The sequence below is a fragment of the Lepidochelys kempii genome, chromosome 15 (genome assembly GCF_965140265.1).
Source record: "Lepidochelys kempii isolate rLepKem1 chromosome 15, rLepKem1.hap2, whole genome shotgun sequence".
In the NCBI taxonomy this organism is placed as follows: Eukaryota; Metazoa; Chordata; order Testudines; family Cheloniidae; genus Lepidochelys; species Lepidochelys kempii.
In genome coordinates, this window is record NC_133270.1 from 1,477,355 (window position 1) to 1,621,051 (window position 143,697).

At 50.3% G+C, this 143,697-nt stretch overlaps 1 protein-coding gene across 1 annotated transcript; it reads right to left on the bottom strand.

Annotated features, from left to right (window-relative positions):
• Window positions 1-22,488: 22,488 nt before the first annotated feature.
• Window positions 22,489-103,354, bottom strand: CABP7 (calcium binding protein 7). Its single transcript, XM_073312516.1, has 5 exons — window positions 102,681-103,354; window positions 37,434-37,577; window positions 29,135-29,247; window positions 26,801-26,954; window positions 22,489-24,009 (listed from the first exon to the last, which is right to left on the bottom strand). Exons 1-5 carry the CDS (start codon window positions 102,784-102,786, stop codon window positions 23,882-23,884), a joined length of 645 nt encoding a protein of 214 aa, XP_073168617.1. The 5' UTR covers window positions 102,787-103,354; the 3' UTR covers window positions 22,489-23,881.
• Between the last annotated feature and the right edge of the window lie 40,343 nt (window positions 103,355-143,697).

Here is a 143,697-nt window from a genome sequence, read left to right on the forward strand (position 1 = left end):
TCTGAAGACATCCAAGCTATTGATATGTGCATATAACCTTATAGCTCTGAGTTACCTATAGCATCCTATAAATTACAGGCTTTTATAGCCTTATATTTTACTGTGTGGTGTCTGGAGACATAATGACACAAGGTATCATCGCCTGAGATGATGCGCAAACAGTTATGGGCTAACTTGTAAAAAGGGTATTGAAAGAACTTGCCTGATTGGCTGGGAAAGTTCTGAATGTGCGAGTCAAGAGCAGGCCGTTGTCATGCTTGAGTGAGAGGTGCCTGACCTGGGGAGCACTGGTGGGTGAAGCAGCAAGCGCTGAGGCCTGCAGGCAGCTGGATGTGCACATCGGGCGGGCTCTTCCCCTCATCTCCAGCTGCCAGACTGGATCAGAAAGCAGTTACAAATACACCAGGCCCTTTCCTAAGGTTACTTTCCCATGGAAGCGATTGCTATGGTTGCCATGGCAGTACAGGGAGGGGGTTGTGTTATCATAGAATCATAGAATATCAGGGTTGGAAGGGACCCGTGAAGGTCATCTAGTCCAACCCCCTGCTCGAAGCAGGACCAATTCCCAGTTAAATCATCCCAGCCAGGGCTTTGTCAAGCCTGACCTTAAAAACCTCTAAGGAAGGAGATTCTACCACCTCCCTAGGTAACGCATTCCAGTGTTTCACCACCCTCTTAGTGAAAAAGTTTTTCCTAATATCCAATCTAAACCTCCCCCACTGCAACTTGAGACCATTACTCCTCGTTCTGTCATCTGCTACCATTGAGAACAGTCTAGAGCCATCCTCTTTGGAACCCCCTTTCAGGTAGTTGAAAGCAGCTATCAAATCCCCCCTCATTCTTGATTTTTGAACAAGCCCTTTCACTGGCCAGAGGATGGCCAAGGTGATAAGCAAAGTTCTTATGTTTCCAGGGCTGGACTGAGCTGGTACCTGGTGAGATGTGTCACACCCGCACTTCTCTGTGGTATCATCGCTGTATGGAGACTATCAGTGTGACCCTAAGAACTCCTCAGTGCTCACTGGCAAAGGGCCGCTGTTCTGTATGAGTAACTCCAGAGAGGCCTGACGAACTCACTACACATGGCACACCACTTTCAGAGCATTTAGCGATCAAGAATATCATGTAAGATCTTAACTGAAGGCCAAGATCACACTGGTCATTAATTTCATTGTGAAATGCATGTATGTGATGGGGTGTACAAACCCCACACTGGACAACAAGGGGTTAAGGAACTACGCTGGGCCCAGCTAGCCCCGCCCTGCCCCGCCCCGCCACACCTGTAGGAAATGCTCCAGCTGGAGGAGGAGTTAAAAGGAAGGGGAGCAGCTCATTTCGGGGCTGCCCAGGGAGAGAGCAAACCCGCACCCTGAAGCTCCAGCAGAGGAGAGCAGAGGGAAGGCAGAAATCTCTCCCTCCGAAGGGAAGGGAGGACCTACCATGGAGACAGCCGGAGAGGGAAGCATTCCCCTCTCCTCCTCCTCTGGACTTTGGCAATCCCCTTTATTTTCTTGGGTTGGACTCCCCCAGCCAGGGAAAGCCCTTGGACTGAACAGGCCCAGGAGGGTGGGCAATTATCACCACATGCCACCCCCAGAGGGTGTCTTGTGGTGGGCAGACACCATTCACGCTGCCTTAACACGGCTGGCGAATTTGGGACAATCGCAGGGGGAGATAGGAAGTGGCCCAGGGAGGGCAGCCTTAAGCAGCCTGGGATGTCAGATAGTGAGGGCCCTGGGTTAGAGACTGGGCCTAGGCTCCCCTACCAACAGCAACCCTGCAGGTCATGGGCCTTAGCCGTGACCACTAGACAGCACTGCCCCACAAACCAACTCCCAACTGAGGACCATCACAATGTATAAACGCCATGTAAGAGGGGTGTGTGTGCGTACTGAAAATATGTTCCTAAGAAAGCCCAAATCAAGGCAGTGTTGACAAACAGGTGTCTGCCAGACAGTGGATGTATATTCACCTGTCTGCCTCAGCTCATGTGCAAATTAAGCATCATAAACTAGCATAATGGACCTACATTAGCATACAAAGCTAAGGATGTGGAAGCCAGCACACCAGGGATTAAAAACAGAGGGGTATCATAGAATCATAGAATATCAGGGTTGGAAGGGACCTCAGGAGGTCATCTAGTCCAACCCCCTGCTCAAAGCAGGACCAATCCCCAACTGAATCATCCCAGCCAGGGCTTTGTCAAGCCTGACCTTAAAAACTTCTAGGGAAGGAGATTCCACCACATCCCTAGGTAACACATTCCAGTGTTTCACAACCCTCATTGTGAAAAAGTTTTTCCTAATATCCAACCTAAATCTCACCCACTGCAACTTGAGATCATTACTCCTTGTTCTGTCATCTGCTACCACTGAGAACAGTCTAGAGACATCCTCTTTGGAACCCCCTTTTCAGATAGTTGAAAGCAGCTATCAAATCCCCCCTCATTCTTCTCTTCTGAAGACTAAACATCCCCAGTTCCCTCAGCCTCTCCTCATAAGTCATATGTTCCAGTTCCCTAATCATTTTTGTTGCTCTCCGCTGGACTCTTTCCAATTTTTTCACATCCTTCTTGTAGTGTGGGGCCCAAAACTGGACACAGTACTCCAGATGAGGCCTCACCAGTGTCGAATAGAGGGGGACGATCACGTCCCTCGATCTGCTCTCTATGCCCCTATTATACATCCCAAAATGCCATTGGCCTTCTTGGCAACAAGGGCACACTGCTGACTCATATCCAGCTTCTCGTCCACTGTCACCCCTAGGTCCTTTTCTGCAGAACTGCTGCTGAGCCATTCGGTCCCTAGTCTGTAGCGGTGCATTGGATTCTTCTGTCCTAAGTGCAGGACTCTGCACTTGTCCTTGTTTAACCTCATCAGATTTCTTTTGGCCCAATCCTCCAATTTGTCTAGGTCCCTCTGTATCCTATCCCTACCCTCCAGCGTATCTACCACTCCTCCCAGTGTAGTGTCATCTGCAAACTTGCTGAGGGTGCAATCCACACCATCGTCCAGATCATTAATGAAGATATTGAACAAAACTGGCCCGAGGACTGACCCCTGGGGCACTCCACTTGATACCGGCTGCTAACTAGACATGGAGCCATTGATCACTACCCGTTGAGCCCGACAATCTAGCCAACTTTCTATCCACCTTATAGTCCATTCATCCAGCCCATACTTCTTTAACTTTCTGGCAAGAATACTGTGGGAGACCATGTCAAAAGCTTTGCTAAAGTCAAGGAACAGCACGTCCACTGCTTTCCCTTCATCCTGAGTCTGGGGTCAAAACAACGATTTTGAGGGGCTCTTAGGAGAAAGCTAAAGGACACCCTCTTATCTTTCACTGAGGAAGCAAAAGGACAGCATCTTTGCATTAATGAAAGAGGGATCGCAGCCAAGTTGCTGGACACATTGGAGGATTGCTTTAGGTGAGCTAAAGTATTTGTAGACAAGGGTTTTAGAGTGTTCAGTTTAGACCCTGGGAAGCATGTTTTAGTTTTATCTGTAACCTCTCTGTTTCCATGATCCTTACTCATTATTTCTTAAATCTTAGCTTTTGATAATAAATTTATGATTGTTTTCACTATAAGAACAGCCATACTGGGTCAGATCAATGGTCCATGTGGCCCAATATCCTGTCTTCCGACAGTGGCCAATGCCAGGTGCTTCAGAGGGAGTGAACAGAATAGGGCAATCATTGAGTGATCCATCCCCTGTCATCCAGTCCCAGCTTCTGACAGTCACAGTCTAGGCCAGGGACACCTAGAGCATGGGGTTGTCTCCCTGACCATTTTAGCTAATAGCTATGATGGACCTGTCCTCCATGAACTTGTGTAATTATTTTTTGAACCCAGTTATCGTTTTGGCCTTCACAACATCCCCTGGCAACGAGTTCCACAGGTTGACTGTGTGTTGTGTGAAGAAGTGCTTCCTTTTGTATATTTTAAACCTGCTGCCTATTCATTTCATTGAATGACCCCTGGTTCTTGTGTTCTGTGAAGGAGTAAATAACACGTCCTGATTATGGCTCCACACCAGCCATGATTTTATAGACCTCGATCAGATCCCCCCTTCGTTGTCTATTTTCCAAGCGGAACGGTCCCAGTCTTTTAAATCTCTCCTCATACAGAAGCTGTTCCAGACCCGTAATCATTTTTGTTGCCCTTCTCTGTACTTTTTCCAATGCTAATATATCTTTTTTGAGATGGACAACCAGGACTGCCTGTAGTACCAAGGGATGGGCGTACCATGAATTTATATAGAGGCGTTATGATAGTGTCTGTCTCAGTATCTATCCCTTTCCTAATGGCTCCAAACATTCTGTTAGCTTTTTCAACTGCCACTTCACATTGTGGATAGTTCTTTGAAAACATCCGCTCAGTGACTCCAAGATCTCTTTCTTGAGTGGTAACAGCTAACTTAGATCCCATCATTGTATATGTGTAGCTGGGATTGTGTTTTCCAATGTGTATTACTTTGCATTTATCAACGTTGAATTTCATTTCCCATTTTGTTGCCCAGTCACCCAGTTTTGTGAGATCCCTTAGTAACTCTGCGCAGTCAGCTTTGGACTTAACTATCTTGAGTAGTTTTGTATCATCTGCAAATTTTGCCACCTTGCTGTTCACTCCCATCCCAGATGATTTATGACAACATCTCAGTGCTGTGATGTTATGCAGGAGCTGATCCCCAGTTGAATCCAACAAACTAGTGTGTACACTGTGGACAGCAAACCTGGTAGCCAGCATATCACAGGGGAATGCTTCAAAAGGAATCTGGGACTGGGGTGCACCTATTGTTAACCTGCAGGGCAAAGTAAGGGCTGGCATAGCCCTGGGGAGATTGTTTGGGTGACTGACAGGCTGGGGTTGTCTGGGAGCTGACATCCAGTTACGCACCAGCAAGTCTCTCTCTCACTGGAGGCAGGGGGGTAACAAGGCGACTTACATTTCTATCCCTTCCAGTTGGGTGTTAAGAGCCTCCAGAATGTGACTTGATGCAGGGCTGTGTCCCTGAGTCTGCCCACAGACAGCCTGTAAGCGCCTCAGGGCTGAGACTTTCTCACTGTATGTCTGTACAGCACCTAGACAATGGGCACCCCAACTGACACTACAGTATCACAAGAGTAATACTAGTCTGAGAGAGGTGTGGGCTTTCTCCATTCATCCCATGGGAAGTTAACTCTGAAGCCTAATGAAGGTATTTAAGTGTTAATATTGTTAACTGTTTCTCTGCTGATCATTTAAGCAGGAACATTCAAATACTCTTTGGGTGTGGGTGGAGTCTGATATTGAGGGTAGAGCCTGAGTGTAAGTACTGCCCCTTTTTAGTCACCACTCTCTCCCTGGCTGTTTCTGTGGAAACTTGGGCTCCTTCCCTTATTTTTTATCAATCCTTGGAAACCAGCGGAGGCCCGTTAGTGTCAGCTCCAGGGGCGTGGTATTCCAGTGGTCTAGCCTGGTGGTGAGATGACCTTGGATCACTATGGAGAGGTGTCTCTATTCAACAGGAGAGAATCTAGTCTGGGCAACTCTGCTCTCTGTGACCTCAGGGACAGATGAGTCCTGCAGCACCTTGAACTGAACAATCCATGCCTTCCACTGAGGGTGAGACCAGCTTGGCCATCAGCTCTTCACTGCTACTTCTGCCAACCAACATTGGCTCTGTCTTGCCTGGCATAATCCAGAGCCAGCTGCTTTTCATCTCGGTCCCAATTTCTCTCAGGCTCATCTATGCATGGAAGTTGCACCGCTTTAATGGAAAGCATGATGCTGCTCCAAGTCAGTGACACTGGTACAACTGTGTGCGTAGGGAGGGGTGCCAGGCAGGGCTGACAGTTTGCACTGGATGATGAAACGTAGCACTGGTGTCATCAGCCTGTCAATGACATGGAGCCTGCTTTGTGTCTTGTGGCCTCGTATAGTTACTGAACTAAGCTCTGCTGGGAGATTTGATGGAAGCTCACAAGTCCCCTTTCAGCAGGAATCTGAGTGGATAAAAAGCTAGTGGACATTCTACCCTTTGCAAAGCCTGCTTGGCTTGGGTTAATTTTAGGCAGTAAGATTTCTAATCTAATAAGGTTTGATTGTGGTTTGCACTACACCTCCCATGCAGGACAGTGAGAGCCCCTCTGAGCTCCAGTGTGGGCTACCTGAACCTTGAGTCCAGACACAGCTGTCCCTCAAGAGCAGGTGGGTGGGGAAAGGGCGGAGAGGAGCAGAGCCTGCATGGATATTTGTGTGTGTCAAAATTCAGTGTTGTTGGAGGCCGGCAGCAAATGACTGTGCCCTCTAAAGTTAGGCAAGAACAGGGATGGACTTATGCCTCAAAGGTGCCCCCTCCTGGAGGCAATTCCTGTGGTGGTGCAATTTACACATCGCCCCTTGTGTGGGGTGCTACCTAAAGACACAGTCTAGCCCTTAGCAGATGCTCCAGCTAGAATGTTCACACCTGGATTGATTAATGAAACCAGGTGACAAAAAATGCAGACCTAGGGGTTCCCCTGGTTTGGGGATGACTGTGAATCTGGGCATATGACGTTTTAGGGAGTAATTTTTTTTATCATATGAGTCTAAGTGCATTTTATATCTATAGGGAAGAGAGAGTAATTGATCAGGAAACTCTTATTGAAATCAGTACTGTAGCCAGCTAGACCCTGAAGCCCTGCCATACTATTGTGTTATGGCCTCTTTCATTTCTCTTTCACTTAGAAACTCTTGTTAGAAGAAAGAAAAGGAGGACTTGTGGCACCTTAGAGACTAACAAATTTATCTGAGCATAAGCTTTCGTGAGCTACAGCTCACTTCATCGGATGCATGCAGTGGAAAATACAGTGGGGAGATTTTATATACACAGAGAACATGAAACAATGGGTGTGGCCATACCAACTGTAACGAGACTAATCAATTAAGGTGGGCTATTATCAGCAGAAGAAAAAAAATTTTGTAGTCATTATCAGGATGGCCCATTTCAAACAGTAGACAAGAAGGTGTGAGTAACAGTAGGGAAAAATAGCATGGGGAAATAGTTTTTACTTTGTGTAATGACCCATCCACTCCCAGTCTTTATTCAAGCCTAATTTAACCTTGTCCAGTTTGCAAATTAATTCCAATTCTGCAGTTTCTCGTTGGAGTCTGGTTTTTGAAGGTTTTTTGTTGGAGAATTGCAACTTTCAGGTCTGAAATTGAGTGACCAGGGAGGTTGAAGTGTTCTCTGACTAATTTTTGAATGTTATAATTCTTAACATCTGATTTGTGTCCATTTATTCTTTTGCATAGAGATTGTCTGGTTTGGCCAATGTACATGGCAGAGGGGCATTGCTGCCCCTCTCCTGCTGGTAATAGCTCACCTTACCTGATCGCTCTTGTTACAGTGTGTATGGTAACATCCATTGTTTCGTGTTCTCTGTGTATATAAATCTCCCCACTGTATTTTCCACTGAATGCATCCGATGAAGCATCCGATGAAGTGAGCTGTAGCTCACGAAAGCTTATGCTGAAATAAATTTGTTAGTCTCTAAGGTGCCACAAGTCCTCCTTTTCTTTTTGTGGATACAGACTGACACGGCTGCTACTCTGAAACTTGTCGTCTTGTTAGGTTATCTGGGGAAGCTGGATTTTTCCAGATATTTTGCTAGGAATGGTTTCAGGTTTTGAGTTTTTCAGAGTAGAAGGAAGAGCCTATTGGTTTTGATTTTTCATTTCAAAATGACTGTGTTAAAATTTGATTCTTTATTATGCTGTTCTAAGCTGAGTTCAGCCTTGTTCTGGGTTGAGTTAAAACCTCGCTGAACTGATGAATGAACGCATCCTTCACTTAAGATAGCTGGAAGAGATGGTTAACAGGCTACACCTAAAACAAGGCCTAACAGAGTCTGTCCAGAAAGTGGTACAATGTTAGCGGTGTGTTCCATGGAATATTGGTGAGCGGAAATTCAATAATGGACCCGCTCCAGTCTGTAACAATTTGCCCTCTGTTACGGAGTTCCTATTGTAACACAGATTTGGAAATTTCCTTCGGGTTGTTAGTTAAATAATAGCCCATTATGGAGTTTCCTATTTTGTGCATAAACTGAGTATCCTGTAAGGAGAATGATATTAAACTTCGAAATCTTTAGATAATGCCTTAATTGTCAAACCCAGGAAACCTGGGGCCCAGTCTGATGTGGCGATAACACCAATTTCTGTAAATTCCACATGGTCAAGAAGTCCTTGGAATGGCCAAGGGAGATCAATTCTTGTATTTGGTTGAGTGGAATTAGAGTTAAAGACAAAGCTCATTCCTGTTGGGTGTATATACCTGCAGCAATCTTCTATGGTTGCTTGTAGCTCCTGTGATTTAGGTAGGTGCCATTTGCAGAGAAGGTAGCTGACTCCTTCTTGCCATCTCTGTATAGCATTTATGGTCCCCAGAACAAATTACACCTGAAGGGGAGAATCTTCCTATATGGTGCAGGGTATCCCTGCTAAATGGATATTCATTGAGGGTGAAATTCACCCCTTTGCAAAGCCCCATGTACTACTCATGCCCTATTATAGTGGGGTGGAAGCACTGCTACAGTTAGGGTTGAGACGTCTTTGCTATTTAACAGCCAGTTTTATTAACTGCCCTAAAACCCACATGCTCATTTGGATGTGCAATACAGCGGGGCACAGACAATCCAGGAAGTTTTTGGAAAGCGTAGGGGACAATTTCCTGGTGCAAGTGCTGGAGGAACCAACTAAGGGCGGAGCTCTTCTTGACCTGCTGCTCACAAACCGGGAAGAATTAGTAGGGGAAGCTAAAGTGGATGGGAACCAGGGTGGCAGTGACCATGAGATGGTCGAGTTCAGGATCCTGACACAGGGGAGAAAGGAAAGCAGAATACGGACCCTTGTCTTCAGAAAAGCAGACTTGGACTCCCTCGGGGAACTGATGGGCAGGATCCCCTCGGAGGCTAATATGAGGGGGAAAGGAGTCCAGGAGAGCTGGCTGTATTTTAAAGAATCTTTATTGAGGTTACAGGGACAAACCATCCCGATGTGTAGAAAGAACAGTAAATATGGCAGGCGACCGGCTTGGCTTAACAGTGAAATTCTTGCTGATCTTGAACACAAAAAAGAAGCTTACAAGAAGTGGAAGATTGGACAAATGACCAGGGAGGAGTATAAAAATATCACTCAGGCATGCAGGAGTGAAATCAGGAAGGCCAAATCACACCTGGAGTTGCAGCTAGCAAGAGACGTTAAGAGTAACAAGAAGGGTTTCTTCAGGTATGTTAGCAACAAGAAGAAAGTCAAGGAAAGTGTGGGCCCCTAACTGAATGATGGAGGCAACCTAGTGACAGAGGATGTGGAAAAAGCTAATGTACTCAATGCTTTTTTTGCCTCTGTCTTCACGAACAAGGTCAGCTCCCAGACTACTGCCCTGGGCAGCACAGCATGGGGAGGAGGTGACCAGCCCTCTGTGGATAAAGAAGAAACTAAGGGACTATTTAGAAAAGCTGGATGAGCACAAGTCCATGGGGCCGGATGCGCTGCATCCGAGAGTGCTAAAGGAGTTGGCGGCTGTGATTGCAGAGCCATTGGCTATTATCTTTGAAAACTCATGGGAATCCAGGAAAGTCCTGGACGACTGGAAAAAGGCTAATGTAGTGCCCATCTTTAAAAAAGGGAAGAAGGAGGATCCTGGGAACTACAGGCCAGTCAGCCTCACCTCAGTCCCTGGAAAAATCATGGAGCAGGTCCTCAAGGAATCAATTCTGAAGCACTTAGAGGAGAGGAAAGTGATCAGGAACAGTCAGCATGGATTCACCAAGGGCAAGTCATGCCTGACTAATCTAATTGCCTTTTATGATGAGATAACTGGCTCTGTGGATGAGGGGAAAGCAGTGGACGTGTTGTTCCTTGACTTTAGCAAAGCTTTTGACACGGTCTCCCACAGTATTCTTGCCAGAAAGTTAAAGAAGTATGGGCTGGATGAATGGACTATAACGTGGATAGAAAGCTGGCTAGATTGTCGGGCTCAACAGGTAGTGATCAATGGCTCTGTGTCTAGTTGGCAGCCGGTATCAAGTGGAGTGCCCCAAGGGTCAGTCCTCGGGCCGGTTTTGTTCAATATCTTCATTAATGATCTGGAGGATGGTGTGGATTGCACCCTCAGCAAGTTTGCAGATGACACTAAACTGGGAGGAGAGGTAGATACGCTGGAGGGTAGGGATAGGATACAGAGGGCCCTAGACAAATTAGAGGATTGGGCCAAAAGAAATCTGATAAGGTTCAACAAGGACAAGTGCAGAGTCCTGCACTTAGGACGGAAGAATCCCATGCACCGCTACAGACTAGGGACCGAATGGCTCAGCAGCAGTTCTGCAGAAAAGGACCTAGGGGTTACAGTGAACGAGAAGCTGGATATGAGTCAACAGTGTGCCCTTGCTGCCAAGAAGGCCAATGGCATTTTGGGATGTATACGTAGGGGCATTGCCAGCAGATCGAGGGACGTGATCGTTCCCCTCTATTCGACACTGGTGAGGCCTCATCTGGAATACTGTGTCCAGTTTTGGGCCCCACACTACAAGAAGGATGTGGAAAAATTGGAAAACGTCCAGCGGAGGGAACAAAAATGATTAGGGGACTGGAACACATGACTTATGAGGAGAGGCTGAGGGAACTGGGATTGTTGAGTCTGCGGAAGAGAAGAATGAGGGGGGATTTGATAGCTGCTTTCAACTACCTGAAAGGGGGTTTCTAAGAGGATGGATCTGGACTGTTCTCAGTGGTAGCTGATGACAGAACAAGGAGTAATGGTCTCAAGTTGCAGTGGGGGAGGTTTAGGTTGGATGTTAGGAAAAACTTTTTCACTAGGAGAGTGGTGAAACACTGAAATGCATTACCTAGGGAGGTGGTGGAATCTCCTTCCTTAGAAGTTTTTAAGGTCAGGCTTGAGAAAGCCCTGGCTGGGATGATTTAATTGGGGATTGGTCCTACTTTGAGCAAGGGGTTGGACTAGATGGCCTCCTGAGGTCCCTTCCAACCCTGATATTCTATGATTCTATGATCTCCTGGTCAACCTCCTCTTGGCCCTATCTAAAATGGCCATCTATAAAAGCAGGGTGAGGACGTTGGCCGATGGAGTCTCCTGTGACTGTGAGGCCTATTTCCAATCCTCGGTCCGTTCACGCCTCTGGGCAGAGTTCCTCTGGGCAGCATCCACTGACTCCCTTGACGCCTTTGAGGAGCAGTGGGTGCTGTCCGGGGTTCTCTGCTCGGTGTCCCTGTCCGGTTCCCTTCATTTGACCCTTTGACCACACTCCCATCCCTGTTATTTCATTAGTTGTCCCTGGATTTATTTGGTGGATCCCCCTCTTAGGCTGGGTGGGGGGATGCTTTAGCAGTGGACAGGCTTCGCCCGCCCACTTCCTGGATCCCAGTAGGGCTACAGCTGCTCCCCTGGCGAGGCCAGACACCCTCCCCCCCCTTCTCTGCTACCAGGTTGCTGGCTGGCTGGCTGCTGGACCCCCCCACCCTTGGGTGCTGCTACTGATCCAACTACAGCCCCTTGTGGGGGGGCCTGCTGGCCTGCTCCCCAGAGGAGGGGAGTGAGGGACCCCAGCCTCAGCCATTGCTGCTGTGGACACCATCACCACCACCACCACCTGTGAGGGGCCCTTCCTGCCTGGCCACCAGACTGCTGCCAAGAGCTGCTGCTGTGTTTGCTGCTGAGGCACGGCTGGAGCCCCAAGGAGGAGAAGACGAGGACCATCTACCATTGGGGGAGCACCTAGAGACTCTGCAGACCGCCGTGGAGGGGGCCATCACCGACTGAGTAACTTTCAAACTGTGATCACAGTGATCACTTTATCATACACATTGTAAGGAGAGTGATCACTTTAGATAAGCTATTACCAGCAGGAGAGTGGGGTGTGGGGGGAAAGAAAACCTTTTGTAGGGATAAACACCCATTTTTTCATGGTCTGTGTGTATAAAAAGATCTTCTACACTTTCCACAGTATGCATCCGATGAAGTGAGCTGTAGCTCACGAAAGCTTATGCTCAGTCACTCTGAGATATTCACTTCCTCTTCAGTTCTCAAACTGATCATCCAGGTGGCTGCCAGCTCTGCTTCCTCTGCCATTTCTATCTGTTGATTATCTCTCTGTGTTGATTCAGCTCACACGGTAGCAATCTGTTCTTCCATTTTCTAGTACTTCTACTGTCACAGAGCTCATCTTTTCTAATTTCTTGTCTGCTTGAGCTTCCAATTTGGCAAATGGAGAGTCCAAAGTAGTTGAAAGGCTGATAATTTCCACTACGGTTTTCATGGCTGGCTGAGATGTAGATGGTTCATTATTAGTATTTAGTTTTGTTGAGACAGCCCCTCAGAGCCCTAGTCCTGGACCAGGGCCCCATTGTGCGAGGTGCTGTACAAACACAGGGCATAAAGTTTCTGACTCAAGTAGCTCACTATCTAAGTTCATCCTAAATGGCCCCATTATTTTAATGTGCTTTGTTTTTCCTTGTTTTGGAAGTTTCTGCCTGATGTTGCTTGTGTTTGTGTGGAATGCTGACAATAACAAAGCCCTATCCAGCCAAAGGGCAAATGGGACACTGCCATGCCTAGAAAAGGGGGGTGGGAGAAGAGAAAATGCCACCTTAGAAACCTCGGGACCCCAGAAAACTATCTGAATAGTCACCGATTACTGTAGATCAGTATCAGATATCACTTGACATCATCTTCAGTATCCCTGAATGATTTGTGCGTCATTGACGTAAGAACATAAGAACGGCCAGACTGGGTTAGACCAAAGGTCCATCTAGCCCAGTATCCTGTCTTCCGACAGTGGCCCCCTCCCCACAGGGGCCGCAGAGACGTGCCAACAGCCAGCCACTTCCAGGAGCAGCATGGGACTATGGCAGGCAGGAAGCCTGCCTGAGCCCTGCTGCACAACCAGCTGGGAGCCGCCTGTGGTAAGCACCTCCCAGCCAGAGCCTGCACCTCACACCCCCTCCTTCACCCCAAACCCGTGCCCCAAATCAGAATCTCCCTCCTGCACCCAAACTCCCTCCCAGACTCTGCACCCCATCCTACATCCCAATCCCCTGCTCCAGCCCCCTCCCGCACCAAACTCCCTCCCAGGAAAAAGACTTGCATACAGGAACCCCTCAAAATCTAATAGCCTCGGGCCCACAGGAGAGTTAATTTGGTCCTGCCTGTCACCCATTCCCAGCTTCTGGCAAACAGAGGCTAGGGACACCATTCCTGCCCATCCTGGCTAATAGCCATTGATGGACCGATCCTCCATGAATTTATCTAGTTCTTTTTTGAACCCTGTTTTAGTCTTGGCCTTCACAACATCCTCTGGTAAGGAGTTCCACAGGTTGACAATGCATTGTATGAAAAAATACTTCCTTTTGTTTGTTTTAAACCTGATACCTATTAATTGTGATATACACTTAGGTATCCCTGTACCATGATGTGCTGAGAGACGGATCCAGAGTGGGCACAGGAAAAGGAACTCAGTAACTGAGTAACCTAGGGAGGTGGTAGAATCTCCTTCCTTAGAGGTTTTTAAGGTCAGGCTTGACAAAGCCCTGGCTGGGATGATTTAACTGGGAATTGGTCCTGCTTCGAGCAGGGGGTTGGACTAGATGACCTTCTGGGGTCCCTTCCAACCCTGATATTCTATGATCTGTGATTCTATGAACTGGTAAAGTGAATTAAATAGTATAGGAATACAAATGCCCAGCCAGAGCGTTTATCCGTCATACCCAGGGTGTTGAAACTTGGAGAATATTGGGTTAAGAATACTATTAAAATACTGTGAAAGCCGAATATTGTTCAAAAACTAAGATCTGCTGAGAGGCGAGGACAAAAATCTCCTCAGGCTCCACACTCCACAAGGTATGTTCCCGTGTCCTCTCTGCCCAGGCTTCTCTGAGAGCAAGACACTGTAGGGAGGGTGTATCCCTCATTCCTGTGTCCCATTGCTCTTGTCTCTATCTTGGAGGAAGGGGTGGGGAACTATGATATGAACAATATCACATCTTCTTAAACAGGAGGCAATAATTAAACAAAAGAACTGCAGATGCAAACAGGCTTCAGTTCAGCTTGAGTTCAAGCCTTGTCTCCTTCGTTTACCAGGGGTCACAGCCTGTCTGGAACTCTGTACAACATGTGCAGACATCTAGTGGCTGAGTGATATACTGTGAGTCGACATATCATTACAGATGGGAGCGGAAGGAGCAAGACGCCAGGGCCCTGTCTTGAGTTCAGCCAGTGGGTGATTCTCTGGTTCTCCTCTCTGTTGCCTTTTGAAAGGCAGATAGTGCTAGACAGAGCCAGGCATCTGTAGGTGGGAGGGCTGAGCCTCCTGCTGATTATGCAGCTCAGCAGTGAGGAAGTGCGGAAACACTGAACCCCATTCCAAGGGTAGAAGAGTGGGACTAAGGCCGGCAAGCTGATGTCGGCGCCAGCTGCAGGCAGCCCCGACACACAGCAGCTGTTGGATCTATACTGCAGCTTGTGGAGAGCTGTTCAGGCTGGCATCTGTGGCCCAGGAGGAACCAGTCCAGATGTCAATAGGAAACGGCACCCACATAATCTGAAGCAGGGAGTGCCCTATGGGAGATCATGTAAGCTAATGCCTGGCATGCAGAATCCTGTTCCCTGCTGGTCACCTGTGGGTCACCCAGGGGCAACGATCTCCTCCCCTTTCCTTACTCAGTTTTCCCACCCCCTTAACCGCTGTTCTCCCCTCCGCCCTCTCCCACTGCTACACCTCATGCTGGTTCTAGTGAAGCCTTGGATGGTCCGGGGGGGTGCCCCGTTCAGCTGATCCCTGGGGGCGGTTTTGGAGCACGGAGTCATTCCTCCCCAGACCAGGGGGCCATCAGCACTCCCCTGGGCCTGGCCTTTAGCTGGCTGCTCACCCATCTGGCCTCCACCACTTAGGCAGATGATGGCGTGTTAGCTGCGGTCTAGTTCGCTCTTTTATTTAGTTCTTGTTTGGGGCGTGCCCACTTTCCAGCCACCGTTGGGAAGACAGCTCTGCAGATGCCCCTGAATCCTGACCTGCAGTAGCACCTCATGCTCTTCCAGTCCTGAGCCTCCTATAGCTCTGCCAGCATGCCTCAACCCTAGCCTGCCCCCACTCCTGCTGGGACACTCCAGGGCTCCCTGCATGGCACTACTAATGCCCCCCAGTGCAGAGCTGAGCCCTGCCCCTGTCCCCGAGTCCCTCTGTGTCTGTCAGCGCATCCCAATCCTCCCTCTGTTCCAGTCTGGAGCCCCAAAATCTCTGCCAATGTACCTCAGTCCTGGTCTGTAGCACCATGGCCGCTCAGGCCCATCCCCATGGCTCTGCTAACGCCCCTCTGTGCTGCCTGGTACCATCCCCTGCTATTCCAACGAGTTCACTGCCTCAGCTGAGACCTGAGACACCAACTCCCAAAGGCCCTGTTTCCTCTGCATTGGACTGATGCCTAGATCCAGACCCTTCACTTGATCCGCTGGCAGTTGATTTTTGCACTGTGTATTTCCAGTGTGTTGTGCTTCCCTTTTCTTTCTTCTTTGATATTTTAATGGTGATCTCAGGCATAAAATATACATGGAGAACAGTGTAGACACAAGGGAGGTGGAATTAACACTAAAAATTATGTTCACTGCTTGTAGAGTTTGCCATGGTTTTATTTATTATTTTAATCTATTTTCCATGAAAATGCATTTGGGGTGGAGGGAGGGAGGTTTAGGGGAAATTTATCCATTAGGCTGGAATTGGAGGCGCCCCTGGATGTATGTAGAAATGCCATTTTCAGGTATTTTACATAAATGAGACATTATTTTAATTTGTGAAACACTCTAGCTCTGTTTCAATACACATTTGCTGGGGGACTATCTGCCAAAGCAGTTCTATACAAAAGACACTGGGACAGATTCTGATTAGACTGGTGTCAATCTGGAGGGGCTCAGTGGGACAGCTACAAAGGACCTGATTCAGCAAAGCACCTAAGCAGGTACTTATCTTTAATCACATGCTTCAGTTCCAGGGAATTAAGCATGTGCTTGAGTGTTTTTCCAAATAGAGATGAGTATGCTTCTGTGCGTAAAATTAAGCACAGGCTTAGGTGCTTTGCTGGCTTGGGGCCTAGTTCTGGGGTAACTTAATTGGGCTTGATCCTCAGCTGCAAACAAAGGTGAGCTTGGCACAGCTATGCGAGATGCTGTACTGGTCCCTGGTGTAACTTAGAGCAGCGTCAGGACTGCTCTAAGTTATGACCAGCTGACCCAAGGGGCCATTTCAGCAGGAAATGGCTGGAATACAGAGGCAATACAGTGTTGCCTGCCTTTTGCCCCTGGTGGCTGGGACAAGGCTGGCACAGAATGGGTTATCTCGATGTTAAGACAACTGGGGGTTCGAGTGATCCTTCACAATATCCAGTAGGTTTGTATTTTCCATTTATTTAACCTTGCTTTCCCTCCCTCCTTCCCTTTCTCGCTTTTAAAAAATCAATATGTTTATTTCTTTATTTCCCAGTTAACAGCCCCGACAGGCAGCCGAGTCTCCTTAGTACCTTATTCCTGCTCCACTCACAGAGCCAGGCCTCAGTGATTTCTCTGGCTAGAACATTTCCATTTGTCTTTTTTAAAGATATTATTATTTTCCAGAAGCTGATAAGAGGCCTGTGAAGGGAATTATCTGTTCCACTGTGACAGGTTCTTTTGACTTTATTAGTGTCATTCAGAGCTGCCTTCTTAAGCTGCAGAGCCAACCAGTGGCTCTCACAGAAGCAGTTTGGGGCAGATGGGTCTGTCTCAGAGCAACTCCATTACTTCACTAGTGTGATGAATTTCCAGATCCTAGCTGCAGTTGTGCTGGAATATTATGCTTAGGATATTATAGCCTGATATCAAGGCCTTGCAGGTCAGATTACCTACAGAGGAACAATCAGTGTTGTGGAGTCTGGTTCTATTCTTAGAGCAATTTGTGTATTTACAGGAAACACACCAGTCCTTGAACAGCGGTGGGCAAACAGCATGCAGGTGATCACTTGGTTCTGTAATCTCAGCCCAGATTTGAGTGGTATTGTGACCCTGTGCACCAGTCAGAATGGCATTCACTGTGTCACGATGGAGGGCAGTCAGGCCAAATTTGACCTGGCGCACAGTGTCAGGGTGCCACTCAAATTGCGGTAACTATAAAAGTTATGGTGTCTGTTAAAATTTTCAGCTTCTGCAACAAAATTTTGTCCCACAATTTTCTTACAGCCTCAATGATCAGATGATAATCCTTCCCTTCATCTAGCTCCATCTGTCTGAGGATCTCAAAGTCATGCAGGGATACAGCATCCTAAGCCTCTGTAGAAAAGTGCTTCAGAAGAAGGTGCAAACTCCCTGCAAGCGCAGCAGATGTTGGACAATCTGCCCCCACGTTAGGTGTCACCCTGGTCCCTGTTAATTAGGGATTGATCCTGAAGCACCAGCTTTAATATCCCTGCCAGCATTTGTTGTCATCAATGCAGGATTCTTACACACCATCCCCCACAAACACACCTCATCCCTGAGCTGGAGCGGTACAACAGGAGGAGTGAGAGGGGAGTTCAGCCTCTGTGACCCTTGGGCTTTCTGCTGCCTGTTGTGATGGAGTGAGCTAGTCTGAGACCGACAAGCTCGTCTCACCTAGTTGCTCGGATAGTGGATAGCTCAGTTTTTGCTCACTGATCATCTGCTTGGAATCAGACAGTGTAAAACATCCTGTCGCCAAGACCTGGCCCACTGAGCTACCCATCTCCGCCTTACACCACTGAAAAAAGGAGAATTTCCATGATGCCTTCAGCTAGTTCCTAAACAACCCAAAGTGCCCTTGATGGGCTGAATCAAGGAATTTTGCAGCTACAGCCAAACTCTGACCCTTGGAATCATCTGGTGCTTTTTATAATTCAGGCTCTTCTGCTTTTGGAAACCATTTCTTGCTTCCTCTTTCTTATGGTGAAGCTGAGCCAATTTTCTATGTAAGGGTAAAATTGGTAGTTGGAGGGAAAATTAGCAAGGCCTGATGAACCACATGGCTGGGATGCTGCACATCAAGAGAATAGCTAACTAGAGGACTACAGACTGCTGTCTTCCCTAGGGAAGATCAAGGGGGAATAGCACCCCGAAAGCTTGTTGCAAGAATGGTCCTGAATCCAACTATGGTATTTATACAGCCTCTACTCCCTGTGATGGGTTTGACTCACCACTGCAGTGCCTCCTGCTGGTTGTCCTGGGGATTAGCTCTGCATGCTAGTGCACCCTCCTCTGGTGGCATCTAGCCACCAGCACGTCTGCTCCAGGGACCCATGTCACTCCCAGAACAGCCTTCCAGCTGTGCCACACTCCATGTTCCCCCCTTCCAGGGCACGGTATCACAGTCCCTCAGTTCAGCCACTTCCTTAGTGGCAAGTGGGGGTGATCTGGGCCCACCCACTAATCCCACTTGCTGTGTCTCCTCCAACTCCTCTGTAGATCTCCCTGGCCACTTCCCCAGCACCTTCTTTGCCCTTGCCTCAGGGCCTCAGCTTGCAGATCCCTACAGGGGGCAGGAGCTGCCTTTAGCTCCCTGAGTCTCAGCCTGCAGCACTGGTCTGTCCAGGGGGCTTGCCGCCGCCGCCGCCGCCGCCCTCCTCCTCCTCCTCCTCCTCCTCCTCCTCCTCCTCCTCCTCCAAGGCAGCCAGTCCTCCCCCCCTCAAGCTCCAGGGAGTGACTGACACTGCTCTATGCTGGAGGTCTTCTTATACGGGCCAGCCCAGCCCTGATAGGCAGCTCCTTTTAGTCCTTCTGTGATTGGCTGCCTCTTATGCAGCCTCCCTAGGGCTCTATTAACCCTTGAGATGCCAGTGTGAGACAGGCACCCCATCACACTCCCATAATACCTGAGTGTCTCAGACTCTTTGCTGTGCTGACCCTTGCAACATCATGTGAGGGAGGGAAGTCTCCCCAGTCTATTCCTGGGCAACAGAGGCCAGAGCGATTAAGTGACTTGTCCCAGGGCACACAGGGAATCTGGGTGGGGGCATGGATCAGTGTTCACATCACGCTCCCTGTCAGGACCCAGCCCCGACCGGGGAAGCTAAAGACCCAACCAACCACAATAGTGCATGTAAAACATAGTAAGAGAAGCAAAAAAGTGCCACCATGGCTAAACAACAAAGTAAAAGAAACAGTGAGAGAAAAAGGCATAATTTAAAAAGGCATCATGTAAAAAGTGGAAGTTAAATACTATTGAGGAAAACAGAAAGGAGCATAAACTCTGGCAAATAAAGTGTAAAAATATAATTAGGAGGGCCAAAAAAGAATTTGAAGAACAGCTAGCCAAAGACTCAAAAAATAACATCAGAAGCAGAAAGCCTGCTAAACAACCAACGGGGCCACTGGACAATCAAGATGCTACTCAAGGAAGATAAGACAATTGCGGAGAAACTGAATGAATTCTTTGCATCGGTCTTCATGGCTGAGGATGTGAGGGAGATTCCCAAACCATTCTTTTTTGGTGACAATCTGAGGAACTGTCCCAGTTTGAGGTGTCATTAGAGGAGGTTTTGGAACAAACTGATCAATTAAACAGTAATAAGTCACCAGGACCAGAAGGTATCACCCAAGAGTTCTGAAGGAACTCAAATGTGAAACTGCAGAACTACTAACTGTGATATGTAACCTATCATTTAAATTATCCTCTGTACCAAATGACTGGTGGATAGCTAATGTGACACCAATTTTTAAAAAGGGCTCCAGAGGTGATCCTAGCAAATACAGGCCAATAAGCCAAACTTCAGTACTGAGCAAACTGGTTGAAACTATAGTAAAGAAAAGAATTATCAGACACATAGATGAACATAATTTGTTGGGGAAGAGTCAACACGGTTTTTGTAAAGGGAAATCATGTCTCACCAATGTACTAGAATTCTTTGAGGGGCTCAACAAGCATGTGGACAAGGGGGATCCAGCAGATATAGCGTACTTAGATTTTCAGAAAGCCTTTGACAAGGTCCTTCACCAAAGGCTCTTAAGCAAAGTTAGCTGTCATGGGATAAGAGGGAAGGTCCTCTCATGGATCAGTAACTGGTTAAAAGATAGGGGAAAAAAAGGGTAGGAATAAATGGTCAGTTTTCAGAATGGAGAGAGGTAAATAGTGGTGTCCCCCAGGGGTCTGTACTGGGACCAGTCCTATTCAACATATTCGTAAACGATCTGGAAAAAGGGGTAAACAGTGAGATGGCAACATTTGCAGATGATACAAAATTTCTCAAGATAGTTAAGTCCAAAGCAGACTGTAAAGAGTTACAAAGGGATCTCACAAAACTGGGTGACTGGGCAAAACATTGGCAAATGAAATTCAGTGTTGATATATGCAAAGTAATGCACATTGGAAAACATAAATCACAACTATACATATAAAATGATGGGGTCTAAATTAGCTGTTACCAAGATCTTGGAGTCATTGTGGGTAGTTCTCTGAAATCATTCACTCAATGTGCAGCGGCAATCAAAAAAGTCAACAGAATGTTGAGAATCATTAAGAAAGGGATAGATAATAAGACAGAAAATATCATATTGCCCCTATGTAAATCCATGGTACGGTCACATCTTGAATACTGCATGCAGGTCTGGTCACCCCAACTCAAAAATGATATATTGGAATTGGAAAGGGTACAGAAAAGGGCAACAAAAATGATTGGGAGTATGGAACAGCTTCCATATGAGGAGAGATTAATAAGGCTGGGACTTTTCAGCTTGGAAAAGAGATGACTAAGGAGGGGATATGATAGAGGTCTATAAAATCATGACTGGTGTGGAGAAATTAAATGAGGAAGTGTTATTTACTCCTTTTCCTAACACAAGAACTAGGGGTCACTAAATGAAATTAAAACAAACAAAAGGAAGTATTTCTTCACACAACGCACAGTCAGTCTGTGGAACTCTTTGCCGGAGGATATTGTGAAGGCCAAGATAATAACAGGGTTCAAAAAAGAACTAGATAAGTTCATGGAGCATAGGTCCATCAATGGCTATTAGCCAGGATGGGCAGGGATGGTGTCCCTAGCCTGTTTGCCAGAAGCGGGGAATGGGTGACAGGGGATGGATCATTGGATGATTACCTGCTCTGTTCATTCCCTCTGAAGCACCTGGCATTGGCCACTGTCAGAGGATGGGATGCTGGTCTGGATGGACCTTTGCTCTGACCCAGTATGGCCATTCCTATGTGTATGGGCCAGCGGCAGTCTGTGGGGCTTGTTCTGTGGTTCTGGACAAGGAGACCATGTGTGGGGGGAAGGTTGTGTACCCCAGAGGGTGTCTTTCTCTCTTTTGCGCCTCAGAAGGAAAACATTGCAGCACCTCTAGGAAGATCCCTGCTGTTCCAATCACAATGGCCCAAAGTTGAAGCTAGGCAAATTCAGACTGGAAATAAAGCTAGGATTGTTAACAGCGAGGGTAATTAATTACCGGACTAATTCCCTGAGGGTCAGGTCCAGCGCTGGCAATTCTAAAATCAGGATGCTGTTCTAAAGGCTCCGTTCTGGGAATTAGGGTGGGGCAGGTCTCTGGCTGGTGCTACACAGGTCAGACTAGATGATCACAATGGGCCCTTCTGGCCTTGGAATCTCTGAATCTAAGTTACTTGGCTGGTGCCACCATTAGCCATAACTTGCCTGGGCAGAATGGAAGCTGCTCCCAGTTTCCAGCTGATGCTGTGGTCTGGGTTATATTTTGCTGCCAGCCCCCAGATCTGCACACACCAAGCCCATGTGGGTCAGGAACCTGGGTCCATGGGCCTGTTGGGAGTGGTAATGAGAAGAGCAGTGTGGCCAGGGCAGCTTTGAAGGTTGTCTGTGAAACAACAGCCATATATGCCATGGCATGGCACTGGGTGCCACTGGGCTGGGCATGAGTGGACACCAGGCTCTCTGGTGCTGCCTGAAGAGTTTGTCTTAAGGGAACATTGTTTTCAAAGGTGGTGTCTCTAAAGACACCTGCCAGTTACATAGAGCCACAGCTAACTCCAGCTTACCCACCCGGGGTACACCCACCTCCTGGCACACCCATGCCCCTACCTTCCTCTGAACCCAGCCATGCCCTTACCCATTCACCCCATGCCCCACCTGCCTCCCTCTGAACCCAACCTTGCCCCTTACCCCATTCACCCCATGCCCCACCCACCTCCCTTTGCAGTCACCTCCAACACACCCCTCAGCTCCACCAACTTCAGCTCCACCAGACTTGACCTACTCCTCAGCCCCCCACCCAACACACCCTTGTACCCCCGATGCACTCACGACTCCCACCTAAAGCTCCAGGACCAGCTGTCCTCATTTCCCAGCCCCTCTGTCCTTCTCTCACCTGGAGCTGTGCATGCCCCGCTTGTGTCCCATGGAAAGGCTGCCGGGGTGCTCTGGGTCCATTCCCCTCTCAGCACCCTGCAGGATTTTCCCCAGGCCAGGATTGCTCCCAATCACAGTTGGACTCGGTCATGCCCAGATCAGTTCATAAATTCCATTTTTATTTGGATTGAAAATAAAATTAAAAAAAAGAAACCCAAACCCACACTGGTCTGATGCTACATCCAGGCTGTAGGGGCATGAGTGTGTCTGGTGGTCAGGAACAGACACAGGGAGGGCGCACATGGAGGTGACATGGATGAGAGGGCTGTGTCAGGAAGGCAGTTCAGAAGTGGCTCTCCAGGCAGGACACTCACTTACCAAGCCAGAGGGGCTGAGAGCTGAGGCAGCCCCCTCTCAAAGTGGGGTGGTGATGTGATCAAGGACAGACTATGGCCAGCTACATTCCACAATGGATGACTATCTGTGGGGCCCAGAGGGTTACTGGGCTAATAACCCAGCTGTTATACAGCACTTTTAATCAGGGTAAGTATCATTATCTCCATTTTACAGCTGGGGAAACTGAGGCACAGAGACTTACCTAAGGTCATCCAGTAGGCCCGTGGTATAGCTGGGACTAGAACCCAAGTCCCAGCCCACTGGTCTGTCCACTAGGCCAAACTGGAACATGGGGGCCATTGGGCGCAGTCTGTAGGACAGTCCCAGAGGGGGCCGAACAGGCCAAAAGCAGATGAGTCATGCACAGTGTGAGCTCCCTCAACGAGCCTGGATGCCCCTTACCGACAGGAAGCAGCTAGGGAATGTCTCACATGTGGATTTTCCGATGGTAACAGGGCCTGAGCTGCAGTACAGACTGAGTGTAAAACCTGACGATTCCTGCAGCCTGTCTTTGCCCATGCCCTCACACCCAGGGCCATAGACAACAGGCTTCCTGATGACAAGAGCAGCACAGCTGGGGTGAAAAGTGTGTGGTTTCTGGGACCTGTGGAGGTGGTTATGGGGAGATGGTGGAATCCAGCCCTTGTTACTGAGGTCCATGCAATGCCCGAATCTCAAATAGAAAATTTCGGTGAGTGTGTATTGCTTATGGGATGTTTTGGTTTATCATAAATATAGAGATTTAGAATATATTATATATCTGATAGGACTCTAATCTCCGGTTATAAAAGCACACGCTATTGCATCACTCAGATGGGGGGGGACTCCATGCACGGTACATGCACTTTGTTTTAGTCTAAACGTTCCGCAAACAGCCATGCGCGTCCAAGCGACCTCTCTTGCCCCGAGGCAAGTGGGAGCCGCCCCAGGGGAACCCATGTGCTCAGCAGACACGATGGCCCCATTTCGGGGAAGGGCGGATGTGGGTGAGGAGTTGGTGGGTGTGCACAGGACACGTTCCATGGAGGAATAGTTTGGTTTTTTCCTCCCCCCTTTGTGTATATATTCTATAATATATATATATATATACATATTTATTTATATATGTCTGTCTGTCTTTGTTCTTCTGCTAAGCAGTCTGTCTGTCTGTCTGGGCTACTTCATCCCGCTCCTCAGCACCTGATTGGCGGCGATCAGCATGACGCTGATGATGAAAGCGATGGCGAAGGCGCAGATGAGGCTCTTCCGGACGCACGTCTGTCGGATTTGCTGGTTTGAGCAGGCTACAGGTGGAAAGGAGAGGAGAGAGGGAGAGGGAGGAAGGGGAGATGCAGGTTAGTTTGGTGTCCTCTGTCACCCCCCAGTCCCAGGTTCATCTCAAAGATTCATCCGCATCCTTCACACACACTGACTTCAGGCAGCCTTCTGCTTCCTTCCATTTGCTCTCCCTGCTTGCAGTCCTGCCTGCTAGGAAGTCCCTGGCATCCCCTACCTGGGATGCTGCAGGTGCGGGAGTCCCAGTGAAGGTTCCCTCCTTGATGCCAGGTGGCTTTGCTGTGAAGCCCTGGCATGGTGCTCTGCCACTTGGCATGCAGAGCGGCAGCTGGCCTGCGAAGCACCCAAGTGGCCTCCTGCTGCATTAACATTCTGAGCAGCCCAGAGCCAGAGTAGAACAGTCACTTTCTTAATTAACATTTTTTAAAAAGGGAGTAATAGGGTTCAGTCCCTCTGGCTGGTGCAGTTGCTGGCTCCTCAGGGAGAGGCATCGGGCAGCATGTAGGTGACTTTCCTCACCCAGAAGGCCTGTGATGTTGGGTACTAGAAAAAGTCACCATGTTCTAGATGCAAAAGATCCCAATGGTCTCTGTAGTGGATGACCTAGAGACTGTGCTGCTTTCACTAAATCAGCCTTAGTGGGGCAGCAACATCCACAGTTCATGTGGGTGTGAAACACAGTGACATGGAACATGGTGATCTCCACCAGCCACATTTGCACAGAACACAATGATCTCTACCAGCCACATGTGCATAGAATGCAGTGATGTCCACCGTGTGTGGATTCTGTATGGAATTGTGACCTCGGTGGTGTACATGTGACTAGCCAGGGTGACATGTCTGTAACATGAAGTATATATGGGCAGAAGGTGGTGACCTCCATGAGATGTGTTTCAAATACGGGGAGCTCAGAAGCTTCCATGTGTACATGTCCAGAATGTGAGGACTTGACATTCTCTTGGGTGTGCTGGTGAATAGGGTGCGGAGGGGTGAGCCACATATTAATCAGCCGTATTTGAGGGCCTCACATTGAGAGCAGTAGCCAGGCAATGCAGAGGGATTTACTGCAGCCAATCAGAGCAGATATATTTGCATAATTGTAATATATGTACTCACGATAGTACAAAGCCCTATGTGGTTATTGGCTGACAGTCACGGCATTGTTAGGCAATCAGAACACTGGGATTTGCATACTGTACTGTGACTGATAAATAACTCTACACTCATACAACTCAGAACTCCTCAGCCAGTCAGAGTGCAGGGAATCCCCTAATGAGAGAGGAGTGTATAGTTAGAAATCAGTAAGTGCACTTTGATTCCCTTAGGCAATTACATTGCTGCATGATAAGACCTTACCCTACCATTATCAAAATGCAGCCATCTCTGGGGTGGAACAGGTCAGCTGTCCTTCTAGACATTAGCTTCTGCCATGGCCCCTCTTATTTGTCTCCTCTCTAAACTAAACAGCCCAAGATCCTTTCAATCGCTCCTTGTATGGGATTTTCTCCAGGGCTGCAATCATTTTTGTTATTCCCTGGGCTGACAGGTTGTATACCTCGTCCTGGTTCTAAAAGGGGGAATGTGGGCCTAGGAGACCAATTAATTAACCTGGCTACACCTGGAGGGTGGGCCAGGCCTTATTAAGGGTGAAACCCAGCTGGGGAAGGAACTGGGTGATGATTATAAAGACAGGAAGCCTGCAGCCATGGGGAAGGGCTGTAGGGAAAGAGGGAAAGGAACTCAGCAGTCTGGGACCAGAGAGTGGTGAGACCTGTGGGGAATAGGATAGCTCCTGCAGGCTGATGGGGAAGCCTGGGGAGGGGAACCTGGAAGACATAGGTCTGAAGCAAGCCCTTGTGGCCAGCCCTGACCCAAAGACAGGCACTGGACCTCTGGGAAGAAGCACTGGGTGGTGCTCAGTATTACAAAGATCCCAGAGAGGTGCTGGGAGAGAGGGTTATGGCAGCAAGGAGACCAGGGAGGCAGTGGAAGGTGTTTGAAGGGGGTATTGTGGGGCCCCTTGATGGTGCTATTTAAAAGCCAAACAGACTTGCAGGAATTGGGGGCTAGACAGGCCCCTGGAAAATCTTGGATTTTAAGAGTTTTAAAGAAATAAAATTTGGGTTCTGTCAGTATTTTGCTGTGATTTCTATAAAGGATGTTGCTTTGCTCTGCTTAGTATGGGTTAACCTAGGATCTATCTCTGCCTTCCTAGCAACAATCTGGGGTCCCTTGAAGAGTGTTTGGGGAGGTAAACATACCCTCTGCCCTGGTGGTGCTGGTCCTGGTCCTGAGGGCGGATGTGAAAAGGCCACTGCACAAAACCTGCCCGTAGCTCAGAGCGCTGGGCAAAACCAAAGTCTCCAAGGAGCCTCACCCAAGCAGGGCCTGATCGTCTCATGCTCCTGGGTCGCCCCCTGACCTGAGGGGCAGAGCCAGGCAGCGGGGAGAGGAACAGCCCAGTGTCCTGTATTCGCACGTGATGCATCACAACAAGCCCACCCGCCTGCTCCCCGCTTCCTCAGACAACTCTGTAGGGGCAAGGTGGCTGATGAGGGCAGATGACAGGGAATCAGGGACTGAAGTATGGTTCACTCCTTACCATGGTCTGGCTGCTCCAGGCAGCACCAGAGATGGACAGCAAGCTCCTGGATGCTGATTGTAAGCTCCTTGGGGCATGTCGAGTTCTGTGTCTGTTTGGAGTCTAGCACCATGGGGCTTGGGCCATGCTCCTAGGCACTATGGGACCAATAGTGAGCGGCAGCCTGGAGCTGCCAGGGCTGGGGGAGAGTCACTTACGCTCCACGTCGACAGCGCACTCCTCTGCATTGCCCATGTGGCTTTCCTCCTCCGTCATGATGATGTTCTCAATGTCCCTCATGGACAGGTGTTCGCAGAAGGTGTCATAGAGCAACCGCTTCAGCTCATCCACGGTCAGCTTCTGCATGTCGCACTGTGGCGAGGGGAAACAGCACATGGACCCCTCAGGGGGGGATTGCAGGAACCGCGCCATGTCCCGTGATCTCCCCTGGGCATCATGTGATTTCTGGCTGTGTGCCATGGGGAGCAGCGCACGGCACGGCTGTCACTGCTCAGTCACCATCACAGGCCTCTGGTCATGCAGGGAGCATGGCCTCAGCGCAGCAGCCGCTGATCTCACACAGGGCACGGGACTGGCATGTTGCCAGTCGCACCCGGAGAGCACAGGCCTGGCGCCATGGTCCCCAAAACCTGGCCGCCATGCAGCATGTGTGGTGTCATGGCTGTCATGTGACCTCACCATTGAGGGCAGGGACACATTGAGTCCCATGCGGGCAGTGGGGTGGAAGGGGAGCCAGGGGAGGCCCACAGTGTGGTTGACAAGCATGATGGCAATGTCACAGATAGGCAGCTGCCCTGCCAGAGTGGAGGATGGAGCAAAGACTGGACTGTTGTGCGGTAGAGCGCATCCCACCTGCCCCTAGTCACACTGACACTAGGAGCTCTTTGCTCCTATAGGGCTGGAGTCAGGGGCCCTGAGTCCAGTTTTCCCATCTGGGCCCTGACTCTCCCCTTTTTAGGAGTTAAAGCAGCACAAAGAGGAAACCCCCCAACCAGGAAAATGCAAACTAACCCTTGCCCTGGGTTCTGCAGTGTGAGCGTGCACCAGGTGTGATGTGTCCAAGGAGAGCTGATGAGCCACCCCGAGGAGAGGCTCCTGGAGATGCTAAAGATGGGCAAATTGGGCTCCTGGGGAACAGTGCAAATCAGAAAGAGGCCAGGATGTACCCTTCCATAACCCCCCTGAGACCAACGGGGCTGGGCCAAAGGTGGAGTTGATCCAGAGGCAGCAAGTGACAGCTGCTCATGTCAAAACAAAGCTAAGCCACATTAAAGAAGAGGCTCCCCTAAGCAGGGCCGGCTCTACCGTTTTTGCCGCCCCAAGCAGTGAAAAAGCCTGTTGCCGCCACGGCCGGCAGGAGAGAGAGAAGCTGCATCCGAATTGCCTCGGCCGCGGAAACTCTGCCGCCCCTTCCTGACTGCTGCCCCATGCACCTGCTTGGAACCCCGGTGCCTGGAGCCGGCCCTGCCCCTAAGATGCTTCTCTCCTGAGCAAGGGAGGTGTGGGCGTGAGGCGGTCCCAGGGCTTGCTCCTTCACTTCTCTGGTTACAGAAAGGAGGTGTGGCTTTCCAGAAAGGAGGCGTGGTCAAGGCCAACTCCCTCCCACTCCCAGGATCCCTTCCAAGAACAGCAAGTGGGGTTTGCAGCAGACACAGGTGCTGGGGTGGGAGGGGGTGGGCTTGTTGGTGGGGGGCGTGGGGTGGGGGTCAGTGCTCTTTGTGGGGGCTCTCTGGCTGGGTTTATGGCAGTTGTCAGTGCAGCGTCTGTGAAACACAACCCGTGCTGCCCCGTGTCACCACTAGGGGCTCCCTCCGACCAGGCGTGGACGGGGCAGTCACGGCAGAGTCTGCGGCGCGCGCTGCCGTAACAGGGCGCATCCGGGGTGTGGACGATGCGCTGACGCTGGCCGCCAGCGGCTGGTGTATGCAGGGGGGAGCTGGCTGTTGAGGGTCCAGGTGTGTGGAGCTGAGGGGCCAGGGCAGTCACACACCTTGTGGGGCACAAGGCTGCGGCGTGTCCGTGCTGCCGGCACCACGGGCAGGGTGGGAGCAGCGGGGTCAGCGTCGGTTCCCCAGGGAGGCACATGAGCATTCCTTGGGCACGTCCTGCCTCCGGCCGCGTTCCCTTTATCCCTCCTCGCCCCCTCGGGCTGTCGGCCTCCCTGATCGCACGGACCCCCTCAGCTGCCCCTCGGTGCTCTTTGGAATAGAGAGGGTCCACATCGGAGCCTGCTGTGGTTGGTATAGGCAGTGGCTGTTTGCTGGGGCCCCCATAAATGAGGAACTTCCATGGGTGCTGTCCTACCAGGTTCTCTCCTCTGTATGGTACATCTGCCCCCCCCCCCCCCCAGCACTGGCTGCTCCTTCCATGGCAGATCCCCAGGGACCTGGGGGGAGAACAGGCCTGGAGTAACTTTGGGATCTGCTCTCCCTCTGTGTCCATGATTCTCCCACCCCAGGTTTGGGGATCTAAGTGGAGGCGTCAGGGCGAAGGCAGGGTGTGGAGAGGACCATGGATGGGGCACCAGCTACCTTCCAGAAGACGGTGTCGAAGTCTGTGCCATGGAACTTCTCAGGGATCCCCGAGGTGGAGAGCTTGGGCCCCAGTAACGTCACAAACTCCTCAAAATCCACCTGCCCGTCCCCTGGGAAAGAAAGAGGCACAAGTTACCTCCCCTGGTGCAGGCGGGACACTCATTGGAGCTCTATCTTCTCTCCCCCTCTGGTGCCGTGTGTATACGTTTTCCAGCCAAACCCAAACTGATTTCAGCCCAAACTGGAACATTGTTTTCAATTAAAAGTTGAATTTCCCGCTGAGAACATCGACAAAACGATTTTCCCATGTTGTCAAACTGTCGGGGGGTAGGGGAGAGGGGGAGGGGTCCCCTGTTTTCTGACCCATGCTAATGGTTTGCCCTGGGGGGTGGCAATCACAGACCTCCTGGGGCTGCTGATCCAGGGGCTCCATCTCTGGCATGGGGACATGGCCAGTGTGATTCGCTGGGGGGCATCCTGCCCGTTCCCCAGGCCTGGATGGAGAGATCCACCCCTGCCCCCTCAGTGCTGTCTCTTCCCATGAACCACCAGCAGGGGGCACCAGCACTAGAGGCCTGTGGGAAAATGGGAACAAGCCAAATCCCTCCCTAGCCCCTCCCGCACCACAAGCCCTATGGGACCCAATAGCTATGGATGAGGGACTGAAGAGGAGAGAGACAGAGGGTGGTAAAGGGAGAATGGGATAAAAGGAAATTGCAAGAGAATCAGGTGTGGGGGCAGGGGAGACTGGTCCTGAGCAGAGAGAGATGCTGGGGTACGTGGAAACGAGGGCCTGATTTGCATTGCCCAACACCTAGACCTGTGCAAAGGGGCATGAAATGCTCCCGGTCAGACTGAGTAGCTTTTCCCACCCACTCGGTGCTGGTGTCGGTGAGAATCAGGCCCAGGGCTGGGAGCAGTGGAGACAGGGACTTGCAGAAAGGCAGCAGATCGTGTGTCCTAAAGAAAATATGCTGAACTTGGATGAAAGAGCGAGGAGCTCAGGGCTCAACAGCCAACAAGCACTCTGTGGGGGCAGCCCGGGGGCTGCGAGGCAGGAGCCCAGCCGGAGACAGGGGCAGTGAGATTTGGGCGGGCGAGAGGTTGGCACGGTTTGAACAGAAAGGTTCATTTTCAATGAAAAACTGGCACTTTTCCCAGACTGAGTCGTTTTTTCAAGAAAAATTATTGACCCTGTCAAACTATTATTTGTGTTGAGGTAGCATCTCAGAGCCCCGGCCCTGGCCTGGCCCCCGTTGTGCGAAGCGTTGGTCAGACCCAGAGCAAAGGGCAGTCCCTGCCCCAAGCGCTTACAATCGGAAGTAAATCTTTTGGGGTTTGTTTTCAAAAAAGCTCCTGCCCGTCCCTCCTCCCCGATATTTTGGGTCAAAATGTTTTACCAAAGATTAATTTTTTGATAACCATGTCTGTGGTGTTTTCAATATTCAATTTAAAATAAATACAACATTTTGCATAGATGAAAAATGGGTCAGTTTTGAACCCTTCAAACAGCTCTGAAGTTCTGACGAGCCGGAACTCTGCCCAGTGGCTTTTGTGCCCCCTGTCGCCCGGCTCAGAGGACGCGGTGCGTGGGAATGCTCTCTTGCACAGTTCACCCAGCAGGGTGGGCTGCTTGGGTCAAACACTGATTTCCAAATGCAGCCCTGTTAACGGGCCAGATACAGTCTCTGGGTTGGTGCTAGGGAGTCCCCCACTGATCAGCACAGCACAGAGCATCCATGCCATTGCATAGCAAGATCTGTGGCAGCTGGGAGGGGCAGGTGGCCTGGGGGACAGAGGCAGGGATAGTGTGAGCCACACAGGCACTATGGATTAAACCCTCGGCACCTGGTGAGTTCGTGTGAGCATGAGCTCTTGCCTATCATGTGGCTTGAAGGGTAAGCAAGAAGGAGAGAGCGTGATGCAGAGGAGATGTTAAGAGATGACAGGCAGAAAGATGGGAGGGAAACAGAATGGGGTGAAGGAGAGAGAGAGAGAGAGATAAAGAGGACAGAGAAAAAGGAAGAGAGAACAACCTAAGTGAGAGAGACATGAGCAGAGGAGATAGGGAATGATCTCAGCTGGAGGTGACCCTCTGCTCATCTTGTGAGAACACTTGATCGCCATCCTCTTTTTAGAGTAGAAGCCGTGTTAGTCTGTATTTGCAAAAAGGAAAGGAGGACTTGTGGCACCTTAGAGACTAACCAATTTATTTGAGCATAAGCTTTCGTGAGCTACAGCTCACTTCATCGGATGCATATTGTGGAAAGTGTAGAAGATCTTTTTATACACACAAAACATGAAAAAATACCTCCCCCCACCCCACTCTCCTGCTGGTAATAGCTTATCCTCTTTTTAACAGCCCTTAACATATTTGAAGAATGTTATCAGGTCCCTCCTCAGTCCTCTTTTCTCCAGACTAAACACAGCCCATTTTTAAACCTTCGCTCACATGTCAGGTTTTCTAAACCTTTGATCATTTCTGTAGCTCTCCTACCTGCCTGTACTTTAGACATGTCCCCAGGACACAGGCATTGGATCAGACTGGCAGAGACCCTGATGTTTTTTTGCCTTCCTCTGGGGCATGGGTCACTTGCAGGTTTAAAACCAGTGTAAATGGTGAACTCTCTGTAATGTGAAGTCTTTAAATCATGATTTGAGGACTTCGGTAACTCAGCCAGAGGTTAGGGGTCTGTTACAGCAGTGGGAGGGTGGGGCTCTGTGGCCTGTGATATGCAGGAGGTCAGATTTAGGTGATCATGATGGTTCCTTCCGGCCTTAGAGTCTCAGAGTCACAGTAACTGTGCAAAAGCCTCCGATTGGCTCTCCCCCCGCTGCCACAGAGCAAGCAGGTATGGAGGTCCTATTAGGGGAATGTGCTTGTGGGCTCACGCAACAGGAAGGCCAATATCCTGGAGACTTGTGGGCAGCAAGACAGGGCTACAGCCTCCTTCCGGGACTCGTTAATATCCATCCCAGAGATCTGGGGCCTGTGCCAGCAGAGCTGGCAGCCTCTGGGAAATTATTAGGGGATGCCAGCATTAATTCTCTCCTTTATACGGATAGCTTCCTTCAGCTGTCACTGAGAGCAGGGCCCTCCCCAGAACTGCAGCCCGCCAGCAGGGTCAGACCCTAAGAGGACACTCAGACAAAAACCCAAAGATTGAAGGGCTCCCTGAACCATTGCCAGCAAAGGTCAACAAGAAACTCTGATCCCACCTCCTTGCTGAGGTTCTGAGACACAAGGAAAGGGCTGAGCTGGAGAGCAGAGCCTGGAGCAGATGGCGCGCTCCTGTGACATTGCCGGTGGGGAGCTGGGGATCAGAACCTGGGGAGGGGTTACCAGGGAAGGTGGGACAGCCGAGCTCTAGGGATGCTGCGGGAGGAGTGCTACTAGAAGGGGATGGGAAGCTGGAACACCTGTACGTTTAACCAGGCCAGAAAGGAAAGATGTTAGCTAATGAGGCCGAGTCTTTTAGGAACAGAGCAGTGTTTAAAACTATCCCCTCTCCATTGTAGCAACCTGCATGGAACTTGGAGGGAGGAGCACAGGGTGCAGGAGGGAAGAGTGTGGATACCCCACAAAGTCAGTCTGTGTGCACATGGCTGAAATGCTCTTTCTAAATCATCCTCTTAGTAAAGAGCCAGTGTGAAGGGAACCTCTCAATCCCTGTACAAGCCCGATGAGGCAGGAAACAGAACACCACAAATGCAGGGAGTTCAATTTCCGAACCTATCTCAGGGGGCCAGGAACATTCCCAGGTTGTGTGTGTGTATGTGTGTGTATGTGATAGCTGCTTTCAACTACCTGAAAGGGGGTTCCAAAGAGGATGGCTCTAAACTGTTCTCAATGGTAGCAGATGACAGAACGAGGAGTAATGGTCTCAAGTTGCAGTGGGGGAGGTTTAGATTGGATATTAGGAAAAACTTTTTCACTAAGAGGGTGGTGAAACACTGGAATGCGTTACCTAGGGAGGTGGTAGAATCTCCTTCCTTAGAGGTTTTTAAGGTCAGGCTTGACAAAGCTCTGGCTGGGATGATTTAACTGGGAATTGGTCCTGCTTCGAGCAGGGGGTTGGACTAGATGACCTTCTGGGGTCCCTTCCAACCCTGATATTCTATGATTCTATGATTCTATGACTGAACTTCCCTCTCTCCCAGGACTGGACCCCTACAGGGCAGGGCTGACCCACATTGGTGGGGTAGGGCAGAGGGGTGCTTGCCCTGCATTTGTCTGTTCTGTACCTGTCCTGTGAATAAAGAGAACTTTGGTCTCCAGTGCTGGCACTAAAAATTAATGATGGAGGGAGATGGTGACCTGGCAGTTTTGCCTGAAGGGCTTTTTAAAGTTAGGAACCCACCACCGTCCAATAAATTAACATGCTGTTTAAGGTCCAAGATCAGTAAAAGATCAACAGGTGCAGATTTTAAAGTGATCAAATGACTGTAGACCCACCTCTGATCTCCATCACTCTGTGGAGCTGCTCCAGATAATACCCATGTCAGCGAGACCAAAGTCCAGCCCATTTTGTGGAAAAACAAAGGGACTGATTTGGTCTCTTGCCCCAGTGTCTAAATGCTGCTGTGCTGATGCATAGGGGATGAAACTGTGCAGCAAGGGGCTGGGGAAGGAGGCCTGCAATGCAGGGATGGTGCAGAGTTGCCATACCCAGCCTTATACAGTGCCCATTGCAAGCCCTGGCATGGAGGGAGCATCTCCATAGCTCACCCCTCGATAAGGATTCTGCTCTGCTGCAGCACTTGGGAGGGTTCCATAAATTAGAGCACCCCTTGGGCTGCTCTAATTTCTGATGGGGGCCACAGAGCCCCTGGAGCAGCCCAGAACCTCAAAGCCATCTTGGATGCCCCTTCTGAAGGCCCAGCACAGACTCTCACCCCAAGTCCCTCCTTTATTTACTTGCCAGGGTGTGGTATATATGCAATAGGCATACATCTCTCTAGCAGTCTTTATGTTGCTGTTGGTCTTGGTAACATTATCATCTGTTGCAAGGAAACAAATCCAGCAGTTCTGGATCTCAGGCCTAAGGCTCTCTGATCCCCTCCAGCTCTCACTGGGCTACATGATACCATCTGCGATCATACCGCTGCCCACGAGGCTGCACTGACAGAAGCAGAGCCGATCAAAGCCAGTGCAGCAGAGCTGAGCTGGGGCCTTGACACCTAGCTCTTCCCAGCCTTTGAGAAACAGGCTGCAAATTAGTAGGCACACCAGAACGTTAAATTCCACTAAACAAAGCTCACATATCATCACAGCCGACATGATGATGATGATGATGATGAATATTTATACTAAGTATTTATAGTGCATTGTAGAGGTACCCAGCTCCTTACAAAGGCAGAGATATTCTCTACCCCTCCTAACACAGATGAGAGAAGCAATGGCCCAGGAGGAGAGGGAGGGGGAAGTATTTTTGGAAGAGGTGGGTTTTAGGGGGAGACTTGAAGTAGGTGAGAGGTTCATGGTGAGAGGCCCTGCCAAGGTTACAGGGCAGCAGGGTAGAAGGTGGGCAGGAAGGTGAGGGGATTGGGAGGAGACCTGGGAGTGGCTTGGAAAGCAGAAGACAAAGTCAGAGATGTAGGAGGTGCCACAGGGCTTGGGAGATGCTAAGTCTGTTGCACTAAAGGGAGCTGATGAGGGTTTCTGGGAAGGATGAAGGTGGCCTGAGAGGCAGCATGGTGAATAGTCTGGAGGGGAGGAGGTCACAGTGAGACTGGGAGGGAGGGCAAAGGCTCATCCATAAAACAAGCCCAGACTCATGACACAGTGCTGTCTGGTGCCAGGGGTTCTGATAACAACCAGTTAGATAAGGGAAAGTGATGGATCCTTCATGGCAGAAGAGACAGGACTTAACTGTAATGAGTTCAAGGGAATTCTTTTACAAGGCTGCTGGGCACAGACATCCACTGGAGTTCTCTCTGGTTCTGCACCTCCCAGCCCACACTGCCCAGGGTCACCACACAGGGTCTCCCGATGTCCTGGCCTGGACTCTCCTGTCACAGGAGGGACTGCTGACTCCACTCCGGGTCCAGTTTGAGAGGTGTGGGAGGGAGAGATGGTGTCACAGGAAACTGAGATCAAAATGCACTCTGGTTCCAATGTTACGCTGGCTGACTCCCTAAATGGGCACCGTCCACGTGCACGCACACAGATATTTGCATTTTCCTCATATCCTTGTTACCAAGAGCACTTTAGATGATTAAATCTGAAAGGGTTTATTGAAATCTAATTTATTGTTCACTGTTCATGTTGCTTATTTTTTCACTGCACTCAGCTTTGACAGCGAAACGACTGTCGGCTGGTCAATTTCACTTCTGGGCTCTGGGGCTGACCATAGCACTGTGATGTTTTTGTTCCCCATGCTGCAGGGGAAGGTGTCATTTAAAACTGCTTTCAGTAAAAAAAAGTCCTACGGATGGAAGAGCCATCACGTGTACGTGTACATGTACAGGGCTCAGCAGGGGGTTTGAACCCTAAGCCTTCAGATCAGCGCTCCGTCGCTTGAACTAAAGGAGCGATATCGTCACCTGGTAGCAGTAGTAGGCTACTTTTCCTGTGATGGGCACGTCCCGGAAGGCACTGCGGTACACACATTTCCACGTCTCACACAAATCTAAATACTGGGCCTATAACCAGCTGCCGTCCACCTTTTTAACAAATGTTTAAAATGTAACAGGGCAAGAAGGATCAGGTGCTTGCAATGAGGAGATGGCAGCAAAAATGGAAACTAACTAGAGAAAAGGAGCAGCCCCTGGAATGTGGATCAGCTGCATTTCCTTTCCCACTGGCCCAGGTCCTCCAAGACAGGAGCTGGCGAGCTGACAGCATAGCTCCATCTCTGCTGCGGCAGAGGGCAGAGGCAGCGTGAGGGGCTACGGAGGAAGGTAGCTCTGGCAGCATATCTATCCCATACTCGGACAGTTGCAGTCACACTCACACACCTGCGCATATTTCATTGAGCTGTTGCCTTTTACAGCAGAGAGATTAGATCCATTCCCAAAGAAAATATCCTTGATAGCTGGCGACATCAAATCTGTGATCGCTTTGGCAATGTGGCTTGCATCAGAGTCACACCAGCGAGACAGCGGAGTGCAGGAAGACAGAATGGAGCGGCACAGGAGGGAGGGAGAGAGATAAAGGAGGAGGAGAATGATAAGGGGTACAATTACCCGCTGCAGGGTATGTGTCAATGAGAGTTACTTGGCGGGGGGGGGTATGAGGGACCCTGAGAGGTGGCCAGGGAGCCATGAGAGATGGAGCCAGTGAATGGGGGGGGGGCTGAGAGAAAGTGAAAGATGAAGAGGTGGTGGGAGAGGGAGCTGGAGAGAAACCCAAAATGAGAAAGACAATGTGAAAGAAAGCTAACTGGAGAGAGATGACAACAATGGTAGGAGAGGGAGTGAGGAATTCAGTGGAGAGAGCAAAGGGACACTCTGGCAGAGTGGGGTTTGCTCGGGGTAATGGGATTGTGACAGTATGGGGTCATGGGGAGCAGGCTGAGCTGGGTAGATTGCGATCCCACACAGGGGGGCTGGAACAATTTGTATAGAGGGGGGCTGAGAGCCCTGGAACCAAACTGTAAACCCTGGATATAATGGAAACCACTGCAAGCCAGGAGGTGCAGCAGCCTCCCCAGAATCCCTAGTTCCAGCACCTATGACTCCATTTCTGTGGTCTGTGACTCTCCCTGCTGGCTGAGATGCTGCAGGTACCCAGACCCCAGCGAGGCAGTGAGATGTCCTGCCTGGATAGGGAATCAGAATGGGCTACGCAGGAGGGCTTTCCTGGCCCTGCCATCTCTGCTCCTCTGGGCTGGAGTCACCCCACGGACACAGGAAGATAGCATCCAGGAAGGGGGGAGTCACCCCCAGGGGGCAGGCAGTGTTTCTGCCATCCCTGTCCCTGGGAGGGCGTCCCCTAGCCTCCCTGGCCACACCCTCTCCCAGTCCAGCCATGCTCACTCCTGGGGAAGTGCTGGCCTCTTGTGACAGCCCTGGTTTGCTGCCTCCCCTGCTGGGCTTTCTGCTTTGCACACCAGGTCCATGCCTAGCCCCATGTACTAAGAGCAGGGGTGCTGGGGACCAGAGACATTGCCCTCCAAAGAGAACAGAGGATGGGGCTGAAAGAGGGAGAGAGGATGGAGTAGGAAGGAATGTGGGAGAAGTCTCAAGGGAATGAGGGGCAGGCCTGTCACAGGGGTGGGTCCCAGGAAGGTCCTAGGGTCTGAGGAGCAGTGCCACACCCAGGGGCAGAAGAGACAGGAGAGGTGAGACTTACCATCCATGTCCAGCCGCTGGATGATGACCTCCAGCTCCACCTCATTGGGCATGTAGCCCAGAGAGCGCATGGCTGTGCCCAGCTCCTGCTTAGAGATGAAGCCATTCCCATCCCGGTCAAACACTTTGAAGGCTTCCCGGATCTCTGTGGAGAGGGAGGGGAGTGAGTGAGCCTGGCAGCCAGGTTGCCCCTTCACCCACCTGAGCCCTGGGGATTTGACTCCCAGGGGGTGGTACAGACAGGGGTCCTATTCACCCCACCCCCTCGGCATGGCAGTGACTCTCACTGGGAATGTCTGCTGTCTTGTAGGGGTGGGATCTTCAGCTGGAAATGTGCTGCTTAAACTCACAGCATTATCTGTCGAGAGTCCTTTTCCGGCACCAGTCCCTGAGCACCTCACGATCTCTAACAGGTTTGTCCTCACATGTTCCCAGGAGGCAGAGCAGAGCTATTATCCCCAGAGTACAGATGAGAAACTGGGGCAGAGAGACCAAAGCCCAGAGCCTCTAAGGTATTTAGATGCCTAATTTTCATGGTGATTAATAGAAGTTAGGTGCCTAAACACCTATTTGTTGAAAAATAACCAATCTTAAAAATAGCTTTTTCAGGCACAATCTCACTGGCTCTGGCCTAATGACGTTGTTACAGTGATGCCTGGAGAGTGGCTCATTCCCTGGTGTTTCAGTGTGTTCACTACACCATGTCAACCGCCAGCTTCAGCCCACTGGCTGCAGCCCTTTGAAAGCATCTTGTTGCTGTTCAGTGGCTTCATTTCCAATAACCATGGAGCGGAGTCATCCCTGTTGTGTTTGCACCCTGGGTATTTACTGAGTTCTGAGTGAGTGCATGTCTAAAAAAGGGTTATGTGAATGTTCCAACTGTGAGCATCACACACCCACTAGGTTTGGGAGGAACCTCTCACTCCAGACCCACCTGCTTGAGTTGCAGGGAACAAGGTAGAAAAATTCTACCAATTTAGAATCATAGGGTTAGGAGGGTCCACAAGGGTCATCTAGTCTAATCCCCTGCCAAGATGCAAGAGTTGTATCTAAACCACCCAAGACAGATGGCTCCAGCCTCCTCTTGAAAACCTTCAGGGAAGGAGCTTCCATGACCTTCCTAGGCAGTCTGTTCCATTGTCCTGCTGTTCTTACAGGTACAGAGTTTTTCCTGAGATTTCTTCTAAATCTGCTCTGCTGTAGTTTGAATCCGTTGCCTCTTGTCCTGCCCTCTGTGGCAAGAGAGGACAACTTTTCTCCATCTTTTTTATGGCAGCCTTTCAAGTATTTGAGGACTGCTATAATGTCCTCCCTTAATCTTCTCTTTTCCAAACTAAATGTAAACAGGGTCTGCTGAATTCTTCCCTGACAACTAGCTGGGAGAGGGAGAGACTTCAAGAGCAAACTGTATTTACATGAACATACCTACTCTGCTTAGTTATCCAGCAGGTAGAGTGATGTGTTGCTCAGAGTGATCAACTTTGGCTGGTGTTGGGTTACAAATCACCTTAGTACTGAATGCAGGGGTAGTGAAATGCTGTTACCAATTTTGGTGTTATTGTGAATATAGGGGAGCAGAACTGTGCTTAACCTGTCCCAAATGAGGGGGTCATCCTCAGCTGAAAGGACCTCGTTAAGCCAGGGGCTTGAATGCCAGAGGCCTGTGGAAGTAAGAGGGGTGGGGGACAGGTGTTCTAGCCAGGAGGTGTGTGGTCCTTTCCAGACTGGTTTAGTCTGTTCCTCCCCACTGTTCAAATAAAGAGCTATATAGGCTTCATTAGAAACCTCTTTATTGTTTTAAATATTCAATCAGAACAAAATCACTTGAGGTGAGGCAGTTTCTTCCCAGTCTGCAAAGAGCTCAAAATTATGAAGAGACTGATGTGCAGAGGTCGCAGCAGAAAGGCAAGTAGCAGCAGAAGGGGACTCACAGTCAGCTGGTGAGGCAGTGAGGAGCCGGGGCTGGCAGGACAGCCAGGGGAGAGGAACTGCAGCTGGCAGGGCAGCCAGCCAAAGCAAGTGCTCAGCTGCTGAAGCAAGCCAGGTGCCTTCTTCCCTGGGTGGGAGGTGAACTCACACAGATGCACCTCTGAACCCTGGGGGTCCTCTCTGACCAAGGGCAACCCCTGTGAGTGGGGTGTGGTGAGGGAGCAGAGAGGGGCACAGAAAAGTAACTTTCGGTTGTTGGACTCAAGATCAGGCGGAAGGCTCTGCCCCATGCACTCTGGGGTGGGCATCCTGCTCACAGCTTTATGATTATAAATCCTGCTTGTGGCATTTTCCCTAACTAATGTTGGGTGACTTCCCTCCTTTCATTAAAAGTTTCTTTTCTACATTCAGACTCTATGCTTGTGAGAGGGGAAGTATTGCCTCTCAGAGGCACCCAGGGGTGGTGTGTAATTTTCCCAGGTTACTGGGAAAGGAACCCCTAGATATCAAACCTGGCCCTGGTTGCTGCTGACTCCACCTGGCAGAAGGGTTACATAAACATATTCAGTTCCTTCAGCCTTAGCTCATATAGCCTGCATTCCATCCCTTTGATCATCTTTGTTGTTCACCTCTGGTTCCTTTCCAGTTTTTCGACAGCCTTTCCATACACTAGTGACCAAAATCAACACAGGCCTCCAGCGGAGGCCTACCAGTGCCGAGTATAGCGGCGCTATCCCTGCCTGTGACTTGCATGCTGCACCTCTGCTAATGCAGGCTGACACTGCATTTGCTTTTTTTGGCAACAGCTTCGCAGTCTTGACTCATGTTGAGGACTTGATCCACCAGAGCTCCCAGATACTTCTCAGTAGTGCTGCTGCCAAGCCAGTTTTTCTTCCTAAGTGTAGCACAGTAGTATAAGGGCCCTACTGTCAATCAAACCATAACCCCACCCCTTGACCCCTTGACCACGCCTCTTGACCCCTCTAACAACTCCTCCCCCCACCCTCTACCAATCAGGAGGGGGTTTTCCCTTGTAGGACTTCCCCCAAGAGGAGCTTTGACCAATCAGGGCGAGTTCTGGGGCAGGGATGACCCGTCCGGAAGTGGGTCTTGTGACCCCTCTAATGACTCCGCCCCCAACCCTCTACCAATCAAGAGGGGTTTCACCCCTGTAGGACCTCCCCAAGAGGAGATTTGACCAATCAGGATGAGTTCCGGGGTGGGGTGACCCGACCGGAAACGATTCGCGTGTGACCCCTCTAACGACTCCTCCCACCAACCTCTACCAATCAGGCTGCCCGGAGACCAGATTTGACCAAAATAGGGCATGTTCGGGGACGGGGTGAACTGCCCAAAAGAGGGGCATGTGACCCCTCTGCCAATCAGAGTGCAGCACCATCACCCCATAAGTCCCAGCGTCGGGCGGAAGAGGCTGTCTTTTACCAAGAGCGCGTGTTTTACAAATCGTGGAAACATGGACTCCTTCACCACCCCCGTGAGAACTTCAGACTTTGTTTTAGCCCCGAGGGCCTTCGACAAACCACAGAGAAAGCGCTACATCAGCGACAGTTCCGAGGAGGAGGGGGGATTGAGGGGAGCCCTTTGGCCCAGCCATTGAGGGATACCCTGGACCCTGAAACACAGCCGCTTGTGGGGCCCCGCGATGAGCGTGATGGCCTCTTGTTGTCCACCCCCCTGGAGGAAGAAGGTGATCGCAGCTCGGGGAAGTCACTAGTGGACAAGATGAACGGAAGAGACAACACTCAGGTAAATGAATGCTTAAGAGGTGACGGTCGAGGTTGGGGGTGTAACGGGGCTAGGAACCAGGGACTGTGTAAATCAAAAACCAAGCGGCGGGGTGCTTACGCTGTTTCTTTTCTAAAAAAAAAAAAAAAAAATCTCGACAGTTCTACGATGCCTTTCTAGAGGACCCAGAGACCCTGGACAGCGTTGCACCAAGCAGCAAAGATGAACCGGGCCCACCTTGTTTTTGCTCAACGCCGATACAAAATGTTGAAGAGGACTCCGAGGATGACGGCTATGAGGAGTTTAGGAGGAGGCGTGGCATGGAACTGACTGAGCCAGTGTCACATTGTGAGCGTAAAAAAGTCATGCGGACTATTGTACGCGTTGCTGTTTATGCTGTTCTTAATCACTGTCTTAGGGAAAAGCTTTTTGAAGATTGTGAGTGCTGTGTCATAGATGCACCAGGCCAGCGGCACCATGACTGTGTGACTTGGACTTCAGTGGATATAAACTGCAAGCTCCGGGGCCTGTGTGTTGAGCTGTGCTTGGAAAGCTTATTAAACACTGTTATTGCCATAGGTTATGCTATGCAATGTCTGTGCCTAACCCAAGAACATTTAGCACAAGGGGTGACCTTGATAAATGCTGTGCAATTCAGTGGAGACCCTGACCATGTTTTAAAGAAAATGACCAAACTGGAAGATGCCTGCTTAGAGCGTTATATTGACCGTCCGCACAAAAAGTTACAGAACCCTGCTTAAGAAAAAGCCTATTTGTAAGAAATCTAAAAGGATTAAGTTAGAAAATGGTGAGGGGCCAAACATGCGATATAAAACTGGGTAGCTGTAAATTTTAAAAAAAATCTATTGAAAAGGGCTTTGTGACTATCTGTATTTTTGTTAAAAGGTCTCTGGCCCTTAAGGGAGCTTAAAGTTTTTTTTCTTTCTTTCTTTTTTTAATGGAGCATCTTGGTTTGTTTTCAAGGAGCTGTATGTCTTTTAAATTAAAAAAAAATTGTTTGTGAGAACTTGTGTCTTTTGTGTAAGAGAGACCCATTTACAGCAAAAAAAAAGCTGAAATGTATGTTGTGGGAGGGGGAAAAATATCCTAAAAATGTGTTTACAATAAAACAAACAGGGATGGTTCAGACATGTGGTTGAGTACAATAGAGCTGACTTATTCTGTTGAACTGAACGGGTTTAACCCCCCCTCCCCACACACACACACTGAATAGCCAGGGTGACTGTGATTACTCACCCTTGTTGCCATAGGGTTAATTTTGATGGGGGTGCACCCATAGTAAGGGAGGTGGGTGGGTGAGGATGGTGAGTTCTGATTAATATGAAATGAAAGGAGTTCGCACATGCTATTGGACAGTTTAAATATAACCCCTGGAGTTGGTGGAACACTATAGGCCAGTTTAAATATGGCCCAGGAGTTGGTTGAAGGCCACGGGGCACTTTTTATAGAAAGCACCCCCACCCCACCAAACTTTAAGCCTGAAAGAAACATGTTTTTAAAAACAAAAACAAGCTCCAAGACATTCATTGATGTCTGCAAAGGGCCCCTCACTTGAAATGGTTACTGTAACAAGGCCCTACAGGGGGGAAAAACCAAAAAGTATTTGAACTTAAAAAAGAAAAAAAAGAAAAGCAGCCCAATTGTGCAGAAAACTTATTCCCCACCCCCAATCACAAAAGGGAATGTTAGGGAGGGGTGATCCAATCAACCTGCTAACTATTTTGAAACAAAAGAGCTAGGATGGTGTAAAAAAAAAAAAAACCTCAGGTAGCTTGGAGACTGTCTCTTTCAACAGAAACTCTCTTGAATTGCTGCTGGACTGCAAGTGAAGGTATGTTCCCTGTTTTTTTTAAACTCTGAAAATATATATATATATATATAAAATGCCATTCTTTGGCCATGCTGTCTTAGTAAATAATGGTGCATATCTTTATTGCAGTGTGATCTGTTTAGCATGGAGCCAGTAACTTTAAGGTGCAGTTCATCGCCAGGCCAAGGTAAAAACCATTTTTAACTGTAGTTATGCTTAATAACTTCAGGTATTACATAGGTTGAATAGGGATTTGGGAGCTAATACTAACTAACATTTTGGCTTGTTTTTTTACCCCAAAGACCCCAAGCACACATGGCTGGGGTGGGGCGGGGGACAGAACAACCAGGGGTCTTTTTAAAAGCATGTGGGTTTATTGAAAAGTATTTTGTTGCAAACAGTGTTTTAAACTCTGTGTGTGTGTGTGTGTGTGTGTGTGTGTGTGTGTGTGTAAAACATAGGTGGTTTTTAAAAAGTATATGTGTACAAACTGAAGGTGATGGTGTGTTTCCAATTAATAGGGTTTTTACTTTGCAAAATGAGATGAATTTTTAAAAAAAAATATTTGTGGGGGTTGTTTTCAAAGAGGTAGAAATAAACTCAAAACCTGTGTTTGTTGTACAGCCTGAAATGGATTATTTTGTTTTAAAGCTATGACTTTTTAAAATAGAAAAAACATCCTAATGGATAATTTTTATTTTATTTTAAAGTTTACTAGACAGTTTCATGTATTTTATTAGAATGTTGTTTGCTTTACAGCACGGTCAAAACATGAGCGGGTAAAAATGCTCAAAAGAAAAAGGAAAGAGACAACTGAAAAGAAAAATTCACAAGTATCAGTGACAGATGGATGGATGAAGCCTGGTAAATATATTTTGCTTATTAGTCTGGTTAATTTATGAGGTTTTGTATTTGAAGTACATACATAGGTGTGGGTGAGAAAGCTGGCAAAGTTACATTTTTGTAAAATGCTTTTTTTTCCCCCCCTGCCCCAATCAGGCATATGCAGCCCTTCTGACAAGGCTGTAGTGGGAGCTACAAGGACCCCTCCCCGAGAACCACCAAAGAACCAGGAATCTGCTTTGAGACCTTTAACAATGCAAAACAGCACAAGAGTGCAGATGAAGCATCAGCCCAGTCCAAACCTCATTTACGTCAAACCCAAGGACAAAACAAAACACTCTGGTAAAAAAATCCATGCAAACACAACTCCAGTTCCTCAGCGGCCACCGCCACGCCAAGCCCTGAGAAAACTGTGAGCGAAAACGCCCACATTCACAAACCCGGAGTGGGCACTCTAGGGGTTGTGAATAAAAAACTAAGGACTGACAAGCCATTCTCCCAAAACCATAAGCTTGTCACAGATCCCCCATATTCTAGTATTTGGGAAGAGTTTGATGCTTCATTCAGAAAACTGATGGACGCTGTATCCTCGGGGGGTCTAAAACTACGGCATTCTAAAAAGATTTGGAAAAAATATGATGCTTTGTTCAAAAAACTGATGGACGCTGAATCCTCAGGGGGCCTAAAAGAAAGGGGGGCTGGAAAGGGTGGCTCTGATCAGGCATGACTAGGTGTGGAAAGGGGTACCCTCAAGGGTGCACATCAGCTCATGTGTAAACAAAAGGGCGGATGGTGCTTGGGGGATAAACAGATGGCTGCCAAAAAATTCCAGGCCAGGGTCGCTGTAAAAATTTTAAAAAGGGCTAAAGAGGTAATGAGGGAAAAAAAACAAAAAGAGGTGCCCCCTACCAGAGGTCTCAAACTGGCATGTCTGAAAATGGGGAGGTGAAATCAGACTCTGGTTTAGAAAATTCCCCAGAGGGCTCTCTAGACGAGGTCCCATCTACTCCCAATGACCCTCATGGGGGCGTCTCAGAGTCTGACTCTCAATTAGTATCTGATGTAGAAGATGCCATTGATGGTTCCGTAGAGGAAGCCCCAAGTAACCTTGAAAATGCAGAAGTGTATATGGGAGAGAGTAAGAAGTTGGCAACGTGAATTACCTAGATTTGGGGGGTCAGTGTATTGTGAGGAGTTTCGTTTTGTCCATCTTGAGCAAATAAATTCAGCTCAACAGGCTGTTGAAGCCATACACAGAGGGATACAGCTAATTCTTGATGACGTTAATGGTAGGCTAGGCCCTGATGATTACGTACAGTTACGTTTAGAGAGCCGTCATTTAACTAACCACTTGTTTCGGTCAGAAGAACTAGGGATGAGCTGTCGGCTGAGGATTTCTTAAATCAGACTTCAAAGCTGCTTCAGAGCAATAGAGAATTGCATCTCGATGGTACGTTGCGCCTCGTTGTGACAGTTGTAAAAAATAGGGGTAGGGGTGCTCGAAGAGTTTTAAATTCTATCCTTAGTAGTCAGATTATTCATAAAAACAGACGATGTTTAGTAGACCTGACTTACACCGGTACCAATCTATGTTTTGCGGGTGGGCTCTTGGCCGTCATGGCTGGTCATAAATCTATGGATGCGGAATTGTTAGCAGAGGTGAGAAAGTTGCATGAGAAACTGGGGTGGTCAGATCAAAAAAAGGTTCTGCTCAGTGACGTAGCGAAGTTTGAACAGCATTTAGGAGTTAACATACAGGTGGTGCTGTATGCGGTGAAAGGTGGCTGGGGTTTTTTTAAAACGGGGGGGGCCCCGTGTACCCTAAGACTTAATTCATCCTGTTGCACGATGAACATTACTATGGGGTTCTGGATGTGAAAAAGTTGTTCGGAGCAAAAAATTACTGTGAGTTTTGCCACACGGTGCACAGTCACGACCATTCTTGCAGGTATCGTTGCCGTCTCTGCTTGAGCGCAACGTGCTCTGACAACGTGGGTGTGCAGCGGAGGTGTCCTAGCTGTAAACTGTATTGTCGGTCCAAAGAGTGTTTAGACAGACATGTCAATTGTGCTTCAAAAAACCAAGTTGAATGCCTGTCTAAAACTTTGTGCGATAAGTGTCAGGCGTACGTGGACAAGCGGCACAGGTGTAAAGGGAGGCGCTGTAAGCAGTGTCAGGGTTTGATCGTTGGAGATGTAGACATTCACCTCTGTTTTATGGGCAGCCTTAGAAAGCCTGAATCATCAGAAAAGTATATTTTTTATGATTTTGAATGCATGCAGGAGACTGGGTTGCACACTCCCAATTACATTTTTGCAATGTCCCTAAAGCCGGAAAAATTCTGGGAATTTAAGGGTGACGAATGTCTTTCTATGTTTGTTAAGACCTTTATTGGCAAAGAGTTCCGGGACTACACGTTCCTAGCGCACAATTCCAAAGGTTATGATGCGTATTTCTGCGTTAGACAGTTACTGAAGGAAAAGATGTGCATAGAATTGATCGCTCAGGGTAGTAAATTAATGTGCGTGGAAGTTAAGGCCCTGGGCATTTGTTTTATAGACTCTTTAAACTTCTTGCCCATGAAGCTTAGCAAGCTCCCACAGGCGATGGGGTTTGAAGGTTGCAAAGGGTATTTTCCACATTTTTTTAACACTTTAGAAAATCAAAATTATGTGGGGCCTATGCCCGGTGTGGTGCACTACGGTGTAGAAAGCATGATGCCCAGGGAAAAAGCAGAGTTTCTCAACTGGTATCAAGACCACAGATCTGAGACTTTTGACCTGCAGAAAGAGCTTGTGTATTACTGCCAGCAGGATGTAAAAATTTTAAGACAGGCTTGTATCCTATACAGAAAAGAAATTATGAATATGATGGAGAAGGTCGATCTAGTAGAAAGAGAACCCAGTAAATTCATCGAGATAAAACTGTGTATAGATCCGTTCCGGTACATAACGCTGGCATCCATCTGCATGGCTATGTACAGGTTTATGTTTTTGGAGCCTAACGCGGTAGCTCTTCTCCCTCCAGACAACTATCACAGACAGAAAAAGAGATATTCGACCCCATCTATCCAGTGGCTGTTGTATATCTCTCAAAAAGAAAATATACAAATACGGCACGCTTTACAGGGTGGGGAACTAAAGGTAGGCCCCTACTTTTTAGACTGTTATGTTAATATTGACGGGGTACACACAGCCTTTGAGTTTAATGGGTGTTTTTTTCACGGCTGTGTCGCCTGTCATTGTGAAAAAGCACAAAACCCTATGATGGGTACAACTTTTGGATTTCTTTATTACAAGACGCAGCTCAAGACCGACTATCTAAAACAGCTTGGTTTTGTAGTGAGGACTCTTTGGGAGCACAAGTGGGTGATGATGAAAGAAACAGACAGGGAGCTTGCGAGCTTTTTAAACCGAGCCCAGTTACCCCAGCCTCTCATGCCTAGGGATGCTTTTTTTGGGGGGAGGACAAACGCCATCTGTCTATATTATAAACTTGATCCCGGCGAAGAAATCCACTATTATGATTTTACCAGCTTGTACCCTTTTGTAAACAAAACCAAAGACTACCCTATTGGGCACCCTGATATAGTTTATGACAAATTTGGACCCCTTGCAAATTATTTTGGAATTGCAAAAGTTAAAGTGTACCCCCCATGAGGCCTCTTTTTCCCATTGTTACCTGTCAGAGTGGGCAGCAAGCTTATGTTCCCACTATGCCGAACCTGCACGGAAACCGAGCAGCAGGAGACGTGCACCCACGCTGACGAGGAGAGGGCCATCCTGGGGACTTGGTGCACGGTGGAATTGAACGCGGCCATAGCGAAGGGGTACGCGGTGGCTAAAATCTATGAAATCTGGCATTTTAATGAAAAATCTGATGAACTCTTTTCAGAATACATAAAATTACACCTCTGCCAGAAACAAGAGGCTTCAGGGTATCCCAGCTGGGGCACAGACGAAAACAAACAAAATAAGTATGTTAACGATTTCTACCAAAAAGAAGGCGTGCTTTTACACCGACACGAGATCAGGCTAAACCCCGCTAAACGCCAAATTGCTAAACTGTTTTTAAATTCTCTGTGGGGTAAATTCGGCCAAAAAACCAACCTACTCAATACCAGCATCATGAGAGACCCCGACGAACTCTTTCAGTACCTATTTTCCCCCAGCTACGAGGTTTCATCCTGTGAGTTTATCGACGATGAAACAGTGTGCGTATCTTGGAAGCACCCAAAAGACCGTTATTCTGTCTCTGGGAATACCAACATTTTCATAGCTTGTTTCCCCACCGCTTATGCCCGCTTAGAGCTATACAGCCTCCTAGACGGGTTACAAGAGTGGTGCCTGTACCCCGACCCTGACTCAGTGATATTTGTGAAAATGGAGGGGGCCTGGAATCCCCCTCTGGGGGATTATTTAGGGGTCCTCACGAGCGAGATCCCACCAGATCAACACATCACCGAGTTTTCGTTGGCAGGCCCAAAAACATATGGGTATAAACTGTCAGGAGGTCTGTATGAAGGTCAAAGGTATTACCCTGAACGTAGCAAACTATGAAAAGATCAACTTTGACAGTTTGAAAGATCTAGTCCTGGACTATTGCATGGGTCTGCGAGAAAACCCCTCAAAAAAGATAGAGGTGCAGCAGCCTTCTATTGTAAGAAACAAAAATCAGTGGCAAATAGAGACAAAAACCCTTAAAAAAAACACAGAAAGTCGTTTACAACAAGAGGGTCCTAGGAGAAGGGTTTAAAACCCTGCCCTACAGCTTTTGAAAAATGGATACGAGGTGGAAACACCCCTTTTCTGCAATTCTCGCGGGGCCTAGTAACTGCGGGAAAAGTTACTTTATAAAAAATGTATTGGATAATGCCAAACAAACATTGTCTGTTACGCCTGAGAATATTGTGTGGTGTTACAGTTGTTGGCAACCTCTGTATAAAGAACTGCTCTGTAAATACCCCTTTATCAATTTTGTGGAGGGGCTGCCTGATGCTTTTGACGATGACCGTTTGTTTCCTACCAATAAAGTGAACATGATTATCATAGACGATCTGATGAACTCCGCTTGTGAAAGCGATGAAATCGAGAAAGCCTTTACCAAGTACGTGCATCACAGGAACCTGAGCATTATGTATATAGTTCAGAACGTATTTTGCCAGGGAAAGAAGAGTCGCACTATTAACCGAAACACAAAGTACATGGTTCTGTTCAAAAACCCCAGGGACAGATTACAAATTGCTACACTCGCTCGGCAAATGGACCCCGGCAAAGCTCAGTTCTTTCTTGAAGCTTTTGAGGATGCTACCAAAAGGCCTTATGGCTACCTGGTGCTGGATTTAAATGCTTCCACTCCAGAAGCTTATAGGCTAAGAACTGGTCTTTTCCCTCCAGACTGGCCGGCAGTTTATACTTTAAAAAGAACAACAGCCCAGTATAAAAAGAGATGAATTATTGGCAGGCCCCTTTTTAACAGCCGAGGTTGCTGACTGAAAACATGTCTAGCTGCATGAAAAGAAACCTGAGCCTTTTAAAATTACTTAGCAAATCGTCCCCGCAGCAAAGGAGGGCTATACTGTGCTCGGCCTCTGACAATCTAGTAGCAGCCATCTCAGAAATAGCGCTCAACACCTTAAAAGGAAACGTACATTTAACACAGAAGCAAGTGCGTGTGCTGAAAAAGAAACACATGCTTATAAAAACTTTGTGTAATAAAAGGGTTTCACTTAAAAGAAAGAAGCATCTGGTGAAGCAGTCTGGGGGGTTTATCGGACCCCTGTTAAGTTTTGCTATCCCTCTGATAACGGGGCTTTTAACTAATCGATAATGGAGTATGCAGAAAAAATGTACCTGGTGCCCAGCCGGCAATTGGAGCAATTAAGCGCTCCTGCTCCGGCAGAGGAAAATATCAGAATGACCGCAACACGCTTACTGGATGCTGAAATGAAATCTGTTCTTCAAAGAACTGACTTAGGTGAATATGAAAAGGCTAAACTTTACAGCACTGTGCTTCAAAGGTACCTAACGTACGTGAAGCAGAGCGATGTGGACAAAGGAAAAATAAGTCTGTTTCTACCAGAACAGGAACAGAGTGTGACTGCCAAACCCTCCGAAACACCAAAGACCTCAGACTCTGCTGCTCAGGAGGTGTTGGATAACGTGAATAAGTGTTATAAGAAAAATGCATCAGTATTTCTAAATAAGCTGGGCCAAGATAAAAACATTTCTTCATGGACGGATAAAGGGTCTTTTGTGTACAAAGGCTCTGTGGTTAATGGTTCTAACATGCTCGACTTAGTCAGGGCCGTTACCCAGACGCGCTCTGTTCCTAGCAGACATGTACCTAAAGGATGGGATGTGTTTATGAATGCCATGGCAGAACTGAACATACTGTCTTCCGTTATGGGCAACGCGACCAACAGAGATCTTTTGGAACACCTCAAGGCCTCGATTGCAGACACCGGTGTGGACCAAGAAACAGTGACCCCTTTTTTGCCATCTAAAAATGAAAATTGGCTAAAAGAGCCGAATGGCTCAGTTTGTGATCTTTTTCACGTTCTATTTTTTTTTAAACTGGTAATGTTTTGCTTTAAATAAAACATTTCTGAATTGGGTCATTGTGTTTTGTTTTTTTTAAAAAAAAAACATGACAAACATAGATTGTCTTTAAACCCCATACCGGGGTGCTTTATTGGGTAACATGACTATGAAAAGCGTTGCAAGATACATATGTCTGGGCTTGTTGAAACATGCTTTGAGCAAGGCTAGGCATGGCCAAGTATTTAAATTTATTTTTTACAAAATTCATCACCATCCGGTCGTTTTGCACTAAGTCATTAGAATACAATTTTAAAATCCGGTCAAAAGATAAACCCTTGCTACGATGGTGTAAGAAAAACAGGCAGTGATCGCCGCAGGCGACGGAGCTGGGGTCTTGTAATTGTCTGTTGTGAAACACGTCTGTGGCGTTTTTGTTTAAAAATTTCATAATGCTTTTAGGAAAGAACACACTGTTTGGGGGATGCCCGTATGAGTCAAAAAACTCTCCAAGGTTACGCTCCACCAGATACATGGCAAGCCAGTGTTCACCCAGTCGGTTGTGTGGATGCGTGTTGACCACCAAACCTAGTGGTCTCTGAGACAGCTTGCTGCCAGGGAGCCAATCGCAGGGAAACACGTCTAAGAAATTCTTTTTTGTGTAAGGGTCCGTTGATAAGACACGTGAGAGCTGCACAGTGTCCATGTTCACATGTAGTCAAACAGAACATTTCTCCTCTGATTTATCTCTATGACGTTGTCAAAAACCCCATACACGATCATATTGACGGTAATGGTTAAAGCCTTCCCAAAACAAATTTCTGCTCTCAGGTTCCCGGTTTTAATCAGGGAATAGTGATCGGCGCATTCCTGGTCGGGGGACAGGTCAAAGGCAAACATGGCGTAACCCTGTGCAAACTCCTCACGGTCAATTAACAGAGAACGATCTTTCATGTGTTTACGGGCCGTCTGTACCAGATTCATGTATTCTCTCACGCAGCGTCCTGCCTCGAAGTCTGGTTGCAGAGGCTTGGTCGGTATCTGCTCACTGTCCACATACAAGGCCACAAAATTAATATCGTAATGCTTAAAATGAAAGGGATTTTTAGCGTAACTTCCACTAAAGGCATCATTATCCACGAACCCCAGGACAAGCATTTTGGGTAACTGTCCCAAGAACAGGTTCTCCTGGTTACTGACCCTGCTGCCCGCAGGGATGCTAAACACCTTCATTCCCACACGGTCCATGGGGTATTTGGCATTAGCGGTAAGCAGGGCCTCGGCGTGCCCCAGTCGACCGCTCGGGGCCACCTGTACTTTCTTCACAAAAAGGGATGATGATAGAATGCGCAGTTTAAAGCCTTTGGTTCCACTGCCCATTAAACAGAAAGGATCTTTACTGCGCATCAGTTTAATTTTCACATCCACTCCATTCAACAATAGTTTTTCTTGAAAAAACAGGTCGCTGTGTAGATGACCCAGAAGCTCTACTGTTCTGCTTTGAGCGGTCAGCTTTGCACGCCTCACAAACCCTAGATTCTTGCCATCCAAGTCTGTGTCTTCCTGTTGTCTGGCAGTATCTTTGTAAAAGAGGCCACCGGAAGATTGCGTGGCGAGGGTGTTGTTGCTGTAATTGAGCACCGATTCTATACAGGCCCTGTAAGGGTAACAGTTGTTGCTTTGGCTTACAAGGCGGTCTCCGAGCGTGACATCCAGCTGACTAAAAATAGAGGCCACTGGGTAATTCACCAGGCCCACCTCGGCGTCCGCGTCGAGTTCAGTTCTGTCTCCTTTTACAATCTTGCAACACAGGTACAGCAGTGTGTTGTTTAAATCCATATAATCTACGCCATTCCCTGCTATAAAAAAGTCAATGGGGGCAGACTCCGTAACGGCCGACAGAGGTGGCACCTCGATGTAGATGCTTTTCTCAATGCTGGTCTGCGTAGGGGCTATTTGGAACAAGTCTAGTTCGGATTTGGTGCATTCTTCAGACCCGCAGTGAATGAAAGCCATGTTGATTAAAATATCTCTCTCGTATCAGCCGGTGAGTGTTTCCTTTTTCACCCAGGCTTCCTCTTGGACTTTCGCTTATGGCCGACCCTGCGGGTCAAAGCCCTTCTTTCAAAAGGGGGGGGACGGACCTGCGCGTCATGGGTATGACGCATTTCTCTTTCTTTTCTTCCTCCTTTTAATGTACATCAGCCCCGATCCTTCCTGTGAAGCTGTGTTCCCCACCTTCTCCAGAACAGCGCGGGAGACATGACCTACCACGTCTTTAGCTATGTTTTGAGCGGCAGTTTTTACGTGGGGTTTAATAATCTCTAGCCCCCTCCTCAAAAGCGGTACGGCTTTTCGAAAGAGGCTACGGAATATTCCGCCCACGCCTGCCCCATACATCACGGGGGCCCCATGATATCTGGGAAGGGCATATCCCACCTGGGCTTTGTAATAGTTTCTGTAGATGTTGGGGTCGCCATAATTTTTTAGGATCGCCATAATACTGTTTTGCTTTTTTAGAAAACTCGCTCTCTCCGGGGGCGCAGGTGTAGCTTGATGATCACCTTGCCAAAGCGAAATGAGACGCTTTTGTTCTGATCTGTCTTTATTTCAATGGTAATGGTGTTGATGTGGTGTTTACTGATAGGGACATAATGAGGTTTATTGTAGGTGATGGTGACAAACTCGTTGTTCCTTCCTTGGACGGGGACACAATGTAACAGGGGAACAGAAAAGTCCCCCACAAACTGATGTTCTATGATATCCGTGTACAGATACAAGGAATTAAAACCCCCTGTAATGTCTGCCGAGAAAGGGAATTTTTGGACGCTGTGTTTGGGGCCCAAGCCCAGAATGTTAGCTAGTTCCCCGCTGGTAGAAAACATAAGTAAAAGCGGCGGATTTAAGTCTAATTTTTCTACCCACAGGGTCGTAGTTCATGACCATCTCAGGCGGTCCAGGGTGACGAGCTATGATACTGTTCATATGATCCAGTAATTCGGGTATGGACGCGTAATAACCTCGTCGTAGGATGAAACTCCACGCCATGTCTCCAAAGGTGACTTCAAAAGGTGTGTCTTCGTTGATAGTGTTCCAGCTGTGCGGGTGTTGTATTTCCACTAACCCCACCTCCCAGGCACCCCGGAGATCCAAGGGCTTAATTAGCCATATTGTAAAGTTTGAGCTGGTGTTTTGGGGAAAAACTGCAGAGCTGGCGTTGCTGGGCAAAGTAATGTAAAACCCGCCATCGCTCATCTTCTCTGTCTTTGCGGGGAGGAATAACTTTTGTTTGTTTGCGTCCAAATGCCACAGAGTTGAGAAGCTTTCACCCAGCTGTTAAACTTATCAGGCCACCCCAACCATTTCACCAGTAGTTGCTTTTTTCTCCCTTTTCCTTTCTCCGCTAGAACTTTTTCAATCCTGTAAATCCTGTCTCGTTTGGGGTTTACTTTTTGTAATTCTTCAGGGTAAAAAGATCCAGTAACTGTCTCACCCTCGTAGTCTTTTAATCGGTATACAGGTCTCTGACCCCTGGTTAAGGCTTCATGCACTATGAATATCTCATCGGTAAATGTCTGTTCATAACCTTTTTCAAAAGCTCCTTTGGTTTTAGATAGTCTCACGTGGTCGCCTTTTCTAAAAGGGGCAACAACCGGTTTTATTTTAAAATCATCTCCATAAACCATTTTCCATACCTTCAGAGAATTTGAAGGGTTAACATCAGCGGGTCTGATATGTATAGTTCTGTGAAAGCTCTGGTTGTAACTCTTTATAAAGTCAGGTAACACATCGATATAGCGAAAGGTGTTATTGGCTGTAAAATATCTCCACATCCTAGTTTTTAAAGTTCTGTTAAATCGCTCCATGACCCCTGCTTTGACTTCATTAGTAACAAAATGGTGAATACTGTGCTGCTTTAACAATCTGCTTAAGGGTTTGTTTAAAAATTCTTTCCCCCGATCGGTTTGTAATTTTTGAGGCATGTTCCCTTTGCTAAAAATAGCTTTAAAAGCCTTGGTTACCTCCCCGCTCGTCTTGTCCCTTAGGTCTAAGGCCCAGGCATATTTGGATAGAATGTCTACCACTGTTAAGATGTACTTAAAATTGCTGTTGTGTTTGGAGAACCGGTGCATATCCACCAAATCTGCCTGCCATTGCGCATCCACATCTGAAACAATGGTCTTGTTTCTTTTAAAACGTATTTGAGCTGGTTTGTGTAATTATAAGCATCCTGGTCTGAAAGCCAAGCTGTTACTTGTCTTCTATTTAAAGTTTTACTATGCTTTTTGGCCACTTGAAAAAGAGGGTTCACCCTGCCAAAACTCTCAACTTCCCCGGGGGTGTAATATATTTTCTTTAACAGAGCCGCCTGTGGAGACATGACTGTTACTGGTACCATCTTTTACTAACACAAGTGTGGGTGGTGGACAACATTCATATGAACACATTTAAATAAGTTTTATTAATCGCCTGATTTAACACAACCTTTTACAACCGCCTGTAAAAATGGACGCCATGACTCCTAACATGAGGGTGTCTGTGCTGGTTCATTCTTCCATTTTGTCCTTTTCCTCTTGAGATCTGTGTCTCAGACATGAGCAAAAACAGCGGATGCATGATACATTTACTCCCACAGGGCTACTGCTGTGTAAGTTCTCAAAGGCCTCCAGAAAGGCATCATCGAGCTGTCGAGAGATTTTTTTCAAAAAAAGAAACAGCGTAAGCACCCCACTGCTTGGTTTTTGATTTACACAATCCCTGGTTCCTAGCCCCCCCCACCCCCATTACACACCCCCACCATCACTTCTTAAACATTCATTTACCTGAGCCATGTCTTTTTCATTCACCTTGTCTGCCCGTAACTCCCCCAAGCCATGATCACCTTCCACCTCTTGGGGGGTGAACAACAAGAGGCCATCACGCTCATCGCGGTGCCTCACAAGCAGCTGGGTTTCGGGGTCGGTTTCCAGTGTGTCCATCAACGGCTGGGCCAAAGGGTCCTCCTCAGAACTCTCGCTGATGTAGCGCTTTCTCCACACAAGTCCAAAGGTCCTCGGGGCTAAAACAAAGTCTGAAGTTCTCACGGGGGTGATGAAGGAGTCCATGTTTCCACGATTTGTAAAACACGTGCTCTTGGTAAAAGACAGCCTCTTCCGCCCGACGCTGGGACTTATGGGGTGATGGTGTTGCACTCTGATTGGCAGAGGGGTCACACGCCCCTCTTCTGGGCAGTTCACCCCGTCCCCAAACGTGCCCTATTTTGGTCAAATCTGGTCTCTGGGCGGCCTGATTGGTAGAGGTCGGTGGGAGGAGTCGTTAGAGGGGTCACACGCAAATCGTTTCCGGTCGGGTCACCCCACCCTGGAACTCATCCTGATTGGTCAAATCTCCTCTTGGGGAGGTCCTACAGGGGCAAAACCCCTCTTTATTGGTAGAGGGTTGGGGGCAGAGTCATTAGAGGGGTCACAAGACCCACTTCTGGAGAGGACACCCCGCCCCGGAACTCACCCTGATTGGTCAAATCTCCTCTTGAGGGGAAGTCCTACAGGGGCGAAACCTCTCATGATTGGTAGAGGGCAGTGGGAGGAGTTGTTAGAGGGTCACATGACATACCTTGCTTCCAGTCATGTGGCAGCCTTGACCCTGGAAGTAATACCCCAGATGGGGGTGGGACTTCCACTCAAGGGGACGGGGTTAGGGCTTGATTGATGGTAAGGCCCTTATACTACTTAGCACCTTACATTTGTCTTTGTTGAATAGCCCAGTTCTCCAATTTGTCAAGATCCCTCTGAATCTTAGCTCTATCCTCCAAAGCGCTGGCAATCCTCCAAAGCTGTGTGTCATCTGTACACTGGGTCAGTCTGCCCTCTAGTCCTACATCCATGGCATTAATGAAGAGGTTAAACACCAGGCCCAGAACAGATCCCTATGGAACCCCATATGCGACCTCTGTCCAATCCAACATCATTCCATGAATAGTTACTCTTTGTTTGCGATTGTTTAACCAGTTATGTACCCACTTAATGGTAGCTCTGCTGAGCCTGCATTTCTCCAGCTTACCTATCAGAACATCACGTGGGGACTGTGTCAAAACTCCCATGGGTCTGGGGAGAATATTCTACGATTTGTTGATTTTAGAGGGGATGTGTGTGAAAACAGGGTTTATCATAAAATCATAGAAGATCAGGGTTGGAAGGGACCTCAGGAGGTCATCTAGTCCAACCCCCTGCTCAAAGCAGGACCAACACCAAATAAATCATCCCAGCCAAGGCTGGGATGGGAACTGGATTGCATAATACTTGGAATGTACAGAGGGCTTCTTGGGTCTGACCCCTCAACTGCACTGTGCTTTAGATTGGGTCCCTAATCTAGAGATTAAAAAATTCTTTTAAACAGCGACATCAGTGGCATTATCCTCATTCTACAGATGGGGAAACTGAGACACAGAGGGGAGGTGACTTGCCCAAGGTCTCTCAGTACAGCCATGTCTACACTCAGCAGCACTGTAGTGTAGATGCTTCCTGCAGTGATGGAAGGGGTTTTTCTATCAATGTAGTTAATGCACCTTCCCAAGCGGTGGTAGCTGGGTCAACAAGAGAATTCATCAACCAAGCCACATCTATACTAGGGGTTAGGTTGGCTTAACTATTGTGCTTCACACCCCTGGGCACCATAACCATCTTGACTTAACTTTTAAGTGTGGAGCAGGCCTAAGGCAGTGGCAGACCTAGGAATTGAACTGAGTCCTCATGACACGAGGTCAAGCCCTGGATCACAGCACTTTTATGCCTAGTCCTCGGGTTTTAGACAGGGCTGTGTAACAGGGTCTATTCTGTGTTGTGAGCAGGGCCTCAGGCCACGGCTACACTAGTGCGCTTTCAGGAGTGCAGTTGCCCTGATGCGGCTGGAAGCGCTCTGTGTAGCCGCTCTAAACCGAGGGGAGAGAGCTCTCCCGTTGGCTTAATGACTCCATCCACAGCGAGCGGCAGGAGAAGCTCTCCCGCTGACAGCACTCTTCACACCGGCATAAGTTATGTCACTCATGGGGGTGGCTAAGTCACACCCCTGAGCGACATAACTTATATGGACTTAAACTGTAGTGTAGCAATAGCCAAAGACAGCAGCAAGGCTGTCCTGTCTCCTGTGACAGACCCAGGTCCAGCAGGACCCATCATTCCAACAGGCAATGTCGCAGACAAGAGTTCACAGTGGCAGCTTGCTGCAGCTAAATGCCAGCTTCCTCCAATCTGAAGGGTGAGCATGACACCCCCCCCCCCCGCTGCCATGCAGGCAATTAAGTCTGAAGGCATCTGTGTCTTTACTTAACTATCTGCCTCACCATCGCGCCAGCCGCTCTCTGGGCATTCGCCTGTAATTGTGTCTCTGCTTCGCATCACCGTTCTGCAAATTAATCACCGTCATCACTTCCTTGTCTACAGCAGGGACCTGCCCAAACCATTGCCAGGGAATCTGCTAGAGAGCAGGGACTGCCGAGCTGCTCTGTGCGCGTGTGGGTAAGCAATGAAAGGGCTGGTCACATACTGCATTGGCTCCCTACATGCCTCCCTCCAGCCAACCCCCTGACACCGCACCCAGGCCAATCCCACAAGGGCTGATCACTGCAGATACATGCAACCCCTTTCCCGTCTCAGTATGTCCGATTACGGCTATTCTGTTCTGACTACACTGACTCCTCTAGACTGGGCAGGGCTGCAGCCGCCTGCCATTCTGGGGGCGTTCTTGAGAAGATCTGGTGATTTGTGTGTCCTCAAGGGGCTAGTTTTCACATGACCCCCAGCTGCTACCCCCCCCTTCCTGTATGCGGCTCCCCCACCTGAGCCCTCCAATGTGCTGATCTTACCTTCACTGCCTCTCACTCCATGTCACCCTTCACGCCTCCAGCCCTCCCAGGATCTTCCTTCCTTTCCATCTCTCCCTACTCTCCTTAACTTTCCCCTTTCTCTGATCCCTGCCCTCGTTACCTCCTGCTGTCACCTGCACACTCCTATCTCACCTTCCCCCCATCCCTACTGGTCCTGCCTCCATCCCCTCTCTTCACACCCACTCTCCCCTTCCCAAAGCCCTCTCTCCCTGCCCCACCCTGCAGCCCAGCCCCAGCTCCTCCTCCTCACACTGAGCTGAGCAGAGGCTGGCCCGCTTGGCCTCTCATTCACCTGGCAGCACTGGCATCCAGAACGTGGGTTCTTCACATGCCTCAGCCCCTGCACCAGCCCACAGCTCGAGGGCCACTGCCTGCTTCTCCACACTCTCGTGCCCGGCTCCCTCCATAGTGAAACACCCCCTGTAGGAAGGGGACCTTGGCGAAGGAGGCAACGACTCTCCAGGGCTACCAGGAGCCTCATCCTGAGGATCTCCCTTTGGGGAAGCTTCTCTGCTGGCTGCTTAGAACCCCGGGCACATGCTGGCACGGCCAGTGCACACGTGCAGCTATAATTCCCCTCCATTATTGGTTCCATAACTATAAATGTCGATAAGAAGAATTGTACCAGGTTCTCAGGCAAAGAGCTTCTGAAACCAGCCTACACTGCAAGGTCTTTGTGTTAACTCCTTCAGCTCTGGATTACAACAGAGAATCTGTGCTCCCCTAACACTGAGACACGACTGCGCCCACTCTGCTATATCACGGCACGGCCCCCGGAACTCCCAGCACTGGACAACCCTGCATCCCCTCTGCTATATCACGGCACGGCCCCCCGGGACCCCCAGCACTGGACAACCCTGCATCCCCTCTGCTGTATCACGGCACGGCCCCCCGGGACCCCCAGCACTGGACAACCCTGCATCCCCTCTGCTGTATCACGGCACGGCCCCCCGGGACCCCCAGCACTGGACAACCCTGCATCCCCTCTGCTGTATCATGGCACGGCCCCCCGGGACCCCCAGCACTGGGCAACGCTGCATCCCCTCTGCTGTATCACGGCACGGCCCCCCGGGACCCCCAGCACTGGACAACCCTGCATCCCCTCTGCTATATCACGGTACAGCCCCCCGGGACCCCCAGCACTGGACAACCCTGCATCCCCTCTGCTATATCACGGTACAGCCCCCCGGGACCCCCAGCACTGAGACAACCCTGCATCCCCTCTGCTATATCACGGCACGGCCCCCCGGGAACCCCCAGCACTGAGACAACCCTGCATCCCCTCTGCTATATCACGGCACGGCCCCCCGGGACCCCCAGCACTGGACAACCCTGCATCCCCTCTGCTATATCACGGCACGGCCCCCCGGGACCCCCAGCACTAAGACAACCCTGCATCCCCTCTGCTATATCACGGCACGGCCCCCCGGGAACCCCCAGCACTGAGAGAACCCTGCATCCCCTCTGCTATATCACGGCACGGCCCCCCGGGACCCCCAGCACTGAGACAACCCTGCATCCCCTCTGCTATATCACGGCACGGCCCCCCCGGGACCCCCAGCACTGAGACAACCCTGCATCCCCTCTGCTATATCATGGCACGGCCCCCCGGGACCCCCAATACTGGACAACCCTGCATCCCCTCTGCTATATCATGGCACGGCCTCCCGGGACCCCCAGCACTGAACGATGACTACGTTCCCTCTGCTATATCACAGCACCCAGGATCTTGCAGCACGGAGACACGATTGCATCTGCTCTGCTATATCACAGCATGACCCCAGGGAATCCTCCGCACACAGACACGAATCCATTCTGCTGCTATATCACAGCACCTAGGAACCCCCAAACACCGAGTCACAACTGCCTCCCAATGCTAGATCACAGCACAGCACCTGAGAACCCACGGAGACATGACTACACCATAGGAGAAGGAAACTATTAGCCCAATTTTACAGGTGGAAAATGAAGCCCGTACAGACTTGCCCATGGTCTTCCAGTCTGTGGCAGACAGGAAGGAACCCAGATTTCCAGAGCCCCAGGCCAGCTCCTTTGCCCCACATCAGCCTTCCTCTATTTCATTTCTCTCACTGTGTAGCCTTTTCATAGAGAGAAGAAAAATGTAAGGAAGGAAAAGAACAGAACAGATACATCAGGTGAGAAATTGGCCATTTGAAATAAATAGGAACATTGAACATGAATTAGAAATCATGTAATGCGAGGTGTTTTAGCTCTCCCTCTTTCAAGTGAATTTAGAGCTGGCAAATGATACCAGATTGACAGACCTGAAATCTCTTTAGTCACAGAATGATACAGTCTGGACAATGATGGGGCAATTTTCCCACCATCAGTGTGCCACACAACCGTGACTTGGAAGGACTAAACCTAGGGATGGAAGGGCATCATGAATACATAATTCAGCATCCCCTTATAATAGGCAGCCGCTAGTGCTAAGTGAATTAGTTCAAAGAGTTACTCCATCACTGACACTAATTCTTTGAAGAGTCCTAGAAAACTGGACCAGTATGAGAAGTTCGGAGAAAAGCCAACATGGTACTGGTCTTCATTCTGGTGAACAAAGAATGATCCTGACAATTACTAGATTGCAATGGCCAGTCTCACTGCAATCACAAGTAAAATAAATGGTGCAAATATGCAGACAAAGAGAAATCACCAAAGACTGAGTAAAGAAGAACTATGAGCAATTAAGCCACATGGGTTATAAAGAAACAAATCTCGCCATGTCAGCTTGATTGTTTTTTTAACTAGAATTGTAAAATTAGCTGATGACAAGAATGCAGTGCATATAATACAGCAGGGTTTTAGTGAAGTGTTTTATACAGTGGTTCATGAAATCTTATCCATAAAATTAAGGTCATTTGGCTTGTCTGGGAACACTGGTTAGAAACTTGGCTGAAGGACTGCAGGCAAAAAGTAAATGGCATTGTTTAGAGCTGTGGAGAGGGGTGGGGTGGGGTATTGACAGAGATCAGTGCAGGGGCTGGTCTTCTTTAACACCTTTTTGAATGATCTGGAAAAAGGGAGTAGACAACATGTTTCAAGTATGATACAGCTCTGGGCCAGGGAATCATTCGCACTCTGCATATAAACAGAAGGCTCTAGGGATGAAGGATTTGTACTTCCCCTACCCGGGTTGAGCAGTCGGATTAGTACTTGGTCTTTGCTGTTCCTTGATACAGCAGCACTTGAGTGTTTAATGTTCAATGAGCCAAATTCAGAGGGGTGTCTCAATTGGTGTAAGTTACACACTGAAGGGACTGGGAGAAGATATAAAGGATGGTGTTTTAGAGTCCATTCCGAGCTGGTTGGCAAGTGGGCAGTATCTTCTGCAAAACATTTCAAATGAAATGCAACATCTCTCATTTTCCCCCCTGAACTTCTCTCTCAGGTTTTCTGACAGAAGGCAGAAACCTGAAAATGTGTCAGTTTTTAATGGTTTTTAGTTTTAAAAACCTACAACATTTTTGGTATTGTTTTTTTTTCATACAAAAAAACCCCTGAACATTCTGAAAGAAACAATTTTTTCTCGAAGCATTTTGTTGAAAGAAAAGACCACTTTGTCAGAACAAAATGTCTGAATGAAAAATTTTGATCAGCTGCAGTTCATTATCATATAATAATCCATTCCCGGAATCACAGGGTTCTAGGCCAGAAGAGACCATTAGATTATCTAATCTGACCTTCTGTATATCACAGGGCTTTAAATTTCACCCAATTACCCCTGCGTCGATTGGATTCACCTCTGAGTTTGGCCCATTGTGTCTAATCAAACCAAAAATTGAATATCTCCCTGCACATTGAGTTAGTCAAATCTCGCACCATGGAGGGTATTATGGCAGCAGATAACTTGTATGTTATTACAAAATGGACTAGGCCCATCTGTGAATGGGAATGGCACCTTCACTTACACTGGATAGGATGAAAAGACAAGGGATCTTAACCCTTGTGCTCACAGCATAGGCACAGCACCAGATATAATCAGGAGGAAATTCCCCATGGTGTAACTATTCCCCACTGAGACGATTTATGGGGATTTACAGCTTTCTCTGAAGCATCTGGTATTGTCCGCTATCAGACACCGGATCCTAGTTTAGATTCATATATTTTAAGGCCACGTCATCTCATCTGATCTTCTGCATAACACAGGCCAGAGAATTCACCCAGTGATTCTAGAATCAAGCCCATAACTTCTGGCTCAGCTGCAGCGTGTCTGTTAGAAAGACTTCATGTGATGGAGAATCCACCACATCCGTAGCTTGGGAAGTCATTCCAATGGTTAATCACAATACTGGCATTATGGGATGGGTGGGGGTGTCATGATCCTCTGACACTTGTTTGTGATCCCAGGGACTTGATGGCCCATTGGTCTAGTCTGATGTGTTCCTTCTTATGGTTTTCTTTTGCTCTCCAGAAACGTCCATGGCACACTCCCAGCCCTGAAATGACTCGGGTCTTTCCCCTCCCACCAAACCCAGGGGGCTGCTCTGGGCAACTGTTCTTCCCCGTCCAGAGCCCTCTCCCGAGCCTCAATCCTCTCCCCACACTCTTCAGCATCTGCAGGAAGCCACTGGGAGCTGGTGAGGCCATCTGGGCTGCACTGCCAGCTGTAGACAGCTCTATGTCTCCACTCTGGCAAATGTGACCAGCCCCTGGACAAAGAGCAGCTGGTGAACGCCGCACCCAGGTGAGGCAGAGGTGATGCTGCTATGAAAAGGGAAGTGCCATGAAGCTCTCTCCTCTTCCATAACTTCCCCCTCGATCGAGGGCACCTGCCCCTTGGGGATACTGGCTGCCCAAATAGGCCGGGCAGCACAAATTGCCCCCCTCCGGCTGTACCCGGCCAGACGATTGTGCCCTGTCCTGACACACATCTGACCACAGTGAGGACATTCGGGACCGCCCAGCTCCAGTAGGGCAGCTCAGCTGCCAGGATGGAGCTGTACACCCTGGGTATATGCCAGCTGGTGCCACACACAGCAGCCTGTCTGCTTACAGCACACTTGTGCCCTGAGCACAGCACCCCATTGAACAGAGACCAGCACAGGACCCTGCTGTCTCAGCCCTCAATGGGACAGGCCCAGCTGCCCGAGAGATGCCTCTCCATCCGCGAGCACCATGTCCCACGACAGCTATGTGCCTTCGGGTCCCTGACACTGTCTCCGAAGGGGGAGGTTCATGAATGCATGAGACAGAACTCTCATGGGAGCTGGGCTTAGGCTATGGAACTCACTGCCACAAGAAAGAGACCATGGGCCGCCTCACTCACTGCAGAGCTAATTTTTTCTGAGCTAGCCCTCCATGAATTCCCCACATAGACAACCAGCATGCCCAGTTACACACTCACGCATGCCCAACAAGCAAACAGTCCTATAAGCCAATCAAGCCATTTTTCCTAGAGGCTGGGAAGGAATGGATGAGAGACTGTCAATGTTTATGTCTATTTGTTAATGGCTGAGAGGCACTCAGATCCTACAGTGGTGGTGGTGGGCTAAGTTCCCTCTAAGCTATGTGGCCATGGGGAGAGGAGCCCCTCCCCCAGCCCAGCCCAGCCCAGCTGGAGCTGCTACAGCTGGGAAGACGCACCTCTCTCCTGGCCCCAAGCTGCTGCATCGAGAGAGGGCTGGGGAGAGTCCTCTCTCCCAGCTGCAACACTAGGGCAGCCTGCACCCCAAACCCCTCATCCCCGGACACACCCCAGAGCCCTCAGCTGAAGCCCTCACCCCCCCGCACCCAACCCTCTGCCCCAGCACTGAGCCCCCTCCCACAGTCCAAACCCCTCAACCCCACCCCTGCCACACATCACCTCCATATTGGTGCACATAAAAAGTTAGAGGGAACACTGGTGGGTTTCATATGAGAACCGGAATGGATGGATGTATGGAGCATCTTTTTGATGCAACATTACTGGATCGGAGCTCACAATTCTGCAACAATCCCCCCGAGGAACAGAGCACTCTTTAAAATCTTTTCCTCTTCGGCAAATCTCTTTTCCCCTTCCCAGGAGATCACCCAGTGGCAGCCCCTTGCCTTCCAAAGCAGGCAAGCATGGGAATCAACACTGTGTACAACGCACAAGTCCCAAGAAGGGGGGTGGGGGGGAACAGAGAGCTGTTTCCTTGGGATTGGCCAATCCAAGCATTGTGTGTATGGGTGTGATTTATGCCCTGCCTACTGGAAAGGGGAGACATCAACAGGAAGGTCCCAATAAAAGCTGAGAGATGGATAAATCTTTGGTGCACCGTGCCACAGGGCTGAGAAAGGTCTTGATAAATCAGGAGCTGTGTGCACGTCTCTGTGCTCAGATATGTCCTGGGCTTCCCGTGTCTCTCATGCCGGCCCCTCCTGGCCAGCCTGCTACCCTGGGGGCCCCAACATCACTGCACTCACGCAAAGAAAGGCACAAGCTGCTGCAGTGAAAAGGAGTGCAAATCCCAGCACCGAGGCACACTGCCATGCTCTGAGCAAGCCCAGGGCAGCATGCTCCCCAGCGCTAAGGGCCAGGCTCCACCCATGGGCCGGTGCAGGTGCGAATGGAAAAGAAGGGCTGCTCAGTCCAAATGGCTTTTGCTGCAACTTTCCATGAGGATCAGACAGGATTAATGACAGGTTTCAGAGTAACAGCCGTGTTAGTCTGTATTCGCAAAAAGAAAAGGAGGACTTGGGGCACCTTAGAGACTAACCAATTTATTTGAGCATGAGCTTTCATGAGCTACAGCTCACTTCATCGGATGGATACCGTGGAAACTGCAGCAGACTTTATTTATGCACAGAGAATATGAAAAAATACCTCCTCCCACCCCACTGTCCTGCTGGTAATAGCTTATCTAAAGTGATCATCAGGTGGGCCATTTCCAGCACAAATCCAGGTTTTCTCACCCTCCACCCCCCCACACAAATTCACTCTCCTGCTGGTGATAGCCCATCCAAAGTGACAACTCTTTACACAATGTGCATGATAATAAAGTTGGGCCATTTCCTGCACAAATCCAGGTTCTCTCACCCCCTCACCCCCCTCCCAAAAACCACACACACAAACTCACTATCCTGCTGGTAATAGCTCATCCAAAGTGACCATTCTCCCTACAATGTGCATAATTAAGGTGGGCCATTTCCAGCACAAATCCAGGTTTTCTCACATCCCCCCACCCCCATACACACACAAACTCACTCTCCTGCTGGTAATAGCTCATCCAAAGTGACCATTCTCCCTACAATGTGCATAATTAAGGTGGGCCATTTCCAGCACAAATCCAGGTTTTCTCACATCCCCCCACCCCCATACACACACAAACTCACTCTCCTGCTGGTAATAGCTCATCCAAACTGACCACTCTCCAAGTTTAAATCCAAGTTAAACCAGAACATCTGGGGGTGGGGGGTAGGAAAAAACAAGAGGAAATAGGCTACCTTGCATAATGACTTAGCCACTCCCAGTCTCTATTTAAGCCTAAATTAATAGTATCCAATTTGCAAATGAATTCCAATTCAGCAGTTTCTCGCTGGAGTCTGGATTTGAAGTTTTTTTGTTTTAAGATAGCGACCTTCATGTCTGTGATTGCATGACCAGAGAGATTGAAGTGTTCTCCGACTGGTTTATGAATGTTATAATTCTTGACATCTGATTTGTGTCCATTTATTCTTTTACGTAGAGACTGTCCAGTTTGACCAATGTACATGGCAGAGGGGCATTGCTGGCACATGATGGCATATATCACATTGGTGGATGTGCAGGTGAACGAGCCTCTAATAGTGTGGCTGATGTTATTAGGCCCTGTGATGGTGTCCCCTGAATAGATATGTGGGCACAATTGGCAACAGGCTTTGTTGCAAGGATAAGTTCCTGGGTTAGTGGTTCTGTTGTGTGCTATGTGGTTGTTGGTGAGTATTATCTTCAGGTTGCGGGGCTGTCTGTAGGCAAGGACTGGCCTGTCTCCCAAGATTTGTGAGAGTGTTGGGTCATCCTTCAGGATAGGGTGTAGATCCTTAATAATGCGTTGGAGGAGTTTTAGTTGGGGGCTGAAGGTGACGGCTAGTGACGTTCTGTTATTTTCTTTGTTAGGCCTGTAGGTAACTTCTGGGAACTCTTCTGGCTCTATCAATCTGTTTCTTTACTTCAGCAGGTGGGTATTGTAGTTGTAAGAAAGCTTGACAGAGATCTTGTAGGTGTTTGTCTCTGTCTGAGGGGTTGGAGCAAATGCGGTTGTATCGCAGAGCTTGGCTGTAGACGATGGATCGTGTGGTGTGGTCAGGGTGAAAGCTGGAGGCATGCAGGTAGGAATAGCGGTCAGTAGGTTTCCGGTATAGGGTGGTGTTTATGTGACCATTGTTTATTAGCACTGTAGTGTCCAGGAAGTGGATCTCTTGTGTGGACTGGACCAGGCTGAGGTTGATGGTGGGATGGAAATTGTTGAAATCATGGTGGAATTCCTCAAGGGCTTCTTTTCCATGGGTCCAGATGATGAAGATGTCATCAATATAGCGCAAGTAGAGTAGGGATTAATGGACAGGATTAATGGAAACCTGCCCAAGGTGACCGTAAAGTGTGTCTCCAGACATATGTACAGATGTATACAGGGCTACCAGCAGCCAGGTCCTATATATCCAAGTCCAGACAGTGAAAGCCACTGAACCAAGCCACACAGCTGTTGTTATGATTATATCCTTGTATAATCCTTCTGCCCATTAGAATTGGCAGCAACAAGGGCCAGAATAAATATCTTCAACAATACCACACAAAACCAGCCCAAGCCCCCCCGCAGTAACCTGGGCCAATTACACAGCACCCCCTGAGTGCCTTGGAGAGGCAATGCTTCCCCTCTCACAAGCACAGAGTCTGAGTGCAGAAAAGAAACAATTAATAAAAGGAGGGAAGTAACCTAGCATTAATTTGGGGAACCACCACAAACAGGGTTCATAAGCATAAACCATAAGCAAAAGACCCACCCTCAAGTAAGTTGGACAGTGTCCTTTTCTGTCAGGTTCTTAAGTCCAGCAACCAAAAGTCCCTTTAATGTACCCATCCCTTCTCTACAGTTGTTGCCCTTGCTCAGTGCAGACCCAGAGTCCGGAGCTGTATCTGCAGAGTCACCTTCTGCTCTGCATGGAGGGGGATGGTGGTAAGACAGCACTTTACTCGCTCCACTGCCCAGGCACTCACTCTCCACTCCTCTTTGCTGGCTGCCTAATCACTACACCTCCCCACTAGCCACCCTCCTTTGCCAGTCTAGCAACCTGCTTACCGATCGACTTGGATGCCTACAGGTCCCCTCAGTGATTACAGCTGTTAGTGGGGGAAACTCACTGCTAGGGCACAGGCTCTTACATCAGAGATACTGTGTCAAAGCAAATCTGACATTTATACCTAAATATTAGCAATTTCAGCTATATATCACAACTCCTAATTGAGATTAAGTTAGCTCTAAATTAACTGACATGCATCCAACAAAGCAGGTATTCACCCAAAAAAGCTTATGCTCCAATACATCTGTTAGTCTATAAGGTACCCAGGACTCTTTACCACTTTTACAGATCCAGACTAACACAACTACCCCTCTGATACTTAAATATCTTAAATAACTAACTAGCTCTGTTAGTACACAGCAGAAAGAAGGCCCAGATAGTACTCACCAAAATTGCACAAAGCCTACACCCCCAGCTACAAATATCTATCACCACCCCCTTCTAAATTCATTGGCCTTTGGACCCCATGTCCCCTGCCTTGTGAGTGCCATTTAGTTGAGGGTGAGTCCCTCCATTGGGCTACACCAAGTACAGTACACACAACAAGGATAACAATCCTTTATTACTCCTGCCCCAATAACAGGGAGATGGTGGTGGAGGGGGAGGATCCAGCACCAGGCAGAAGTGATCATTTGGGCAAGCAATCCCATCATGCTAAGCACCTAGGCAGGGTAGGTGTGTCCATGCAAACGAGATCAGTTCCTGAAGCCCTCTTCCACAGCTCATCACTAGATGTCAGGGGAGAGCTCATTCAGACTCTGCTTACACTTGAATGTATGCAGCCCCATAGCTCAGTAAGGCTTATGTCTGAGTGCAGTCCTCCCCTCCTTCCACCCCCGAGTGTTTGCTGCTGATGTTTCTGTCCCAGTGGGTTTTTCCCTGTCAGTTTCTGACTGGAATACTCTACTGTATTGCAAATAATACGCTGAGCTTACAGGCAGCAGGTCTTTGATCTGAGGTTCCCAATTCACCCTGCTATAAAGTCATTAATAAATTAATTGCAAGATGAAAGCACTCGATGATGTAAGCAGGTGTTATTATATGTAAGCTACATATAATAATAGGGGTGTGTAACTGTGTGTATATGAGAGACAGAGACTCAGCTATCTAGAGAATATTTGCACATAGATAGCACTTCTTTTCCACAGAGCTCGCAGTGTTTAACAAGACTGTAGGTAGCGTTACTGCAGTTTTGGAGATGGGGGCGGGGGGGTGACTTGTCCAGGGCTACAAAGTGGCAGATCTGGGAGCAGAACACATTGTCTGACAAAAAATGTTTCTCAACCAAAATGAACATTTTTGCAGAACATTTCACGGTGGCTGAAATTGTCCATTTTCCCAGTGACAAGCTGGAAACAGAATTGTTTATTGTAACATTTTTTGGATTTTGGCAAAAGGTTCGGTTGTTGGTAAACATTTTTGACTCTGAGGTTTAGGAAACAGATCATTTGTTTTTTACCCAAAAGCAAAAAGAGTTTTTGAAAAGTGAAAAAAAATGTCATTTGCCTTTCCGTCTCAGTTTTTGATTGAATAAATAAAAGAATTACACAGGGAATTCAGAAACCAGCCCAATCTTTAAAAAATGTCCATTGACAAATAATTGGGATTTTTGGACTAGCTCTAACTTTGGTGCTTTTGAAAAAATCTCACTCTGGGCCTATGGTGCTGTGTCTTTGAGTATGTATTGTTATGCTGCCCCATGCGTTGAACTCTGTCTGTCTGTCTGTATCAATATCAGCTGGGTTCTGGCATGGCTGGGTTTACTGAACACAGTCTTGTGGAAAGCCTAGTTAGTCCTGCTCTGAACATGCTTGCTCATCTCTGGTCAATAACACTCTATATCCGCAAAAAGAAAAGGAGGACTTGTGGCACCTTAGAGACTAACAAATTTATCTGAGCATGAGCCTTCGTGAGCTACAGCTCAGAATGCATCCGATGAAGTGAGCTGTAGCTCACGAAAGCTCATGCTCAAATAAATTGGTTAGTCTCTAAGGTGCCACAAGTCCTCCTTTTCTTTTTGCGGATACAGACTAACCCGGCTGCTCCTCTGAAACTCTGTATGTGTTGCATGTGCCTTGTGCTTGTAGCTTTCAGTGTATCAGCTCCCCGACTTTCCCTGCTCTCTCCTTCTGTGCAGCTGTGTGGTGTGGAGGCAGCTGGTGTCCCTGTCAGATATTTAGCTCACTCTGAGGTTCCCATCTGTCCAGACCTCACCAGCTGCAAATGGCAGGGTGTAAATTAAACACCAAGAGCCAGAAACCACTGGGGAGGGCAGGAGGGGGAGGCGTTGATTTTACAGTGTGGCAGGCGCCTCCCACAGAGTTTGGCAGCCAACTTGGTGGGGAAGGGAAGCCCAGGCTGAGTCAGGGTAGAGGAGAGGGAATGGTAGGAGAGATAGAGGGGGCTGCGTGGAAGAGGAAAAGGGAGGGAATGAAACTATTAAGGGATTTGCTGAGCAGGACAGAAGGGGATTGGCTCTAGAATGTGACAAGGCCCCATTTCAAAGGTGAATGTTGTCATACCCTGTGGTGTATGTCGCTATGGAGCTGTCAGAGCTTTATTTTCTCTATACTATGCCTTTGAAGTCCTGAGGAGACTGCCAATCAGGGCATTTTATGGGGCAGAGACCATGCAGCATCTTACACACCAGCCAAGGAGTCTTCACTTTTGTTCCTTCTTGCTGCTATTTCTCAGTGTGGCAGAATTTACTTTTGAGGTTTTTATAATGTTGACAGATAATATCAATACTTATTTTAAAGCATTCCCCCCCCCCCCCGATTTTTATTGCTTTGAATTTTCACGGTTGTAGGAAACCATGGGGACATCCGACAATGGGGTAGGTCAGACAATTATTTTATGACAATAGATGTTGAGATTCAGAAAGTGAAAGCTTTATAACCATTGAAACACAAATTGTCAACATCACATGTCAATAGATACAAAGTAAATAGCCTTACATCAAACCCTAAGAAGTTCTTAAACAGCATTTTTTGCTCCTTGCCTAGCTGTACATTTTGCCTATTATCAGTAACAATATTTTTTGTCAGTTTGTACATGTGTGATGAAATCCATGTTGACCGACATTTACCAATAAAAACATAATCCTTCCAAGCTTAGTTATTTTCCACCATGGCCTGTAAAATAAAGATTACAGGCTGAAAATACCCATTTGCTCTTTGTATATGGCAAAAGGTCATGCATTAACAGTGGTGGCTTTGCTGGCCAGAAACCCATGAGCTCTGAGCTTGGGAGGGATCGAACCCATCTAGTCTTGAGGGTGTCCTGTTCTGGTGAAGATAATTTCCTTCTTTACATCACCAGGGCAGACTGCAGGTGCACTGCCCTGGTAGTGTGATGGGCCAGATGACCCACTTTGTTTTCCCCTCTCTAACAGCTGGGATTCAGAGACTATTTGCATAGTCCATCCTTTTTCTACCATGACTTCTTATTAATTATTATGATCCCTTTTTGACCCAATTGGTCAGCCAAAATTTGGGCTCCTGCAGGTTGTGTCCATTAGGTGGAGAAATTGGAGATGGAATCAGTTATGTCTTTGATGCAATCCTTTTCCCAGAGAATGTACAAAGTCCTGTTTCCCTCATCGCAGGAGGAATCAAACAGTAGCAGACAGTTTCTCTGCTCATAGATCCATGCCTATTTTAGCCAGCGCTCTGCCCCAAAGCTCTCTCATTTAGCTTTCTCTCAGGCTCACACGGCCAGTGCTTCTGTGGCTGTGTCTGGTGCTTCCTTGCTGATTTTGCTGTCACTTGCTGCTGTGTTTCTCCTGCTTCTCTCTCTCACACACTCTCTGCTAAAACAACACCCAGCGGAGTTGCTCTGTCCACACAGTTCAACGTGCTGAGCGATCTTGTAAGTGCCTTTGTTGTGGGGGGAGGCTTCTATTGTTTCAGCTACCTGGTTCCATAAAGGAGCTGAATGGCTTCTTACAGCTCCCTTAAGGGAAGGGTGGCGGTTTGCACCCCCAGTGTCAGTGAGGTTTAACCCAGCCCATACCATTATTAATAATTATTGGTATTATGGTAGCACTTAGAGTCCTGAGTGAGTTCAGGGCCCCGTTGTGCAAAGGGTTGTACAGACACATAGTAAGAGACAATCCCTGGCTTGAAGAGCTTAGAATCCAAGCAGACAAGGTAGATGGAGAAGTGTTTTCCTCAAGGTCACACAGCAGATTAGTGGTCAAATGCGGAGTAGCACACAGGCCCCCTGACATGCAGTCTGGTGCCCTAACCACTACACTTCACTGCCTGTCACCATAGGTGCTGGAACGAGGGGGGCTGCCGCACCCCCTGGCTTGAAGTGGTTTCCATCATATCCAGGGTTTACAGTTTGGTTCAATGACTCCCAGCACCCCCACTGTACAAATTGCTCCAGCCCCCCTGTCTGCCACTGAGTGGCTGATCTGTTCTTGCTGCAATTTGGCTCTTGCCCTGCATGAAATGGTTTCATCAGCTCTCTTTGCAACGAATGAATCTAGAATCAGGTTAGCAGGGATACAAAATGAGTTAATAGCAACGTTAATAAAGGGAACAACTTTCAAGAGGGCTCGCACTCAGGCACTTTGAAATACAAGGTAGGTCCTTTCTTCATTAGGCTATAACACTTGGGAGAGGTGAAGCAGGAATTTCAACGTAATTTCTGGCTACTGGAGGGCTGCAGTGTTTGATGAGGGGGCAATAGAAAGAGAGTATGAGGGCTTCTTCTTTTAAAGAAGATAATAAAGGCTGTACATTTAAAATAAAATGCCCTCCCTAATTCACCAAAGAGTGCAGAATGCCCCCAGTCAGGCCGTGGCCCCCGGCTGGGACCCCTCAACACTGCAGTAATACAAATAGACAATTCCTAACTCTTAGCTGGGATGCAGCGGCATAGCTCCAGGCTTAGACTCCGAGACTTGGAGCCAGAAATGGGCATTGAGTATTTGTCTGTACTCCACCGAGCACACTGACGCGCCAACCTAGCTGTAGTTGTCTGGTGCAAGTGCAGTGTAACTGCTGAATAGTAAGAATAATAACAATTAACGAACAATAATCATTAAGTACCGGGTACTTTATGCCCTTTGAGAATGTAACTCGATATCTCTTGCCTGTTTTGCATCTTTAATACATATGTGAGACAGTGAACAAACTTTTCGATAGTTTAGCTAGACACATTTCCAACCATAGACCACCCGCTAGAATCTTGCTAAAGGAAAAGGAGTACTAGTGGCACCTTAAAGACTAAGTCATCTATCGGTGCTGTGTCTTGGCTGTTACAGAGACCAGGTCCGTGCAGGCTTTGCAGACAAATGAATTCCCACTGCTTATTGCCAGAGCAAATGGCTGCTTGCTCACTCAGCCCATTTCAGGGACACCAAGCTCCACTGCTGTTCTGTGTCCAACCTGGCATTGAGCAATCCCTGCACCTCAGGGCACTGAAGCTCCCTGCAGAAGGAGTGTTAAGGGGAACAAGCCCTGACGTGCAAAGTTAGGCTTCTGGGCCAAGAGCTGCAAAGGCATCTAGGTACCTAACTCCCATGGGAGCTGGGCCCTGGTTTGCAGTATCCGGTGGCCATCCCCACCAGATTACTGACCACACCAAAACTTCAAGACAAACCAAGACGAGACTATGCCCCCGCCACCTGCTCCAGTGACCAAGAGAATCCATTCCAGGGCTGCACTGGGACAGGAGGAGGTTGTTTTTTAGACAGTGTGGGCTGGATGCCTATGCAATGCAGATGTGACCAAGACAACTTGCTGTGGAGCCCAGGAACTAGCACTGAGGTGCTCCAGTATCTGCAGACACAGCGTGTCGTGTGTGGACTCCACCACTGGCTTCTCCTCTGTTGTGCCCCGCACCGGCAGACCATGCAGTGCCCACAACGACACTGGTCTCAGACTCTGGCCATGCTGTGTCATGGGGGCAGAGCAGGAGCAGGCTCTTCAGCCCCTGCTTTGGGGTCAGTTGGATTTTGCCAACTTGCATCACTGGCCTGATCCTGCCCACCACACGCAGACAGACCGACAGACACAGAAGACAGGTCCCTGAACCCCTACTTCTACCGCATCAGCATCTCCTGGGAGGCTTGACTCAGCTCAATGCAAGCCTAGCAAACAGCAGCTGGTTTTCATCCTCTGCTGGCTCCTCACACGTAGACGGGGCAGGATGGGAGCTTTCTTTTTGTATAATTTAGATGGATAATGTCCATGTTTATTTTTAAGCTTTTGTATTTCAGTCAGTGTAAATGTTCACCGGTGAGGAAATTGTGGGGAGAGGTCAGACTATAGTGTGGGTCAGACAATTATTTAATGCCAGTAGATGCTGAGATTCAGAAAGCTAAAGCTTTATAACCCTACAGCACAAATTGTCAACATCACATGCAAAATACACAACGTCAGTCTCCTCAAATCAGCCCTAAGAAGTTCTCGAGCAGCACTTCTTACTGTGCCTCTCTGTAAATCTCAGTTATTATTGATGGAAACATCTTCGCACTGATTTGCCTGTGTGTTGTGAAATCGACATTTCCTGATAAAAGTCTGATCCTTCCAAACCTCCTTATCTGCCTGAGTTCCAAGAGCCTCTCCATGGCTCCCAGTCCCTGTCAGTCATAGCCTCTGAGCTGCCCAGAGCAGCTTCCATCTGCACCAGCTAAGCATGGCCCCTAGTGACTCGGGGGCTCCCTGTTCGCGGTACTGGCTGAGCCGCTGCCTACGGACTAGGCGCGTACTGGTTTGAGCCCAGACTCTGATTACAATGCAGGCTGCACACACGGCAAGTCTGGCCTTAGGCTGGAGGCTGCAATCTGGTGAAGTTCTGTTCGACTTTCGTACGCCTGTTACATACCACTGGCAGGGTACTAAGGCCAAGGCAGCTTAGGCCCAATCGGTGCGGATGGGGGCCAACCTGAGCTCTGGCACTGCTGCCCGGGGTTTAGCCCTGCAGCCCCTCCAGCACGGGGGAGGGGGAAAACATAGGGTCAAAATTAGTGCATAGCAGTCACAGCACTGCTTGGGTTTGGCCCTGCACCAAAATACACCATAGGACAGCACCAGTTTCTTCAGCCTCCCTCCTTGTTAACCCTTTCATCGCTCCAGTCACGCTCCCGAACATCTTTCTAGTTTTTGCCTCCTGGAGATGCTGGTTCAATTGTCTTTACATCCCTTTCATTTGGTGCGGACTCTGACCCCCAAAGCAAACCATGCAATGAGGGGGATCAGGATAGCACAACAGAGCTGTGTGCATGCATAGGTGTGTGTCATTGTCACGGAGTGTGGGGGAGTCCAGGCCCTGCACCCCTCTTCCTGGGATTCACTGAGACTCTCAGCCAGCCAGTAAAACAGAAGGTTTATTGAACAACAGGAACACAGTCCAAAACAGAGCTTGTGGGTACAACCAAGACTCCTCAGTCAAGTCCTTCTGGGGAAGCAGGGAGCTTAGACCCCAGCCCTGGGGTTCCCTGTGTTCCTCCACCCAGCCCCAAACTGAAAACTAAACCCCACCCCCCCCAGCAGGCTCCCTTCTGCAGCCTGTCTTCACATTCCTGGGCAGAGGTGTCACCTCCCCCTCCCCCTCCTGGCTCAGGTCACAGGCTCTCAGGTCTCCCACCCCCAGGCCACATTCCCAGGTCAACACTCCCCCCTCCCTGCTGCCTCACATCCTCACAGTCATGTTAACCCTTTAAGCCACACTCTTGTCTGCTCTTTTGGCCCAGAACAATCTTGAACCAAGATCTATTCACACAGTGCAGCCAAGAGGATCTGAGTGCCATCATGACCAGGAGGCACTGGAGATGGATCGGCCATGTGCTTTGGATGGAAACTGATCCTACCATCAGAATAACAATTAGATGGACACCTGAAGCCAAGCAAAAATGAGGCCGCCCGAAAACAACACGGCAAAGAGCTGTGGAAGTTGAGCTGTAAAACCTGGGGCACAGCTGGGGAACCATTGAAAGACTCGCCAGAAACAGACAGGAGTGGAGGAGCTTCGTCGCCGCCCTAAGCACCAGGGGTGTAATGGGAACATGGTGAGGATGACGTTGCCCCATCTGAACCAATGGTCTGCAAGAACCCAGGCTCATTTGTTTTCACCTTAATGAAGAGCCCATTTGTACGTGGGAATTTTACCCAAAGAACGAAGGCCCCTAATGGAAATTTCTTTTGCAAAAAAAGGTCTTTCCTTCCTTAAAGTCTCCAGGCCCTGCTGCAAGCATTTCAATCCCACAAAGTGATTTATTCTGGGAGATCCCCATGGTAAATCAGTCGCTCACTCACTGCCTTCCAGATGTCATGTTTGTTCAGTCAAAACCAGTCTCTGTCTTTCCTCCTGGCGCCTGTCTTCGTGTGCTTGCTGAGCTGAGCAGTCACAGGGGAAGCCCCATATCCCTCGTCCATCCACGCCGTGTCTAACTCTTCTGAGAGTGGTGGGTGGCAGAGACCCCCTTCCTCTCTCCTCTGCTGCTCTCATTGCTGGGGAGGGAATGACTGCAGCAGAGACCGGCTCATCTCCTGGGGAACAGTCCTGTCCCCTCCAGCCATGTGCGGAAAATGGAGGGTTCCTGGAGGGCGTGAGATCTCCTGTGTGGGACCACTAGCTTCCTGCAGTGATGGTGGAGAGTTAATTCCCACTGGTGTCCATCAGACAGCATCAGACAGTGATGTCTCTCACTCTCCTGAGTGGATGAGCTCAGATCCACCAGTGACGACTTTGGGACCAGCTCCGGAGCAAAGCAATGGCTGTAGCCTTCCAGCAGGGGAGCCTCCCTCTGCTCCCATCTTCTCCGCTCTCACACAGAGCCCAGAGACACCCCCTGGAGTGTAGTCACAGTGCTTCTACAGACTCCTGCACCGTTTTTATTCACACAGCCTCCGCTGAACTACCCCTTCTCCCTGGGCTGGGCATTGAAATGTGATCATTAGCTCGTTAGGTACCCAGCCCCACTCTGATCTGGTCATCCGGAGCCCCTCTCCTTCTTTAGGCCCTCTCCCAGAGGGTGGGCTAATTGGTTAAACAGTGCCCACAGCACTGGCTCAGTGGGTGATTCCCAGCACTCCATCACCCCCAGCTTGCTGACAGCGATCCGCAACTCAGGGGCAGCTTGCAAAGGGGGGCAGCCTTTGCCTCTTCTCAGAGTCCCAGGAACCCCAGGGACAAAGGGCAGGCTTGGAGACCTGCAGGACACCCAGAGGGAAGGTGGGAACTCTGGCCTTCCTCAGATACAGGGTTGGGCTCAGGCCCTGGGCAGTTATTTCTATATAGGTTTGGAGAACTGGAAGGTGCTGGGTGATTAGAGAAGAGAAGGAAGGGAAGGAGAGAGATTCTGGCAAGTCCCAGCTGGTCTAATCTCGGTAAATGAACCAAACAAATAGTGAAGGGGAAACAAACATAGTTAGCAATCTTGTGTTCTTTACTCTCTGATTTTCACCAGCACCCCATAGAATCATAGAATCATAGAATATCAGGGTTGGAAGGGACCCCAGAAGGTCATCTAGTCCAACCCCCTGCTCAAAGCAGGACCAATTCCCAGTTAAATCATCCCAGCCAGGGCTTTGTCAAGCCTGACCTTAAAAACCTCTAAGGAAGGAGATTCTACCACCTCCCTAGGTAACGCATTCCAGTGTTTCACCACCCTCTTAGTGAAAAAGTTTTTCCTAATATCCAATCTAAACCTCCCCCACTGCAACTTGAGACCATTACTGCTTGTTCTGTCATCTGCTACCACTGAGAACAGTCTAGAACCATCCTCTCTGGAACCACCTCTCAGGTAGTTGAAAGCAGCTATCAAATCCCCCCTCATTCTTCTCTTCCACAGACTAAACATTCCCAGTTCCCTCAGCCTCTCCTCATAAGTCATGTGTTCCAGACCCCTAATCATTTTTGTTGCCCTTCACTGGACTCTCTCCAATTTATCCACATCCTTCTTGAAGTGTGGGGCCCAAAACTGGACACAGTACTCCAGATGAGGTCTCACCAATGTCGAATAGAGGGGAACGATAACATCCCTCGATCTGCTCGCTATGCCCCTACTTATACATCCCAAAATGCCATTGGCCTTCTTGGCAACAAGGGCACACTGCTGACTCATATCCAGCTTCTCGTCCACTGTCACCCCTAGGTCCTTTTCCGCAGAACTGCTGCCTAGCCATTCGGTCCCTAGTCTGTAGCTGTGCATGGCCATGGCCTAGGTAGCTGGGCCAGCTGCTCAATGTGGCACTTGGAGTCCTGCCAATGTCTGGGGGGCCAAGCCCAGAGTGTCTGCATGTCCAGTTTCTGAGCTGTCTGCTCTCGTGTGTCTGTGCACCCAGAGTCTGGGAGGAGAGCAGGATTTCTGTGCCCATTTATCCCTGGGCTGGAGTCTGGCTGGGCTCAGGCTTGTGTTTGCTGGAACTAGGACAGATGTGAGGAGCTGAGATAGGACAGAGAGGGAGCTGAGAAACACCAGCCCAGATAAGGAGGGGACCCTGAGCAATGACTCACACCTTCCCCTCCCTACTTTCCCTGGGCTGCTGGCCATGGAGTGTCCTCATTCTGCCCTGGAGGGTCCCTGCCTCCAGCGCCTGGATCTGATCTTCCTCACCATCAGGTCTCTCTTCTGAAGCAATCATAAGCCCAGGAACCACAACAGTAGGAAACAGCTTCACACCCCAGCATAGGGTTGCCAGCTTTCTACTCGCCCCAAACCAAACACCCTTGCTCCACCCTCTGCCCCTCCCCTCCTCTGAGACCCCACCCCTTCTCTGTTAGTCTTTAAGGTGCCACCGGACTCCTCGTTATTATTAAAGTAAAGGCACCAGGAGGGTGCACATTTGAAGACAGATGGAGCTGGAGAGGCAAAGTTTGGATCCACATCCGGATTTGTAGGGCAGATTGGGTCCTGCTGTGTCCTAATGGACAAAGCAAAGGCCTGGGAGTCAGGACAGCTGGGTTCCACTCCCAGTTCTGCTGCTGACTCAAGGCATGATCCCAGGCAAGTCATGTTTTCTCCTTACCTCAGTTTCTCCATCTCTAGAATGGAGCTAATGCTACTGCCCCTTTGCAGAGAGCGTTCTGCTCTATAGATGAAAAGCAGCTTCTCAGGGCAAAGCATGGTTATTTTGAAGCCATCTGCCTCTAGCAGCTTGGGGGTATCTGTGCCTTGGGGTGTATCTCCAATTACAGAGAGAGGCATGAGCTGTAAAATTTGAATCCAGATCCGCTTTTGAATCTGGATTCTACACCCTACGGTAAGGGAGTTCCTGGATTCAAGGTTCTGATTGGACTCTTCTCCATTGCCAACCACCAATGACCACTATGGAGACAACAGACAAGGAGGCCACAGCTTGTTTTCCACACCAGGAAGATTTGGTGGATCCCACCCCCAAAGGGAGACACAGTGCAGAGAAATGGTCTCAGTGGGAGAGGATGGGACAATGGAGGAGGGAGAAATATGCAGAGAAATATGGTGCAGCCTCCAACTGTGGGCTAGAGTCCCAGCAGGGCCATGCAGGCCACGGGAGGAACCAGGCCTAGGTAACATTGTGGGTGTAATCCTGATCCCGCCGAGGCTAATGGGAAAAGTCCCATTAATTCAACGGGAGGCGGATCAGGCTCCAGTAACATCAGCCCTCACTCTGCAATTAGGATTACCACCTGTGAAATGCAAAAGCCCCGGCACCCATCCCCCACCATGGGAAGCCCACCGCAACCCCAACCACAAGGCAACTCCGAAACCCCCCCTTCAACTGCTACTTACAGGGTCTCGTGAGAGAACACAGACAGCTCAGCCGGATACCATCGCACGGCTCCTCACTCTCATGTGACTCAACCCCTCTCTCACACACCTGCGCCCTGCCCTTGCAGATAGCTGCTGTATATTCAGCAGGGTTGATCTGTTATCACTTAAACTGCAGAAGTGGAAACACTGCAGCATCTTTAGCTGGACACAGAAACTTTTACCATGAGCATTTGGGAGAACAATGCAAATCTTTAGCCCCATATAAAAAACCCCGCAGACTCAGCTGAAATTATTTTTCTGGCAACTGACAAATCCTTAAAAAACTAGCTAGGCCAGTCAAAAAGCAGCCAGGCGATAACCCTATCTGCAATGTCCGAAGAATCCAGCTTGAAATACCAGATACCAGGCTCAGTATGCTGCCTTGCGGGCGAGGGTTGGGGAGCACGGGGTCCGGCGCGCTGGCTGGAGGGGTGGGCAGAGCGGGGCCCGGCGCGCTGGCTGGAGGGGTGGGCAGAGCGGGGCCCGGCGCGCTGCCTGGAGGGGTGGGCAGAGCGGGGCCCGGCGCGCTGGCTGGAGGGGTGGGCAGAGCGGGGCCCGGCATGCTGCTCATGCCGATAATGCCAGCAAAACAAAGAACAGAAATGTGCCTTTTGCGTGCATACAAGGCAAGTAGAGAGACATAGAATCATAGAATATCAGGGTTGGAAGGGACCCCAGAAGGTCATCTAGTCCAACCCCCTGCTCGAAGCAGGACCAATTCCCAGTTAAATCATCCCAGCCAGGGCTTTGTCAAGCCTGACCTTAAAAACCTCTAAGGAAGGAGATTCTACCACCTCCCTAGGTAACGCATTCCAGTGTTTCACCACCCTCTTAGTGAAAAAGTTTTTCCTAATATCCAATCTAAACCTCCCCCACTGCAACTTGAGACCATTACTCCTCGTTCTGTCATCTGCTACCATTGAGAACAGTCTAGAGCCATCCTCTTTGGAACCCCCTTTCAGGTAGTTGAAAGCAGCTATCAAATCCCCCCTCATTCTTCTCTTCCGCAGGCTAAACAATCCCAGCTCCCTCAGCCTCTCCTCATAACTCATGTGTTCCAGTCCCCTAATCATTTTTGTTGCCCTTCGCTGGACTCTCTCCAATTTATCCACATCCTTCTTGAAGTGTGGGGCCCAAAACTGGACACAGTACTCCAGATGAGGCCTCACCAATGTCGAATAGAGGGGAACGATCACGTCCCTCGATCTGCTCGCTATGCCCCTACTTATACATCCCAAAATGCCATTGGCCTTCTTGGCAACAAGGGCACACTGCTGGCTCATATCCAGCTTCTCGTCCACTGTCACCCCTAGGTCCTTTTCCGCAGAACTGCTGCCTAGCCATTCGGTCCCTAGTCTGTAGCTGTGCATTGGGTTCTTCCGTCCTAAGTGCAGGACCCTGCACTTGTCCTTATTGAACCTCATCAGATTTCTTTTGGCCCAATCCTCCAATTTGTCTATTGGAGGTCCTTCTGTATCCTATCCCTCCCCTCCAGCGTATCTACCACTCCTCCCAGTTTAGTATCATCCGCAAATTTGCTGAGAGTGCAATCCACACCATCCTCCAGATCATTTATGAAGATATTGAACAAAACCGGCCCCAGGACCGACCCTTAGGGCACTCCACTTGATACCGGCTGCCAACTAGACATGGAGCCATTGATCACTACCCGTTAAGCCCGACAATCTAGTCAGCTTTCTACCCACCTTATAGTGCATCAGTCAACATCTCCATGTTGACATATAGTCAACATATAGTCAACATCTCCATGTTGACATCAGACAGCAAGGTCTTTACTGTTTTTATGTCAGATAAGCTTAAAACATGATGATCCCGTCACTGTGGAGTTACAGTGCCTGAGAGAATGGGGTGACAGCAAGTCCTTACGTTTTATAGACGGGGATCTTTCAATCATATGCACAGGGACACACTCCCATAGGTGCCTACTCTGTGGGTGCTGGAGCATGGAAAACAATAGTGGGCGCTCAGCACACACCAGCCCCGCTGATTATCAGCTTGGTGGTGGATGGGAGGAGCGTGGGCAGGGGCAGGGCCGGAAGAGGTGGGGTGGGGCTTCAGGGGAGGGGTGGAGTGGGGGCAGAGTAAGGGTGGGGCCTTGGGGGAGGGGTGGAATGGGGGCAGGGCCTTGTGGCAAAGCAGGGTGGAACACCGAGCTGGAAAGAAGAAAGTTAGCTACCCTAGGGATCTCACGCACGTACAAATACGCCCCATGATTGGGGCTTCCTTTACACTCCCTCCCTCCTTCTCCCACGGGGGTGTGTCTGCCACACACAGACCTGCTTTTTAATCGATCTACATCCATTCACTCTGACTCTGTCATCTCTATACCACAACTCATCCTTTATCAGACTGATTTCCCCCATTTCTCTCCTGTTTGCATCTCTCGTTCCTTCCTCTCTCTCCTTGCCCAAGTCTCCCATGTTCCATCTCCTGCTTTCTCTTTCCCTCCATTCCCTTGTCATTCATTTCCACATTTCCCTGCTCCCCCTTTCCTGTCCCTCCATTTCTCCCTCCACTTTATAGCCCACCATTCCCCCCTCCACCCTCCTCTCTTCCTATCACTCCCACCATTCCCCTCTGTCTTTCCATCTCCTTTCTCCATCCCTTCTTTCTCTGTCTTTGCTCCCTGCCCCCCTCTAGGGGAATGTACTTGTAATATCTGGCCTGCCCTCCCTAAGGGTATGTCTACACTATGAAATTAGGTCAATTTTATAGAAGTTGATTTTTAGAAATCGATTTTATACAGTCAATTGTGTATGTCCCCACTAAGAGCATTAAGTCAGTGGTGTGTGTCCTCAATACCGTGGCTAGCATTGAATTACGGAGCTGTGCACTGTGGGTAGCTATCCCACAGTTCCCACAGTCTCTGCTGCCCATTGGAATTCTAGGTTAAGCTCCCAATGCCTGATGGGGCAAAAACATTGTCGCGGGTGGTTCTGGGTACATGTCGTCAATCGCCCCTTCCTCCCTCCCTCCGTGAAAGCAACGTCAGACAATTGTTTCACACCTTTTTTCCTGGGTTACCCATGCAGACACCATACCACAGCAAGCATGGAGCCTGCTCAGCTCACTGCTGCTGTTGTGAGCATTGTAAATACCTTGCACATTATCCTGGAGTATGTGCAGAACTGGGCTAAGAGACACCAGCACGAGGATGATTGTGATGAGGACATGGACACAGACTTTCCTGAAAGCATGGGCTGTGGCAATTGGGATATCATGGCGGCAATGGGGCTGGTTGATACAGTGGAACACTGATTTTGGGCCTCGCAAACAGCACAGACTGGTGGGACCGCATAGTGTTGCAGGTATGGGATGATTCACAGTGTCTGTGAAACTTTCTCATGCGTAAGGCCACTTTCCTTGAACTTTGTGAGTTGCTTTCCCCTGCCCTGAAGCGCGGGAATACCAAGATGAGAGCTGCCCTGACAGTTGAGAAGCGAGTGGCGATACCCTGTGGAAGCTGGCAACGCTTGACTGCTACTGGTCAATCGGGAATCAATTTGGAGTGGGCAAGTCTACTGTGGGGGCTGCTGTGATCCAAGTTGCCAATGCTATCACTGACATTCTGCTATCAAGGGTAGTGACTCTGGGAAATGTGCAGGTCATAGTGGATAGCTTTGCTGCAATGGGGTTCCCTAACTGTGGTGGGGCGATAGACGGAACGCATATCCCTATCTTGGCACCAGACCACCTTGCCAACCAGTACATAAACCACAAGGGGTACTTCTCAATGGTGCTGCAAGCACTGGTGGATCACAAGGGACGTTTCACTGACATCAAGTTGGGATGGCCGGGAAAGGTGCATGACGCTCACATCTTTAGGAATTCAGGGCTGTTCGAGCAGTTGCAAGAAGGGACTTACTTCCTAGACCAGAAAATTACCATTGGGGATGTTGAAATGCCAATAGTTATCCTTGGTGACCCAGCCTACCCCTTGCTCCAATGGCTCATGAAGCCGTACACAGGCAGCCTGGACAGTACTAAGGAGCAGTTCAACTATAGGCTGAGCAAGTGCAGAATGGTGGTAGAATGTGCCTTTGGATGTTTAAAAGCTCACTGGCGCTGTTTGCTGACTAGGTTAGACCTCAGCACAACCAACATTCTCATTGTTATTGCTGCTTGCTGTGTGCTCCATAATATCTGTGAGAGTAAGGGGGAGACGTTTATGGTGGGGTGGGAGGTTGAGACAAATCAACTGGAGGCCTATTTTGAGCATCCAGACACCAGGGTGATTAGAAGAGCACAGTTAGGCGCGCTGGAGTGGCGTGGCTAGGTGGCTGGAGCCTCTCCCTGCCGCCCCCGCGTTCTTGGGCTTCTGGGTGAGGAGGATGTGGAACTTGGGGAGGAGGGCAGTCGGTTATACAATGGATGCAGTGGGGGTCTGTGCTCTTGTTGGCTTTTCTGCAGCTCCAACAGATGCTCCATCATGTCCATTTGCTCCTCCATTAGCCTCAGCATCGCCTCCTGCCTCTGCTCTTCATGCTCACTTAATGCTTTCCTGGCCTCTGCCACTGAATGTCTCCATACATTAAACTGTGCCCTATCAGTGCGGGAGGACTGCATGAGCTCGGAAAACATGTCATCGTGAGTGCGTTTTTTCACCTTCTAATCTGTGATAACCTCAGGGATGGAGATGATAGGGGGAGCATAGAAACATTTGCACCTGGGGGTAGATAAAAAGGGAGAGTTAAAATTAAGATGATACATTTCTGAGAAAAAGGGAGACTCTTTCACAGTGAATCAACCAATTCACAACAGATAGCACATGTGCTTTAGGTACAAGGTCACATTTTGCCTTCTATATTGAGCACCTGCCGGTATGGTGACACATCACACACGGCTGGGCAACAGAATTCAGTTTCCAGGCAACCATGCTAAGCCTTTTGGTATGTGGGGTTGTCTTTTTCCGCCTTCATAACACGTGGGAATGGTTTCAAACTGCAGTGCCATCCTTTCCAATAGCAAGCAATGCCGGTTGGGTTTCACATTTAAAAGGAGGGGCTGCGGTTTTCGGGTGGATATGCAGCACACACCTCCCTCCACCCCACCGCATGGCTATTCTCTGGGATGATCCCTTTTAGCCAAGCGCAAACAACCCAGCATGAATGGGGTCCTTTTATTGTTCCCTTACAAAAATTCCCCTATTTCAACCAGGTGACCATGAATGACATCACTCTCCTGAGGCTAACGCAGAAAGATAAAGACCGAATGTTGCTTGAATGCGACCAAAGCCCAGGACCATTCGCTGCCATGCTTTGTGCTGCAATGATTGCAGACTACTTGCTACTGGCTTGGCATGGTAAAGTGCCCTACCGTGGAGGACGAAATAAGGCAGCCCTCCCCAGAAACCTTCTACAAAGGCTTTCAGAGTACCTCCAGGAGAGCTTCATGGAGATGTCCCTGAAGGATTCCCGCTCCATCCCCAGACACATTAACAGAATTTTCCAGTAGCTGTACTGGCCCCGAATGCATCCCAATTCTTCAGGGCAAATCAAACATTAAACACTATTGCTTTTAAATGCTGTACTGTAGTGACAAATGTGCACTCACCAGAGCTGCCTTCTCCAGCTTCAGCATCGGGGATCCCGCCTTGGGAGGGTATTGGCTCCAGAGTGATGAAAAGGTCCTGGCTGCCGGGGAGAACGGATTCACCGCTTGCCTGCTGCGCATTCTCCTCCTCCTCCTCCTCTTCCTCATCCACAAAATCCTCCTCCCTGTTGTGTGAGACTCCCCCCTTGCAGGTGTCCAAGGACAGGGGTGGGGTAGTGGTAGGGTCCCCCCCTAGAATGCCATGCAGCTCATCATAGAAGCGGCATGTCTGGGGCTCTGACCCGGAGTGACCGTTTGCCTCCTTTGTCTTTTGGTAGGCTTGCCTGAGCTCCTTGATTTTCAGGTGGCATGGTTGTGTGCCCCTGTTGTAGCTCTGTCCACCATGCCCTGTGCGATTTTGGCATGCACATATACATATATTTGCATTTCTTCTTTTGGATCAGAGTTCGGCCTGCACAGACTCTTCTCCCCATACAGGGATCAGATCCAGTGTCTCCCGTTTGCTCCATGCTGGAGCTTGTTTGCGATTCTGGGGGGACTGCAGGGTCCCCTGTGCTGCTGAGCTTGCCACACTGACCAACAGGAAATGAAATTCAGACTTTCCCTGGGGCTTTCCCTGTGTACCTGGCTAGAGCATCAGAGTTCAAAGAGCTGCCCAGAGCAGTCACAATGGAGCACTCTGGGATAGCTCCCGGAGGCCAATGCCATCAAATTGTGTCCGCACTACCCCAAATTCAACCCGGCGAGGTTGATTTTAGTGCTACTCCTCTCAGCAGGGAGAACTGAAGTCGATTTTAGGAGCCCTTTAGGCCGAAGGAAGGGGGTTGGTTGCGTAGACGCAGTCATCTTAAAATCGACTTCATGCGGCTAAATTGGACCTAATCCCGTCGGGTAGACCAGGGCTGAGAGCAAACGGCTTGGTGCTGTGTCACTGTACCTGAGACGAGCGACAGCCTGAGCTCCCAGCTCCTCCCCACATCATCTGTTCCCTTTCCCCCCCCCCCCCCCCGCCCAGGGCAGCCTGAGCTCCCAGCTCCTCCCCACATGGTCCCCCCCACCCTATGCCCAGGGTAGCCTGAGCTCCCAGCTCCTCCCCACATGATCCCCCCTCATGTGCCCAGGGCAGGCTGGCCCCACTCTCACCCCACCCACATGGGAGAGTCTATGTGGGGAGGGGCGACAGGAGGGGTGGGTAATAGAGATTCCCTTTCCTTCCTTATTGTGTTGGTACCCTCCTCCAGTGCAACGATTGTCTTTGTCTGTGAATTGCCTATGCTGAAGACCTGGCCCTGGCTGCAGTCTAGCATTACTCTTCCAAGGTGCGCAGATGGCATCAAGAAGCAAGCACATGGCAGAGTGCTGTCTGCATATCACCTTTCAAGGGCATTAACATTAAAATTCAGACTCTGAATTGCCAGGTGTCCGGTTTTTGACCAGAAAGTCCGGTCGAAAAGGGGACCTGGCATTGTCCGGTTACCAGAGTAACCACAATCAGCCTCCCCTCCAAGAGGGTGGGAAGACCAGCAGCTGCTCAGCTGCTTGCGGAAAGCCTCAGCAGTGGCTACAGGGCCCCTTGCAGCCTGGGGAGGTGGCTCTGGCGGAGGAGGGGGCTGGCCTGGGGAAGGGTGGACACCACACTTTCGCACTGGAGCTGCAAGCAGAGCGGACAAGGAGAGGGCAAGCTCTGAGCATGTCAGCGAGGCTGCAAGAAGGAAGGGGGCAGCCCACAACCTGTGGGGCACGGATGTTGGAAGAGGGGCTGTTTGGAAAGCTGCAGAGGGATCTGGGCTTGGCATGCTGTGCAGGGCCACTTCCCCTGAAGGGCTGGGCCGGGCTGGGCTGCCAATCCTGGCTCCATGCACGACGCGATCACCACCAGGTAGGAGGCTGGCCATCCCCCAGCACCAAACCCTGGGAACTTGGGTGCCTGCTCACTCCGGGCGGCAGAACTTGGCAGGCTCGGGGCCTTTACAGTCAGCCTGCCCCAGCCGCAGGCGAGGTAGCCCAGGAGCTGGTGCCCCAAGAGCCCCTCACCGTGGGGTGTGGAGGAAACAGGAGGCTCATTAAACCCCTTGGGAGAAGTGGGGAGACCCCAGAACCAATATTTCTGTGTATGTTTTCTGGAGCCAGCCAGGGAGAGTGGGTCGTGGCTGCCAGGGGGGCAGCTACAAACAATGGGGCAAGTTCCCCAGATGGAAGCAAGCAGCTCCCTGCTCCCAGTTCCACGGACCCAGATGGGCAGGGGATGCCTGGGCATGTTTGGGACCGTCCCTTGCCTCGGTGTTGGGGGTCCTGGAGCAGCTGGTGTGGGGGAGCTGGGAGTCAGGACACCTGTCTTAGAGAGGAGAATGGTGTTTTGTGGTTACAATGAGGCAGGAGGAGCTGGAAGCCAGGACTCCTGGGTTCTATTCCCAGCTTCTCCACAGACTTCTTGTGACTTGAGTGAGTGGCTTATGGAGAGAGCCTCCCCCCCTGCATATAACTGGTGGGATGGGGAGAGTGTGGTGGTCCCCGAGCTGGGTGCAGGGTGTGGGGGGCAAAGAGGCGTGAGCAGAGGGTGGGATCTTGGAGGAGGGAGCACGGGGTGGGGTCACAGGGGAGGAGAAAGGGTAGGGGTGTCCAGTTTTCTGAAATTGGAAAGTTGGCAACTCTAATTCAGAGTTAAGGTTGCTCTGCCATAACACAACACAATCACACTCAAATAACCTCAACAACCCTAACTGTGCCCCTGCAGTGGGGTGACAACGCAACATTCTCAGATTGATTTGGAAGCTACGGCCTAATGTCAGATTCCCCTGAGATTTAAGGAGGCCTGCGGGCTCAGCTAGCTGTCTGTAAAGGAGAGAAGAAAGGAGAGAAATGGGGAAATAGTTTACCTGATTTATAGCTGAGCTGCCCAGGTCTTGCTCATGAACATCTGGCTTGGGGGGGGTGGGGGGTGCTAGACACTGTTTGCTGTTGGCAAATAGCAGTATCATAATGCACATGACCAAAGTCTGTGACTGATAACGTGTAAGGTGGGGGAGGAATGGCCTTATAATTCAGTTCTACCTTGATGTACAGCTCAGCCAGGAACTTCCCTTCTTAAATCTGGTGCTGTGAGAATACCTTTACTAATGCAAGACACCTGAAAAAACAATGTAACTGTCTGTGATTGAATTAAGAATACACAATGCTTGAACTCCTACCTCTCGAAAGTGGAGCAGAGCAGGTCGGGTCTGCTGGGAATTGAAAAGTGCTTTCCCCGGTGTGCGTGTGTATGAAGCGAGTAACTTGGATGTGAGCGTAAAAGGTCAGTCTGCACTGGCGTGCCTTTTGATGCAGGTTTGTTACAGCCCAATTCCTGCTCTAGTATTACAACTGCTTTGCTTGCTTTTCCTAAAGAAAGAGAGAGAGAGATTGATCTTTCTTCCTTTTTCTGGCAAGGTGGCTGCAGCCTTTGGCTGGTTTGTCTGGAAGAGACCTGCTCCTCCAGGGAGTTCCCAGACTGTTCTGATGTCCAACCAGCTGGTCAGTCACACAGCTTCTGATGGGGAAGTTACTTGGCAAAGGATGGTGGATCTGCTGGAACCAGAGGCTGATCTGGAGGCAGATTTGGGATGATGGGAGCTCATGAGCCTTGTTCTGGTGGGACTGCAAAACCAGGTGTTGGAGACAAGACGCAGGATCTTTGAAGTTAGTAGCTGGACCCCATTGTCTTCCTAATGTGCACTAAATGTTCTTAGCTGGCAAGCCATTGAGTTACTTGCCTGGTTGTTAGAATCATAGGGTTAGAAGGGAACACAAGGACCATCTGTTCTTCCCACAGTCCCGGTATAAGGTGGATCAGATTCACGCCGGAAAGCCTTATAACCCACTATAAAATAGCTTCCCGTTGCTGGCCAGGTCACACACTGTTCATAAAGTGATTGCAGATTATTACATCTCGGCTCCACTTCTGTCACAACTGGCACCTAGGTACCACCAGCCCAGGTGTGTCCGCCGTCCCCGTCCCCGTCCCCGTCCCCTTAGCAGCCTGGGCCTGCCAGCGTCTGCAGCCCTTAGCTACACAGCCAGATGGGGACTCTATGGTCATGATGGCCAGTAGCCCATTTAGTTCCTTAGCTGGAGACAGGAGTGTCACTAGCCTTTTAAGAGGGAAGAGCCCAGTGCACCTGTGACTGGTCAGCTACCCCCCCCCCCTTAGGTTTAAAAGAGGACACCTGGGCTTGGCTACAGAGGGAGGAGATGGGCAGATAAGGGCTGTCTGAGAGGTGCCAGGAGTAGGAAGCAGTAGGAGAGCACTACAGGAGATCTGAGCTGCGGTGGAACAGCTGGGGAGCACTGCTCAAAGCTGGGGCCCCTGATCAGCAGCAGGCTGGGGCTGTGGCAAAAGGGGCAGATCCAGCTCAGTCAGGGGAAGCAGAGCTCAGATGCAAGATAGTGGGCTTGGGAGGGACATGCTGTAAGCAGGGGTAGGACTCCCTGCCTGGGGAGTGGGACACTGGGGAGCTCTCCTGGGGCTGTGGAGACTGGTTGCTCTCAGATGGGGGGGGGGTCTGGAGAGTGGGGGCCCTGCATTGGGGTGAAAGGAATGAGGAACACAGTGCTGCTGTTGGCTCTCAGGGTGATCTGGAGGTAGTGTCCCTGCAGAGACAATGGAAAAGCAGTTGTACCTTTGTATGTTTATGGTGGGTGTATCAAGAATGGCTTCATTACAAGGGTTTGTGGAAATACGGCCCTGGTGTACCTGAACAGATTATGCACAGAGAAGGGACTTTGAATGGACAATGAGAGAGGGTTCCTTTTGTGGGGAAACTGAGGCAGGAAGACTTGTTGTTCTGCTACTGGAGTGTGTGCAAAGGGGGCCCCCTACTGGCAGCAAGATCTTTCCTGGGAGCAATGGAAATAACAGTGGGAGCCAATGGGAGTCATGGGGGCTGGGACTAAAAACCAGGCGGTGCCCCAAGGGGTTGTTTTGGACATTGGATGAAAGAGGGCTGCTTTCCCAAGGCTTCATCCAGTCAGTGCGCTGTGCACTGCAGAGCTCCAAAGGTCAGGGTTTTTAAAGGTGCCCAAAGAGCCGCCTGGTCTCCGATAACTCAGGGCCCTGATGGCAGGGTGAGGATTAGGACTGGAGCCCACGCTGGCTCATGCCACAACCTAGCTCTGTCAGCAGCAGCCAGCGCTAGCCCCCCCCCTTGCTCTCCGCCTCTGGTCTGGGCTCCATCTACTTAGGCTCAGCTTTCACCCTTCCTCGGGCTGGATGGCACCTGACTTCCTAAGCACCCCCCTTGAGATCAGTGGGTCCCCTCATGGGGGGAGGGGCTCCATGGCGAGTGCAAGGGGACCCGAATCGGGGCCCTACATGGTGAGTTGCCAAGGGGCACTGAGTCTAATGGTGTCCCCACTGAAATGCTAGTTATTAATAATGAATCGCAAACTGCGCAGCTTGGGGCTGAAGGACCCGCTCTGGGGTGGCAGTTCCCATTAGCCTCTGTGGGTGCTAGCCATATGCCAGTAAGTGACTACAGCCCAGGGGCTACTGGCCCCTAGCCACACTGCCTTCGCCCGCTCTCTCCTTCGTGATTCCCAGGGCTGGGCCCAGCAATTCTTGTGCTGCTCTCCTCTGAGGCCCCTCCAATTGCTAGTCTGTAGCAGACAGCGGGTTAGCACTGGCATGCGTGTGCTTCCTCTCCCTGCTCCCCGCTGGCATCCGGGCTGGAAGGATGCCTGTCGGCAGGGCCAATACGCAGCAAGGGCGGGAGAGAATGGTGGGTGGCTCTGTGCCCTCCCTCGGGGCTCTCACCGCTCTGCCCAGCTAGACAATGATTGTTGTGGGTGTCTGGGCAAATTCCCCTCCCAGTGAAGTGAGTGGCAGGGCTGGGAGATGGGATGCCCAGGTCCCCCTTGTGTCTCTAGCTTTAAGAAGCTCAGTGTCTCTGGCTTGTAGCAGCCCTTGCTGGAGTGTGTTTGCTTAGCTGTCATTTAATGGCCTCTGTTCTCCCTGGGGCTCCTGCAGAGCCCAGCACTGGAACTCAGGGAAACGTCCTTTGTTCAACTCAAGCCATTTGTGGTGCGTTTTAAAACCAAGATCCCCAGATCCAAGCATCTTCCAGCTGGGTGGGGGAGGGAGGATTCAGGGCCAGGTTGGCACAGTTAGTGCAGAGGAAAGATGCTGAGTTGGCTGCCCTGCAAGGGGGTGTGTGTGTGTGTCCCCTCCCTGCCTCTATGCCCTCAGCCCCCTCCTATGGTGACAGCACGCTCCCCAGGCAGGGCATACTGACATGGGAGCAGCAGATACCCAACTGGGGTTCTGTCACTGGGAGAGGCAGAAGCAGAGGTGCCCCAGCTGGGAGCCCCCCATTTGCCTCCTCCCCTCTGAAGAGAGCTTGGCTAGCCTCCCTGGGGAGATGGGAAGACCCAGTGGGTGTTAGTCTGGCCCCACTGGCTCTGGGTACAGCTGTTGATTCCTTTTCTAAGGGCCCAGGTGCCTCTGGAGAGTTACAGTTAAGCCCCCTGGTAAAACCTGGTACATATCATGTGGGTTTTTTCCTCCATAAAATCAACTTTTAGTCTGAAAATCCATCTGCCTGGATGCCGTACCAGGCCTCCAGACTGTGCTTGAAAGTCCCGCACTCTGGTTTCCCCCACCAGTCCAGTGCCTCCTGCTGGGGCTAGCTTGGGGGAAGTGCCCCTGCACAGCTACCCATCTGCATGCACTCGCTGCTCTGGGCCTGCATGCCTTTCAGATCCTGTCTTTTGTCCCCCTCGCACTTCCCCAGCCGCATTCTGGCTCCACGCACTGATGCAACCTTGAACCCTCGACTCACAGTGCTAAAAGCTGAGTGTCCCACATGAGCCAAAGCAAGAACCCTTTTAGCCAGCTGCAGCATCAGCCTTGTTAGCCACCTATGTGGCCCAGCCACTCAGAGAGCAACAAAGGCCCCTATTCTCCACTTGTGCGTTACAATGACATCCACCAAAGCAAGTAAGCTCCCCTCCTGGTTTGCTTCGCTGCTGAAATGATTCAGAGCTGGGCAGGGTTCCCCAGCTCTGCCCTGGAGGGGGCGCCTCTCAGGGCTTCTCTATAAGTGAGATGCTCTGGAAAGTTAATCCAAATTAACATTGGAAGTGAATTAAATTTAAAGCGAATTAAGGTTACCTTAATTTGGAAAGAGCGTCCACACGGGTTTAATGCGATCTAACTAATAATGCTGTTTAAATTCACACCTTTAGTTAATTCAGATTAATTTCCTAGAGTGTCCTGCGTAGACATGCTTGTAGTTGACAGAGGGAATTCAGGCTCCATAACCCATTTACCACCCAGCCTTCTGCTGAGACTGCCAGTTAGTTCTGGTGGTGGTGGTTTCTGAGACATGAATACCTGTCTGCTGGAAACTGGGCCGAACCCATCATTCACTGCCCCGGCGCTGCTAAGCAGCTCTCGGATGGCTCTCCATCACTGCACCGTGGATTGATTAGAACGTGGCATTCAGGACACAGCTGTGAAATTGGGGCCAAGTTTTCCCAGGGCTCGTGTCAGGATCCAGGATGAGCAGGAAGTGGGAGACAGCTGCCTGCCCTTCTGTCTGGCCATCACCTTGCTCCTGTTTGCTTCCACTCACACCTCTTGCTGCAGGGGCTGCTACTGCTCATCAGACCCTGCTCTGAACAGATCCACCCTGTGTAAAAGGTGTGGTCCCTGCTGGGGCAAAATCCTGGCTCTATGGACGTCAATGGTAAATCTCCCATTGGCTTCACTGAGGTCAGGCTTTCACTGTGGGATGTTGCTGAGGAGGTGCTCAAAAGGCAGAGACTTGGGAGCAGGATGGGTGCAGGAGGTGGGGCGAAGGTGTCTTGCCAAAGACAGGGTGGTTGTCATGGTATAAAAAGGCAGGCAGGCCTCGGAGGGCTTAGCCATTCCATATGGATACATACCCCAAAGCTTGGCTGCCAATACAAACTGCAGGGCCCTAGGGCATCCCCTCCAAGCTCCTGACCAGGATTTGGGAACTGCCCAGAGACTCTTACACTGAGCCTCTTGCATACTGGGGTGGGGCTTTGGGCTTTCCGGCCTGGTCTCTAAACACAAAGTTGCATGGCTTTAACTAACCTGGTGCAAAGCCGCTGTGTGGACACTCTTAAATTGCACTTAACTGGCTTTATTTCTGCTTAGCTGGCAGCGGTGAGCGGGCAGGAGCTAAGCCAGCGTAACCAGGTCTGAACTGAGATCAGAGGCCAGGCCAGGGTTGGCACCAATTTAGCTAAATAGGTTTTAAAACTGATTTCAGTGCAACCAGGGCTAGTTGTGTGTGTGAACAAGACCTCAGTCAGCACTGGGTGGGTGTCCTTGCAGCGCAGATCCCGAGGACTGTGCCTTTCTCTGCTGTCCCACAGCCTTGCTTTAAGAAGCTCCCAGTAACCACAGATGTAGCCCGAACTTTCAGAATTGGGACCTAACTTTAGGTTTGAAATGTTGGCTTTGACTCCTGTGTGCCTCAATTTCGCCCATCTGAAATATGGTGCTAATACTTCCCCCACCTCCCTGGGGGTTGTGAGGATTAATTACACTTGGCATCTTCAAGGTACTTACAGACATCAGCTAATGATCTGAGCTTCATTAAAATGAATGATCCTTTCCTTTGTGCTGCTGGTGTGCCTGGCACTTAGACATAAGGGAAGGCACCGTCTCTGTCCCATTCCTCCTGTCACTGATTTGTATTGTGTGTCCTGGACCCTCTGCCTCCATGCCCGCTCCTAACTCATCCATATGCAACAGTTTGCGGATGCCAAGGAGCAGAGGCCTAATTGAATTGATCCTTCTGATGTATTTATATCAACAAATGGCTGCTACAAAACACAAAGTCAAACAGCGAGACCAGGCAGGCGGGCGTGTCCATGGATTACCTGCTTCTTCCCCATGTGCTATGGTGATGAGGGCTGTATAAGAACCAGACTAGAACAGAAATTCTCCTCTGTTACCCTCCAGGAGGGTTGGAAAACATCTGGCAAAGGGAAATCACCACAGTACGGATCTGTGTTCCCCTGCTAGGGGCTGGACACATCGTGTTCTAGGTGTCGGCTACTGCTGCCAAATCACTGGGGCTGCTCCTTTAGATCTAGCAGTCGAGGCTCATGCTTTGAGATGGAGAGGTCCTAGATTCAGTTTCCTCAGATGACCCCTCCGTGGGGTCATTGTCAAAGTGTCCTGTGCTGGGATCTGGACCTGTAACTCTCAGGACAAGATTCCCTGGCCAGGGAGAGGGTCTAATCCAGGGGTGAGCAAACTTTTTGGCCCAAGGACCACATCTGGGAGTAGAAACTTATGGCGGGCCATGAATGCTCCCAAAACTGGGGTTGGGGTGTGGGAGGGGGTGAAGGCTCTGGTTGGGGGTGTGGGCACTGGGGTGGGGCCAGAAATGAGGAGTTCAGCGTGCGGGAGGGGGCTCCGGATCGGGGTGCAGGGGAGAAGAGGGTGCAGGGGTGTGGGCTCTGGGGTGGGGCTGGGGATCAGGAGTTTGGGGTGCAGGAGGGTGGTCTGGGCTGGGATTGAGGGGTTCAGAGGGAGGAAGAGGGATCAGGGTTGGGGCTTGGGGGTGGCTCCAGGGTGCAGGCTCCGGGCAGCGCTTACCTCAAGCGGCTCCCAGAAGCAGCAGCATGTCCCTTCTCTGGCTTCTACACTAGGTGCAGCCCGGCAGTTCTGTATGCTGCCCGTCCACAGGCACTGCCTCTGCAGCTCCCATTGGCTGTGGTTCCCGGAGCCACAGGGACTGCACTTGGGCTGCACTTGGGCTGGGGACAGCATGCAGAGCAGAAGCCCCTGGCTGCCCCTAAGCGTAGGAGCTGAAGGGGGGGCCATGCTGCTGCTTCTGGGAGCTGTGTGGAGTGGCCCCTGACCCCGCTTCCTGGTTGGCGCGCTGGAGCAGGGCCAGCCCCAGATCCCACTCCCCAGTGGGAGCTCAAGGGCCAGATTAAAATGGCTGGCAGGCTGGATCTGGCCCATGAGCTGTAGTTTTCCCACCCTTGGAATCCCTGCTAACTCAGGATCCATGGGGTGAGTCTGGTTAAACACAAACATTGTCCTTCATAACATGGTTCTAAGGAGCTGATGTGTTGTGCCAAGGGACCCCTCAGTGGATGGAATGTCCTGATTCCATGAAAACACTGCCCTGAGCAGCCCATTGTCTTCTGTGCTGGCTCTTTCCATCCCAGCAGAGCTCTAGGATGTCCTGCTACCACTGAGCTAAGGATCGAGTACCCCCAAAGAAAGGGGCATCCCACCCAAACATTGATAGATTGCCTGGACATGCTCTCACCTGTGTGGCAGAGGAACACCAGGGAATTGGCAATGTTCCCCCCTCCTCCAGCTCAGGGCACCCCAGCAGCCACCACCAAGCTGTTGTCTGATAAACGCCTACACCTTCCAATACCCTGGCATTTGGTTCGATAGGAACATAGGCAGGTCTACCGAGTCCTGTTTTCTCTCATCAGTGGCCAGCACCATGCGTTTCAGCAGAAGGTGTAAGAACCCAGTAGTAGCAGGTATGAGATAATCTGACCCCATATTAGATTTGACCTGGTCTGTAATAGTGACAGACCAGCTTAAGCCCTGAAGCACCAGGTTTTATCTTTCTTCCACAATTGTTATTAAAAGTTAGGATAACTGCATATTTTCAATGTCCATATACATGCCTAATCCCTTTCTGACTCGTGCTATAAATTCTTGTGGCAGCTTCCAGTGGCAGTGAGTTCCACAGTCTGATTGTGCACTGTGTGAAAATTGCTTGGTTTTGTGCCCCCTACATCTCATTGTTTGTCCCCTTGTTCTTGTGTTAGGAAAGAGAACAGAAGTGCTGAATCTCCCTTCTCTAGCCCAGTCCCTATTACATAGACTCTGGTCCCCTCTTATTCCTCTCCTGTCTAAAGGAAATGATTTCAGTTTTACAATCTCTTCTAAGATAAATACCCTGATCTGGGGCCCTATTAGGAGGAAGAATTTAATCAGTGCCCTGGTTTGAGATGGCTGCGGTGGCTCCTTTCATTGCTGATTTAAGAGGGAAAGGTGATCTGATGGGCAGCGCTATCTAGTAGGCTGAGCGCTGGGGGATGGGGGGAGCTATTTGCCCAAAACACCAGGGTTCCATTCCTAGTTCTGTCAATGGCCTGCTAGGTGACCTTGGGCAAGTCACTTCACATCCCGTGCCTCAGTTTCCCAATCTGTAACACCGGGATAACGACACTTACTGCCCTCACGGGGGAGGCTTGGTTTATGATCCCACCAGGCTTTGGAAATGATGGATTACGTTTGAGGAAACCAACCAGGGGCTTTAGCACACAACCCTCATGACAAGGACCAGGAGTACCTGGGTGGCTAGTCAGAAAGCTTACCCGTAAAAGCGCATGGGGGGGTGAGGCAGGGCAGCATGGAGTAGTCATGGGATTCAGCCATAAAGAAAGATCAGGGGACAGCAAAGGAAGGGCTCTGAGGTAGGTGATTTTGGATCTGATCAGCCACACTCCTGCCTGGATGGGCTGGTCTGAAAGCTTTCTGCCCAGTGCAGGGCTCCAGAGTGTCAGAGGTGGGGAAGGGAGGCTGTACTGAAAAGAGGGCAGAGCAGGAAATGGGGGACATAGTTCATACCCAAAGGGAGAGGGTCAAGGCAGGGACCGGGGGTGTACTGCATGCATGAGGGGCGGGGGCGTGGGACCAGGGAGTGAGGCTCTATTACATATGGGAGGGCTTAGACAGGGCAGCTGGTGTGAGACAGGAGGGGGCTTGGAGCAGAGTGTGGGGCCAAGAAGAACAGGGGCATGGGAGGGGGCTGAGGGAGGGGCTGGCTGGAAGGGCCCACTGCATGCAGGAGCATCCTGAGAGGTGCAGGGAGCTGCTCTGAAGCAATGGTTCAGCCTCACCTTGGCTGCTACGTTCAGCTTGGCCCCTCCACTCCAGAAGGATGAACAGAGAAGATGCTGCAGTGGAAATGGTCAGCTGTCTGGGACAGTGGTGAGCCGGGGTGAGGGGGATATGTCTGAGAAGACAAGGCTGGTTAGGCAGGAAAGGCAGAGAGGAGGAGGAGACAGGACAGTGGGCCTGATAATGAGTAATGGCGGAGACACGTCTGGCTGAGAGCACCTGGCCACCCCATTCCCTGGGGACAGAGAAAAGGAAATGTATGTGTGACTGACCTGGGGAACTCCCTGGGGTTGGGAGACGGCCCCAGGGTGGGAGACAGCCCCAGGGTTAGGCATTAATCTATGCAGAGACGCTGTGAATACTGATGGGTAGGGCTGGGTTAACTCCTCAGTACTACAGTGGCAGCTAGAGACCTCAGCCATGATGCAGGCCCCATTGTGCTGGGCACTGTGCAGTTAGATCCAGTCCTTGGCCTGGAGAAGTTACAGTCCAAATCGGGGTGGCCAACCGGAGCCTGAGAAGGAGCCAGAATTGACCAATGGACATTGCCAAAGAGCCCCAGTAATACATCAGCAGCCCCCCATGAGCTCACCCACCCCGCTCCCAGCGCCTCCCACCCACCGGCAGCCCGGATGCAGCACCTGCCCCTCCCTCCCCGCACCTCCCGATCAGCTGTTTTGTGGTGTGCAGGAGAATCAGGGGGCAGGGAGGAGCGAGGGCCTGGCAGGCTCAGGGGAGGGGGCAGGAAGGGGTGGGGTGGGGGCAGGCCCTGTGGCAGAGCCAGGGGCTGAGCAGTGAGCACCCCCCGGCACACTGGAAAGCTGGTGCTTGTAGCTCCAGCCCCGGAGTTGGTGCCTAGACAAGGAGCCGCATAGTAACTTCTGAAGAGCCGCATGTGGCTCGGGAGCCACTGGTTGGCCACCCCTGGTCTAAATACACAAGAGACAGGGAGCATCGCAAGAGGCAAGGAGGCTAAGAGACTTATCCAAGGTCATACAGGGAGTCAGTGGCAGAGATGAGAATGGACTCCACATCTCCTGAGTCCCAGCCGGGAGCCTTAACTATGGGATCATCCTTCCTCACAGTCTAATTCCAAGACCCTGCACCAAACTCTTCCTCAGGGAAGCCCACTGGTTTCAGCAGGCTTCTAGCAGGGAGGCATTTGGGTATTCCTGGGTTGTATTCCTGGGTTGTTGGGCTCCTGCTCCCTTTAAAGAGGGAGACTGGGAACGAAAAGGGCAGAGATGGAGGGGGAGAAAGAAAGGCGGGTGAGCAGGAAGCAAGAACCAGACAGTGTGAGTGCAGGAGCAGCAGCCCGGCTGTCATACCCGGGCGCCCACCCGTCTCGACTCCGCTACCTCTGCCCGAGAGCGCAGGCTCCCTTCAGAGTGAAACACGGTTTCTACAAAACCCGAATCACCAGGTTACAGTGACACCGAAAGACCCAGGCCTCCCAAGAACCAGGGAAGCCCCCGACTTCCTGCAAAGATCACGAGCCCCAAACTAATCGAGCATCATTCCCCATCTACCGCTGTGCAGCAGGTGGGGCCGGCCGGGAGCGCAGTGAAGAGCGCACGGCAGCCCCACGTCATCCAGCGAGATGGGCTCTGGGGCTTCGCGTCGGGCAGCGAACAACCCTGGAGACTTCACACCAAAGGGACGGAGCCATCAGCTGGTTGGACTGCATGGACCATGGGTCTGGTCCAGTACAGCCGAGAGAGGGGACACTGCTCTAGAGGGTCCAATGATCTGTGCCATGCAGTTCCTATGTTCCTCAGTACCCATGATTCAGGGAGGGAATGGGCAAGTTGTAGCATATCCACAAAAGAGCAGGGGGAGACTTGAGAAGGTGGAGGGGAGGACCATATTCATGAGGAAAAGGGAGAGGGGCTTTGAATTTCCTGGCACTCCAGGCCCTGGCGTGCCTATGGTGATCCAGATGCTCAGGAACCCTCCTATGCCAAACATGCCAGCAGCCTGGCAGGGACAGAGCAGGGAGCGAGCGTCGTTGGTGTCACCTGCCCCATTGCTTCCTGAGTGACATCAAAGAGCCCGGAGGAATCTTGCTCTCGGCTGCGATGTTTTCTCCTTTCGGGTCTGCCTATGCTGCAATCAGGCCGGCACGGGCAGGCCTGCCCGAGTGAGCAGGGTAGCCATGGTGGCTCAGGAGGTAGCATGGGTGAGGTGCCCAAATATGTACCTAGGCTCGCAGGCGGGATTGTATGGGGCAGCGGCCTGTGCCATGCTGGCTAAACTGCTGCTTTTTAGGGAGCTAGCTGGGGTGCGGCAGCCACTTGGCAGCCAATGTGGCCACCCTCTGTGCAGCCTGCGGACCTGGCCAGGGCACGGCAATCCCGTTCTGTGCCAACGTTGCTGGTTTCGAGACTTGTGCCCGTTCCACATGGGGATGAAACCAAAACCTGCCCAAGGGTTTCGCGCAGCGGATTTGTGTTGAAAGGTCTTTTCTGCACTTGAAAAGCACTGGCTGTCCATTCTGCCTGCTCTCTTCCTCTCTCTGGGCCGCAGAAAGCTTCCCGTCCAAATCTGTCCTGAGACCAGGTTTTCTGGGGAAGGCAGTGGCGAGACGCCTTATGTCAAGGACCAGCCCTGGGATTTAGCGCCGGGGAGGTGCTTTGGGGCTGGGGTGGGGGGCCTCTCTCCAGCCACAGGACAGAGACAATGGCAGGGCCAACTTCTCTGCCCCCAGCCTCACACCTGTGCCTCAAGCCTACCCTGCCCACTTCTCGGGCACCTCAGTCTCTGCGATCCTGTCGGTCCTTGGCCTCTCTGCTCAGTCTGGCTGCAAGGAGCTGGGGACATGCCTGTTCACCAGGCGTCGGACTGAGATTCCCCGCAACTCACTGCACGGAGGACAGCCCAAGGGGACGTTGCAATGCCAGCTGTGTGGGCACAGCAGGGACTAAGCACCTCGTGCTGCCAGGCCTTTCTGGGCAGGCTGGGTTCAAGCAGCAGGGAGGAGAGGCAGAGGGGAGGGTGGTTTGCCTCCTGCTGCCAGATTGCCTGCAGACCACCCCCTGGCAGAGGCAGTGAAGGGGATGCCGGTGGGGGTGAGGGAGGGAGAAAGCTGTACGGGGCCCCTAGGCTCGCGGCTGGCTCCCTCCTGTGTCCGCTCTGGAAAGCGGAAGAAGAGATTCCCCGCTGGGGTTAACGGGGGAGAGCGACGGAAGCGGCCCCTGCGACTCCGCTGTTCTCAGGACAGGCCAGCAGGAGTCGTTCCCTTCAGAGCCCGACCCGCTGCGACCGGGAGTGGCAGCCAATCCGCATTGCGAGGGGACCGCGAGAGCCGCCCAGGCCGCGCAGCCCCGGCCTAGTGCGACCAGTTAAAGAAAAGCAAACCCGCTCACATCGTATCCTGCCCCAGGAGACCCCCGGGGCTGGCCGCGCCACACGACGGAGAAGGAACAGCCCCGCCGCCCCGCTTGCGATCACCACAACAGCTGGTCAGTGTGCTCGTGTGACACAACGGTACACACAGGCAGCTCCCTGGCTTGTGCTGTTCTAGAAAAGCAACACAAGCAACACTCACGTCTTATTCTGGTCGAAATACGTGGGGATGTAAAAGTCCTAGCTGCTCGTGACCCCGCCGTGGCCCTGCTCCACGGAACAAGCCCCCTGCTCGCGGGGATAGGAAAGTGAAAGTTGCTTCTGGCGCAGTGGGGTTCCCTTTTGTTTAAAAGTAACGATCACCCATGTCATAAGATTGTGACATAACGTGCTAAGGCCGCGCCAGCCTCCCATGCTGTGCGATTGTGATACGCTGTGCTAGGCCTGCAACAATGGCTAATGCCCCGTGAGTGTGACCCACGCCGCGCTGGGACGGCGAGGCTCGGCCGGGCCCCGTGAGTGTGACCCACGCCGCGCTGGGACGGCGAGGCTCAGCCGGGCCCCGTGAGTGTGACCCACTCCGCGCTGGGACGGCGAGGCTCGGCCGGGCCCCGTGAGGGTGACCCACTCCGCGCTGGGACGGCGAGGCTCGGCCGGGCCCCGTGAGTGTGACCCACTCCGCGCTGGGACGGCGAGGCTCAGCCGGGCCCCGTGAGTGTGACCCACGCCTCGCTGGGACGGCGAGGCTCGGCCGGGCCCCGTGAGGGTGACCCACTCCACGCTGGGACGGCGAGGCTCGGCCGGGCCCCGTGAGTGTGACCCACTCCGCGCTGGGACGGCGAGGCTCGGCCGGGCCCCGTGAGGGTGACCCACTCCGCGCTGGGACGGCGAGGCTCGGCCAGGCCCCGTGAGGGTGACCCACTCCGCGCTGGGACGGCGAGGCTCGGCCGGGCCCCGTGAGTGTGACCCATTCCGTGCTGGGACGGCGAGGCTCGGCCGGGCCCCGTGAGGGTGACCCACTCCGCGCTGGGACGGCGAGGCTCGGCCGGGCCCCGTGAGTGTGACCCACTCCGCGCTGGGATGGCGAGGCTCAGCCGGGCCCCGTGAGTGTGACCCACTCCGCGCTGGGACGGCAAGGCTCGGCCGGGCCCCGTGAGGGTGACCCATGCCGCACTGGGACGACGAGGGTCGGCCGGGCCCCGTGAGGGTGACCCATGCCACGCTGGGATGGCGAGGGTCGGCCAGGCCCCGTGAGGGTGACCCACGCCGCGCTGGGACGGCGAGGCTCGGCCGGGCCCCGTGAGGGTGACCCACGCCGCGCTGGGACGAGGAGGTTCGGCCGGGCCCCGTGAGGGTGACCCACGCCGCGCTGGGACGAGGAGGCTCGGCTGGGCCCCGTGAGTGTGACCCACGCCAGGCGGGGATGGCGAGGCTCGGCCGGGCCCTGTGAGGGTGACCCACGCCGCGCTGGGACGAGGAGGCTCGGCCGGGCCCCGTGAGTGTGACCCACGCCAGGCGGGGACGAGGAGGCTCGGCCAGGCCCCGTGAGGGTGACCCACGCCAGGCGGGGACGAGGAGGCTCGGCCGGGCCCCGTGAGGGTGACCCACGCCAGGCGGGTACGACGAGGGTCGGCCGGGCCCCGTGAGGGTGACCCACGCCAGGCGGGTACGATGAGGGTCGGCCGGGCCCTGTGAGGGTGACCCACGCCAGGCGGGGAAGGCGAGGCTCGGCCGGGCCCCGTCACGGTGCCCTCGTGGCCGCGGATCAATCGCTTGTTGCATGCCGCACCCCCGCACCGAGGGCCCGGCTCCCCCGCCCTTCCCGGTTTGCGCCCCTGCCTTGACGGCGCTGGCCCCGCTCCCCGCACTGTCCGGCTGCCGGGCGCCTGCGAGCCTGGCGGGGCTGCTTGGCAGGCGTGAGCCCTGCACGGATCGCCCGGGGCCGACGCGAGCGGAATGCCAATTCGGTGGCTGGCTGCCGGCGCCCGGGGCTGCAGGGCTTCCCTGCCCGCCGCGGCTCATCCCGCTGCCGCACCGGCACAGGGACGGCGGCTGGGGAAGGTTCAAGTCGGAGCCGCAGAGCAGCCCTGGGGCGGGGGGTGATTCCCCGGCCCCGAGCAGGGCCCTGCCCTGACAGGAAAGTCCCCCGCACCCGGGCTGGGAGGTCCCCTCTGCTCTAGCGCTTGGCCCCCGCCCCTTGCTCCCCTTTCCTCCGCACCGGAGCTGTTCCCCCCGCCCCAGCCTGCCCTGCTCCCCACCGCTCTCCAGCCCTCTTGGCACGCTTGTCTGCCCCCCCCACCCCCCGGCACGTCCCTCCCTCCCCCGCCTGCTGGGCAGCTCGCTTGGCTCGCCCCACGGCCCATCCACGCCGGCCCCGAGTGGAATCCCGCCCCCCGGTAGCCATCAATGCCCCGGAGCCCCGGCCGCGCTCCGCAAGGCTGGCTCTGGCGACCGCAGCGGGCACGTCCCTGCCCCCGCCACTGACCGCTGCCAAACTCCGGCCGCGACCCGCTCCCAGGAAACAGGTGCCCCCCCCCCGAGGGGCTGCCGGGCGAAGTGACCCCGCAAAGGGAGGGAGCCCCGAGATGCAGCCGCCCCGCGAGCCCTCTGCAGCCCCCCTACCAGGCAGCCCCGCCGCCCGGCGGTCACTCACCCTCCAGCTCGTCCTCGGGGATCTCGACGGGGTGCTGCTCCAGGATGTTGGGGACGGTGTAGATGCCCCGGTACATGAGCGCCGCGGTCACCGGGTGGAACGGCATGGTGGGAGCGGCCCGGAGCCCCCGCTGGAGCCCCCGCTCTCATCCGAGGCGCCCTGGCGGGGCCGGAGCGCGGGGCCGGAGAGAGGGCTCCCCCCTGCCCCGCGAGTCCTCCTGCCCCCGGGGAGCGAGAGCGGCCCCGCTCCGGCACAGGCTGGGGCAGGCGGGCGGGCGGCTCGGGTTGGCGGCGGGGGAGGTGACAGCCTCGCTGGCCTCCCTGCGCCCCTCCACACGCACGTCTCGGGTCCCCCAGCAAAACCCCAGGGGCAAAAGGGTCCCGCCGGCGGCTCGGTCCAGTCAAACCCAGCTCCCCATCCCGGCAGCCCCGGCCTCGGCTGCTCCGCGCGGCTCAGGCAGGCGGCAGGACACGGCTGGGCATCCTCCCTAGTGTTTCACCCGGGGAGTCTCAGAAGCAGGGACCCCACCTAGCCACTGCCCAGAGGCCTCTGGGGGCCTGGCATGGCTTCGGGCCAGGTGCCGCGGGGGCAGCATGGGCTGCCCCCACCCCGGTGCGCTAAGTTCCCCAGCCGGAGTTCTGCACCAGACTAGCTCTGGCAACCTCCCGCTCCGCTCTGTGCGCTGCCTGCCTCTGGCTGGCTCACGGCGGCACATGCTCCCCCCACCGCCAGGCAAGTGAACATCTGAGCGGCCACCGCGGAACCAAGCGCTGAAACCGCCTGCAGGGAGCGGGAGGAGGGCCAGGGACATCGGCCTCTCTCGCACCGGGCTCAGGCTGACCCCACCCCTGGAGAGGAGCTGCCCCAGCCTGCTCCCATCACTGGCTAGTGCTCCCTGGCCTTGGCTTCCTAGACTCCGTGCTCAGCGCAGTTCCCACAAGGCCTAGGTGCCCCCTTGTCCGGGGGCAGAAACCAGGCTGCCTGCCTCTGTCTTCATCCCTTTGCCCATCTCTGCAGCTGGAGCAGAAAGGGGGTTTCTTGTGCAGTGCCGCAGGGCGGCATGGCCTGTGAGAGGGCCCCTGGATCCTGCCATTAGTTGCCGGGAGCCAGGGAGGCAGCAAAGGAGGCTCAGCACTCTGCCCCGGGCACTGCTGGAGAGCGCCTGCCAGCTTTGTGGGAGAGGCCTGTGGGTCAGGAGTGCCCAGCTGGGCGGCCCGCTGCGCATTGTGCAGGGATGTATGGGGAAGGCCAATACATTCCAGCAGGTCCTCCTGTGCCAAGCAGGGCCGAGTGCCCATCTCAGTCTCATCCTACTGGCAATGTTTCCCGCAGGTTCTCACCAGCCAACTAGGTCACACACATGTAAAGTATGTAGGAGATGGGTGCTAGGACCCCCATCGCACTGTGAATGTGAACAAGCTGTACAATGAGGAGGTTTAAGAACCTAAGACGGGATCAGACCATCTAGCCCAGTCTCCTGTCTCCAACAGACTAGGGACCAAATGGCTCGGCAGCAGTTCTGCAGAAAAGGACCTGGGGGTTACAGTGGACGAGAAGCTGGATCTGAGTCAACAGTGTGCCCTTGTTGCCAAGAAGGCCAATGGCATTTTGGGATGTATATGTAGGGGCATTGACAGCAGATCGAGGGACGTGATCGTTCCCCTCCATTTGACATTGGTGAGGCCTCATCTGGAGTACTGTGTCCAGTTTTGGGCCCCACACTACAAGAAGGATGTGGAAAAATTGGAACGAGTCCAGCGGAGGGCAACAAAAATGATTAGGGGACTGGAACACATGACTTATGGGGAGAGGCTGAGGGAACTGAGGGAACAGCTATCAAATCTCCCCTCATTCTTCTCTTCTGCAGACTAAACAGATAAGATTCTGTTTAGTGTGCAGAAGAGAAGAATGAGGGGGGATTTGATAGCTGCTTTCAACTACCTGAAAGGGGGTTCCAAGGAGGATGGATCTAGACTGTTCTCAGTGGTAGCTGATGACAGAACGAGGAGTAATGGTCTCAAGTTGCAGTGGGGGAGGTTTAGGTTGGATATGAGGAAACACTTTTTCACTAGGAGGGTGGTGAAGCATTGGAATGGGTTACCTAGGGAGGTGGTGGAATCTCCTTCCTTTGAAGTTTTTAAGGTTAGGCTTGACAAGGCCCTGGCTGGGATGATTTAATTGGGGATTGGTCCTGCTTTGAGCAGGGGGTTGGACTAGATGACCTCCTGAGGTCCCTTCCAACTCTGATATTCTATGATTCTGTGAACATAGGTAGGTCCCAACTGCTTGGAGGAAGTGGTGAGAAATGGGGCATTGTGGAATGTGCATGAAGATATTTCAGTCAGATCAGTCTCATGGGCTTGCCAGGGACTGGATGGCTCCAGGGGCCCGGCAATGGGAGACAGAGCCTGTGCAGTTCTGTTCTGTTCTAACAGGAGCTTATGCTGCGCTCATCATGGTAGTATCAGAGCATCTCCCAGTCCGGCGTTAAGCTACGTGAGTAACATCTGTCCTTCCACCGGGGGACAAGCATGTGCAGGACGACATGGTCAATGAAACGTGTCCTGCCCTTGGAGTGGAAGGTGGTGAGGTAGGTTTGGGGTGGCTCTTAGTTCCTGGGGAGTTCATTCTACAGTCCATCTTGGAGCTTTAGGACTTTTATGTGCCCTGTTCCCAGGCTATGGAGCACCTTGAAGATCAGGACTGAGACCATGAACTCAGTTCAATATTCAATGGGAAGCGGGTGTAGGGAGCAGAGGACAGGTGCGACGTTGCAGAGGAGATGCACTGAAACAGTAATTGCACGTCGTTACCACCTGATAGGAACTGGGCGGTGGTGTGAAACGAGTTTGCTGGATCTCAGTCCAGCCCCAGGTGCGTCCATATTGTAATAGCTACCACCACAAATGGCCCCTTCCCTTGTGGGCTGTCCCAACAGAGAGAACAGGGATTGAATAATGTCCCCTCTCTGCAGCATGGGGCATGGGTCACTTGCAGGTTTCAACTAGTAAGGAGTGATTCTCTGTAATATGGAGTCTTTAAATCAGGATTTGAGGACTTCAGTAACTCAGCCAAAGGTTATGGTCTGTTACAGGAGTGGGTGGGTGGGGTTCAGTGGCCTGCAGTGTGCAGGAGCTCAGACCAGATGGTCATGATGACCCTTCTGGCCTTAAAGTCTGTGAGTCTAAGTCATGGAACCTGTGTTCCCATCTCATCCAAGCAGTGAGAAGAGCAGCACATGGGCGGGGCACTATGTGTGTGGGCTGGGATTCAAGTTTGGCCTGTTCAGATTGTGGGCTTCTCCAGGTGGAGACTTCAACCCCATATCTGCCTGTGAAGTGCCATGGCACACTCCTAACCAATCCCTGGCTCATGGCCACTGCTTGCGCAGAGCCGCAGAGGAATTTAAACTGGTGGCCACCTTTCCCCGGCACGTTGGCTGTTAAATGGTTTCTCACAGGGGATGTGTTGGCTTACGCTCTGTATTTATGGGCATGGCTTTCACCATGATCCTGTTGTCCTTTTCTAACCACTTTCTGGCTGAGGTGCTCAAAGCACTTTACAAACATTCCCCAAACCTCACACGGCCCCTCCCTGCCTGCATGGTTGGATCAGTATCAGTGCCCCCACTGTGTGTAAGAGGAAATCAAGGCACAGGGAGCAGACACAGCTTGCCCAAGGTCACAGGGTTGAGCCTAAGCCTCCTGACTCCCACATTTCAGCTTTAGCCACAAGCTCCTCCTTTGTTGCTAGCAGCTGCTATGGCTTTAGTGGCCAGGGGCCGTGTTACAGCGTAACTATAATGAGCCAAGGACACCCACAATGGGTAACACCAGCCACTGCTGGTGGCCGCGGATCACACATCAAACTGCCAATGGGGTAGAACTCATCCAAGGGAATTGGCCTTACCCCCTGGCAGCAGGTAGCGGGATGCATTCTCGGGCTCTGGGCAGTAGAATTGAACGATCAACAGCAGCCTCCCAGGCCTTCTTAATGCGGAATGTTTTCCAGCAAGCCACCCTGCGCCCACCGTCACTGACGAGAGTGTGCAGCTTCGGCAGGCAGTGAGTGAAAACATAGCCTGATGTATGGGGACTGTAGGGGTCAATGCAGCAAACAGACCACTCCTGGCTCCTCTCCCAGGCAACCTGACGGGTGCAGGGCCCATGCAGCATCACCTACTGGAGCTCTCCCTAGTGCAGGACAGTTTGGGTTCATCCATAGTTCTGCAACAGAAGGTGTAAGGTGATGAGTGACTCCAGTGCTAGGCGTCAGCCAATCCACAAGCCAGGAACTGGTTGTGCGATTCCCACACCAGGTATATAAGCCTCACAGGTGGACCAGCCACTCAGTCTGTCACTCCAGGGTTTGGAGCTCACTCCGGCCTGATGGTGGCAACAGACTCCCCAAGACTCAGCCTGCTCCAGCTTCATTCCAACCCTGTCCTTGGCTTCTGACTCTGGCTCTGACCAAGAGGCCTTACTCCAACCACTCCAGCATATGTGGTTCCAGCTCCAACCACTAGGCATATGTGGTTTATGACTGAAGGGTTTGTACTCTGAATTTGCAACACCAGATCAAGCCACTGGTCTGCTTGGTCCTTCTGGTCTCTCCCCTCCTGCTGAAATAGATCTGATCAGTGGTGATATGCCTTCCTTCCATGCCGGGTCAGCCCACTCCTCCATCCAACAGGGTATCCCAGCTCCAGCTGTACTGGATCAGACCGTCCAGCCACCTCATCCGCTAACCTCACCTTCTGCCCTACTAGGCAAGACCATAAGCCCAGCTATGTCCGTTGTCCTGGTTCTGGCAACGGTCCATCTCGGACAAACAAGCTTCCATTGCATTTCTGGTCAAGAGGTTTAATGGCCCTTGGCTGGACAGGGGGGCAGTGGGATTTTTCGGTCCTTTGTAGATCCAGCCATGGTATCTAGCCCTCCTGCAGCAGAGAGTTCTGCAGGTCAATTCCACCCCATATGAAGGAGAATCTTTTTGTATTGGTTTAAGTATCCTGCCCTTTGATTTCATTGAGTGACCCCACCCCCCATCTTGTATCACAGCACAGGGCGCAAAAGGAAAAGGGGAGGTCTGTTTAAACTGTGCCCTTCACACAGTCTGACCCAGTCCAGCTGCACTCAATGGCTGCTTTGCCATTGACTTCAGTGACAACCCCTTAGTCAGGGTCTTAGTCTGGGATAATTTAGTCAAGTCCCTTGGAAAGGCCTGACCCTGTGTGGAGCTGAGCACCCTCATCTCCTGCTAACTTCACTGGGAACTGAAGGTGCTAAGTAGTTGGCAGGATCAGTTCTTAACTCCTCCTTCCAGGCTAACTACTCCAAGTCATTCCTCAACTGCTGTGTCCTAAATCCCAACTCCACTCCACACCCCTGTAACTAGCACCCAGGAAGGCCCGGTGCATTGCCTTCAGGATAATCCGTGCTGGGCGTGGGGCTGGGTGCTAACAAGAGGCCTGGTTCTGCTCTCACTGTGAAGTGACACCAGTGCCATTCTCTGGCTTTTGCTGGAGCTATTGGCCATGGTGGAAGGGAGAGAAGAATTCTGTCCAATCCTTCATTATGAATATCAAAAAGACCCCAGAATAAAGACATCCATTTGCAGGATGGTTCTCCCTCCTCTCGTCCCCCTGAGTTTGGGGTGCATCATCTGAGCCCTGCGTATCCAATCTGCATCTGTGTAAAAATCAGTAATCTTCAGCGGAAAAATAGCCCACAGCAGCAAAAAGGAGCTACTGATTAAAGCCATCCCAGCACAGAAATGCTTTTCAATTATTCCTTTCTCCCTCCAAAGCACTGATTACATTTTGCAACTTATTTCTCACTTTGTCACTGATGAATCACAGCGCTGCTTGCTTAACAGGAGAGGCGACCTATCAGATACTCTGCTATGGAGACGTGGGGGGAGTTTTGGCAGGACACTGCTGTGAGGAAGCTCGTGGCACTGGCATCTCACTTTGGTGTGGATGCACACTGCTTCGTGGAAGTATAAAACCATAGATGTGTAGGGCTGGAAGGGACCTTGAGAGATCATCTATTTCAGACAACTGCGGGGAGGCAGGACCAAATAAACCTAGACCAGCTGTGACAGGGGTTTGTCTAGCTTGTTCTTAAAAACTTCCAGGGATGGGGATTCCACAGCGTCCCTTGGAAGCCTGCTCCTGTACTTAACTACTCTAATGGAGGTTTTCCTAATATCAGACCTAAATCTTCCTTGCTGCAGATTAAGCCCATTACTTCTTGTCCTTCCTTCAGTGGACATGGAGAACAATTGGTCACTGCCTGGCCTCTTTATAATAACCCCTTTAATTTTTAAGGACTATCAGGTCCCCCTTTGGTCTTCTTTTCTCAAGAATAAACATCCTCAGTTTTTAAACCTTTTTTCATAGGGCAGTTTTCTAAACCGTTTATCATTGCTGTTGCTCTCTTCTGGACTCTCTCCAATTTATCAACATCTTTCCTTAAGTGTGGCACTACAGAATTGGACACAATACTGCAGCTGAGGCCTCACCAGTGCCGAATAGAACAGGACAGTTACCTCCCATGTCTTACATCCGACACTCCTGTTAATACAGCCCAGAATTATATTAGCCTTTTTCACAACTGCATCACACTGGGGACTCACAATCAATTTGTGATCCACTCTAACCCCCAGATCCTTCTCAGCAGTAGTACTGCATAGCCAATTATTCCCCATTTTGTAATTATGCATTTAATGTTTCCTTCCTAAGTGAAGCACTTTGCACTTGTCTTTCTTTTTGATTTCAGACCGATACTCTAATTTGTCAAGGCCGTTTTGAATTCTAACCCTGTCCTCCAAAGTGCTCGCAACCTCTCCCATCTTGGTGTCATTTGCAGATTTTATAAGCTTCCTCTCCACTCCACTGTCCAAGTCATTAATGAAGATATTGAATCATACCGGACCCAGGACTGACCTCTGAGGGACCCCACTAGATACACCCCCCCCAGTTTGACAGTGAACCATTGATAACTACTCTAAGATCTTTCAATCAGTTTTGCACTCTCCTTATAGTAATTTCCCTCTTTTACTTATGAGAAAGTTATGTGGGACTGTGTCAGAAGCATTACTAAAATCATGATCTAGCATGCCTACTGCTTTCCCTCTTTCCACCAGGCCAGTAACCCTGTCAAAGAAGGGAATTAGGTTGGTTTGGTATGATTGTTCTTGACAAAGCCATGCTGGCTATTCCTTATAACCCTTTTATCCTCTAGGTGCTTAAAATTGATTGTTTCATAATCTGTTCCAGTATTTTTCCAGGTATCAAAGTCAGGCTGACTGGTCTATAATTTCCCAGGTCCTCATTGTGCCCTCTTTTAAAGATAGATGCTATATTAGCCTTTCTCCCGTCCCCGGGGAGTTCTCAAAGATTTTTTGCTAACAATTCTGAGATTGCTTCAGTTAGTTCCTTATGTACCATAAATGAATTTCATCAAGCCCTGCTGACTTGAATACATCTTATCTAAAGATTCTTTAACTGGTTCTTTCCCTATTTTGGCTTACATTCCTTCCCCCTTGTTATTAATAATACTTGTGTTGATTATCTGGTCACCATTAACCCTTTTAGTGAAGACTGAAGCAAAATAGGCATTATACACCTCAGCCTTCTTGTCATCATTTATTAGCTCTCCTTAGAAGAGCTGAAGATTTACACTTGCCTTCATCTTTCTCTTGCTCCTAATGTATTTAAAGAACCTATTATTGCCTTTTATGTCCCTGGCTAGATGTAACACATTTTGTGCCTTAGTCTGTCTGATTTTGTCCCTACATGCTTGTGCTATTCTTTTGTACTCCTTCTTCACAACTCATCCACGTTTCCACTTTTGTAGATTCCTTTTTGGTTGTCAGGTCATTAAAGAGCTCCTGATGGAGCCATATTGGTCTCTTACTATTCTTCTGAAGGATACAGTTTAAACCGTCCTGCCCCTTCCTTTTTCTTCCTTTGCATCAAGATAGTTTGCTGTTGTGCAGTCAAGTCCTTGTCTACACTACAGAGTTTTGTTGGCAAAAGCTTTGTTGACGATCAAAAAGCGCTACAAGAAAATCAATATTGCATGTTCACATTACGCTCCCTCTGTCAGCAGAGGGCACCCATGCTTGGGGCACTAGCATCTACAGCGAGAGCAGTGTAGGTAGCTATCCCACAGTTCAGCTCGCCACCTTCTGCCGCTAGATCAGGGTGGGCAAACGTTGGGCCACATCTGGGTGGGGAAATTGCATGCAGGGCCATGAATGGTTCCCTGTTCCCAGCCAATGGGAGCTTCAGGGGAGGTACCAAGGATTCCAGTAAGCAAATGATTAAACTGCTTGTGTGTGTCTTGCTGCTACCTGTTATCACAATTTGTAGGAAACAAACAAACACGCACCCACACACACGCTTGGTGGAAAAGGAGGTCAGTGAAGGGCTGACTTTCAGAGCTGTGCATACGTCCAGCTATCATTTGAAAAGGTGTCCACAGGCGTGGAGTGACTGGGAAAGCGAGAAGTCCCAAAAAGCGGAAAGGAATGCACGAGTGGAGTTTTGGGAGGGCATGGGAAAGAGTTCTGAATGTGCTGAAGGGGAGGGCAGGCACACATCTGCTCAGTTTGGAGCATTATGAGGGATTTCAGCATCTCATTTTGCTCCTCCATAACTTTAATAATCCTCTCAGTAGCATCCTTAATGAAGGCCTCATTTTCTTTTCTGTCCTGCCTTTCGATTTCCCTCCACTCCATGCGTTCCCTCTTTTCTGCATCTGAGTACTGGAGCAGCTCTTGGAACATGTCCTCCTTGCTCTGTCCTGGGTGCTTCCTTATCTGGCAGAGGTGCTCCACCAGTGTGTCAGGGATGCCTCTGAAGGCCCCATCTGCCGAAGCACAAGGAGCAATACACAGAAGCGTGATTGTTAAATACACACACAGCATTGAAACAGTATAGTAGAATACACTTCTAATAATATACCAATCATGTTCTCACAGACTCTTGACTAGCACACATGTCGGTGAACACGCCAAGCATGGGGAGTTTACCCCGGGGTGGGGGGCATTGTACATGGAGAGAAAAGCAATATGAAAGGGTCATAATGCATAATGACTAGTGACAATATTCTAAAATTTCCCACCCTTTTCCACAGGCAGGGGTCATTGTAGTAGCTAGGTTACTCCTGAGAGTAAGCAAGGAAGCAAGGGTGCATTTACTGTACACTTTCAGCTTCTGACCCCGTCCCTATGCTGCTCACCTGTGTGCTGCTTTGGTCCTTGCGCAAGTGATTGCAGAATGGCATGGGAAACTGTCCCTCAATGGGGGAAGGAACAAAGCAGCTCTGTGTTGTATCAACCAGGCAAGGTACTAACAAGCTTCAACAGGACTTTATTTTCAAAATGGAAACCTCTTTACCGAGCTGCTGCTGCACCCTCTGTAGCTTTCTCCCAGCCTCTCAACTCCTCCCCAGTTCTTCCTGTTTCCTGTCCTTTCAGGCTCCCAACAGCCAGTGCTCCCAATTCTAATAATTATAAGCAACATCTAAACACCACATTCCCTCCTCTCTTAAGAAACTCTCCTAATTAAAATAAACATTATTATTCTAACCACAGGAACAAATATGAAACATGACACAATACTGCTGGCAGAAATATGACACTGTAGATACTACATAACATAGTCTCTGGTCCAGACAGGTGGTCTTCTGTGTCTGACAGGCCGTCTCTCAAGCCCAGGTTTCAGTGCAGTGCCTTGTTGTGTTGGTACTACGGTGAAGTCATCCAATGCAGACGGGGTGTTGGTATAATCTCCTCTTGGTGCATAGGCAGGTGCAAGATAAGAAGCATTCCATACCCGCCCATCAGAAAGTCGATAGGTGTAAGGTCCCTTCTTCTCGATGATTTTAAGAGGAGTTGTGAATTTATGGTCTCCTTTGCATTAAATTCCAGGTTGTTGTATTCTAATGAAGGAACCACACTCAAACTTTGGTTCCTTAGCACCCTGCCGCTTGTCTGTGAAAGCCTGAGACTTTTCTTGGTTCTGTTCAACTGTTTTTCTCACATCATCCTCATTTGGGGCATCAGGTCATGCCTTTAACAATCCAGCAATGTTCAGCTTAGTATTCATCTGTTTCCCATGCAGTAACTCTGCAGGTGATCTTTGCATTGTGGCATGTCGTGTAGCCTGGTATGCTTGCAAGAAGTCAGTAGTGAAGGGTATCCACAATCGCCCTTTCAGTTTAGCCATTTGCAAACTCTCTTTCAAACTTCTGTTAAATTGTTCGATTTCCCCATTGGCTTGAGGGTAATATAGGGATGACCTTCTGTGTAAAATGATCCTCTGTGCTAGAAAAGTTTCAAACTCTAGGGAAGTAAATTGACTACCATTATCTGAAACCAGTTCTCTGGGGTTACCTTTCCTGCTAAAAACTGAAGAGAGGAACTTAATTACTGTAGCAGAAGAGATTTGCTAAATGCTACCTCAGGCCATTTACTGAAATAGTCTATTAAAGTGATGGCATAATGGCAGTCAATTGGAGCAGTATCAAAGGGTCCTACAATGTCAATCGCCACTTTTTCCCCATGCAGATTCAGGAAGAGGAACAGGCTGTAATGGAGGGGCACATGTCACTGCTGTCTTATCATGCATTTGGCAAGTGACACAGGATTTTATGAGTGCTTCAGTTTGAGAGTCCATCCCTGGCCACCAATACAGATCCCGTAGTCGTCATTTGGTTCAGACAATTCCTTGATGAGTATCGTGTGCCAGGTGTATGAGTTTTGACTGTAATTCTTCTGGCACAAGGAGCCGCAGTGTACCTTATAGCACACAGCCATCAAACAAAGAAAGTTCATCTGGAACTCTAAAATAAGGCAGCAAAACTGGGTCAAGGTTTTTAGGGGGACTGGGCCATCTCTTTGTCAGAAATTCCCGTAGTTTTTGTTGAATTGGACACGCTGAACAAGCAGCTTGAAATTGTTCTCTTGTAACTGCAGTGAAAGCGCTTGTAATAAGCACAACCATGACATCCTCATCCTCCGGTGGAGCATCTGGTGAAGGGAACGGCAGGTGAGAAAGGCAATCAGCAACCACGTTTTTGTTTCCAGGCTTATATTCCAGTTCATAATTGAAAGAGAGTAGTCTTGCAGACTATCGAGCAATACGATCTCCTGCTCTTCCCAGTCCTTTCGTGGTGAGCAACGTCGTCAAAGGCCTGTGGTCTGTGTGCAACTTGAACGTGCAGCCCCACAGGTAAGTTCTCCATTTTTCAGTAGCCCAGACACAAGCAAGTGCTTCTTTTTTGACTGTAGAATATTTCCTCTCAGCATTACTTAGTCTCCTTGAAGCAAATGCAACCGTCCTCTCTGTGTTGTCCTCTCACAGTTGTGTGAGAACAGCCCCAAGGCCATAATCAGAAGCATCAGTAGTTACAATTGTGGGCAATGTAGGATGAATAGTGCAAGTACTGGACTATGTACCATGAAGTCTTTCACCGTTTCGAAACTAGCTTGTGCATCCGTTATCCACACTAAGGTTGAACTTCTCATAATGGTTCAATGACAGAAGCATAATTGGGAATGAATTTTGCATACCAGGAGGTAAGACCCAAGAAGAAATGTAAGGTTTGCAAATCTGTTGGAGGAGGAGCATTTGAAATTGCCAGGATATGATCTGCATCAGGTTTTAATCCAGCCTGTGAAATTGTGTGCTCCAGAAAGGAGAGTTCAGTTTGCCAAAATTTGCATTTGGACCTATTGAGCTGGAGGCCTGCTGTGCTGATGCAGTTTAGTACAGACTGCAGGTTATTGTCATGCTCCTCAGAAGTATTTCCAAACACGAGACTATCATCCAGTTAGCACTGAACTCCATGTTGATTCTTCAGAAGAAATGACATCATTTTTTGAAAGGCACTTGGGGCAGATGCAAGACTGTATGGAACACATTTAAAATGAAAGAGTCCCTCATGTTTAATAAATGCTGTGAGGTCTCTTCTATCTTCATGCAACATAACCTGGTGGTAGGCACTCTGCAAATCAAGAGTAGAAAGCATCTTTGCTCCATGGAGTTCTGCAAATACTTCTTCTATGTGAGGAAGAGGATGGCTGTCAATCACAATAGCTTTATTTGGCTCCCTTAAGTCCACACAAAGGCGAACGCCTCCACCCTTCTTCTGCGTCACTACTATAGGTGAAACCCATATTGAGGAGTTAATCTCTTCAATAATCTCCTTTTGAACAAGTTTTCTAAGTTCCTCTGAAACAGCTTCCCTGACTGAAAATGTTAAGCGCCGTAACTTCTGTCGTACAGGCATCACATTATTCCGCATTTTAACTTTATGCAGAAACCCATAAGCACAGCTGAGTTTCTGTACAACCTGGTGTTGGGTCCCAGCTGAAACTGGTGTGTGTACCGCAAGAGTGCTTTGCTGAGGAAGATCAGTTCATCCATTAACTACCCTAAGATTTAAAGCAGCCAATAAATCTCTGCCAAGGATAGGAGTGCCTTTGTGGACAATGTAGAACTCTGCAGTTACACAGCAATCATCAAAAGTAACTATTACTGGCAGGCAGCCATGTACTGGAACATGGTTTTTCAAATAGCACACCAAGTGAAGTTTGGGATCAGTAAGAGGCACATCTTTAAAGTAATGCAGAGAGATGGAATCAGGTAGTATAGATACTGCTGAGCTAGTGTTCAGCTGAATAGAGTGTGATTTGCCTGAGGGTATGGCGGAAACGTTTCCAGTGCACTTTATCTGTTCTGGAATATGTGCCGTCGTGATTTTGTCCACGCTCAGCACAGTAACATCTGGTATTGTAACTGCATGCGCCTGTTGATTGAACTGGCTACTGCGACATACTTTAGCAAAATGTCCAATCTTTTTGCAAGGATTGCACTGAGCTACTTTTGCTGGACATCCTGTGTAGCTTGCAAGGTGTTGTGGGGATCCAAAACAAAAACATGCTTTTACTGTATTTTGAATTTGCTGATTCAGTGGTTTTTCATTAGTTTTCCTCTTGCAATTGTGTGTCTGCAGTGGTAGTGAACTTTTCTGCAAAGGAGTCACAGCCTGGACTGTCCCTCCTATATCCATGCTCATTATTTTGGCTTCAGCTGTAGCTGACTCAATCTGAGTAGCAATGGTTATTGCTTTTTCTAGTGTAAGTTGTGGTTCTAGAAGTAAATGTTCTCTTACATGAAGCATGGTTGTTTTCTCAATGAGCTGGTCTCTAATCATCTCATCTGCCATATTCCCAAAGTCACAAACTACAATCAGATTCCTCAGGGAAGCAATATAGTGCATTGTAGTTTCCCCTTGTTTCCGCTCACGCTGGTGAAATCTGTAGCGATTAGCTACTACATTCACTTTTGGCACAAAAAATTCTTTAATGCAGTGAGTGCAGTCTCATATTTATCATCTGCAAGGGGAAAAGTGTAAAATATATGCTGCCCTTCTGCTCCAAGGCAGTGGATTAGCAGAGCACGCTTTCTTACTTCAGAAATCTCTGTAGCTATGATTGCAAGCAGATAAGTCTCAAACATATGGATCCAGGTAGTCAAAGCAATTGGAGGCTCACCTGGGCTTTGCAGAAAGGATGCAGGTGGGTTCAGAGGCAGAAGATCCATCCTCGTCGCCAAAATGTTGTATCAACCAGGCAAGGTACTAACGAGCTTCAACAGGACTTTATTTTCAAAGTGGAAACCTCTTTACCAAGCTGCTGCTGCACCCTCTGTAGCTTTCTCCCAGCCTCTCAACTCCTCCCCCCTCCTTCCTGTTTCCTGTCCTTTCAGACTCCCAACAGCCAGTGCTCCCAATTCTAATAATTACAAGCAACATCTAAACACCACACTCTGCCAAGGAACCTTCGGCAGAGGATTGGCGAGTATCTCCAGGAAAGTTTCCTAGAGATCTCTGTGGAGGATTCCCATGAAATCTTGGTGTGCATCAACACCCTGTTCCACCACACTGCTTAGCTGCACAGGGGAATGTCCAGCACACAGAAACACAGCCAGCCCTGTACATTTCTATGCCCTCAACACACCTCTACACTTCACAAAGCAAAACTACTTTCCAGGGGTCTTCTCTCTTGCTTCTTGCTCACCAGAGTGCAGCTTATGAGACTGGCTAGACACCTCTGGAATGGAGAACAACTCCTGACTGGATGCTCCACCGGGTGACTCTGCCGTGGGCTCCACATCATTGTCTGTCTCCACCTCTTTGTCAATGACTTCGTCTTCTGAGATAGGTCCACATTCTGCCAGCTCCAGCCTCACCAAGGTATCCACAGGGCTCTTGGCAGTGGAGGGAGGGGTCGCCACTGAGCATAACATTCAACTTCTTATAGAATTTGCAGGTCTTCGGCACAGCCAGACCTGTCACAACCAGAGCTATGGTTTGCCTCCCTTGCTCTCTGCCTCAGCTCCTTGATCTTTGCTCTGCTCTGCACCGTGTCCCACTCATAGCCCTTTTTGCACAAGCTGCATGAAATCTGCCCGTACGTATCGAAATGCCTATGGCTGGAGCACAGCTGGGACCAAGCAGGACAGTCTTTGCTGTGTGGAGCTGCCATGGTCAGCTGGGAAGACATGATATGAGCTCTCCACACTGAGCAATCAGGAAGTGGAATTTCAAACATTCCTGGGCCTTTAAAGGGGAAGGGGTGGATGGTTGTTTACCTGGCTACCAGGCAGCAGAGTTGGAACTGCTGACCAGAGCGGTCAGGATGGGCATTGTGGGACACTCCTGGAGGCCAATTAAAGTGATAAAATCAAGCGTGGTCTACACTGGCACTTTGTTGACAAAACTTTTGCGCAAAAAGCCCTATGTCTATTGTTGAGATTATTTTTATTTTGTCGCCAAAAGTGGCATTGCAGTATGTACACCTCCACTGTTTTTCTGCCAAAAGCTGCCTTTTGCTGCCAAAACTCTGCAGTGTAGACAAGGCCTAATATTGTCTCCTGGAGAAACTGCCAGCTCTCATGAACTCCTTTATGCCTTAGATTTTCTTCCCATGAAACCTAACCTACCAGTTCCCTGAGTCTGTTAAAGTCTGCTTTTTTCTAGTCCATTCTCCTTATTCTGGTGCTGTCACTTGTTCTTTTCCTTAGGATCCATGAAATCGATCATTTCACAATCACTTTCACTCAGATTGCCTTCAACCTTCAGATTTACAACCAATTCCTCCTTCTTAGTCATCATCAAGTCTAAAATGGCTGTCTCCAGGCCACTGCCCCCACTCTCGGAAACAAACAGCTGTCCCGAATACATTCCAAGAACTTAATGGAAATTTTGTGCTTTGCCATATTTCTTTTCCAACAGAAGCCTGGGTAGTGTGCGAGACCCAGGCCAGCTGGGTACAGCAGAGGAGCCTTATTGGAATCCAGGAAGTGGGCGGGAAAAGCCCGCCAACTGCTAAAGGATCCCCCCACAGCCTAAGGGGGGGATCCACAGGACCTGGGAAACCAAATAATTACGGGGGACAACTAATGAACAACAGGGACGGGAGTGTGGTCAAAGGGTCAAACGAAGGGAACTGGACGGTGACACCGAGCAGAGAACCCCGGACAGCGCCCACCGCTCCTCAAAGGCGTCAAGGGAGTCAGTGGACGCCGCCCAGAGGAACTCTTCCCGGAGGCGTGAACGGACAGAGGATCGGAAATAGGCCCCACAGTCGCAGGAGACTCCATCGGTCAACCTCCTCACCCTGGTTTTCCAGATGGCCACTTTAGCCAGGGCCAGGAGGAGGTTGACCAGGAGGTCCCGCGACTTAGTGGGGCCACGGACAGGGAGTGCGTAGAGAAGGAGGTGAGGAGAAAAGTGCAACCAAAACCTTAACAAAATATTGGTGAGGAGCCAGAATAGGGGCTGCAATCTGGCGCACTCCAGGTAGATGTACGCCAGGGTTTCCCTCACGCCACAAAACGGGCAGGTGTCCGGGATTGGGCTGAACCGTGCCAAGTACACGCCTGTGCTCACGGCCCCGTGAAGGAGCCGCCAACTGATATCCCCGGCGGGCCTCAGGACTAAGGTGGAATAGAGGCTGGCCCACCGGGGCTCCACACCCTCTAGAGGTGGCAGGAGGTCCCGCCACTTTGTGTCAGGGCGGGATGCGAGGGTGAGGACATGAAGGGTGTGGAGCACGAGCGTGTAGAGTTGTTGTTTTGGTGCGGTCTGGAACCGGACCGGCTGCAGCTCGCGCAGCCGGCTCACGGTGAAGGGGCGGGGGTGTCGGTCGGGTCCACAGGGCAGGGGCCCGATGAAAAGGTCCGGACGGTCTGGGGTGGAGAGTGGACTGGGCGCACCCTCTCGCAGGACCCGGTCGAGGTAAACCCGAGCAGCGGGTGGCAAAGCGGCCCTCACCTCCTGAAGTACGTGCAGGGCAGTACGAGGTTTGGAGAGCCCCATGCGCTGAGCAAGCGTCAGGGGATCCAGCCAGTCTCCCCAGTCATAGTCCAGGAGGTCTCCGGCTCTGGTGACTTCTGCCAGGACCAACCTCTGGCGCACCGAGGGGGACTCCGCCACCTGCACACGGAGCTGGGGGTTGTGTAGCAGGGGCTCCGCGAGGAGATCTTCCCCCACGGAGGCCGCCACGGACCTGGTCGCTATGAACAGTTTCCAGGTCCGGAGGAGGTCCTGGTAGAAGACCAGCAGCCCGGAGAGGTCTCGCGGAAGACCCCTTGGATGGAGATAAAGGAGCTGCCGGTCATATCGGAGCCCTCAGAGTTAGCGCAGGAAGGCGTGTGCCAATATGCTCCACGCCGGACTACCTGCATCATAAAGGAGCCTCTTCAGGGCCTGGAGGCGGAAGACATGGACCTGAGTGCGGAGACACTTCAGGCCCTGCCCTCCCTCCTCCGGGGCAGATGGAGGACCCCTGCAGAGACCCAGGGCAGTCCTGACCAGAAGAACTCCAGAATCAATTTCTGGAGGTTGGCCAGAAAATCCGGAGCTGGAACCAGGGTGTTGAGCCGGTACCAGAGCACGGACAGGACTAGTTGATTGAGCACCAGTGCCCGCCCTCGAAAGGACAGACACCGGAGTATTCCTGTCCATCTCTGGAGCCGCTCTACCACCCTGCCCTCTAAACCGTGCCAGTTCTCCGGCGGAGACGGATGTGTGGCAGAAAGGTAAAGGCCGAGATAGAGCAGCGGACCCGTGCTCCACCGGATGGCCTGAAGCGCGGGTGGGCGGCAGCTCGCCTGCCGCCGGTCCCCTACCACCAAGCCAGAGCTTTTGACCCAGTTGACCAGGGCGGAGGAGGCTGCCGAGTACACAGCCTGGCAAGCCTCCACCCGCGCCAAGTCGCCCAGGTTCTGGACCACGAGGAGTACATTGTCGGCGTGTGCCAACAGGACCAGCCGCAGCTCCGGCTCCCGTAGCGCCAACCCTGTCAACCTCCTGCGGAGGAGACAGAGGAAGGCCTCGATCGCCAGAGCGTACAGCTGGCCCGAGAGGGGGCACCCCTGCCGTACTCCTCACCCGAAGCTGACCGGTTCGGTCAGGGTCCAGTTGAGCCTGACCAGACACTCTGCGGAGGCGTACAGCACCTGGAGAAAACCCACAAACTGGGGTCCCAAGCCAAACGCTCGCAGAGTGCTCAGGAGATACCCGTGGTCCACCCTGTCTAATGCCTTCTTCTGATCCAGGGACAGGAGGGCGAACGACAGACCGTCCCTACACCCGAGTTCCAAGAGGTCCCGGACCAGATATAGGTTGTCAAATATTGTGCGGCCTGGGACGGTGTAGGTCTGGTCTGGGTGGATCACATCCGCCAGCACGGACCCTAGCCGCAGTGAGATGGCTTTTGCTACGACCTTGTAGTCTGTGCTAAGGAGCGAGACGGGATGCCAATTTCGTAAATCGCGGAGGTCCCCCTTCTTTGGCAATAAGGCGAGCATGGCTCGCCTGAACGAAAGAGGGAGGACCCCACTCTGCAAAGACTCGGCCCAGACGGTGACTAGGTCTGGGCCGAGGACGTCCCAGAACACGTGGTAGAACTCCACAGTCAGCCTGTCCATGCCCAGAGATTTATTGGTGGGCATGCGGCGGAGGGCTTCCGAGAACTCGGCCAGAGTGAGAGGCAGTTCTAGCCGGTCTCGGTCGCCCGCGCTGACCGTCGGGAGTTCGTCCCAGAGCACTCTGCAAGCGTTAGGATCAGTCGGATCCGGGGAGAAAAGGCCTGCGTAGAAGGCCGTGGCCCTCCCACACATCTCCACCGGATCCATGAGGGGGGTGCCATCCTCTGCGAGGAAGCAGGTGACATGCTTCTTGGTCCCCCTCTTTTTCTCCAGGGCGTAGAAGAAGTGGGAGCCGCGATCCATCTCCCGAAGGAGGTGGATGCAGGATTGAACAAAAGCACCCCGGGCCCGATGGTCCTCGAGGGCCCGGAGCTCCTCCCGCTTCTCCCGGCACGCCCCGCAGAGGGATGGATCCTCGGGGGTGGCGGCCAGACACCTCTCCAGCTCTAAGACCTCCCGTTCCAACTGCCCTATCTCCACATCCCTCCGTCGGTGGCGCCCCGGGTGTAGTCACGGCAGAAGAGCCTGGCGCACACCTTCCCTAGGTCCCACCACCGCCGCACCGAGGGAAAGGCGCACCGCTGCCCTCGCCAGGCCAACCAGAACTCCCGGAAGGACGCCACGAAGCCCTCATCCTCCAACAATCATAGAATCATAGAATCATAGAATATCAGGGTTGGAAGGGACCCCAGAAGGTCATCTAGTCCAACCCCCTGCTCAAAGCAGGACCAATTCCCAGTTAAATCATCCCAGCCAGGGCTTTGTCAAGCCTGACCTTAAAAACCTCTAAGGAAGGAGATTCTACCACCTCCCTAGGTAACGCATTCCAGTGTTTCACCACCCTCTTAGTGAAAAAGTTTTTCCTAATATCCAATCTAAACCTCCCCCACTGCAACTTGAGACCATTACTCCTCGTTCTGTCATCTGCTACCATTGAGAACAGTCTAGAGCCATCCTCTTTGGAACCCCCTTTCAGGTAGTTGAAAGCAGCTATCAAATCCCCCCTCATTCTTCTCTTCTGCAGGCTAAACAATCCCAGCTCCCTCAGCCTCTCCTCATAACTCATGTGTTCCAGTCCCCTAATCATTTTTGTTGCCCTTCGCTGGACTCTCTCCAATTTATCCACATCCTTCTTGAAGTGTGGGGCCCAAAACTGGACACAGTACTCCAGATGAGGCCTCACCAATGTCGAATAGAGGGGAACGATCACGTCCCTCGATCTGCTCGCTATGCCCCTACTTATACATCCCAAAATGCCATTGGCCTTCTTGGCAACAAGGGCACACTGCTGACTCATATCCAGCTTCTTGTCCACTGTCACCCCTAGGTCCTTTTCCGCAGAACTGCTGCCTAGCCATTCGGTCCCTAGTCTGTAGCTGTGCATTGGGTTCTTCCGTCCTAAGTGCAGGACCCTGCACTTATCCTTATTGAACCTCATCAGATTTCTTTTGGCCCAATCCTCCAATTTGTCTAGGTCTTTCTGTATCCTATCCCTCCCCTCCAGCGTATCTACCACTCCTCCCAGTTTAGTATCATCTGCAAATTTGCTGAGAGTGCAATCCACACCATCCTCCAGATCATTTATGAAGATATTGAATAAAACCGGCCCCAGGACCGACCCTTGGGGCACTCCACTTGATACCGGCTGCCAACTAGACATGGAGCCATTGATCACTACCCGTTGAGCCCGACAATCTAGCCAGCTTTCTACCCACCTTATAGTGCATTCATCCAGCCCATACTTCCTTAACTTGCTGACAAGAATACTATGGGAGACCGTGTCAAAAGCTTTGCTAAAGTCAAGAAACAATACATCCACTGCTTTCCCTTCATCCACAGAACCAGTAATCTCATCATAAAAGGCGATTAGATTAGTCAGGCATGACCTTCCCTTGGTGAATCCAAGGGCCAGCGTCCTGCTGGGGCTCGGGGGTCCCGGATGCCTCTCCTTGCCGGGCCAAGGGGCAGTCCCTCTGGACGTGCCCCATCGCCCGGCAGAGGTAGCACCAGGCCTCCCCCGTGGAATAATGCACCCGGTAGTGGGCCCCCTGGTAGGGGATCAAATAGGACCCCTCAAGCGCCTCTCCGTCCCATGCCGCCGGCGGCAGTTGCAGCTGCACTTGCCGGCGGAACGAGAGGACGTGACGGAGGGCGGGGTCCTTGCAGCCCAGGGAGAGAGGGCTCAAAACAGAGATGGGCTTCCCCAGGGTAGAGAGGGCAGGTAACAGGGCGGCATTGGGAAGGAAGGGAGGGACGGAGGTCAGGACCAGACGGACGCCCAGGTCGTCCAGCAGCTCCAGGGGGACAAACACGCCCCCCACCGCCAGGCCCTTCTCCACCGCCTCCTGGGCGGCGGCCTCCGATGCCAGGAAGAAGACCACCTTCCCGTACATTTTGGAGGCCGCCACAATGACCGAGGGCCCCACCGCCCTCGCCAATGCCCGCACGTAGGTCTCCACGTGGGGCGAGGCGGGCACCAGGAGGCAACGGACGCCGTGATTCCTGGTCATGGTGGGAAAGGGCCCCCGGCCGCTATAGCTGGTAGCAGAGGCGGCAGGCGGGAAAGATGATGTAACGGTAGGCGGGGGGGCTGTCACCACCTGGGCGTATGCCCTGGGGGCCGGGGGAGGGACACAGCGGTGGGGGGAGCAGCGGGGTGGGAGGCCGTGGCCGGTGGCGGGGCCGCGGCAGTGAGGGCAGTCCGTGCCATGGAGGGCCTGGACTTTTTGGCAGAGCCCTTCTCCTTCTTCCTACCCTGGCCCTTCCCGCCGGCTGGGGGGGCTCCCCCAGAATCTAAGGGGGGGGAGGGACGTGGCAGCAACGGAGGTGGTTTGGCAGCGGCAGCTGAGGTCGAGGCTTGGGGGGGTGACGGAGGGGCAGGCGGGGGAGGGGTAACTAGGGCTGCTGGAGGGGCCCCACCCGTCATGTCCCCCGCCATAATGAGCTGGGAGGGAGGGAGGGAAGGACACCGGAAAGAGGAGGGGAAAGGGGAGGCAGGTCAACCCCTCCTCCCCGCTAGGCTGCAGGCAGGGGAGGAGGGCGCCAAAGGGGATGGGCTGGACAGGGGGGCTTTTGAGGGCTTGTGGGGGGCAGTCACCGACTCAGGGTAGGAAACCGGCTCCTCTAGCTGCACTAGGGGTGGGGGGTCATAACAACATTCGGGGAGTGCAGTGAGATCGGGGCAAACTCAAACAGGGGAAGGGCACAAGCGCATGGGAGGGGGCATGGACACACTGAATAAGGGGCCAATCAGGGCAGGGGTATCACGTGGGGAGGGGGCAGAACCAGGCTGGAGGCAGGACAGGGAACCTAAGGGCTGACTTCAGAGGCGGGGCGGGGCAAACAAGCAAGGGCTGCAGAGGGAGAAGGGTGGGGCAGGCAAACAAACTGAAGCCAGCGAAGTGCTGGGGTAAAGGGGAGGGCAAAAAGGCTGCAAGGGGCAAAATGGGGCAGGGAGCCAGGGACAAAGCTGGGGGTTGCTGAAGGGGGTGAGTCCAGGATGGGGCGGGGGGCATGTGCGCCCACGGGTGCTTGCAGAAGAGTCAGTGCGGGCTGGCTGCTGCTGCAGGCCCCAAAGGTGGAGAAAGGGGGCGGCAGGCCAAGCGAGCAGCGGAGTCCCAGAGGCAGGAGCTTGAGGCAGATGGTGAGTGTCCACTGGGGGTGGCGGAGGGGGCAGCGGTGGTGGTGGGGGTTCGGGGGGGGGACATGCTGATGGACCAGAGCCCTGGCTGGGATAATTTAGTTGGGGATTGGTCCTGCTTTGAGCAGGGGGTTGGACTAGATGACCTCCTGAGGTCCCTTCCAACCCTGATATTCTGTGATTAAGTAGGGGGGAACTTAATCCTCTAAGGAAGGAGATTCCACCACCGCCCTTGGTAACGCATTCCAGTGTTTCACCACCCTCCTAGTGAAAAAGTTTTTCCTAATATCCAACCTAAACCTCTCCCACTGCAACTTCAGACCATTGCTCCTTGTTCTGTCATCTGCTACCATTGAGAACAGTCTAGAGCCATCCTCTTTGGAACCCCTTTTCAGGTAGTGAAAGCAGCTATCAAATTCCCCCCTCCTTCTCTTCTGCAGACTAAACAATCCCAGTTCCCTCAACCTCTCCTCATAAGTCATGTGTTCCAGTCCCCTAATCATTTTTGTTGCCCTTTGCTGGGCTCTCTCCAATTTATCCACATCCTTCTTGCAGTGTGGGGCCCAAAACTGGACACAGTACTCCAGATGAGGCCTCTCCAATGCCAAATAGAGGGGAATGATCACATCCCTCGATCTGCTGGCAAGGCTCCGACTTATACATCCCAAAATGCCATTGGCCTTCTTGGCAACAAGGGCACACTGCTGACTTATATCCAGCTTCTCATCCACTGTAACGCCTAGGTCCTTTTCTGCAGAACTGCTGCCTAGCCACTCAGTCCCTAGTCTGTAGCAGTGCATGGGAGTTTTCTGTCCTAAGTGTCCTCCGAGTAGCAGCCAGAGCCCCGGGCTCTTTAAATCACTGCCAGAAACCCACTTCTGGAGTCCTGGGACTCTGGCTGTGATTTAAAGGGCCTGGGGATCCTGGCTGCCGCTACTGCAGCCGGAGCCCTGGGCCTTTTAAATCGCTATTTAAAGGGCCTGGGGATTTAAAGGCCCCACCCCTTCCCATTGAGGCCCCGCCCCCTGCTCAGGACCCCAGCCCTGCATACTGGTAAGTCCTTGAAGTTACTTTCACTCCTGCTCCCCCCGTAACATCTAACCCTTGGCCATGCTGATGGCGGCAATGCTGAAGGCAGGGCACTGCCGTGAAGAAGCGCCTGCTGTTGCTATTACAGCTGGCATGGGCAGTGCACTGTGGGGTAGGAGCTCATGTGGCTGGAGGCTCAGTGTCACCCCTGTTGCTGGGAGCTCTGGGCCCCACATAGGCAGAGCACTGCGGGGTAGAAGCTTGTGTTGCTGGAGACTTGTGCTTGGGGAATCTCCAGAGACCTGGGAAGTTGTCAGGTTTGAACACATGGTGATACTGATCCAGGGGATGTCAGTGATTCTCTTTCCCTCTCCACCTTTCCCCATATCCCATTCAGGCTTCCTCATCCTACAGTTCCCTGGCCTTCTGTCCCCCCTCTCCCCAGTGTAAGCATTGCATTTCTCCAGGCTCGGCCTCATCCCTACACAAGGCGTCTCTTTGCCTTCTCCTCTCTCCGCTTCCTCATCTAAAGTCTGTCCTATCCCCCTCCCTTGACTACCTTGGCTGACGCTCTGAATCCATGCAGGATCTCAGCAGCTGTTGGCCTTCCCAGGTCAGAGGTGCCTCAGACGGGACTGACCCTAGGGAGGCTCCAGAGCCCAAGCAGGACCTAGAGAAGAGCTGCCAGACCTGCTGAAACCTCCAGGGGAAGGGAGATCTCTGGGGGTTGTATGGAGAGGCTGGTGTGGGGCAAGACATCCTGAGCTCTTAGTCAGGTGAGGTGTTTGCAGAGCTGATTGGAACCCATGACACCAGCTGGGTTCTGTTTGAGATTTGGCCCTCTTTTTAATTTGTATTAACTGATTTGCTTATCTCCTTTGGAGACTCAGTACTGGGCACCCCACGGCACAGCCGTGAGGAAGCTCATAACAACAGAACTCCAGCTGACACTGACATGGCACTGCTGTCAGGAAGCTCACTGCCAGCTCCCAGTGGCAAGTCACTGGCAGGAGCAGCAGACATGGCTGCTCTGGGGCAGCGGGAGCTGGGGAGCAGGGTCAGAAGAGGGCCTTATACGTGGCTGTGCATGTGTGTGTGGTCTGTGGCCTACAGCCTTGGGAAGCAACCTCAATAGCTTTTATGCACGAGCCACGGTTGGCCTGGTCACAGTTTGGACAGGAGACCTAAGGGAAACCTTGGGGCTGTATAGAGTGGCCAGGGGTCCGGTTTTCAACTGGAATGCCTGGTCGAAAAGGGACTCTGGCGGCTCCAGTCAGCACCACTAACTGGGCCATTAAAAGTCCTGTTGGCGGCGCAGCAGGGGGCTGGGGCTAAGGCAGGCTCACTGCCTGCCCTGGGTCTGCACAGCTCCCAGAAGCGGCTGGCATGTCTTTGCGGCCCCTAGGTGCAGGGATGGCCAGGGAAGCGCCGCGTGCTGCTCCTGCCCCGAGTGCCGGCTCCGCAACTCCCATTGGCTGCGGGGGTAGCACTGCGCAGAGGCACCTGGCTGCACCTCCACCTATTGGTCATAAGAACGGCCATACTGGGTCAGACCAAAGGTGGTTCAAGCCCAGTATCCTGTCCTCTGACAGTGGCCAATGGCAGGTTCCCCAAAAGGAATGAACAAACAGGTTATCATAAAGTGATCCATTCCCTGTCACCCAATCCCAGCTTCTGGCAAACAGACGCTAGGGACACCATTCCTGCCCATCCTGGCTAATAGCCTTTGATGGACCCATCCTCCACGAATTTATCTAGCTCCCTTTTGAACCCCGTTATAGTCTTGGCCTTCACAACATCCCCTGGCAAGGAGTTTCAGAGGTTGACAGTGTGTTGCGTGAAAAAATACTTTCTTGTGTTTGTTTTAAACCTCCTACCTATTAATTTCATTTGGTGGCCCCTTGTTCTTGTATATGAGAAGGAGTAAATAACACTTCCTTGTTTACTTTCCCTATACCACTCAGGATTTTATAGACCTCTATCATATCCCTGCTCAGGAGCCTCTTTTCCAAGCTGAAAAGTCCAAGCCTTATTAATCTCTCCTCATATGGAAGCCGTTCTATACCCCTAATCATTTTTGTTGCCCTTTTCTGAACCTTTTCTAATTCCAAAAAATCTTTTTTGAGATGGGGAGACCACATCTGCACACAGTATTCAAGGTGTGACCGTACCATGGATTTATATAGGGGCAATATAATATTTTCTGTCTTATTATCTATCCCTTTCTTGATGATTCCCAACATTTTGTTCGCTTTTTTGACTGCCACTGCACACTGAGTGAATGATTTCAGAGAACTATCCACAATGACTCCAAGATCTCTTTCTTGAGTGGTAACAGCTAATTTAGACACCATCATTTTATATGTATAGTGAGGACTGTGTTTTCCAATGTGCATTACTTTGCATTTATCAACATTAAATTTCATCTGCCATTTTGTTGCCCATTCACCCAGTTTTGTGAGATCCTTTTGTAGCTCTTCGCAGTCTGCCTGGGACTTAACTATCTTGAGTAGTTTTGTATCATCTGCAAATTTTGCCACCTCACTATTTACCCCTTTTTCCAGATTGTTTATGAATATGTTGAATAGGACTGGGCCCAGAACAGATCCCTGTGGGACACCACTATTTACCTCTCTCCATTCTGAAAACTGAGCATTTATTTCTACCCTTTGTTTCCTATCTTTTAACCAGTTACCAATCCATGAGAGAACCTTCCCTCTTGTCCCATGACTGCTTATTTTGCTTAAAAGCCTTTGGTGAGGGACCTTGTCAAAGGCTTTCTGAAAATCTAAATACACTATATCCACTGGATCTCCTTTGTCCACATGCTTGTTGACCCCCTCAAAGAATTCTAATAGATTGGTGAGGCATGATTTCCCTTTACAAAAAACATGTTATTGTAAATTATGAACAAATTATGTCCATCTACGTGTCTGACAATTTTGTTCTTTACGATAGCTTCAACCAATTTGCCCGGTACTGAAGTGAGACTTACTGGCCTGTAGTTGCCAGGGTCACCTCTGGAGCCCTTTTTAAAAATTGGTGTCCATTAGCTATCCTCCAGTCAATTGGTACAGAAGCTGATTTAAATGATAGGTTACAGATGACACTTAGTGGTTCTGCGATTTCACATCTGAGTTCCTTCAGAACTCTTGGGTGATACCATCTGGTCCTGGAGACTTATTATTGTTTAGTTTATCAATTTGTTCCAAAACCTCCTCTAATGACACCTCAATTTGGGACAGTTCCTCAGATCTGTCACCCAGAAAGAATGGTTCAGGTGTGGGAATCTTCCTCACATCCTCAACAGTGAAGACCGATGCGAAGAATTCATTTAGTTTCTCCGCAATGGCCTTATCGTCTTTGAGTGCTCCTTTAGCATCTCGATCGTCCAGTGGCCCCACTGGTTGTTTAGCAGGCTTCCTGCTTCTGATGTATTTTTTAAAAAAATTGCTATTACTTTTGGAGTCTTTGGCTAGCTGTCCTTCAAATTCTTTTTTGGTCTTTCAAATTATACTTGATTTGCCAGAGTTTATGCTCTTTTCTATTTTCCTCATTAGGATTTATCTTCCACTTTTTTTAGGATGCCTTTTTGCCTCTCATTGCTTCTTTTACTTTGTTGTTTAATCACTGTGGCTCTTTTTTGGTTCTCTTACTATGTTTTTTAAATTGTGGTATACATTTAAGTTGAGCTTCTATTATGGTGTCTTTAAAAAGTTTCCACTCAGCTTGCAGGGATTTCACTTTTGGCGCTTTACCTTTTAATTTCTGTTTCACTAACCTCCTCATTTTTGGGTAGTTCCCCTTTCTGAAATTAAATGCTACAGTGTTGTGTCACTGTGGTGTTTTCCCCGCCACAGGGATGTTAAATTTAATTAGATTATGGTCGCTATTACCAAGCGTTCCAGCCATATTCACCTCTTGGACCTGATCCTGTGCTCCACTTAGGACTAAATCAAGAATTGCCTCTCCTCTGGTGGGTTCCAGGACTAGCTGCTCCAAGAAGCCGTCATTTAAGGTGTCAAGAAACTTTATCTCAGCATCCCTTCCTGAGGTGATATGGACCCAGTCAATATGGGGATAGACGAAATCCCCCATTATTAGTATTGAGTTTTTTATTTTAATAGCCTCTCTAATCTCCCTGAGCATTTCACAGTCACTATCACCATCCTGGTCAGGTGGTCAGTAATATAGCCCAACTGCTTTATTCTTATTTTTCACGCATGGAATTACTATCCGTGGAGATTCAATGGTACAGTTTGGTTCGTTTAAGATTTTTACTTCATTTGATTCTATACTTTCACATATAGTGCCACTCCCCCACCCATGACCTGTTCTGTCCTTCCAATATATTTTGTACCTTGGTATTACTATGCCCCCTGCCATGTACATTGGTCAGACTGGACAGTCTCTACGTAAAAGAATAAATGGACACAAATCAGATGTCAAGAATTATAACATTCATAGACCAGTTGAGAACACTTCAATCTCTCTGGTCACGCGATTACAGACATGAAAGTTGCGATATTACAAAAGAAAAACTTCAAAACCAGACTCCAGCGAGAGACTGCTGAATTGGAATTCATTTGCAAATTGGATACAATTAACTTAGGCTTGAATAGAGACTGGGAGTGGTTAAGTCATTATGCAAGGTAACCTATTTCCCCTTGTTTTTTCCTAAACCCCACCACCACCACCACCGTTCCTCAGACGTTCTTGTTAAACCCTGGATTTGTGCTGGAAATGGCCAACCTTGATTATCATACACCTTGTAAGGAGAGTGATCACTTTAGATAAGCTATTACCAGCAGGAGAGTGGGGTGGGGGGAGAGAAAACCTTTTTGAAGTGATAAACACCCATTTTTTCATGGTCTCTGTGTATAAAACATCCTCACTGCATTTTCCACTTTATGCATCCTATGAAGTGAGCTGTAGCTCACGAAAGCTTATGCTCAAATAAATTGGTTAGTCTCTAAGGTGCCACAAGTCCTCCTTTTCTTTTTGTGTCCCATTGATTATCCTCATTCCACCAGGTTTCTGTGATGCCTGTTATATCAATATCCTCATTTAATATGAGGCACTCTAGTTCACCCATCTTATTATTTAGACTTCTAGCACTGGTATATAAACATTTTAAAAACTTGTCATTTTTTGGCTGTGCCCTATTGCGTGACGTAATTGAATGGGACTTTTTTTCATTTGACTGTTTCTCATCAGATCCTCCCTGTATTTTATCATTTTCCATCCTCTCCTCCTTATTAGGACATAGGGAATCTCCATTTATAGATCCTCAGACATGTCGGCTGCTTCTGGGAGCCGTGTAGAGCCATGGCAGGCAGGGAGCCTGCTTTAGCCCCGCTGCGCCACCAACCAGGAGTTGCCTAAGGTAAGTACCACCCAGCCAGAGCCCAAACTCCCCAAACCTCCTGCCCCGTGTCAGAACCCCTCCCACACCCTAAACCCCCTGCCCCAGGTCGGAACCCCCACCCGCACACCGAACCCGCTGCCCCAGGTCAGAACCCCTCCCACATCCAAATTCCATCCCAGAGTCCGCACCTCTCCCCCAACCACAACCCCCTATTCCTAGCCCTGAGCCCCCTCCCACACTCCAAGCCCCTTGGACCCACCCCTAGCTGAAGCCCACAGCCCCAGCCCACACCCCCAGCTGAAGATGCATCCAGCCAGAGCTTGCACTGTCTTCAGCCCAAGGTCCTTGTCTCCCCTTAAATCTCCTGCTCCCCTGTTCCTCACTGTGCAGTCAGGAGAATGCCAGCTGCCAGGCCAAGAGATGGTGTGTTCAAGTTTTGCCCTTACAATAATAAGTGAGTACTTCTTGTCTGGAAAGTGCCTTGCAAACATGAATTAGCTGGTCTGTGACCTGAGCTCATCTCTAGTGTTGACTCTGCAGTGTGAACTGGGTGCTGCCAGGTGCTGAGCCCCTCCAACCTGTGCTAATCCTCCTCCACTCCCTTTGAAGTTGAGGGTCACTCAGCATCTCCTAGCATTGCCCCCCCCCCTTAAAGATGTCATCCTTTGTAGGAGACTTTAAATAGGAGTCATTGTGGAATATTTTATCTTCCAGCTCAGCAGAACTGAGCAGCAGGGACCTCTGTTTCGCAGAACTTGAAGATGCTGCTCTCAAAGAGCTTTACAAAAGAACTTCCTCCATGTCACAGTTGGGGAAACTGAGGCACAGAGTGGGGCTGTGGCTTGCCCAGTGTCACACAGCAGGTCAGCGACAGAGCCAGAAGTAGAATTTCTCTTTTTTTCCACTCCAGTGCTCTAGCCCCAGTCCTCCCAAGAGCCTGTTAGACACTGCAAAGATCTGGGGGTGAGTCTGATGTTCTGGATGGCATGACCTCCCTCAGTACAAGAGTCCCTGGGTCTGATTCTCCTGATTTCTCCTTCCATGTCTGGGGATGTGCATTTCTTTGAGCTCACACCTTCAGCGGCTTTTATCTTTGCACAGTCACTACCCTACCTTGCTAGCCCCTTCATTCCTGAGTTCTTTTAATCTTAACAGCCTGCATGAGTGGCTCCTAGCAACTAGGAGGTTAAAACTTACTCATTTCCAGATCACTTTGGGTTGCTCCTGTGGTCTGAAATATGAGGACAAAGCTAGGACTTTGTCTCCTCTGGGCCAGACTGAGGCCTGGTGTAAGTGGGGTGAGCCCCTAGAGTGGCACAGGCATACACTTGCCCCTCTGAACTCCTGTGATGGGGTGCATTCGTCCCCCACTAGCCAAAAAGGGGTTAACCCCACACTCTGTGGAGAGGAAGCCCCACCCCCTCGCCTTGGTTGGGCACTCTCCAACCGGAGCACTGGTATAAAAGGGAGTGACTCAGTTCAGTCTGGGTGGACTGCTGAGGAGGGAGGATGCATCTGGCAGGCTCCAGTCTGGGAATTGCAGAAGCCCCTGACCTGGAAGCCAGAGGTGCTGTGACCCAGGCAGATGTGCAAGCAGCCATGGATGTCCAGGTAAGATTGTAGCTGCTGGGAGCTGCCCACGCCGAGGAGCCCAGAGTCCCTGGAGATGCCTGGACCACTGCATCAGAGACAGGGTAGGAAGTATCCCAGGGAGACTAGTCATTGTGCAGGGTGGCATCAGCGTGTTTCAGCCCCTCTGACTGGAGCTCGCTCACTACTGCCAGGGCTCTGGGCTAGGATGCAGTGCAATAGAGAGGGCCCAGGTCCCCCTAGCCCAGCCGCCGTGCCCCCCAGGTGGTGGCCCACTTCTCTGACTGGCCACTAGGCAACACAGCCCTGTAGAGAAGGGCAGCTTTGTTGACTCCGGCAAGTAGGCCGCACAGCCTTGTGGAGAAGGGCAGCCATACTGACTCTGGCCATTGGACCACTCTGCCCGGAGGGAGAGAGCAGACATAGTGATGTTGGCCTCCTGGCCCCACGAGTTTGGGTGGCTGTATAGACTTTGGCCATTAGGCACTACTGCCCTGAAGGTAAGGGTAGTCAGGCAGACATAACCATGGGGCTATAATGCCTGTGCCCTACCCAAGGGGGACAGAGTTCACTTCCTCACAACACCCCCCCCCATTAAGTTGGCTGGTGCGGCAGCTCTGCACATGGTCACCATGATGGCTTGGGACATCTCATGGCCAGATCCCCATGGCCGGTACAGGGCTCTCAGGCACTGGAGCTCTTGTTCCTGGGAGCAGAATCTCCTTGTTGGCCACCAAATAGTATGAACAGAGCAACTCTCCCCAAAACAGAGCCATTCTGGGCTGGCCTTTCTCCCTCTGCTATTCTGAAGGCTCTAGCTCTGTGCGAGGGGTGTCAGCATGAGGACATCCCCTTTGCCATGACAGCGCCTGACAGTCCTCAGCAGGCAAGGGACATTGCTGAGGAGTTCCAGATGGAAGGCTGCCCCAAGCTGGTCTGCGTCCTCCAGAGGGAGGTGGCTGGAGCTGTGTGAGTGCTCTGGTTAGGAATCAGACCTTCCCCACCCCCCCATCCCTTTCCCTCGCCATGAGCCAGTCCGACAGGCACTGCTGTGAGTCTGTCAGATGTACCCCATGCCAGGTGGCTTATCATAGAGTAGGCATTGGGCCAGCTCTTGACCCCTAAGTGGGGAGATCTAGCAGCTGGCAACCTGGCTTCCCTGATGCAAGGATTAGGAAGCTTCCAGCATAGGTGAGGCAAGGAACAGGCTTCCTCTGGGGAAATCCTGCTATATTTGCCATGCAGATCATGGGGTGAATCCTGCTGCAAACAGTGTGGCACAATAGAGTGATGCTCCAAGCCTGAGATTTACAAAGGTGCCTAAGGGAGTGAGGTGCCTAATCCACTGGAATTCAGTGGGATTCAGGCACCCAAATCCCTTAAGCACTTCTGAACCATGCAAATGATTAAAGGCTCAGAAAACTTGCCTTATAGGGATAGGCTCCAGGAGCTCAAACTATTTAGCTTAACACAGAGCAGGCAAAGGGGTGACTTAATCCCGATCTGTAAGTACCTACATGGGGAACAAATATTTAATATTGGGCTTTTCAGTCTCCCAGACAAAGGTCTAACACAGGCCAATGGCTGGAAGTTGAAGCTAGACAAATTCAGACTGGAAATAAGGGGAAAATGTGGCAAAGTGAGGTTAAGCCACCATTAGAGCAATTTACCATGAGTTGTGGGGGATTCTCCATCACTGTCCATTTAAAAATCAAAACTGGATGTCTTTTTCTAACAGATCTGCTTAAGTTCAAACAGGAATGATTTCAGGGCAGGTCTCTGGCCTGTGTGATGCAGGAGCTCGGATTAGATCATCACAGTGGTCCCATCTGGCCTTGGAATCTGTGAATCTAAGAAAATCCCAACCCATTGGTCCCCAAAATAATTTTGAGTTTCGTAAATGTGCCAGAACCAGTATCAGAACCAGGTTAAATCAGGATCATAGATTCATAGATATTAAGGTCTGAAGGGACCATTATGATCATCTAGTATGACCTCCTGCACAGTGCAGGCCACAGAATCTCACCCACCTACTCCTGCAATAAACGTCTCACCTATGTCTGAGTTATTGAAGTCCTCAAATCGTGGTTTAAAGACTTCAAGGTGCAGAGAATCCTCCAGCAAGTGAACCATGCCCCACACTGCAGAGGAAGGCGAAAAAACCCCAGGGCCTCTTCCAATCTGTCCTGGAGGAAAAGTCCTTCCCAACGCCAAATATGGCGATCAGCTGAACCCTGAGCATATGGGCAAAGTTCACCAACCAGATACCCAGGAAAGAATTCTCTGTAGTAACTCAGATCCCACCCCATCTAACATCCCATCACAGGCCATTGAGCCTATTTAACATGAATAGTTAAAGATCAATTAATTGCCAAAATCATGTTATCCCATCATACCATCTCCTCCACAAATTTATCGAGTTTAATCTTGAAGCCAGATAGGTCTTTTGCCCCCACTGCTTCCCTTGGAAGGCTGTTCCAGAACTTCACTCCTCTGATGGTTAGAAACCTTTGTCTAATTTCAAGTCTAAACTTCCTGATGGCCAGTTTATATCCATTTGTTCTTGTGTCCACATTGGTACTGAGCTTAAATTCCTCTCCTTCTCTGAGTAACAGCTGTGTTAGTCTGTATTCGCAAAAAGAAAAGGAGTACTTGTGGCACCTTAGAGACTAACCAATTTATCTGAGCATGAGCTTTCATGAGCGACAGCTCACTTCATCGGATGAAGTGAGCTGTCACTCATGAAAGCTCATGCTCAAATAAATTGGTTAGTCTCTAAGGTGCCACAAGTACTCCTTTTCTCCTTCTCTGGTATTTCTCCCTCTGATATATTTATAGAGAGCAATCATATCTCCCCTCAGCCTTCTTTTGGTTAGGCTAAACAAGCCAAGCTCCCTGAGTCTCCTTTCATAAGACAAGTTTTCCATTCCTCAGATCATCCTGGTAGCCCTTCTCTGTACCTGTTCCAGTTTGAATTCATCCTTCTTAAACATGGGAGACCAGAACTGCACACAGTATTCCAGGGGAAGTCTCACCAGTGCCTTGTATAACGGTACTAAAACCTCCTTATCTCTACTGGAAACACCTCGCCTGATGCATCCCAAGACCGCATTTGTTTTTTTCACGGCCACATCACATTGGTGGCTCATAGTCATCCTGTGGTCGACCAGTACTCCAGAAATTCTAGGCTGGCTGGCAGCTCTAATGTGTGCTCCCCGTGTCCTGGGAGGGATATGGCTAAGGCTTCCTTCTCATAGAGGAGAACCTGGTGGCAATTTGGATTTTGTGCTGGTATTTTTGTGTGTGATTTGAATTTTATGATCTATATTTTCCTCCTTAATCCAAAACTCAGGCCAGGTTGGCTCCAACCTGCAGATGTTTGTTTTTTAAAATTATGAATCTTCAAACTAAAAGGAAGATTTCTGTGAAATGCTTTTGGGAAAAAAAAATACAAACATAAACCTGTTGAGTAAAGCCCCCGCTCAAATGCAATTGTAAGATCTGTAACTTGCGTCATTAAGTTCTGCAACCTTGTTGCAGACTTTGTAACTTCACAAAAAGAAAAGAAGTATTTGTGGCACCTTAGAGACTAACCAATTTATTTGAGCATAAGCTTTCGTGAGCTACAGCTCACTTCATCAGATGCTTCAGTTACTGTTAGCATAGCCTTTTAAATTTTGTAACCTTTGCAAGCTCTGTAACCATTCAAGTTACCACTTGTATGAACTGCCAAGCTTTGTAATATCCCATCGTGCAATCAGAGAGAGTGTGAACAAGGGAGTGTGTGTGTGGAAGATAAGGGGGTGTGAACAAGGGAGAGTATGGGGGACTGGGCGGAGAGGAACTGCAAGGAGAAAAGAGTCTGGAGCCAGGTGTGTCTGATATAATCTGCCCTGAGAAGGCAATCATGGAGTGCTGTAGTGTAAAGAAAACATGCCTGAAAGGAACAGGGACTGGGGATGCTTCTCCATGATGGACACAGAAGAAAAACTTGGTGTACATGACAGGAGCACCCAGTTTCAAAATAACAGGAAGCAGCCACGCACACAAGCTGCTGCTGCTCCTTGACCTGCTCACCAGCCCAGATCTGTGACCACAGACAGACACACCAGATCTACCACCACTTCGGCTTCTTGGCTTCCCATGCTGTCTCCGGTAACTCTCTGCCTGTGTAAGTGTGTGGGAACATGGGGGTATGAATGTGAATATGAATGCAGTGTATAAATAAGCTCCTTCCCTTTTTTGTCTGACCTAACAGCGGCATTGTAATAAAACTAATACAAGTGTGACCCTGGGTTGGTTTTTTTAGGGGAACAGAGGTAACAAAAACAAGCCAAAAGGGTTCAAAAAAGAACTAGATAAGTCCATGGGGGATAGGTCCATCAATGGCTATTAGCCAGGATGGGCAGGGATGGTGTCCCTAGCCTCTGCCAGAAGCTGGGAATGGGACAGGGGATGGATCACTTGATGATTCCCTGCTCTGTTCATTCCCTCTGGGGCACCTGGCATTGGCCACTGTTGGAAGACAAGATACTGGGCTAGACGGACCTTTGGTCTGACTCAGTCTGGCTGTTCGTATGTTAAAACTGTGTTAACACAGGAGAAATGGAGGGTGAAATTGACACAAAGAACTTGACCACTCAAATCTATCTGTCTGTCAGTCTGTCTGCTGCCAATCCCGCACATCCAAATATAATTAATCTGCCCCCTGAAATCCCGAGATTGATTTAAAAATCACAAGATTAAAATATACATTTTTGGTTGTTTTATTTACCTTCTCGAGTTTGAACCTTTAGGACAGGGTTCTTAACCCCAAGGGGTATGCAGAGATCTTCCAGGGGGTATGTCAACTCATCTAGATATTTGCCTAGTTTTACAACAGGCTGCATAAAAAGCACTAACAAAGTCAGTACAAACTAAAATTTCATATAGACAATGATTTTTTAATATTGCTCTATATAATATAGTGAAATGTAAGTACAATATTTATATTCCAATTGATTCTATTTTTACATGGTAAAAAACAGAATGTAAGTAATTTTTCAGTAACAGCGTGCTGTGATACTTTTTTGTATTTTTTATTTCTGATTTTGTAAGCAAGTAGTTTTCAAATGAGGTGAAACTTGGAGTACACAAGACAAATCAAACTCCTGAAAGGGATACAGTGGTCTGGAAAGGTTGAAAGCTGCTGCTTTAGGATACCCTTGGGACACATTTTCAAGATTTTCTCCACAGCCATGAGGGCTGAAAACTTACTTTAAAAAAAAAAACAAACCTGAAACTCTCAATCTCACATAACTCCAAGAGGTAAGAAAAACCCCAAATATAGTGAGACTTCTAAGAGTTGGCAACACACTTATCTTATCCATTTTATCTAATCGTTATACATACTGTTCTATATATTTCTCTTATTTTTTTTTTTACAAGACCACATTACCATGGTATCTAAATACTAACTAGAATCAGCTGCTTAGTCTATCTTCATTGTTCAAACAGAGAAGAAAAGAAAGAAGAAAACATAATGAGAAGGGAATTAGTTTCTTAAAATCCCTTCAGCTGTAGTAATCCAAGGTGTTATTACCAAGAGAGGTGCAGACTTTTAAAACATATATTATTTTTAACCAGACAGGGTCCTCTATAAACCATTGTTATTCAAGGGAAATTTAATTTGCAAAGCAATGTGTTTCTAGCTAAATGAGAACCTGGACTGTGATTCCTGTTTGCAAGTCATTCTCCCCTGGCTCACAGCATGACCTGGGAATTCAATCACAAATAAAGTGAATCCCATCACAGCAGACCCTGCCAGAGTCCAACAGCTCACACCTCAAATGTTCTCAGCTTCCTTATGCATCTAGAATTTGTGGGGGTTTCTACATTTGGTCTGGTGAGTTTTCCCCTCCCTGCTTCTGGGCCTGGTTGTTTTGAAGCCTTAGCAAAGATTCAGTCTGGGTTTGGTTCAAGGTTTAGATGGAAATTTGGAGGGGACAGTTCTTGTCTTTGCTATTAATGCTTGTCCATACACATGTCCGGGGAGGGGACAATATTAGCATGCCCCCTGGTCTGGAAGAGCCTATGCAGCCAATGTACAACAATACTCTCACTGTCTTAAACAATTTAAGGGTAATGTTAACCCCTGGTGTCTTCCCAGACTTCGACTTATGGACTGTGGTCTGGATCTCTCACTCTCAGAATTTCCTGCCCCTCTTTAATTGAAGAGAGACTGCAGTTGGTGGACAACTGAGGAGTGCCTTGAACTGGCCTGCTCATAAATGCAGGTCACCCTGCTGACTCTGGCTGATACAGCCACCTGGGTTCCTTCCTGGAAAGCTGGTCCCACCTTCCCCTGGAAACACTGTGGTTGACTAGAGGGTGTACCTGGTGGGCAGCCTGTTCTAAGCTGGCTGCCTGAGTCAGCCACCAGATTCCTTCTCTTTCCTACACAGTGACTTGGTGATGTTCCGATGTCAAACCCAGCCAGCCTTTGCTTTGGCAAAATTCTCCTTGTCTCCATCAGCTGCTGCATAGCAAGTGGCAGGACAACCTCGGAAAAGAGGCTCTTTGAAGCCAAACCCAACAACTGCCTCCATCAACACTGATTCTGTTTCGGTGACTTTCTTGGTAGGAACATATTTTAAGAATGGAAGACTAATGAATTTGGAAGCCAGGAATGCTGCTACGTGGTGGCGATCATGTGGGTGTCAAAATCTTTAGTGGCGTGACAAGATTGCCAGTGGTGGACATCAACTGAGTATACAACCAAACTGCCTTAAGCACTGTGCCAGAGATCAATCCAGGTTTGCTTGATTTGCAAGAAGACCCTGTCTCTTTGGGATTTCCCATGATGATGATGGTCCATATGTCAGGTCTTACACACACCAAAGGGCATATAGTTTTATCAGGGATATGCCACTCCTTACTCCACTTCTGCTATAATAATAGAGGCTGTGGCCATGGTTTTCATATGTGTTTTCTATGCATCCCCAATGAACACATCTTGAACTGACCCTAATGAAGGTCAATTCAGGACATGTTCATCCCCTTCCTTTGTGGGCCATTGGGAGAATGGGATTGCCTGCATTGCTTCAACAGCCTCATAAGACAATGACTATAATCAAATCTCATGCTTTAGGGCTTCAGATACTTGTGTACAGGGGTCAGGAAGGATTTTTTTCACCTGATGTCCAACTGACTGGCTATATTGTGGGGGATTTTTTCACCTTCCTCTGAAGCATCAGAGATTGGTCACAGCTGGAGATGAGACACTGGATGAGGTAGACCAGTGCTCTGAGATGCTGCAGAGAATTTGTTCTCTTAGATGTCTGGCTGATGTGTCATGTTCAGCACCAAACTGATCACCAGACCTGGAGTTGGGAAGAAATCTTCCCTCAAGTCAGACTGGCAGGGATCATGTTTTTTTCACCTTCCTCTGCAGCATAGGGCGTGGATAGCCTGCTATGATCATCTGGGTATATCTCACTTAATGAATTCTCTGCCATTGTGCAGGGGCCTTGGGCATTGGTGACACTTTGGTGTCTCCTGTTCTCTACCTGTAGCACACACAAGTCTTCTGAAGGCTGAAATATTTGAGTCTTACTAAAGTCCTTGAGCTCAATGTAGGGGTATTTGGGTGAAAGTTAATGGCCTGTGATATAGATGATCTAATGGTCCCTTCTGCCCTTACACTCTGAAGCTAAGACTGGGTTTGCACAGCACCTGGCACAAAGGGCCCCACTCGTGGTCAGAATCTCCAGGTGTTCCTGTAATCGAAATGTGTAAATAATAATAAGGCCCATACAAAGTGAATTAACACTGGGTCCCTCCTGCATTTCTGAGCTGGGGAGCAGCCTCAGCTGGTGGAAGGAAGGAACCTCCAAGGAAACTCAAGCAGGTAAAAAAAAGAATGAGACAGAAAGGGAAAACACAGGCATGTGCCCACAGCCAGGGTGAGATACAATGCATATTAATACATTTACTTTGTCCTTGACAAAGGAAACTGAGGGATGGGCATGTGCAGAGACCTGTGAATTGCCCTGCTGGTGCCAGTTGGCCTCTTCGATGACCTCTGATCACAGGGTCCAGAAGCCACCAGACTGCAGCTTGACATTGGTCTTCTTTCCACACCCCTGGCTGCATAGTATCCAGCAGTAGCTAAGAAAGGGCTGCCACTGTCTGCTGAGGCCTGCCAATAATCAACCCTGGGAACTTTGTGTGGGCTGGAGGTCTGGGCCAGGTAAGCACGAGCCATGGGCTTGAGTCCTGAAGCTTGGATCCAAAGAGGGGTTGATGTGATGTCCTGGTGAGAATCCATTTCACATAGACAAGCCTGAGTGGCCAAGTTTGGATCCAGCTGCAGATGCAAAGTTCAAGGGAATTTGGATAGGGATTCTGGTTTGTGCCCATCTTGGATCAGCAATTTGGCTCATCAGAATCACACCAATGAAGGTGGGTGGTGTAAATAGGTGGCCCCCATGCTAAGTGTTTGTTTCTGCAGAGCCCTAGCTTCCAGAAACAGCTGTTGGCAGTGCCCTGGCTCCAGGGGCTGATCGGTGAATGAGTTTGTTAGTCTGAGGATACCAAGATTGTAATGTAAGGAAACTTTCAGAGTGGAGTTTCTGGAGAACTCGAAAGCACTGAAATTCTCTCCATCTCAATGCAGCCTGCTTGCACAGTTTCAGCTTGAGCTCAGTTGTATTAAATGTATGTTGCCTCTGGAACCTTAAAGTTGATCTGCCAAAGGACGTTCTATATATTGGGTTGCACCCTTTTTTGCTTCTTTATAGTGGATAAAACCCCAAAAGGACTGAAAGTGGTTATTCAGAAAAAGTTTTGTCAGAAAATTCTTGACCAGTTTTAGAGGCAGGGACCATAAAGGCACAGTATGCCGAAAATTAAAGCATGATAGTTACAAAGTTTATATAGACCGCACAAGCACAATAGGAGCTGCTTGCAACTGCAGATATCTCAAACAAAGAAGATTGCTGCTACTTCTCGCTTCAGAACGTGGCCAGAAGTATCCCAGGAACAGCATTTCCAGGTGGTATTTTCAGTCTGGCCAGAACCAGGAAGGGTGGAAGGAACTGTGCAATGAAACGGAATTCTTTGTAAAAGTAGAGCAGCACAAATGAGGATGAAATGGTGGTTTGATTTCATTTGAAATCTGAATTGATTTTTCATTCATTAATTATTAGTATTCCCTGCACTGTCTCAAAGCTGCAGGGAAAGATTGAGTTTGAATTGGTCTGAGTTAGTTCTTAGGAACATGTAGGAACTTTAATAGTGGATCATATGAGTGGAATACCTAAGTTCAGTGATCTGTCTCTGAGAGTAACCAGTACCCAGATCCCTTAAAGGAAGGTGCAAGAAACCCTGCAATGGACAGCTATGGGATAATCTGCTCCCTGGGAAGTTCCCTCCTGACCCCATAGACAGACAACAGCACAAGCCCTGAAGCATGATCGTGAATATCCCTTCCAAAATGCTTGTCAGCTTTTAATTTTTTAATGTTTTTAGCATTTACTGTTATAAATCTGAATATACTCAATATTGACGTATAGCACCCCATCCACCCTCTTACCTCCTTTAAAGCCAGTCTCCTTATGGGTTTTGATGGACAGGCCTAGGTTCATCTGGATCCTGCCTCCAACTCAGCAGGGTGTAATGTCCTTACTCTCTTCCCAGATACATTTACTTGGTGGTGCCTCCACCCTCCTGGCAGGGTCAGCATGGCAGCTTGGAAGGAACATTCTAACCACAGGGTAGCTCTGAGTTACTTGCCAGCTAATTGGAGATTCCCAAGGAATAACACAACCACACCCAATATACTCAGCAGAGTAACTGTACGAAACAGGAAGTAAATATGAGATAACAGAGTAAACCAAAACTGTCAGGGTCACCAGAGCCCTCCCCGCATTGATATACCCATGAATTTCCCCAAAAGTCCCAGTCATGTGACCTGATAGCAGGAGTACAATGTAGTGTCCTGTGGCATGCATACTTTGTAGGGGCCCTCGATGGCCTGTGACATTGACATCATCTGTAGCAGCAATAAGCAATTTGGCTGGCTGGGCTCAGTATAGCCCCCAAACCTCACAGGTGGGGCAAGGGGGTAAATCCATCCAGGAGATTTAACAGGCAGTAGGTAATGAGATTCCCCAGCTTGAGGACACAGTTCAGGGACTAGGGCATTTCCCAAACTATTTCCTGACTATCAGAGGGCGTACGCACAACTCCGCGAGTGATCCTCAGGTTCAGGGCTGTATTTGGGCTCCTTAGCCACTGCAGCAGGTCTGACAGTCGCAGCCAGCCCGCATCTGAGCTTACAGGCATCAGGCTGCTTCTGTGCCCAAGATGACCCCTCCCCATAAAGGGATGCCAGGATAAGATTCAAATTACAATAACTCTCCTAAAACCCTAACTCCATATCTAGAGCTCCAAGATAATCACAGGAGATGGGCAGCTCCAAGTTAGCGGCTGGGATAGTACTTGCCAGGTGGTGACTGGTTTGGCTAGGGAGCTGACAGACTAGCTCAGCCTGGCTGGGTAGGGAGTTTTCCCAATGCAATCCTATAAAATGAACAGGGAAGGACCAAGCAGAGGGATCTTGCTTCCAACAACCAGAGGCCAGTTCTCGGGGGAACCCTGCATGCAGACCTGGGACTCGTACGCTCACCACACATCATGTCCTAGCCTTGCCATGGCTGGCTCCTGCCTCTCCCAAAACAGGCCTGGCTTCTCCCCTCTCAGAATGCTCTAGGGGGTGGGCATTTCATGAGGACCTTCCTTCTCCATCAGACTAACTCTGCTTTTCCAGACTTTTAAATGTCAACCATTTTGGAACCCCCCCCCTTTCTCTCAGATACTGCTCCTCCTCTGATCAGGCATGCTGGCCTGGTGGCCATCTAGGCATCTGCTATCCTAGAAGATTAGCATTGGAAGAGACATCAGGAGGTCATCTAGTCCAACCCCCTGCTCAAAGTAGGACCAACCCCAACTAAATCATCCCATCCACGGCTTTGTCAAGCTGGGCCTTAAAAACCTCTAAGGATGGAGATTCTACCACCTCCTGAGGTAACCCATTCCAGTGCTTCACCACCCTCCGAGTGAAATAGTGTTTCCTAATATCCAATCTAGACCTCCCTGTGATGGGTTTGGTCACAGAGACTCCCTTGGGACTCTCACCTGATGTGCTGAAACTACCTCTGAGACCATTTTCGTTGCCAGCTTGGGACTCCAGAACCTTGTCTTGTTGAGGCAGACATGCGAGCCTGCTGCAATACAGATTCAGGGTATGAACCATGCCCCCAAAGCTGCAGACTTTACTGAAAACAGCTCAGCAAGTACTCCAGTCTCCAGCGCCCAGACACCCAGTTCCCAATGG

What these genes read in the sequence shown, in the direction of transcription:
- CABP7 (XM_073312516.1), bottom strand. Translation starts at nt 102,786, where the DNA reads ATGCCGTTCCACCCGGTGACCGCGGCGCTCATGTACCGGGGCATCTAC. An exon ending in CCAGCGGCTGGACATGGATG is followed by an intron (nt 29,248 to 37,433) that starts GTAAGTCTCACC and finishes TTTCTTTCCCAG; the next exon opens with GGGACGGGCAGGTGGATTTT. An exon ending in GTGCGCTGTCGACGTGGAGC is followed by an intron (nt 24,010 to 26,800) that starts GTAAGTGACTCT and finishes TTCCACCTGTAG; the next exon opens with CCTGCTCAAACCAGCAAATC.